At 46.1% G+C, this 144,179-nt stretch overlaps 1 protein-coding gene across 9 annotated transcripts; it reads left to right on the top strand.

The window, feature by feature from the left end:
* Positions 1-36,700: 36,700 nt before the first annotated feature.
* On the top strand, positions 36,701-139,393 carry epha7 (eph receptor A7). 9 transcript variants are annotated; one of them, XR_009785437.1, is made up of 18 exons: positions 47,392-47,978; positions 48,512-48,576; positions 48,898-49,567; positions 65,514-65,669; positions 75,950-76,285; positions 87,510-87,634; positions 89,040-89,208; positions 96,055-96,163; positions 99,225-99,280; positions 107,570-107,695; positions 110,888-111,073; positions 111,299-111,360; positions 111,436-111,645; positions 116,784-116,933; positions 121,725-121,918; positions 131,075-131,229; positions 134,334-134,433; positions 135,235-139,393. XR_009785437.1 is itself a non-coding variant. In XM_061753979.1 (17 exons), coding segments are annotated over exons 1-16 (2,715 nt in total). In that variant the 5' UTR covers positions 36,701-36,751; the 3' UTR covers positions 135,235-139,393. The 9 variants fall into 9 exon arrangements, 6 of the variants coding, with proteins under 6 accessions (XP_061609963.1, XP_061609964.1, XP_061609965.1 ...); XM_061753979.1 differs by lacking the exons at positions 47,392-47,978; positions 131,075-131,229 and adding an exon at positions 36,701-36,752; XM_061753981.1 differs by lacking the exon at positions 131,075-131,229 and having other exon boundaries at positions 47,393-47,978; positions 48,414-48,576.
* The last annotated feature ends 4,786 nt before the right edge of the window (positions 139,394-144,179 follow it).

The following is a 144,179-nucleotide window of genomic DNA, read 5'->3' as shown; positions in this document are numbered from 1 at the left end:
CCTCTTCCAAGCCTCTCGGAGGTCGTGGGGCCGAACGGCGAGCGTCAAAGCTCTCGGTTTCGCTCCAGTAGTAGGCCTTTGACTAAATTGTAACATGACGACCGATGTGATTTTGGCAGGACTTTTTAGCGCTTGCTTTTGAGCTAGTGGGCTAAGATTTGAAACAAACGATCGGTGGGAATCCAGCTTTCAGGGGAGGCCTCTTCCAAGCCTCTCGGAGGTCGTGGGGCCAAACGGCGAGCGTCAAAGCTCTCGGTTTCGCTCCAGTAGTAGGCCTTTGACTAAATTGTAACATGACGACCGATGTGATTTTGGCAGGACTTTTTAGCGCTTGCTTTTGAGCTAGTGGGCTAAGATTTGAAACAAACGATCGGTGGGAATCCAGCTTTCAGGGGAGGCCTCTTCCAAGCCTCTCGGAGGTCGTGGGGCCGAACGGCGAGCGTCAAAGCTCTCGGTTTCGCTCCAGTAGTAGGCCTTTGACTAAATTGTAACATGACGACCGATGTGATTTTGGCAGGACTTTTTAGCGCTTGCTTTTGAGCTAGTGGGCTAAGATTTGAAACAAACGATCGGTGGGAATCCAGCTTTCAGGGGAGGCCTCTTCCAAGCCTCTCGGAGGTCGTGGGGCCAAACGGCGAGCGTCAAAGCTCTCGGTTTCGCTCCAGTAGTAGGCCTTTGACTAAATTGTAACATGACGACCGATGTGATTTTGGCAGGACTTTTTAGCGCTTGCTTTTGAGCTAGTGGGCTAAGATTTGAAACAAACGATCGGTGGGAATCCAGCTTTCAGGGGAGGCCTCTTCCAAGCCTCTCGGAGGTCGTGGGGCCGAACGGCGAGCGTCAAAGCTCTCGGTTTCGCTCCAGTAGTAGGCCTTTGACTAAATTGTAACATGACGACCGATGTGATTTTGGCAGGACTTTTTAGCGCTTGCTTTTGAGCTAGTGGGCTAAGATTTGAAACAAACGATCGGTGGGAATCCAGCTTTCAGGGGAGGCCTCTTCCAAGCCTCTCGGAGGTCGTGGGGCCGAACGGCGAGCGTCAAAGCTCTCGGTTTCGCTCCAGTAGTAGGCCTTTGACTAAATTGTAACATGACGACCGATGTGATTTTGGCAGGACTTTTTAGCGCTTACTTTTGAGCTAGTGGGCTAAGATTTGAAACAAACGATCGGTGGGAATCCAGCTTTCAGGGGAGGCCTCTTCCAAGCCTCTCGGAGGTCGTGGGGCCGAACGGCGAGCGTCAAAGCTCTCGGTTTCGCTCCAGTAGTAGGCCTTTGACTAAATTGTAACATGACGACCGATGTGATTTTGGCAGGACTTTTTAGCGCTTGCTTTTGAGCTAGTGGGCTAAGATTTGAAACAAACGATCGGTGGGAATCCAGCTTTCAGGGGAGGCCTCTTCCAAGCCTCTCGGAGGTCGTGGGGCCGAACGGCGAGCGTCAAAGCTCTCGGTTTCGCTCCAGTAGTAGGCCTTTGACTAAATTGTAACATGACGACCGATGTGATTTTGGCAGGACTTTTTAGCGCTTGCTTTTGAGCTAGTGGGCTAAGATTTGAAACAAACGATCGGTGGGAATCCAGCTTTCAGGGGAGGCCTCTTCCAAGCCTCTCGGAGGTCGTGGGGCCAAACGGCGAGCGTCAAAGCTCTCGGTTTCGCTCCAGTAGTAGGCCTTTGACTAAATTGTAACATGACGACCTATGTGATTTTGGCAGGACTTTTTAGCGCTTGCTTTTGAGCTAGTGGGCTAAGATTTGAAACAAACGATCGGTGGGAATCCAGCTTTCAGGGGAGGCCTCTTCCAAGCCTCTCGGAGGTCGTGGGGCCGAACGGCGAGCGTCAAAGCTCTCGGTTTCGCTCCAGTAGTAGGCCTTTGACTAAATTGTAACATGACGACCGATGTGATTTTGGCAGGACTTTTTAGCGCTTGCTTTTGAGCTAGTGGGCTAAGATTTGAAACAAACGATCGGTGGGAATCCAGCTTTCAGGGGAGGCCTCTTCCAAGCCTCTCGGAGGTCGTGGGGCCAAACGGCGAGCGTCAAAGCTCTCGGTTTCGCTCCAGTAGTAGGCCTTTGACTAAATTGTAACATGACGACCGATGTGATTTTGGCAGGACTTTTTAGCGCTTGCTTTTGAGCTAGTGGGCTAAGATTTGAAACAAACGATCGGTGGGAATCCAGCTTTCAGGGGAGGCCTCTTCCAAGCCTCTCGGAGGTCGTGGGGCCGAACGGCGAGCGTCAAAGCTCTCGGTTTCGCTCCAGTAGTAGGCCTTTGACTAAATTGTAACATGACGACCTTTGTGATTTTGGCAGGACTTTTTAGCGCTTGCTTTTGAGCTAGTGGGCTAAGATTTGAAACAAACGATCGGTGGGAATCCAGCTTTCAGGGGAGGCCTCTTCCAAGCCTCTCGGAGGTCGTGGGGCCGAACGGCGAGCGTCAAAGCTCTCGGTTTCGCTCCAGTAGTAGGCCTTTGACTAAATTGTAACATGACGACCGATGTGATTTTGGCAGGACTTTTTAGCGCTTCTTTTGAGCTAGTGGGCTAAGATTTGAAACAAACGATCGGTGGGAATCCAGCTTTCAGGGGAGGCCTCTTCCAAGCCTCTCGGAGGTCGTGGGGCCAAACGGCGAGCGTCAAAGCTCTCGGTTTCGCTCCAGTAGTAGGCCTTTGACTAAATTGTAACATGACGACCGATGTGATTTTGGCAGGACTTTTTAGCGCTTGCTTTTGAGCTAGTGGGCTAAGATTTGAAACAAACGATCGGTGGGAATCCAGCTTTCAGGGGAGGCCTCTTCCAAGCCTCTCGGAGGTCGTGGGGCCGAACGGCGAGCGTCAAAGCTCTCGGTTTCGCTCCAGTAGTAGGCCTTTGACTAAATTGTAACATGACGACCGATGTGATTTTGGCAGGACTTTTTAGCGCTTGCTTTTGAGCTAGTGGGCTAAGATTTGAAACAAACGATCGGTGGGAATCCAGCTTTCAGGGGAGGCCTCTTCCAAGCCTCTCGGAGGTCGTGGGGCCGAACGGCGAGCGTCAAAGCTCTCGGTTTCGCTCCAGTAGTAGGCCTTTGACTAAATTGTAACATGACGACCGATGTGATTTTGGCAGGACTTTTTAGCGCTTGCTTTTGAGCTAGTGGGCTAAGATTTGAAACAAACGATCGGTGGGAATCCAGCTTTCAGGGGAGGCCTCTTCCAAGCCTCTCGGAGGTCGTGGGGCCGAAACGGCGAGCGTCAAAGCTCTCGGTTTCGCTCCAGTAGTAGGCCTTTGACTAAATTGTAACATGACGACCGATGTGATTTTGGCAGGACTTTTTAGCGCTTGCTTTTGAGCTAGTGGGCTAAGATTTGAAACAAACGATCGGTGGGAATCCAGCTTTCAGGGGAGGCCTCTTCCAAGCCTCTCGGAGGTCGTGGGGCCGAACGGCGAGCGTCAAAGCTCTCGGTTTCGCTCCAGTAGTAGGCCTTTGACTAAATTGTAACATGACGACCGATGTGATTTTGGCAGGACTTTTTAGCGCTTGCTTTTGAGCTAGTGGGCTAAGATTTGAAACAAACGATCGGTGGGAATCCAGCTTTCAGGGGAGGCCTCTTCCAAGCCTCTCGGAGGTCGTGGGGCCAAACGGCGAGCGTCAAAGCTCTCGGTTTCGCTCCAGTAGTAGGCCTTTGACTAAATTGTAACATGACGACCGATGTGATTTTGGCAGGACTTTTTAGCGCTTGCTTTTGAGCTAGTGGGCTAAGATTTGAAACAAACGATCGGTGGGAATCCAGCTTTCAGGGGAGGCCTCTTCCAAGCCTCTCGGAGGTCGTGGGGCCAAACGGCGAGCGTCAAAGCTCTCGGTTTCGCTCCAGTAGTAGGCCTTTGACTAAATTGTAACATGACGACCGATGTGATTTTGGCAGGACTTTTTAGCGCTTGCTTTTGAGCTAGTGGGCTAAGATTTGAAACAAACGATCGGTGGGAATCCAGCTTTCAGGGGAGGCCTCTTCCAAGCCTCTCGGAGGTCGTGGGGCCAAACGGCGAGCGTCAAAGCTCTCGGTTTCGCTCCAGTAGTAGGCCTTTGACTAAATTGTAACATGACGACCGATGTGATTTTGGCAGGACTTTTTAGCGCTTGCTTTTGAGCTAGTGGGCTAAGATTTGAAACAAACGATCGGTGGGAATCCAGCTTTCAGGGGAGGCCTCTTCCAAGCCTCTCGGAGGTCGTGGGGCCGAACGGCGAGCGTCAAAGCTCTCGGTTTCGCTCCAGTAGTAGGCCTTTGACTAAATTGTAACATGACGACCTATGTGATTTTGGCAGGACTTTTTAGCGCTTGCTTTTGAGCTAGTGGGCTAAGATTTGAAACAAACGATCGGTGGGAATCCAGCTTTCAGGGGAGGCCTCTTCCAAGCCTCTCGGAGGTCGTGGGGCCGAACGGCGAGCGTCAAAGCTCTCGGTTTCGCTCCAGTAGTAGGCCTTTGACTAAATTGTAACATGACGACCGATGTGATTTTGGCAGGACTTTTTAGCGCTTGCTTTTGAGCTAGTGGGCTAAGATTTGAAACAAACGATCGGTGGGAATCCAGCTTTCAGGGGAGGCCTCTTCCAAGCCTCTCGGAGGTCGTGGGGCCAAACGGCGAGCGTCAAAGCTCTCGGTTTCGCTCCAGTAGTAGGCCTTTGACTAAATTGTAACATGACGACCTATGTGATTTTGGCAGGACTTTTTAGCGCTTGCTTTTGAGCTAGTGGGCTAAGATTTGAAACAAACGATCGGTGGGAATCCAGCTTTCAGGGGAGGCCTCTTCCAAGCCTCTCGAGGTCGTGGGGCCGAACGGCGAGCGTCAAAGCTCTCGGTTTCGCTCCAGTAGTAGGCCTTTGACTAAATTGTAACATGACGACCGATGTGATTTTGGCAGGACTTTTTAGCGCTTGCTTTTGAGCTAGTGGGCTAAGATTTGAAACAAACGATCGGTGGGAATCCAGCTTTCAGGGGAGGCCTCTTCCAAGCCTCTCGGAGGTCGTGGGGCCAAACGGCGAGCGTCAAAGCTCTCGGTTTCGCTCCAGTAGTAGGCCTTTGACTAAATTGTAACATGACGACCTATGTGATTTTGGCAGGACTTTTTAGCGCTTGCTTTTGAGCTAGTGGGCTAAGATTTGAAACAAACGATCGGTGGGAATCCAGCTTTCAGGGGAGGCCTCTTCCAAGCCTCTCTGAGGTCGTGGGGCCGAACGGCGAGCGTCAAAGCTCTCGGTTTCGCTCCAGTAGTAGGCCTTTGACTAAATTGTAACATGACGACCTTTGTGATTTTGGCAGGACTTTTTAGCGCTTGCTTTTGAGCTAGTGGGCTAAGATTTGAAACAAACGATCGGTGGGAATCCAGCTTTCAGGGGAGGCCTCTTCCAAGCCTCTCGGAGGTCGTGGGGCCAAACGGCGAGCGTCAAAGCTCTCGGTTTCGCTCCAGTAGTAGGCCTTTGACTAAATTGTAACATGACGACCGATGTGATTTTGGCAGGACTTTTTAGCGCTTGCTTTTGAGCTAGTGGGCTAAGATTTGAAACAAACGATCGGTGGGAATCCAGCTTTCAGGGGAGGCCTCTTCCAAGCCTCTCGGAGGTCGTGGGGCCAAACGGCGAGCGTCAAAGCTCTCGGTTTCGCTCCAGTAGTAGGCCTTTGACTAAATTGTAACATGACGACCGATGTGATTTTGGCAGGACTTTTTAGCGCTTGCTTTTGAGCTAGTGGGCTAAGATTTGAAACAAACGATCGGTGGGAATCCAGCTTTCAGGGGAGGCCTCTTCCAAGCCTCTCGGAGGTCGTGGGGCCGAACGGCGAGCGTCAAAGCTCTCGGTTTCGCTCCAGTAGTAGGCCTTTGACTAAATTGTAACATGACGACCGATGTGATTTTGGCAGGACTTTTTAGCGCTTGCTTTTGAGCTAGTGGGCTAAGATTTGAAACAAACGATCGGTGGGAATCCAGCTTTCAGGGGAGGCCTCTTCCAAGCCTCTCGGAGGTCGTGGGGCCGAACGGCGAGCGTCAAAGCTCTCGGTTTCGCTCCAGTAGTAGGCCTTTGACTAAATTGTAACATGACGACCTATGTGATTTTGGCAGGACTTTTTAGCGCTTGCTTTTGAGCTAGTGGGCTAAGATTTGAAACAAACGATCGGTGGGAATCCAGCTTTCAGGGGAGGCCTCTTCCAAGCCTCTCGGAGGTCGTGGGGCCGAACGGCGAGCGTCAAAGCTCTCGGTTTCGCTCCAGTAGTAGGCCTTTGACTAAATTGTAACATGACGACCGATGTGATTTTGGCAGGACTTTTTAGCGCTTGCTTTTGAGCTAGTGGGCTAAGATTTGAAACAAACGATCGGTGGGAATCCAGCTTTCAGGGGAGGCCTCTTCCAAGCCTCTCGGAGGTCGTGGGGCCGAACGGCGAGCGTCAAAGCTCTCGGTTTCGCTCCAGTAGTAGGCCTTTGACTAAATTGTAACATGACGACCGATGTGATTTTGGCAGGACTTTTTAGCGCTTGCTTTTGAGCTAGTGGGCTAAGATTTGAAACAAACGATCGGTGGGAATCCAGCTTTCAGGGGAGGCCTCTTCCAAGCCTCTCGGAGGTCGTGGGGCCGAACGGCGAGCGTCAAAGCTCTCGGTTTCGCTCCAGTAGTAGGCCTTTGACTAAATTGTAACATGACGACCGATGTGATTTTGGCAGGACTTTTTAGCGCTTGCTTTTGAGCTAGTGGGCTAAGATTTGAAACAAACGATCGGTGGGAATCCAGCTTTCAGGGGAGGCCTCTTCCAAGCCTCTCGGAGGTCGTGGGGCCGAACGGCGAGCGTCAAAGCTCTCGGTTTCGCTCCAGTAGTAGGCCTTTGACTAAATTGTAACATGACGACCGATGTGATTTTGGCAGGACTTTTTAGCGCTTGCTTTTGAGCTAGTGGGCTAAGATTTGAAACAAACGATCGGTGGGAATCCAGCTTTCAGGGGAGGCCTCTTCCAAGCCTCTCGGAGGTCGTGGGGCCGAACGGCGAGCGTCAAAGCTCTCGGTTTCGCTCCAGTAGTAGGCCTTTGACTAAATTGTAACATGACGACCGATGTGATTTTGGCAGGACTTTTTAGCGCTTGCTTTTGAGCTAGTGGGCTAAGATTTGAAACAAACGATCGGTGGGAATCCAGCTTTCAGGGGAGGCCTCTTCCAAGCCTCTCGGAGGTCGTGGGGCCAAACGGCGAGCGTCAAAGCTCTCGGTTTCGCTCCAGTAGTAGGCCTTTGACTAAATTGTAACATGACGACCGATGTGATTTTGGCAGGACTTTTTAGCGCTTGCTTTTGAGCTAGTGGGCTAAGATTTGAAACAAACGATCGGTGGGAATCCAGCTTTCAGGGGAGGCCTCTTCCAAGCCTCTCGGAGGTCGTGGGGCCGAACGGCGAGCGTCAAAGCTCTCGGTTTCGCTCCAGTAGTAGGCCTTTGACTAAATTGTAACATGACGACCTATGTGATTTTGGCAGGACTTTTTAGCGCTTGCTTTTGAGCTAGTGGGCTAAGATTTGAAACAAACGATCGGTGGGAATCCAGCTTTCAGGGGAGGCCTCTTCCAAGCCTCTCGGAGGTCGTGGGGCCGAACGGCGAGCGTCAAAGCTCTCGGTTTCGCTCCAGTAGTAGGCCTTTGACTAAATTGTAACATGACGACCTATGTGATTTTGGCAGGACTTTTTAGCGCTTGCTTTTGAGCTAGTGGGCTAAGATTTGAAACAAACGATCGGTGGGAATCCAGCTTTCAGGGGAGGCCTCTTCCAAGCCTCTCGGAGGTCGTGGGGCCGAACGGCGAGCGTCAAAGCTCTCGGTTTCGCTCCAGTAGTAGGCCTTTGACTAAATTGTAACATGACGACCGATGTGATTTTGGCAGGACTTTTTAGCGCTTGCTTTTGAGCTAGTGGGCTAAGATTTGAAACAAACGATCGGTGGGAATCCAGCTTTCAGGGGAGGCCTCTTCCAAGCCTCTCGGAGGTCGTGGGGCCAAACGGCGAGCGTCAAAGCTCTCGGTTTCGCTCCAGTAGTAGGCCTTTGACTAAATTGTAACATGACGACCGATGTGATTTTGGCAGGACTTTTTAGCGCTTGCTTTTGAGCTAGTGGGCTAAGATTTGAAACAAACGATCGGTGGGAATCCAGCTTTCAGGGGAGGCCTCTTCCAAGCCTCTCGGAGGTCGTGGGGCCAAACGGCGAGCGTCAAAGCTCTCGGTTTCGCTCCAGTAGTAGGCCTTTGACTAAATTGTAACATGACGACCGATGTGATTTTGGCAGGACTTTTTAGCGCTTGCTTTTGAGCTAGTGGGCTAAGATTTGAAACAAACGATCGGTGGGAATCCAGCTTTCAGGGGAGGCCTCTTCCAAGCCTCTCGGAGGTCGTGGGGCCAAACGGCGAGCGTCAAAGCTCTCGGTTTCGCTCCAGTAGTAGGCCTTTGACTAAATTGTAACATGACGACCTATGTGATTTTGGCAGGACTTTTTAGCGCTTGCTTTTGAGCTAGTGGGCTAAGATTTGAAACAAACGATCGGTGGGAATCCAGCTTTCAGGGGAGGCCTCTTCCAAGCCTCTCGGAGGTCGTGGGGCCAAACGGCGAGCGTCAAAGCTCTCGGTTTCGCTCCAGTAGTAGGCCTTTGACTAAATTGTAACATGACGACCTATGTGATTTTGGCAGGACTTTTTAGCGCTTGCTTTTGAGCTAGTGGGCTAAGATTTGAAACAAACGATCGGTGGGAATCCAGCTTTCAGGGGAGGCCTCTTCCAAGCCTCTCGGAGGTCGTGGGGCCGAACGGCGAGCGTCAAAGCTCTCGGTTTCGCTCCAGTAGTAGGCCTTTGACTAAATTGTAACATGACGACCGATGTGATTTTGGCAGGACTTTTTAGCGCTTGCTTTTGAGCTAGTGGGCTAAGATTTGAAACAAACGATCGGTGGGAATCCAGCTTTCAGGGGAGGCCTCTTCCAAGCCTCTCGGAGGTCGTGGGGCCAAACGGCGAGCGTCAAAGCTCTCGGTTTCGCTCCAGTAGTAGGCCTTTGACTAAATTGTAACATGACGACCTATGTGATTTTGGCAGGACTTTTTAGCGCTTGCTTTTGAGCTAGTGGGCTAAGATTTGAAACAAACGATCGGTGGGAATCCAGCTTTCAGGGGAGGCCTCTTCCAAGCCTCTCTGAGGTCGTGGGGCCGAACGGCGAGCGTCAAAGCTCTCGGTTTCGCTCCAGTAGTAGGCCTTTGACTAAATTGTAACATGACGACCGATGTGATTTTGGCAGGACTTTTTAGCGCTTGCTTTTGAGCTAGTGGGCTAAGATTTGAAACAAACGATCGGTGGGAATCCAGCTTTCAGGGGAGGCCTCTTCCAAGCCTCTCGGAGGTCGTGGGGCCGAACGGCGAGCGTCAAAGCTCTCGGTTTCGCTCCAGTAGTAGGCCTTTGACTAAATTGTAACATGACGACCGATGTGATTTTGGCAGGACTTTTTAGCGCTTGCTTTTGAGCTAGTGGGCTAAGATTTGAAACAAACGATCGGTGGGAATCCAGCTTTCAGGGGAGGCCTCTTCCAAGCCTCTCGGAGGTCGTGGGGCCGAACGGCGAGCGTCAAAGCTCTCGGTTTCGCTCCAGTAGTAGGCCTTTGACTAAATTGTAACATGACGACCGATGTGATTTTGGCAGGACTTTTTAGCGCTTGCTTTTGAGCTAGTGGGCTAAGATTTGAAACAAACGATCGGTGGGAATCCAGCTTTCAGGGGAGGCCTCTTCCAAGCCTCTCGGAGGTCGTGGGGCCAAACGGCGAGCGTCAAAGCTCTCGGTTTCGCTCCAGTAGTAGGCCTTTGACTAAATTGTAACATGACGACCGATGTGATTTTGGCAGGACTTTTTAGCGCTTGCTTTTGAGCTAGTGGGCTAAGATTTGAAACAAACGATCGGTGGGAATCCAGCTTTCAGGGGAGGCCTCTTCCAAGCCTCTCGGAGGTCGTGGGGCCAAACGGCGAGCGTCAAAGCTCTCGGTTTCGCTCCAGTAGTAGGCCTTTGACTAAATTGTAACATGACGACCTATGTGATTTTGGCAGGACTTTTTAGCGCTTGCTTTTGAGCTAGTGGGCTAAGATTTGAAACAAACGATCGGTGGGAATCCAGCTTTCAGGGGAGGCCTCTTCCAAGCCTCTCGGAGGTCGTGGGGCCGAACGGCGAGCGTCAAAGCTCTCGGTTTCGCTCCAGTAGTAGGCCTTTGACTAAATTGTAACATGACGACCGATGTGATTTTGGCAGGACTTTTTAGCGCTTGCTTTTGAGCTAGTGGGCTAAGATTTGAAACAAACGATCGGTGGGAATCCAGCTTTCAGGGGAGGCCTCTTCCAAGCCTCTCGGAGGTCGTGGGGCCAAACGGCGAGCGTCAAAGCTCTCGGTTTCGCTCCAGTAGTAGGCCTTTGACTAAATTGTAACATGACGACCTATGTGATTTTGGCAGGACTTTTTAGCGCTTGCTTTTGAGCTAGTGGGCTAAGATTTGAAACAAACGATCGGTGGGAATCCAGCTTTCAGGGGAGGCCTCTTCCAAGCCTCTCGGAGGTCGTGGGGCCGAACGGCGAGCGTCAAAGCTCTCGGTTTCGCTCCAGTAGTAGGCCTTTGACTAAATTGTAACATGACGACCGATGTGATTTTGGCAGGACTTTTTAGCGCTTGCTTTTGAGCTAGTGGGCTAAGATTTGAAACAAACGATCGGTGGGAATCCAGCTTTCAGGGGAGGCCTCTTCCAAGCCTCTCGGAGGTCGTGGGGCCGAACGGCGAGCGTCAAAGCTCTCGGTTTCGCTCCAGTAGTAGGCCTTTGACTAAATTGTAACATGACGACCTATGTGATTTTGGCAGGACTTTTTAGCGCTTGCTTTTGAGCTAGTGGGCTAAGATTTGAAACAAACGATCGGTGGGAATCCAGCTTTCAGGGGAGGCCTCTTCCAAGCCTCTCGGAGGTCGTGGGGCCGAACGGCGAGCGTCAAAGCTCTCGGTTTCGCTCCAGTAGTAGGCCTTTGACTAAATTGTAACATGACGACCGATGTGATTTTGGCAGGACTTTTTAGCGCTTGCTTTTGAGCTAGTGGGCTAAGATTTGAAACAAACGATCGGTGGGAATCCAGCTTTCAGGGGAGGCCTCTTCCAAGCCTCTCGGAGGTCGTGGGGCCAAACGGCGAGCGTCAAAGCTCTCGGTTTCGCTCCAGTAGTAGGCCTTTGACTAAATTGTAACATGACGACCGATGTGATTTTGGCAGGACTTTTTAGCGCTTGCTTTTGAGCTAGTGGGCTAAGATTTGAAACAAACGATCGGTGGGAATCCAGCTTTCAGGGGAGGCCTCTTCCAAGCCTCTCGGAGGTCGTGGGGCCGAACGGCGAGCGTCAAAGCTCTCGGTTTCGCTCCAGTAGTAGGCCTTTGACTAAATTGTAACATGACGACCGATGTGATTTTGGCAGGACTTTTTAGCGCTTGCTTTTGAGCTAGTGGGCTAAGATTTGAAACAAACGATCGGTGGGAATCCAGCTTTCAGGGGAGGCCTCTTCCAAGCCTCTCGGAGGTCGTGGGGCCGAACGGCGAGCGTCAAAGCTCTCGGTTTCGCTCCAGTAGTAGGCCTTTGACTAAATTGTAACATGACGACCGATGTGATTTTGGCAGGACTTTTTAGCGCTTGCTTTTGAGCTAGTGGGCTAAGATTTGAAACAAACGATCGGTGGGAATCCAGCTTTCAGGGGAGGCCTCTTCCAAGCCTCTCGGAGGTCGTGGGGCCAAACGGCGAGCGTCAAAGCTCTCGGTTTCGCTCCAGTAGTAGGCCTTTGACTAAATTGTAACATGACGACCTATGTGATTTTGGCAGGACTTTTTAGCGCTTGCTTTTGAGCTAGTGGGCTAAGATTTGAAACAAACGATCGGTGGGAATCCAGCTTTCAGGGGAGGCCTCTTCCAAGCCTCTCGGAGGTCGTGGGGCCGAACGGCGAGCGTCAAAGCTCTCGGTTTCGCTCCAGTAGTAGGCCTTTGACTAAATTGTAACATGACGACCGATGTGATTTTGGCAGGACTTTTTAGCGCTTGCTTTTGAGCTAGTGGGCTAAGATTTGAAACAAACGATCGGTGGGAATCCAGCTTTCAGGGGAGGCCTCTTCCAAGCCTCTCGGAGGTCGTGGGGCCAAACGGCGAGCGTCAAAGCTCTCGGTTTCGCTCCAGTAGTAGGCCTTTGACTAAATTGTAACATGACGACCGATGTGATTTTGGCAGGACTTTTTAGCGCTTGCTTTTGAGCTAGTGGGCTAAGATTTGAAACAAACGATCGGTGGGAATCCAGCTTTCAGGGGAGGCCTCTTCCAAGCCTCTCGGAGGTCGTGGGGCCGAACGGCGAGCGTCAAAGCTCTCGGTTTCGCTCCAGTAGTAGGCCTTTGACTAAATTGTAACATGACGACCTATGTGATTTTGGCAGGACTTTTTAGCGCTTGCTTTTGAGCTAGTGGGCTAAGATTTGAAACAAACGATCGGTGGGAATCCAGCTTTCAGGGGAGGCCTCTTCCAAGCCTCTCGGAGGTCGTGGGGCCGAACGGCGAGCGTCAAAGCTCTCGGTTTCGCTCCAGTAGTAGGCCTTTGACTAAATTGTAACATGACGACCGATGTGATTTTGGCAGGACTTTTTAGCGCTTGCTTTTGAGCTAGTGGGCTAAGATTTGAAACAAACGATCGGTGGGAATCCAGCTTTCAGGGGAGGCCTCTTCCAAGCCTCTCGGAGGTCGTGGGGCCGAACGGCGAGCGTCAAAGCTCTCGGTTTCGCTCCAGTAGTAGGCCTTTGACTAAATTGTAACATGACGACCGATGTGATTTTGGCAGGACTTTTTAGCGCTTGCTTTTGAGCTAGTGGGCTAAGATTTGAAACAAACGATCGGTGGGAATCCAGCTTTCAGGGGAGGCCTCTTCCAAGCCTCTCGGAGGTCGTGGGGCCAAACGGCGAGCGTCAAAGCTCTCGGTTTCGCTCCAGTAGTAGGCCTTTGACTAAATTGTAACATGACGACCTATGTGATTTTGGCAGGACTTTTTAGCGCTTGCTTTTGAGCTAGTGGGCTAAGATTTGAAACAAACGATCGGTGGGAATCCAGCTTTCAGGGGAGGCCTCTTCCAAGCCTCTCGGAGGTCGTGGGGCCGAACGGCGAGCGTCAAAGCTCTCGGTTTCGCTCCAGTAGTAGGCCTTTGACTAAATTGTAACATGACGACCGATGTGATTTTGGCAGGACTTTTTAGCGCTTGCTTTTGAGCTAGTGGGCTAAGATTTGAAACAAACGATCGGTGGGAATCCAGCTTTCAGGGGAGGCCTCTTCCAAGCCTCTCGGAGGTCGTGGGGCCGAACGGCGAGCGTCAAAGCTCTCGGTTTCGCTCCAGTAGTAGGCCTTTGACTAAATTGTAACATGACGACCTATGTGATTTTGGCAGGACTTTTTAGCGCTTGCTTTTGAGCTAGTGGGCTAAGATTTGAAACAAACGATCGGTGGGAATCCAGCTTTCAGGGGAGGCCTCTTCCAAGCCTCTCGGAGGTCGTGGGGCCGAACGGCGAGCGTCAAAGCTCTCGGTTTCGCTCCAGTAGTAGGCCTTTGACTAAATTGTAACATGACGACCGATGTGATTTTGGCAGGACTTTTTAGCGCTTGCTTTTGAGCTAGTGGGCTAAGATTTGAAACAAACGATCGGTGGGAATCCAGCTTTCAGGGGAGGCCTCTTCCAAGCCTCTCGGAGGTCGTGGGGCCGAACGGCGAGCGTCAAAGCTCTCGGTTTCGCTCCAGTAGTAGGCCTTTGACTAAATTGTAACATGACGACCGATGTGATTTTGGCAGGACTTTTTAGCGCTTGCTTTTGAGCTAGTGGGCTAAGATTTGAAACAAACGATCGGTGGGAATCCAGCTTTCAGGGGAGGCCTCTTCCAAGCCTCTCGGAGGTCGTGGGGCCGAACGGCGAGCGTCAAAGCTCTCGGTTTCGCTCCAGTAGTAGGCCTTTGACTAAATTGTAACATGACGACCTATGTGATTTTGGCAGGACTTTTTAGCGCTTGCTTTTGAGCTAGTGGGCTAAGATTTGAAACAAACGATCGGTGGGAATCCAGCTTTCAGGGGAGGCCTCTTCCAAGCCTCTCGGAGGTCGTGGGGCCGAACGGCGAGCGTCAAAGCTCTCGGTTTCGCTCCAGTAGTAGGCCTTTGACTAAATTGTAACATGACGACCGATGTGATTTTGGCAGGACTTTTTAGCGCTTGCTTTTGAGCTAGTGGGCTAAGATTTGAAACAAACGATCGGTGGGAATCCAGCTTTCAGGGGAGGCCTCTTCCAAGCCTCTCGGAGGTCGTGGGGCCAAACGGCGAGCGTCAAAGCTCTCGGTTTCGCTCCAGTAGTAGGCCTTTGACTAAATTGTAACATGACGACCTTTGTGATTTTGGCAGGACTTTTTAGCGCTTGCTTTTGAGCTAGTGGGCTAAGATTTGAAACAAACGATCGGTGGGAATCCAGCTTTCAGGGGAGGCCTCTTCCAAGCCTCTCGGAGGTCGTGGGGCCGAACGGCGAGCGTCAAAGCTCTCGGTTTCGCTCCAGTAGTAGGCCTTTGACTAAATTGTAACATGACGACCTATGTGATTTTGGCAGGACTTTTTAGCGCTTGCTTTTGAGCTAGTGGGCTAAGATTTGAAACAAACGATCGGTGGGAATCCAGCTTTCAGGGGAGGCCTCTTCCAAGCCTCTCGGAGGTCGTGGGGCCGAACGGCGAGCGTCAAAGCTCTCGGTTTCGCTCCAGTAGTAGGCCTTTGACTAAATTGTAACATGACGACCTTTGTGATTTTGGCAGGACTTTTTAGCGCTTGCTTTTGAGCTAGTGGGCTAAGATTTGAAACAAACGATCGGTGGGAATCCAGCTTTCAGGGGAGGCCTCTTCCAAGCCTCTCGGAGGTCGTGGGGCCGAACGGCGAGCGTCAAAGCTCTCGGTTTCGCTCCAGTAGTAGGCCTTTGACTAAATTGTAACATGACGACCGATGTGATTTTGGCAGGACTTTTTAGCGCTTGCTTTTGAGCTAGTGGGCTAAGATTTGAAACAAACGATCGGTGGGAATCCAGCTTTCAGGGGAGGCCTCTTCCAAGCCTCTCGGAGGTCGTGGGGCCGAACGGCGAGCGTCAAAGCTCTCGGTTTCGCTCCAGTAGTAGGCCTTTGACTAAATTGTAACATGACGACCGATGTGATTTTGGCAGGACTTTTTAGCGCTTGCTTTTGAGCTAGTGGGCTAAGATTTGAAACAAACGATCGGTGGGAATCCAGCTTTCAGGGGAGGCCTCTTCCAAGCCTCTCGGAGGTCGTGGGGCCGAACGGCGAGCGTCAAAGCTCTCGGTTTCGCTCCAGTAGTAGGCCTTTGACTAAATTGTAACATGACGACCGATGTGATTTTGGCAGGACTTTTTAGCGCTTGCTTTTGAGCTAGTGGGCTAAGATTTGAAACAAACGATCGGTGGGAATCCAGCTTTCAGGGGAGGCCTCTTCCAAGCCTCTCGGAGGTCGTGGGGCCGAACGGCGAGCGTCAAAGCTCTCGGTTTCGCTCCAGTAGTAGGCCTTTGACTAAATTGTAACATGACGACCGATGTGATTTTGGCAGGACTTTTTAGCGCTTGCTTTTGAGCTAGTGGGCTAAGATTTGAAACAAACGATCGGTGGGAATCCAGCTTTCAGGGGAGGCCTCTTCCAAGCCTCTCGGAGGTCGTGGGGCCGAACGGCGAGCGTCAAAGCTCTCGGTTTCGCTCCAGTAGTAGGCCTTTGACTAAATTGTAACATGACGACCTATGTGATTTTGGCAGGACTTTTTAGCGCTTGCTTTTGAGCTAGTGGGCTAAGATTTGAAACAAACGATCGGTGGGAATCCAGCTTTCAGGGGAGGCCTCTTCCAAGCCTCTCGGAGGTCGTGGGGCCGAACGGCGAGCGTCAAAGCTCTCGGTTTCGCTCCAGTAGTAGGCCTTTGACTAAATTGTAACATGACGACCTATGTGATTTTGGCAGGACTTTTTAGCGCTTGCTTTTGAGCTAGTGGGCTAAGATTTGAAACAAACGATCGGTGGGAATCCAGCTTTCAGGGGAGGCCTCTTCCAAGCCTCTCGGAGGTCGTGGGGCCGAACGGCGAGCGTCAAAGCTCTCGGTTTCGCTCCAGTAGTAGGCCTTTGACTAAATTGTAACATGACGACCTTTGTGATTTTGGCAGGACTTTTTAGCGCTTGCTTTTGAGCTAGTGGGCTAAGATTTGAAACAAACGATCGGTGGGAATCCAGCTTTCAGGGGAGGCCTCTTCCAAGCCTCTCGGAGGTCGTGGGGCCGAACGGCGAGCGTCAAAGCTCTCGGTTTCGCTCCAGTAGTAGGCCTTTGACTAAATTGTAACATGACGACCTATGTGATTTTGGCAGGACTTTTTAGCGCTTGCTTTTGAGCTAGTGGGCTAAGATTTGAAACAAACGATCGGTGGGAATCCAGCTTTCAGGGGAGGCCTCTTCCAAGCCTCTCGGAGGTCGTGGGGCCAAACGGCGAGCGTCAAAGCTCTCGGTTTCGCTCCAGTAGTAGGCCTTTGACTAAATTGTAACATGACGACCTATGTGATTTTGGCAGGACTTTTTAGCGCTTGCTTTTGAGCTAGTGGGCTAAGATTTGAAACAAACGATCGGTGGGAATCCAGCTTTCAGGGGAGGCCTCTTCCAAGCCTCTCGGAGGTCGTGGGGCCGAACGGCGAGCGTCAAAGCTCTCGGTTTCGCTCCAGTAGTAGGCCTTTGACTAAATTGTAACATGACGACCTATGTGATTTTGGCAGGACTTTTTAGCGCTTGCTTTTGAGCTAGTGGGCTAAGATTTGAAACAAACGATCGGTGGGAATCCAGCTTTCAGGGGAGGCCTCTTCCAAGCCTCTCGGAGGTCGTGGGGCCGAACGGCGAGCGTCAAAGCTCTCGGTTTCGCTCCAGTAGTAGGCCTTTGACTAAATTGTAACATGACGACCTATGTGATTTTGGCAGGACTTTTTAGCGCTTGCTTTTGAGCTAGTGGGCTAAGATTTGAAACAAACGATCGGTGGGAATCCAGCTTTCAGGGGAGGCCTCTTCCAAGCCTCTCGGAGGTCGTGGGGCCGAACGGCGAGCGTCAAAGCTCTCGGTTTCGCTCCAGTAGTAGGCCTTTGACTAAATTGTAACATGACGACCGATGTGATTTTGGCAGGACTTTTTAGCGCTTGCTTTTGAGCTAGTGGGCTAAGATTTGAAACAAACGATCGGTGGGAATCCAGCTTTCAGGGGAGGCCTCTTCCAAGCCTCTCGGAGGTCGTGGGGCCGAACGGCGAGCGTCAAAGCTCTCGGTTTCGCTCCAGTAGTAGGCCTTTGACTAAATTGTAACATGACGACCTATGTGATTTTGGCAGGACTTTTTAGCGCTTGCTTTTGAGCTAGTGGGCTAAGATTTGAAACAAACGATCGGTGGGAATCCAGCTTTCAGGGGAGGCCTCTTCCAAGCCTCTCGGAGGTCGTGGGGCCGAACGGCGAGCGTCAAAGCTCTCGGTTTCGCTCCAGTAGTCGGCCTTTGACTAAATTGTAACATGACGACCTTTGTGATTTTGGCAGGACTTTTTAGCGCTTCCTTTTGAGCTAGTGGGCTAAGATTTGAAACAAACGATCGGTGGGAATCCAGCTTTCAGGGGAGGCCTCTTCCAAGCCTCTCGGAGGTCGTGGGGCCGAACGGCGAGCGTCAAAGCTCTCGGTTTCGCTCCAGTAGTAGGCCTTTGACTAAATTGTAACATGACGACCTATGTGATTTTGGCAGGACTTTTTAGCGCTTGCTTTTGAGCTAGTGGGCTAAGATTTGAAACAAACGATCGGTGGGAATCCAGCTTTCAGGGGAGGCCTCTTCCAAGCCTCTCGGAGGTCGTGGGGCCGAACGGCGAGCGTCAAAGCTCTCGGTTTCGCTCCAGTAGTAGGCCTTTGACTAAATTGTAACATGACGACCGATGTGATTTTGGCAGGACTTTTTAGCGCTTGCTTTTGAGCTAGTGGGCTAAGATTTGAAACAAACGATCGGTGGGAATCCAGCTTTCAGGGGAGGCCTCTTCCAAGCCTCTCGGAGGTCGTGGGGCCGAACGGCGAGCGTCAAAGCTCTCGGTTTCGCTCCAGTAGTAGGCCTTTGACTAAATTGTAACATGACGACCTATGTGATTTTGGCAGGACTTTTTAGCGCTTGCTTTTGAGCTAGTGGGCTAAGATTTGAAACAAACGATCGGTGGGAATCCAGCTTTCAGGGGAGGCCTCTTCCAAGCCTCTCGGAGGTCGTGGGGCCGAACGGCGAGCGTCAAAGCTCTCGGTTTCGCTCCAGTAGTCGGCCTTTGACTAAATTGTAACATGACGACCTATGTGATTTTGGCAGGACTTTTTAGCGCTTGCTTTTGAGCTAGTGGGCTAAGATTTGAAACAAACGATCGGTGGGAATCCAGCTTTCAGGGGAGGCCTCTTCCAAGCCTCTCGGAGGTCGTGGGGCCGAACGGCGAGCGTCAAAGCTCTCGGTTTCGCTCCAGTAGTAGGCCTTTGACTAAATTGTAACATGACGACCTTTGTGATTTTGGCAGGACTTTTTAGCGCTTGCTTTTGAGCTAGTGGGCTAAGATTTGAAACAAACGATCGGTGGGAATCCAGCTTTCAGGGGAGGCCTCTTCCAAGCCTCTCGGAGGTCGTGGGGCCGAACGGCGAGCGTCAAAGCTCTCGGTTTCGCTCCAGTAGTCGGCCTTTGACTAAATTGTAACATGACGACCTATGTGATTTTGGCAGGACTTTTTAGCGCTTGCTTTTGAGCTAGTGGGCTAAGATTTGAAACAAACGATCGGTGGGAATCCAGCTTTCAGGGGAGGCCTCTTCCAAGCCTCTCGGAGGTCGTGGGGCCGAACGGCGAGCGTCAAAGCTCTCGGTTTCGCTCCAGTAGTAGGCCTTTGACTAATTTGTAACATGACGACCTATGTGATTTTGGCAGGACGTTTTAGCGCTTGCTTTTGAGCTAGTGGGCTAAGATTTGAAACAAACGATCGGTGGGAATCCAGCTTTCAGGGGAGGCCTCTTCCAAGCCTCTCGGAGGTCGTGGGGCCGAACGGCGAGCGTCAAAGCTCTCGGTTTCGCTCCAGTAGTAGGCCTTTGACTAAATTGTAACATGACGACCTATGTGATTTTGGCAGGACTTTTTAGCGCTTGCTTTTGAGCTAGTGGGCTAAGATTTGAAACAAACGATCGGTGGGAATCCAGCTTTCAGGGGAGGCCTCTTCCAAGCCTCTCGGAGGTCGTGGGGCCGAACGGCGAGCGTCAAAGCTCTCGGTTTCGCTCCAGTAGTCGGCCTTTGACTAAATTGTAACATGACGACCTATGTGATTTTGGCAGGACTTTTTAGCGCTTGCTTTTGAGCTAGTGGGCTAAGATTTGAAACAAACGATCGGTGGGAATCCAGCTTTCAGGGGAGGCCTCTTCCAAGCCTCTCGGAGGTCGTGGGGCCGAACGGCGAGCGTCAAAGCTCTCGGTTTCGCTCCAGTAGTAGGCCTTTGACTAAATTGTAACATGACGACCTATGTGATTTTGGCAGGACTTTTTAGCGCTTGCTTTTGAGCTAGTGGGCTAAGATTTGAAACAAACGATCGGTGGGAATCCAGCTTTCAGGGGAGGCCTCTTCCAAGCCTCTCGGAGGTCGTGGGGCCGAACGGCGAGCGTCAAAGCTCTCGGTTTCGCTCCAGTAGTAGGCCTTTGACTAAATTGTAACATGACGACCTTTGTGATTTTGGCAGGACTTTTTAGCGCTTGCTTTTGAGCTAGTGGGCTAAGATTTGAAACAAACGATCGGTGGGAATCCAGCTTTCAGGGGAGGCCTCTTCCAAGCCTCTCGGAGGTCGTGGGGCCGAACGGCGAGCGTCAAAGCTCTCAGGTTTCGCTCCAGTAGTCGGCCTTTGACTAAATTGTAACATGACGACCTTTGTGATTTTGGCAGGACTTTTTAGCGCTTGCTTTTGAGCTAGTGGGCTAAGATTTGAAACAAACGATCGGTGGGAATCCAGCTTTCAGGGGAGGCCTCTTCCAAGCCTCTCGGAGGTCGTGGGGCCGAACGGCGAGCGTCAAAGCTCTCGGTTTCGCTCCAGTAGTAGGCCTTTGACTAAATTGTAACATGACGACCGATGTGATTTTGGCAGGACTTTTTAGCGCTTGCTTTTGAGCTAGTGGGCTAAGATTTGAAACAAACGATCGGTGGGAATCCAGCTTTCAGGGGAGGCCTCTTCCAAGCCTCTCGGAGGTCGTGGGGCCGAACGGCGAGCGTCAAAGCTCTCGGTTTCGCTCCAGTAGTAGGCCTTTGACTAAATTGTAACATGACGACCTTTGTGATTTTGGCAGGACTTTTTAGCGCTTCCTTTTGAGCTAGTGGGCTAAGATTTGAAACAAACGATCGGTGGGAATCCAGCTTTCAGGGGAGGCCTCTTCCAAGCCTCTCGGAGGTCGTGGGGCCGAACGGCGAGCGTCAAAGCTCTCGGTTTCGCTCCAGTAGTAGGCCTTTGACTAAATTGTAACATGACGACCGATGTGATTTTGGCAGGACGTTTTAGCGCGTACGTTTGAGCTAGTGGGCTAAGATTTGAAACAAACGATCGGTGGGAATCCAGCTTTCAGGGGAGGCCTCTTCCAAGCCTCTCGGAGGTCGTGGGGCCGAACGGCGAGCGTCAAAGCTCTCGGTTTCGCTCCAGTAGTAGGCCTTTGACTAATTTGTAACATGACGACCTATGTGATTTTGGCAGGACGTTTTAGCGCTTGCTTTTGAGCTAGTGGGCTAAGATTTGAAACAAACGATCGGTGGGAATCCAGCTTTCAGGGGAGGCCTCTTCCAAGCCTCTCGGAGGTCGTGGGGCCGAACGGCGAGCGTCAAAGCTCTCGGTTTCGCTCCAGTAGTAGGCCTTTGACTAAATTGTAACATGACGACCGATGTGATTTTGGCAGGACTTTTTAGCGCTTACTTTTGAGCTAGTGGGCTAAGATTTGAAACAAACGATCGGTGGGAATCCAGCTTTCAGGGGAGGCCTCTTCCAAGCCTCTCGGAGGTCGTGGGGCCGAACGGCGAGCGTCAAAGCTCTCGGTTTCGCTCCAGTAGTAGGCCTTTGACTAAATTGTAACATGACGACCGATGTGATTTTGGCAGGACTTTTTAGCGCTTGCTTTTGAGCTAGTGGGCTAAGATTTGAAACAAACGATCGGTGGGAATCCAGCTTTCAGGGGAGGCCTCTTCCAAGCCTCTCGGAGGTCGTGGGGCCGAACGGCGAGCGTCAAAGCTCTCGGTTTCGCTCCAGTAGTAGGCCTTTGACTAAATTGTAACATGACGACCGTATGTGATTTTGGCAGGACTTTTTAGCGCTTACTTTTGAGCTAGTGGGCTAAGATTTGAAACAAACGATCGGTGGGAATCCAGCTTTCAGGGGAGGCCTCTTCCAAGCCTCTCGGAGGTCGTGGGGCCGAACGGCGAGCGTCAAAGCACTCGGTTTCGCTCCAGTAGTAGGCCTTTGACTAAATTGTAACATGACGACCTTTGTGATTTTGGCAGGACTTTTTAGCGCTTCCTTTTGAGCTAGTGGGCTAAGATTTGAAACAAACGATCGGTGGGAATCCAGCTTTCAGGGGAGGCCTCTTCCAAGCCTCTCGGAGGTCGTGGGGCCAAACGGCGAGCGTCAAAGCTCTCAGTTTCGTCTCCAGTAGTCGGCCTTTGACTAAATTGTAACATGACGACCTATGTGATTTTGGCAGGACTTTTTAGCGCTTGCTTTTGAGCTAGTGGGCTAAGATTTGAAACAAACGATCGGTGGGAATCCAGCTTTCAGGGGAGGCCTCTTCCAAGCCTCTCGGAGGTCGTGGGGCCGAACGGCGAGCGTCAAAGCTCTCGGTTTCGCTCCAGTAGTAGGCCTTTGACTAAATTGTAACATGACGACCTTTGTGATTTTGGCAGGACTTTTTAGCGCTTGCTTTTGAGCTAGTGGGCTAAGATTTGAAACAAACGATCGGTGGGAATCCAGCTTTCAGGGGAGGCCTCTTCCAAGCCTCTCGGAGGTCGTGGGGCCGAACGGCGAGCGTCAAAGCTCTCGGTTTCGCTCCAGTAGTCGGCCTTTGACTAAATTGTAACATGACGACCTTTGTGATTTTGGCAGGACTTTTTAGCGCTTGCTTTTGAGCTAGTGGGCTAAGATTTGAAACAAACGATCGGTGGGAATCCAGCTTTCAGGGGAGGCCTCTTCCAAGCCTCTCGGAGGTCGTGGGGCCGAACGGCGAGCGTCAAAGCTCTCGGTTTCGCTCCAGTAGTAGGCCTTTGACTAAATTGTAACATGACGACCTATGTGATTTTGGCAGGACGTTTTAGCGCTTGCTTTTGAGCTAGTGGGCTAAGATTTGAAACAAACGATCGGTGGGAATCCAGCTTTCAGGGGAGGCCTCTTCCAAGCCTCTCGGAGGTCGTGGGGCCGAACGGCGAGCGTCAAAGCTCTCGGTTTCGCTCCAGTAGTAGGCCTTTGACTAAATTGTAACATGACGACCTATGTGATTTTGGCAGGACTTTTTAGCGCTTACTTTTGAGCTAGTGGGCTAAGATTTGAAACAAACGATCGGTGGGAATCCAGCTTTCAGGGGAGGCCTCTTCCAAGCCTCTCGGAGGTCGTGGGGCCGAACGGCGAGCGTCAAAGCTCTCGGTTTCGCTCCAGTAGTCGGCCTTTGACTAAATTGTAACATGACGACCTTTGTGATTTTGGCAGGACTTTTTAGCGCTTCTTTTGAGCTAGTGGGCTAAGATTTGAAACAAACGATCGGTGGGAATCCAGCTTTCAGGGGAGGCCTCTTCCAAGCCTCTCGGAGGTCGTGGGGCCGAACGGCGAGCGTCAAAGCTCTCGGTTTCGCTCCAGTAGTAGGCCTTTGACTAAATTGTAACATGACGACCGATGTGATTTTGGCAGGACTTTTTAGCGCTTACTTTTGAGCTAGTGGGCTAAGATTTGAAACAAACGATCGGTGGGAATCCAGCTTTCAGGGGAGGCCTCTTCCAAGCCTCTCGGAGGTCGTGGGGCCAAACGGCGAGCGTCAAAGCTCTCAGTTTCGTCTCCAGTAGTCGGCCTTTGACTAAATTGTAACATGACGACCTTTGTGATTTTGGCAGGACTTTTTAGCGCTTACTTTTGAGCTAGTGGGCTAAGATTTGAAACAAACGATCGGTGGGAATCCAGCTTTCAGGGGAGGCCTCTTCCAAGCCTCTCGGAGGTCGTGGGGCCGAACGGCGAGCGTCAAAGCACTCGGTTTCGCTCCAGTAGTAGGCCTTTGACTAAATTGTAACATGACGACCTTTGTGATTTTGGCAGGACTTTTTAGCGCTTCCTTTTGAGCTAGTGGGCTAAGATTTGAAACAAACGATCGGTGGGAATCCAGCTTTCAGGGGAGGCCTCTTCCAAGCCTCTCGGAGGTCGTGGGGCCGAACGGCGAGCGTCAAAGCTCTCGGTTTCGCTCCAGTAGTAGGCCTTTGACTAAATTGTAACATGACGACCTTTGTGATTTTGGCAGGACTTTTTAGCGCTTGCTTTTGAGCTAGTGGGCTAAGATTTGAAACAAACGATCGGTGGGAATCCAGCTTTCAGGGGAGGCCTCTTCCAAGCCTCTCGGAGGTCGTGGGGCCGAACGGCGAGCGTCAAAGCTCTCAGTTTCGCTCCAGTAGTCGGCCTTTGACTAAATTGTAACATGACGACCTTTGTGATTTTGGCAGGACTTTTTAGCGCTTACTTTTGAGCTAGTGGGCTAAGATTTGAAACAAACGATCGGTGGGAATCCAGCTTTCAGGGGAGGCCTCTTCCAAGCCTCTCGGAGGTCGTGGGGCCAAACAGCGAGCGTCAAAGCTCTCGGTTTCGCTCCAGTAGTAGGCCTTTGACTAAATTGTAACATGACGACCGATGTGATTTTGGCAGGACTTTTTAGCGCTTGCTTTTGAGCTAGTGGGCTAAGATTTGAAACAAACGATCGGTGGGAATCCAGCTTTCAGGGGAGGCCTCTTCCAAGCCTCTCAGAGGTCGTGGGGCCAAACGGCAAGCGTCAAAGCTCTCGGTTTCGCTCCAGTAGTAGGCCTTTGACTAAATTGTAACATGACGACCGATGTGATTTTGGCAGGACCTTTTAGCGCTTACTTTTGAGCTAGTGGGCTAAGATTTGAAACAAACGATCGGTGGGAATCCAGCTTTCAGGGGAGGCCTCTTCCAAGCCTCTCGGAGGTCGTGGGGCCGAACGGCGAGCGTCAAAGCTCTCGGTTTCGCTCCAGTAGTAGGCCTTTGACTAAATTGTAACATGACGACCGATGTGATTTTGGCAGGACTTTTTAGCGCTTACTTTTGAGCTAGTGGGCTAAGATTTGAAACAAACGATCGGTGGGAATCCAGCTTTCAGGGGAGGCCTCTTCCAAGCCTCTCGGAGGTCGTGGGGCCAAACGGCGAGCGTCAAAGCTCTCGGTTTCGCTCCAGTAGTAGGCCTTTGACTAAATTGTAACATGACTACCGATGTGATTTTGGCAGGACTTTTTAGCGCTTGCTTTTGAGCTAGTGGGCTAAGATTTGAAACAAACGATCGGTGGGAATCCAGCTTTCAGGGGAGGCCTCTTCCAAGCCTCTCAGAGGTCGTGGGGCCAAACGGCGATCGTCAAAGCTCTCAGTTTCGTCTCCAGTAGTCGGCCTTTGACTAAATTGTAACATGACGACCTTTGTGATTTTGGCAGGACTTTTTAGCGCTTACTTTTGAGCTAGTGGGCTAAGATTTGAAACAAACGATCGGTGGGAATCCAGCTTTCAGGGGAGGCCTCTTCCAAGCCTCTCAGAGGTCGTGGGGCCAAACGGCAAGCGTCAAAGCTCTCAGTTTCGTCTCCAGTAGTCGGCCTTTGACTAAATTGTAACATGACGACCTTTGTGATTTTGGCAGGACTTTTTAGCGCTTACTTTATAGCTAGTGGGCTAAGATTTGAAACAAACGATCGGTGGGAATCCAGCTTTCAGGGGAGGCCTCTTCCAAGCCTCTCGGAGGTCGTGGGGCCAAACAGCGAGCGTCAAAGCTCTCGGTTTCGCTCCAGTAGTAGGCCTTTGACTAAATTGTAACATGACGACCTTTGTGATTTTGGCAGGACTTTTTAGCGCTTGCTTTTGAGCTAGTGGGCTAAGATTTGAAACAAACGATCGGTGGGAATCCAGCTTTCAGGGGAGGCCTCTTCCAAGCCTCTCAGAGGTCGTGGGGCCAAACGGCAAGCGTCAAAGCTCTCAGTTTCGTCTCCAGTAGTCGGCCTTTGACTAAATTGTAACATGACGACCTTTGTGATTTTGGCAGGACTTTTTAGCGCTTACTTTATAGCTAGTGGGCTAAGATTTGAAACAAACGATCGGTTGGAATCCAGCTTTCAGGGGAGGCCACTTCCAAGCCTCTCGGAGGTCGTGGGGCCAAACAGCGAGCGTCAAAACACTTGGTTTCGCTCCAGTAGTAGGCCTTTGACTAAATTGTAACATGACGACCTTTGTGATTTTGGCAGGACTTTTTAGCGCTTGCTTTTGAGCTAGTGGGCTAAGATTTGAAACAAACGATCGGTGGGAATCCAGCTTTCAGGGGAGGCCTCTTCCAAGCCTCTCAGAGGTCGTGGGGCCAAACGGCAAGCGTCAAAGCTCTCGGTTTCGCTCCAGTAGTAGGCCTTTGACTAAATTGTAACATGACGACCTTTGTGATTTTGGCAGGACTTTTTAGCGCTTGCTTTTGAGCTAGTGGGCTAAGATTTGAAACAAACGATCGGTGGGAATCCAGCTTTCAGGGGAGGCCTCTTCGAAGCCTCTCTGAGGTCGTGGGGCCGAACGGCGAGCGTCAAAGCTCTCGGTTTCGCTCCAGTAGTAGGCCTTTGACTAAATTGTAACATGACGACCTTTGTGATTTTGGCAGGACGTTTTAGCGCTTGCTTTTGAGCTAGTGGGCTAAGATTTGAAACAAACGATCGGTGGGAATCCAGCTTTCAGGGGAGGCCTCTTCGAAGCCTCTCTGAGGTCGTGGGGCCGAACGGCGAGCGTCAAAGCTCTCGGTTTCGCTCCAGTAGTAGGCCTTTGACTAAATTGTAACATGACGACCGATGTGATTTTGGCAGGACGTTTTAGCGCTTACTTTTGAGCTAGTGGGCTAAGATTTGAAACAAACGATCGGTGGGAATCCAGCTTTCAGGGGAGGCCTCTTCCAAGCCTCTCGGAGGTCGTGGGGCCGAACGGCGAGCGTCAAAGCTCTCGGTTTCGCTCCAGTAGTAGGCCTTTGACTAAATTGTAACATGACGACCTATGTGATTTTGGCAGGACTTTTTAGCGCTTACTTTTGAGCTAGTGGGCTAAGATTTGAAACAAACGATCGGTGGGAATCCAGCTTTCAGGGGAGGCCTCTTCCAAGCCTCTCGGAGGTCGTGGGGCCGAACGGCGAGCGTCAAAGCTCTCGGTTTCGCTCCAGTAGTCGGCCTTTGACTAAATTGTAACATGACGACCTTTGTGATTTTGGCAGGACTTTTTAGCGCTTCCTTTTGAGCTAGTGGGCTAAGATTTGAAACAAACGATCGGTGGGAATCCAGCTTTCAGGGGAGGCCTCTTCCAAGCCTCTCGGAGGTCGTGGGGCCGAACGGCGAGCGTCAAAGCTCTCGGTTTCGCTCCAGTAGTAGGCCTTTGACTAAATTGTAACATGACGACCTATGTGATTTTGGCAGGACGTTTTAGCGCTTACTTTTGAGCTAGTGGGCTAAGATTTGAAACAAACGATCGGTGGGAATCCAGCTTTCAGGGGAGGCCTCTTCCAAGCCTCTCGGAGGTCGTGGGGCCGAACGGCGAGCGTCAAAGCTCTTGGTTTCGCTCCAGTAGTAGGCCTTTGACTAAATTGTAACATGACGACGTATGTGATTTTGGCAGGACCTTTTAGCGCTTAATTTTGAGGTAGTGGGCTAATATTTGAAACAAACGATCGGTGGGAATCCAGCTTTCAGGGGAGGCCTCTTCCAAGCGTCTCGGAGGTTGTGGGGCCGAACGGCGAGCGTCAAAGCACTCGGTTTCGCTCCAGTAGTAGGCCTTTGACTAAATTGTAACATGACGACCTTTGTGATTTTGGCAGGACTTTTTAGAGCTTCCTTTTGAGCTAGTGGGCTAAGATTTGAAACAAACGATCGGTGGGAATCCAGCTTTCAGGGGAGGCCTCTTCCAAGCCTCTCGGAGGTCGTGGGGCCAAACGGCGAGCGTCAAAGCTCTCTGTTTCGCTCCAGTAGTCGGCCTTTGACTAAATTGTAACATGACGACCTTTGTGATTTTGGCAGGACTTTTTAGCGCTTGCTTTTGAGCTAGTGGGCTAAGATTTGAAACAAACGATCGGTGGGAATCCAGCTTTCAGGGGAGGCCTCTTCCAAGCCTCTCGGAGGTCGTGGGGCCGAACGGCGAGCGTCAAAGCTCTCGGTTTCGCTCCAGTAGTAGGCCTTTGACTAAATTGTAACATGACGACCTTTGTGATTTTGGCAGGACTTTTTAGCGCTTGCTTTTGAGCTAGTGGGCTAAGATTTGAAACAAACGATCGGTGGGAATCCAGCTTTCAGGGGAGGCCTCTTCCAAGCCTCTCGGAGGTCGTGGGGCCGAACGGCGAGCGTCAAAGCTCTCGGTTTCGCTCCAGTAGTCGGCCTTTGACTAAATTGTAACATGACGACCTTTGTGATTTTGGCAGGACTTTTTAGCGCTTGCTTTTGAGCTAGTGGGCTAAGATTTGAAACAAACGATCGGTGGGAATCCAGCTTTCAGGGGAGGCCTCTTCCAAGCCTCTCGGAGGTCGTGGGGCCGAACGGCGAGCGTCAAAGCTCTCGGTTTCGCTCCAGTAGTAGGCCTTTGACTAAATTGTAACATGACGACCTATGTGATTTTGGCAGGACGTTTTAGCGCTTACTTTTGAGCTAGTGGGCTAAGATTTGAAACAAACGATCGGTGGGAATCCAGCTTTCAGGGGAGGCCTCTTCCAAGCCTCTCGGAGGTCGTGGGGCCGAACGGCGAGCGTCAAAGCTCTCGGTTTCGCTCCAGTAGTAGGCCTTTGACTAAATTGTAACATGACGACCTATGTGATTTTGGCAGGACTTTTTAGCGCTTACTTTTGAGCTAGTGGGCTAAGATTTGAAACAAACGATCGGTGGGAATCCAGCTTTCAGGGGAGGCCTCTTCCAAGCCTCTCGGAGGTCGTGGGGCCGAACGGCGAGCGTCAAAGCTCTCGGTTTCGCTCCAGTAGTCGGCCTTTGACTAAATTGTAACATGACGACCTTTGTGATTTTGGCAGGACTTTTTAGCGCTTCCTTTTGAGCTAGTGGGCTAAGATTTGAAACAAACGATCGGTGGGAATCCAGCTTTCAGGGGAGGCCTCTTCCAAGCCTCTCGGAGGTCGTGGGGCCGAACGGCGAGCGTCAAAGCTCTTGGTTTCGCTCCAGTAGTTGGCCTTTGACTAAATTGTAACATGACGACGTATGTGATTTTGGCAGGACCTTTTAGCGCTTACTTTTGAGCTAGTGGGCTAAGATTTGAAACAAACGATCGGTGGGAATCCAGCTTTCAGGGGAGGCCTCTTCCAAGCCTCTCGGAGGTCGTGGGGCCGAACGGCGAGCGTCAAAGCTCTCGGTTTCGCTCCAGTAGTAGGCCTTTGACTAAATTGTAACATGACGACCTTTGTGATTTTGGCAGGACTTTTTAGCGCTTCCTTTTGAGCTAGTGGGCTAAGATTTGAAACAAACGATCGGTGGGAATCCAGCTTTCAGGGGAGGCCTCTTCCAAGCCTCTCGGAGGTCGTGGGGCCAAACGGCGATCGTCAAAGCTCTCAGTTTCGTCTCCAGTAGTCGGCCTTTGACTAAATTGTAACATGACGACCTTTGTGATTTTGGCAGGACTTTTTAGCGCTTCCTTTTGAGCTAGTGGGCTAAGATTTGAAACAAACGATCGGTGGGAATCCAGCTTTCAGGGGAGGCCTCTTCCAAGCCTCTCGGAGGTCGTGGGGCCGAACGGCGAGCGTCAAAGCTCTCGGTTTCGCTCCAGTAGTAGGCCTTTGACTAAATTGTAACATGACGACCGATGTGATTTTGGCAGGACTTTTTAGCGCTTCCTTTTGAGCTAGTAGGCTAAGATTTGAAACAAACGATCGGTGGGAATCCAGCTTTCAGGGGAGGTCTCTTCCAAGCCTATCAGAGGTCGTGGTGCCGAACGGCGAGCGTCAAAGCTCTCGGTTTCGCTCCAGTAGTAGGCCTTTGACTAAATTGTAACATGACGACCTTTGTGATTTTGGCAGGACTTTTTAGCGCTTCCTTTTGAGCTAGTGGGCTAAGATTTGAAACAAATGATCGGTGGGAATCCAGCTTTCAGGGGAGGCCTCCTCCAAGCCCCTCGGAGGTCGTGGGGCCGAACGGCGAGCGTCAAAGCTCTCGGTTTCGCTCCAGTAGTAGGCCTTTGACTAAATTGTACCATGACGACCGAAGTGATTTTGGCAGGACTTTTTAGCGCTTACTTTTGAACTAGTGGGCTAAGATTTGAAACAAACGATCAGTGGGAATCCAGCTTTCAGGGGAAGTTTCTTCCAATCCTCTCGGAGGTCGTGGGGCCGAACGGCGAGCGTCAAAGCTCTCGGTTTCGCTCCAGTAGTAGGCCTTTGACTAAATTGTAACATGACGACCTATGTGATTTTGGCAGGACGTTTTAGCGCTTACTTTTGAGCTAGTGGGCTAAGATTTGAAACAAACGATCGGTGGGAATCCAGCTTTCAGGGGAGGCCTCTTCCAAGCCTCTCGGAGGTCGTGGGGCCGAACGGCGAGCGTCAAAGCTCTCGGTTTCGCTCCAGTAGTAGGCCTTTGACTAAATTGTAACATGACGACCGATGTGATTTTGGCAGGACTTTTTAGCGCTTACTTTTGAACTAGTGGGCTAAGATTTGAAACAAACGATCAGTGGGAATCCAGCTTTCAGGGGAAGTTTCTTCCAATCCTCTCGGAGGTCGTGGGGCCGAACGGCGAGCGTCAAAGCTCTCGGTTTCGCTCCAGTCGTAGGCCTTTGACTAAATTGTAACATGACGACCTATGTGATTTTTGCAGGACTTTTTAGTGCTTACTTTTGAGGTAGTGGGCTAATATTTGAAACAAACGATCGGTGGGAATCCAGCTTTCAGGGGAGGCCTCTTCCAAGCCTCTCGGAGGTTGTGGGGCCGAACGGCGAGCGTCAAAGCACTCGGTTTCGCTCCAGTAGTAGGCCTTTGACTAAATTGTACCATGACGACCGAAGTGAATTTGGCAGGACTTTTTTGTGCTTAATTTTGAACTAGTGGGCTAAGATTTGAAACAAATGATCGGTGGGAATCCAGCTTTCAGGGGAGGCCTCTTCCAAGCCTCTCAGAGGTCGTTGGGCCAAACGGCGAGCATCAAAGCTCTCAGTTTAGGTCCAGTAGTAGGCCTTTGACTAAATTGTAATATGACGACCTATGTGATTTTGGCAGGACTTTTTCGCGCTTACTTTTGAGCTAGTGGGCTAAGATTTCAAACAAACGATCGGTGGGAATCCAGCTTTCAGGGGAGGTCTCTTCCAAGCCTATCGGAGGTCGTGGGGCCGAACGGCGAGCGTCAAAGCTCTCTGTTTCGCTCCAGTTGTCGGCCTTTGACTAAATTATAACATGACGACCTTTGTGATTTTGGCAGGACTTTTTAGCGCTTCCTTTTGAGCTAGTGGGCTAAGATTTGAAACAAACGATCGGTGGGAATCCAGCTTTCAGGGGAGGCCTCTTCCAAGCCTCTCGGAGGTCGTGGGGCCGAACGGCGAGCGTCAAAGCTCTCGGTTTTGCTCCAGTAGTAGGCCTTTGACTAAATTGTAACATGACGACCTATGTGATTTTGGCAGGACGTTTTAGCGCTTACTTTTGAGCTAGTGGGCTAAGATTTGAAACAAACGATCGGTGGGAATCCAGCTTTCAGGGGAGGCCTCTTCCAAGCCTCTCGGAGGTCGTGTGGCCGAACGGCGAGCGTCAAAGCACTCGGTTTCGCTCCAGTAGTAGGCCTTTGACTAAATTGTACCATGACGACCTATGTGATTTTGGCAGGACTTTTTCGCGCTTACTTTTGAGCTAGTGGGCTAAGATTTGAAACAAACGATCGGTGGGAATCCAGCTTTCAGGGGAGGTCTCTTCCAAGCCTCTCGGAGGTCGTGGGGCCGAACGGCGAGCGTCAAAGCTCTTGGTTTCGCTCCAGTAGTAGGCCTTTGACTAAATTGTAACATGACGACCTTTGTGATTTTGGCAGGACTTCTTAGAGCTTCCTTTTGAGCTAGTGGGCTAAGATTTGAAACAAACGATCGGTGGGAATCCAGCTTTCAGGGGAGGCCTCTTCCAACCCTTTCGGAGGTCGTGGGGCCAAACGGCGATCGTCAAAGCTCTCAGTTTCGTCTCCAGTAGTCGGCCTTTGACTAAATTGTAACATGACGACCTTTGTGCTTTTGGCAGGGATTTTTTGCGCTTCCTTTTGAGCTTGTGGGCTAAGATTTGAAACAAACGATCGGTGGGAATCCAGCTTTCAGGGGAGGCCTCTTCCAAGCCTCTCGGAGGTCGTGGGGCCGAATGGCGAGCGTCAAAGCTCTTGGTTTCGCTCCAGTAGTAGGCCTTTTACTAAATTGTAACATGACGACCGATGTGATTTTGGCAGGACTTTTTAGCGCTTCCTTTTGAGCTAGTAGGCTAAGATTTGAAACAAACGATCGGTGGGAATCCAGCTTTCAGGGGAGGTCTCTTCCAAGCCTATCGGAGGTCGTGGGGCCGAACGGCGAGCGTCAAAGCTCTCGGTTTCGCTCCAGTAGTAGGCCTTTGACTAAATTGTAACATGACGACCTATGTGATTTTGGCAGGACGTTTTAGCGCTTACTTTTGAGCTAGTGGGCTAAGATTTGAAACAAACGATCAGTGGGAATCCAGCTTTCAGGGGAGGCTCTTCCAAGCCTCTCGGAGGTCGTGGGGCCGAACGGCGAGCGTCAAAGCTCTCGGTTTCGCTCCAGTCGTAGGCCTTTGACTAAATTGTAACATGACGACCTATGTGATTTTTGCAGGACTTTTTAGCGCTTACTTTTGAGCTAGTGGGCTAAGATTTGAAACAAACGATCGGTGGGAATCCAGCTTTCAGGGGAAGTTTCTTCCAATCCTCTCGGAGGTCGTAGGGCCGAACGGCGACCGTCAAAGCTCTCGGTTTCGCTCCAGTAGTAGGCCTTTGACTAAATTGTAACATGACGACCGATGTGATTTTGGCAGGACTTTTTAGCGCTTGCTTCTGAGCTAGTGGGCTAAGATTTGAAACAAACGATCGGTGGGAATCCAGCTTTCAGGGGAGGCCTCTTCCAAGCCTCTCGGAGGTCGTGGGGCCAAACGGCGATCGTCAAAGCTCTCAGTTTCGTCTCCAGTTGTCGGCCTTTGACTAAATTGTAACATGACGACCTTTGTGATTTTGGCAGGGGTTTTTAGCGCTTCCTTTTGAGCTTGTGGGCTAAGATTTGAAACAAACGATCGGTGGGAATCCAGCTTTCAGGGGAGGCCTCTTCTAAGCCTCTCGGAGGTCGTGGGGCCGAATGGCGAGCATCAAAGCTCTTGGTTTCGCTCCAGTAGTAGGCCTTTTACTAAATTGTAACATGACGACCGATGTGATTTTGGCAGGACTTTTTAGCATTTCCTTTTGAGCTAGTGGGCTAAGATTTGAAACAAATGATTGGTGGGAATCCAGCTTTCAGGGGAGGTCTCTTCCAAGCCTCTCGGAGGTTGTGGGGCCGAACGGCGAGTGTCAAAGCACTCGGTTTTGCTTCAGTAGTAGGCCTTTGACTAAATTGTAACATGAGGACCTTTGTGATTTTGGCAGGACTTTTTAGTTCTTACTTTTGAGCTAGTGGGCTAAGATTTGAAACAAACGATCAGTGGGAATCCAGCTTTCAGGGGAGGCCTCTTCCAAGCCTCTCGGAGGTCGTGCGGCCGAAACACGAGCGTCGAAGCATTCCGTTTCGCTCCAGTAGTAGGCCTTTATTGACTAAATTGTAATATGACGACCTATGTGATTTCGGCAGAACTTTTGAACCCTTAAGTTTGAGCGAGTGGGCTGTCGTTCGACACACTCGATCGTTGTGAATCCACCTTTCAGATGAGGTCTCTTCCAAGCCTCTCAGACTTTTTGCGGCCGAGCGGCGACCGTCAAAGCATTCAGTTTTGCTCCAGTCGTAGGCCTTTATTGACTAAATTGTAACATGACGACCTATGTGATTTCGACAGAACTTTTGAACCCTTAAGTTTGAGCTGGTGGGCTGTCGTTTGACACACTCGATCGTTGTGAATCCACCTTTCAGATGAGGTCTCTTCCAAGCCTCTCGGACTTCGTGCGGCCGAGCGGCGACCGTCAAAGCATTCAGTTTCGCTCCTGTCGTAGGCCTTTATTGACTAAATTGTAACATGACGACCTATTTGATTTCGGCAGAACCTTTGAACCCTTAAGTTTGAGCAAGTGGGCTGACGTTCGACACACTCGATCGTTGTGAATCCACCTTTCAGATGAGGTCTCTTCCAATCCTCTCGGACATTTTGCGGCCGAGCGGCGACCGTCAAAGCATTCAGTTTCGCTCCAGTCGTAGGCCTTTATTGACTAAATTGTAACATGACGACCTATGTGATTTCGACAGAACTTTTGAACCCTTCAGTTTGAGCGAGTGGGCTGTCGTTCGACACACTCGATCGCTGTGAATCCACCTTTCAGATGAGGTCTCTTCCAAGCCTCTCGGACTTTTTGCGGCCGAGCGGCGACCGTCAAAGCATTCAGTTTCGCTCCAGTCGTAGGCCTTTATTGACTAAATTGTCACATGACGACCTATTTGATTTCGGCAGAACTTTTGAACCCTTAAGTTTTAGCAGGTGGGCTGACGTTCGACACGCTCGATCGTTGTGAATCCACCTTTCAGATGAGGTCTCTTCCAAGCCTCTCGGACTTTTTGCGGCCGAGCGGCGACCGTCAAAGCATTCAGTTTCGCTCCTGTCGTAGGCCTTTATTGACTAAATTGTAACATGACGACCTAGGTGATTTCGGCAGAACTTTTGAACCCTTAAGTTTGAGCTAGTGGGTTGACGTTCGACACACTCGATCGTTGTGAATCCACCTTTCAGATGAGGTCTCTTCCAAGCCTCTCTGACTTCCTGCGGCCGAGCGGCGACCGTCAAAGCATTCAGTTTCGCTCCAGTCGTAGGCCTTTATTGACTAAATTGTCACATGACAACCTATTTGATTTCGGCAGAACTTTTGAACCCTTAAGTTTTAGCAGGTGGGCTGACGTTCGACACGCTCGATCGTTGTGAATCCACCTTTCAGATGAGGTCTCTTCCAAGCCTCTCGGAGGTCGTGTGGCCGAAACACGAGCGTCGAAGTATTACGTTTCGCTCCAGTAGTAGGCCTTTATTGACTAAATTGTAACATGACGACCTATGTGATTTCGGCATAACCTTTGAACCCTTCAGTTTGAGCGAGTGGGCTGTCGTTCGACACACTTGATCGCTGTGAATCCACCTTTCAGATGAGGTCTCTTCCAAGCCTCTCGGACTTTTTGCGGCCGAGCGGCGACCGTCAAAGCATTCAGTTTCGCTCCAGTCGTAGGCCTTTATTGACTAAATTGTAACATGACGACCTAGGTGATTTCGGCAGAACTTTTGAACCCTTAAGTTTGAGCTAGTGGGTTGACGTTCGACACACTCGATCGTTGTGAATCCACCTTTCAGATGAGGTCTCTTCCAAGCCTCTCGGACTTCCTGCGGCCGAGCGGCGACCGTCAAAGCATTCAGTTTCGCTCCTGTCGTAGGCCTTTATTGACTAAATTGTAACATGACGACCTAGGTGATTTCGGCAGAACTTTTGAACCCTTAAGTTTGAGCTAGTAGGCTGACATTCAACACACTCGATCGTTGTGAATCCACCTTTCAGATGAGGTCTCTTCCAAGCCTCTCGGAGGTCGTGTGGCCGAAACACGAGCGTCGAAGCATTACGTTTCGCTCCAGTAGTAGGCCTTTATTGACTAAATTGTAACATGACGACCTATGTGATTTCGGCATAACCTTTGAACCCTTCAGTTTGAGCGAGTGGGCTGTCGTTCGACACACTCGATCGCTGTGAATCCACCTTTCAGATGAGGTCTCTTCCAAGCCTCTCGGACTTTTTGCGGCCGAGCGGCGACCGTCAAAGCATTCAGTTTCACTCCAGTCGTAGGCCTTTATTGACTAAATTGTAACATGACGACCTAGGTGATTTCGGCATAACCTTTGAACCCTTAAGTTTGAGCTAGTGGGTTGACGTTCGACACACTCGATCGTTGTGAATCCACCTTTCAGATGAGGTCTCTTCCAAGCCTCTCGGACTTCCTGCGGCCGAGCGCCGACCGTCAAAGCATTCAGTTTCGCTCCAGTCGTAGGCCTTTATTGACTAAATTGTCACATGACAACCTATTTGATTTCGGCAGAACTTTTGAACCCTTAAGTTTTAGCAGGTGGGTTGACGTTCGACACGCTCGATCGTTGTGAATCCACCTTTCAGATGAGGTCTCTTCCAAGCCTCTCGGACTTTGTGCGGCCGAGCGGCGACCGTCAAAGCATTCAGTTTCGCTCCTGTCGTAGGCCTTTATTGACTAAATTGTAACATGACGACCTATGTGATTTCGGCATAACCTTTGAACCCTTCAGTTTGAGCGAGTGGGCTGTCGTTCGACACACTCGATCGCTGTGAATCCACCTTTCAGATGAGGTCTCTTCCAAGCCTCTCGGACTTTTTGCGGCCGAGCGGCGACCGTCAAAGCATTCAGTTTCACTCCAGTCGTAGGCCTTTATTGACTAAATTGTAACATGACGACCTATCTGATTTCGGCAGAACCTTTGAACCCTTAAGTTTGAGCGAGTGGGCTGTCGTTCGACACACTCGATCGTTGTGAATCCACCTTTCAGATGAGGTCTCTTCCAACAACAGGGGCGGCGGGAGGACGGGTATTGGCGCGGGGGGATGGACCGTGCACTTCCTTCCCGATCCCGGAGTGGGGATTATCGCCCCAACCCCGGGAGAGGGAGGGATCGGTTTCATTCCCCTGACCCAATTGGACTGGATGGAGGATGGATGGACCCAACCATAACCACAACCTAAATTATATTCTAACAACTAATCCTAAACTTCTTCCTAAACTTAACCAATCTCAAGTATGAGCCCTAACCATAATTTTGGTCCCAACACCTATTCTAAACCTCTGCCTAAACTTAACCAGCAAATAACAACTAACTCTAACCTCTTCCTAAACTGAACCAATTCGAAAATTGACTATCTCAAACTGAGGGCCCTAACCTTAAAATTGATATTTGGAATACTTACCTGTTTGGATTTATCTTCATCCCTCTTTACCTAAAAAAAAACTAAAAGATATAATAACATTTTTAAAAATAATTAAAAAAGTTGACGTAATCACAAAAGAATGGTGAAGGACCGCCCCCCCAAAAAACTAAGATCAGTCATTGGATCATTGACCCGGAAGCGTCGTAACGCGGTCGAAAAATAAAAGTAGGCGGAGACTCGGCCGCCCAAACCATTTTGCCCAGCTGCTTGACGAGAGAACATCTCCTTAGCCGCTGAAGCCAACATAAACAGTAAGACGGTTAATTAACCACTTTACTGATAATTATTCTCTTTTTTCTTCTTTTTCTTGGTGCCCAAGCCTGAGGAAGACCCTAGAAGGTCGAAACGTCGCGACGGGAACTCTATAGCGCTCTCTCTTTCTCTTTCCCTTTTTTTTCCGTTTGTCAATTACCTCATTTATTTACTTCTCACCACTAGAGGGCAATACAGCCCCACACATAACACAGGACACACATAGGCCAATAAGGACACTCACACAAACACAACATGTCGTTCTTTTTTAAATAAAAAACCAAGACTAAGAAAAGTGGATAAAAGTCATAAAAATAAGAATAAATTCATAGAAAAGACAACAATACAACAACCAAAAAAAGTAAAAAAAAACTAAATTTGAGGAAAGTTACAAATAATTAAACCCAAAAACATTGGTTTTCTTTCTTCAATAAAAAAATGTAAAAAAATAATTGTAAAAAAAAGAAAAACAAAAAAACAGCCTTAACAAAGGAGGTGACTCAAAAAAGTAAAAAATGTGCTGAATAAATAAATAAATAAATAAACAACAAACCATGCTTGGGAATGATGAATGGACAGTGGTTCGCTGTGGGCGAAGACACGCCCGGACTGACCCCAAAGCCAAGAGGTACAGAGTCGGGGACCAACCACCTCGGCACCGGTAGGGACGAGAACACTGGGGGAAGGACCGTGCATTTACCTCCTCCCAATATAACGGGAGGAGGGCTCTTCTCACTCATCCTAACCCTTGGGGATTATAACCCTAGGATGGGATAACCCTAACCCTAACCCCTAGGATGGTTAATCAACCAAAACATGAAAACAAATACAAAGTAGGGTAAAAAAAATACAACTTAATTGGACAATGGAAACAAACATAAAGTCAAATAAGGACACAGGGTGAACAAAAACAACTTGATTATAAACAAAAAGGAACAAAAAACACAAATTAAAGGCAAACAAGACAAAAGGTAAAACAACCTATAGTAAAGAACAGAAACAAATTAAACGAACACCAAAAAGTAACTCAAATCAGAGTGCATAAAGGGTTAATCCTTCCGCGTGTCTCACGGGCGCTTGCATTGTGTGGAGTTTGGGCGATGGACAGTGCACTGCCTTCCTCTCGGGGGCGCTCGCGTCCCCTGAGGGGGAGCCTCGGATTCACTCCCCTAAGCTTAAACCCTAACCACTTCAAACCCTAACCACTTCATTTCTATCCCCATTTCCAACTTTAACCCTAGGGGGAATAAAGTTCATTATAATTACATTACAAAAAGTTAAAAAGACCTAAAAAAGTAAAAAAAAATTGTAAAAATACATTAAAAAGTATAAAACAGCATAAAAATCTAAAAAAACTATACAATTATTAAAATGGTATAAACACGAGTTATAAGGTTAAAATATCAATACATGGGATACAAAGGTTCAATTACATTAAGGATTATACAGTCAAGATAGCAATTATACAGAAGGATTGGCAATTAAGGGGTTAATTTAAAGTGGGTTTTACTTTGCACATATTCTTTTAAAAGATGGATTTCCCCATTCCTGGCGGCGTGCCTGCTGGAGACGGGAGATGGCGCAGGGGGGATGGACCGTGCATCCCCCCCCCCCCACCGATCCCGGAAGGGGAATTATTTCCCCTATACTGGGAGAGGGAGGGCTCGGTTCCCCTTACCTAACCGTTTTTAAATTAGCACATTTATTTACTCATCTCACCACTAGAGGGCAATACAGCCCCACACATAATACATGACACACATAGGCCACACATAAATACAACCTACCGTTCTTGGTTTTTAGAATAAGCAAGACAAGAAAATTGGATAAAAGTAATACAAATAATAATATATTCAGATAAAAGAAAATACAACAAAAAAAAAGTAAAAAACAAAATTCGAAGAAAGTTACAAATAATAAAATACAAAAACATTGGGTTTTTTTTTTAATAAAAAAATAAAAATAAAATAAACAAATCTAACAAAAGCCTTAACAAAGGAGGAGACTCAAAAAAAGAAAACGTGCTGAATAAATACAAAATTAACAAACCATGCTTGGGAATGATGAATGTACAGTGGTTCGCTATGGGCGAAGACACGCCCGGACTGACCCCAAAGCCAGGAAATATGGAGTTGGTATTTATGCGTTCTTATGCGTCGGTAGTTCAAACTGGACGCCCCAAAACAAGCACGTTGTTGAGAACTCAACCTCCTAACCAATTTATACCACCAAGTCCTGATTTTGCCTATTTAAAACGCAAAACTTATGCAGTCATAAAATCAGTACATCACCTCCAAAATGTGACCCCAAAACAGGATACGGCAGAACCCAGGATGATTACTAGAATGGTAGACAATCTTTTCCAAATGCAGAAACACTGGATTTGATCATGGGCAATGCCAAAAATTGGGGCTACAACACTCTAGTTATCCTAGAGAAACATTGCACTGAGACTCTCAACGAGGTGTTGGAGAACCTGTTTGAGAATAGGATTCACAATTGGAAGGAACCTTTTGCAGGGGCCACTAGATGGGCCTATAAAAACCTTCCCTACATCAAACAAGAGGTCATTGACCATGCCGAAGCTGTGCTCACTGCAAGTGCTGCAGCACGCAAGAACCAAGACGCAAACCCAACAGACCAACAGGAAGCTGAGTCAACGATCGCAACACCCACGTCAGAACTGACTACGAGGGACAAAGAGAACCCTAACCCAGTGACCTCAATACAAGTCGCAAGACCAGCTTCAATTACACAACAACAGGATCCACCATCACAGCGCAAAAACACCACTGCGACTACTACTACCACGAACATCGGAAGCCTCTCCCTCCACTGCAGCAATAAGGAATGAAGCTCCAGTGCAACCCAGGACAACCGAACCACCACCACAGTGGACATCCACCGCAACGATGAGAACACAAGTAATCCGACACTAATAACATCAAGGGGCACAATGACTGAAAGAAACTCTGACTGGTCCCCATTGCTGAAATCGGAGGATGGAGATCAACCAAGGGACTCAGCACCAGCCTCCCCCATACCTGTGAAACCGAAGGAACAGAGACACCCACGCTCCTCTGAAAAAAACGACTGCGTGATTCCGAAGGGGAGTTCGCTTCTGGAGATCTCCCTGGAGGAAGAGGCACCTCTGATTGACTTTGACCCGCAATCAACGGGGATGATAGCTTCGAAAAGACGCTACTTGACCTCACCGGGGAAAACACATCACCACCGACCCCCATACTCGAACTGCTTCCACTTAATTTGGGAAGTCAGGAACGTCCTACTACAACTTCAAGACTGAAACAACTGGAACTGCCGGTTGTAGCTCTCACGCAAACATTTTTTTGCTCCTACCCCTTCCACTCCTCAAAGGGATACCACCCATGCGGCATCATTACAACCAACCCTCATAAAGGTCAAAAGACATTTGAACACAAAACAAAAAATGAGGGATTGGAATTTAACAACAACAAAAAAATACATCATCATGGGAGATTCCAACCTAGCAAAGATGCCTCCTTTCTCCAATCCTGATCTCCAGATAGAGAGCTACCCAGGCGGCAACTTTCGCCACGCAGCATCCCTTCTCTCCAAAACGAAAAAATTGGTCCTCTCCTTTGGCATAAAACTGCAGAGAACAGAAAATTAAAGAAACGACAATAAAACAGATACAAACAGCAATCCGCGTGGCAAAACAGCAATTCCCAGCGGCAACCATTTGGGTCCCGGAAATAAACTTTTCCCACAAGCTCGCAAAACACACACAATTATGCCTCCGAAGGCTCAACAACTACATAACGACCAACACAAATTTGATTCCGAAAATTCACTATTTGGACTTCTCCACGGAGAAAGATGGAATACGTTGGTCGAAGTCGACAGCAGCAGCTCTACTCGACCACTGGACAACATACTTAAACTTGTGAGTCCCCTTACTCCCGGGACAGAAGGGATCAAACCTACAACTACTCGGAATGTGATCGTACTGGCAAAAGATGTAACTTTGTCTACAGCTCAATTGAGTCTTTTAGACAAAGGCCTTAACTTCATTCCAACCTTAAACCTCCGAGCCAATCGAAAGAAACAAACAGAACATGATATCCAAAATTACCACAGAAGATTGATGTTGGCCTCCTATTTTAAAGGGACAAATAAAAAAACGACACCTACCCTTTAAATCTCCATCAACATGGACTCCAGCCATCAGTTCCTTATCAGACTCCATAAAAGACCTGATCGAACAAGACAGAAGACACTTCTTCAGATTTTTCCGACCCAAACAAGAAAAAAAGAACCTAACACAACAAGAAGTCTCGGCACTCCGAGAACTACGCCAAAACAAACCAATTCTAATAAAACCAGCAGACAAAGGTAGTGCGGTAGTGGTCCTCAGCCGAAAACAATACACAACAGAAGCCTACAAACAATTGAATGACACCAACTATTACCGAAAATTGGAAAGACCAATCTTTCCGCGAACAATTCCAATGGTCAAGAAGATTTTAGAAAAACTCTATGAAAAGAAATGTATTAATGCACAACAAAAGAAATACCTAAAAGGACACACAGAACCGAGGACCAGGAGATTCTGCATTCTTCCCCAAATTCACAAAGACCCTCAACACTGGACTGTCCCTTTTAGTGTCCCCCCCCGGCAGACCAATCGTGTCCGACTGTAGTAGTGAGTCGTACTACACGGCAGAATTCTTGGACTACTACCTGAATCCACTCTCCACCAAACATGTGTCTTATATAAAGGATACATGTCACTTTATTGAAAAGAATAAAACAATGGAAATTACCCATGATGCTACATTTTTTACTATCGACATAAACAGTCTCTACACCAATATCGACACATGCTCAAGATTAGATGCCGTAATAAATTTGTTTTCAAAGGTATCCAGACTCCAGACGACCGGACAAAGAACTACTACAACTACTGGAAATAAATTTAACAAGAAACGACTTTGAATTTGACGGAAATGACTACCTGCAAACCAAGGGCGCAGCCATGGGCAAGAAATTCGCACCGGCCTATGCCAACATATTTATGGCTGTTTGGGAAGAGAGAGTCCTCCCAAAATGCCCCCAGAAACCTCTTGAATTCCGCAGATATCTGGTTGACATTTGGGGAATATGGAATGGATCACAAAAGGAATTGGAGACTTTTTTTTAACATGCTGGACACACAAGACCCGTCTATTGGAATAAAATTCATGTTTGACAAACAGAAAATGGATTTTATTTGGACACAACCACTTACAAAGGACCAGGATTTAAGGAACAAAAAAAGTTGGACATCAAAGTTTTTTTTTTTGAAACAAACGGACACACATGCACTATTACATAGAGATAGCTTTCATCCAAAACACACATTTACAGGGGTAATCAAATCGCAATTATTGCGGTTTAAACACATCTGTACACAAAAACTCAATTACGTCGGTAACCAGACTAAGTAAACAATTTTTCCTGTCCCTCAGACGTCCGATACCAGCACGGCTAATTGTGTGTACATCATTATCTGTGATTCATGCCACAAACAATATATTGGAGAAACCAAAAAATCAATTGCCACAAGAAAGGCACAACATCACTACACTATACGGCACCAGAAGAAGGCATACGCAACATTAGTCAGACACTTTATGGAACAAGGACTAGAGGCCTTAAAAGTCTCAGGCCTTGAACATAACACCTAATGGACAGACCAGGAAAGGAAAAAAGCAGAAAGCAAGCGGATAAGACAATTAAGCACTTTGGATCCCTTGGGCTTGAATGAAAAATACAACAACTGATGAGTCCGTCTCGGGACTCTGCTCGGATTTGACCTTATCTCCTTTGGGCCTGAACAAGGTTTCACTGACTGCGCAGAACAATTCGTCGGTCACGTGATGCAACCTCACCAACCACCTATTTCTAAGGTTAATGTATTATTTTGCGAAATGCATTTGGGCACATTAAATTTTTTTTTTTTTAAACTTTCTGTTCTACACTCGTGCCCTGCAATTGGCTGGCGACCAGTTCAGGGTGTACCCTGTCTTTCACCCAAAGATAGCTGAGATAGGCTGCAGCCCGCCTGCGACCCTAGTGAGGATAAGCGGAACGGAAGATGGATGAATGAATGTTGTACACTCTTTTTGGATTCTACATATTTCATAAGCATATTATCAATACTTTATATATATTTACAAGTCACTCCAAATATGCGCTGCGGCGGGGGGCGAGGGGTGGAGACGAGCTTGGGATAGACATATCTGGATCATCTTTGCATCTGCAAAGTTGTAAAGAGCAACAGTGTTACTCGATATATAAAGCATTAAGTGGAGGAGTGGACATTTGTGGCGGTAGTAAGAATTCATTTGTGACGCATCAATGACATGAAGGCATCTTGAGCATATGTCTCCATCAAATGACGACAATGAGCGATCATCTCATTTACCACAAACATTTCTCCCTCCTTCCGCCATGCTCCTTCATCAATTTTCTCGCTTGTAATTTGTAATGTAATTTCTGGTGGGAGGCGCGAAGAGCGAGGTTCTAGGAAGTTACAATTAGAGAAATGAGATAAGCCTTGTGTGTGAGTGCGTGTGTGTGTGTGTACAATAAAGTTACATCAGTTATATGTCCTTTCAATGTCACCAATGCATCGGGCATTTTGCCAACCACATCGGGATCAGATGAAGGGGATAGACAAAGGAAAAAGTACATCCCTTCCTCCCTTCTCCAGCTCTGCTGAAACAGTAACATTTGGCCCTGTATACACTTTTGTGTTCAGCGTTCGGCTTTCAGACCCAACACCGTAATTGGTGAAGACATAACTTCTTCCCTCTTCAAGGGTTGAGGCCAGCTCTCCAAACCTGATCATTTTATAATCCGCCTGAAATGGCAACTGCTGTTTTTAGATGGCTGCCATCCATCTCCACAGTGCCATCCGGTCTCATAATCCATCCATGGGCACAACCTTTGCCTTGAGCAACTTAATTTCCTTTGTTGTTTGCTTTCTGAAACAGAGTAAAAAAATAAAAATAAATAAATTAGCAACAAAATTCAAGACACTGAATACATGTTTTCAAATACATTTTAATTATTGAAAGAGAATTGCTGAACGCATCTGCAAAGATTTAGCACTATGTGGTACTCAGATGTGGCAAATTTTCACCATTTTCAGTTTTTGGGGTGGACGTGGCTAAAATGGTGCAAGGAGGAGTGGGCGACCAAGAACATCTGACTAGGAAAACATCCATTGTGTAAGACAATCCTTCGCTTGTTCTCCTACAAAGTCCATCTGTACTGCTCCCAGACAGTATGAACTACCACGCTCAACAGTGCACAAGATCAACGACTTGACGAAAAAGATTTCCGAAGCCATTGCCGCCATTGACGAGGCCAGCATGGCAAGAAAACGAGTATGCTCTTGACGTGCTTCGTGCAACTAATTGTGCCCACATAGTGAGGTAAAATACAAAACTTTGGCAACCACTGATTACAAGCATACAAATCTGGTTGAGATATCTCAATAACTGCCTTTGCAATATTTTTTTTAACTCATAGACACCTTATGGACACTGTATATACTGTATTCTTCTCTACATATTTGACTCTTTTTTGTGCATGTATAAGTATCCATATATTGTAGTATTTTGTGTTAGTTTTACACTTCTTTTGAACACAAGAAGGTGTAGGTGTAAATGTGAGTTTGTTGAATGGTTGTTTGTTTCTATGTGCCCTGCAATGGGCTGGCGACCGGTTCAGGGTGTACCTCGCCTCCCGCCCAAAAATAGCGGCGTTAGGCTCCAGCGGTCCACGACCCAAGTGAGGGTAAGTGTAAAAAAAGAAAATGGATTATGGGAGTGGTTATTTCAATCTAATGGCCTCTGTACTCTGAGACTTCACTGCGATTGTTAGTCCATTACATTCCAATAACACTGAGTTCCTTAATGGTCCACACTGAATCAGAGCGCGTTTGGAGTGGATTTCCCTTCCCTCACAACATCACTATTTCTCCTCTGGACATGCCCAAACCATCCAGGTCTGCTCTCTCTAACTTTGTCTCCAAAACATCTAACCTTGGCTGTCCCTCTGATTTTATCCAACCTGGTCACTCCAAGAGCGAACCTCAACATCTTCATTTCCGCCACCTCCACCTCTGCTTCCTGTTGTCTCTTCAGTGCCACTGTCTCTAATCCGTACATCATGGCTGGCCTCACCACTGTTTTATAAACTTTGCCCTTCATCCTAGCAGAGACTCTTCTGTCGCATAACACACCTGATACCTTCATCCACCCGTTCCAACCTGCTTGGACCAGTTTCTTCTCTTCATGACCACACTCCCCATTGCTCTGGACGGTTGACCCCAAGTATTTAAAGTCCTCCACCCTTGCTATCTCTTCTCCCTGTAGCCTCACTCTTCCCCCACCACCCCTCGCATTCATGCACATGTATTCTGTCTTACTTCGGCTAATCTTCATTCCTCTGCTTTCCAGTGCATGCCTCCATCTTTCTAACTGTTCCTCCAGCTGCTCCCTGCTTTCACTGCAGATCACAATGTCATCTGCAAAGAACATGGTCCACGGGGATTCCAGTCTAACCTCATCTGTCAGCCTATCCATCACCACTGCAAAAAGGAAGGGGCTCAGGGCTGATCCCTGATGCAGTCCCACGTCCACCTTAAATTCGTCTGTCACACCTACAGCACACCTCACCGCTTTTCTGCTGCCCTCGTACATGTCCTGTATTATTCTAACATACTTCTCTGCCAGTCCAGACTTCCGCATGCAGTACCACAGTTCCTCTCTGGGTACTCTCCTCTCATAGGCTTTCTCTAGATCTACAAAGACGCAATGGAGCTCCTTCTGACCTTCTCTGTACTTTTCCAACAACATCCTCAAGGCAAATAATGCATCTGTGGTACTCTTTCTAGGCATGAAACCATACTGTTGCTCGCAAATACTCACTTCTATCCTGAGTCTAGCCTCCACTACTCTTTCCCATAACTTCATTATGTGGCTCATCAACTTTATTCCTCTATAGTTCCCACAGGTCTGCACATCACCTTTGTGCTTAAAAATGGGCACCAGCACACTTTTCCTCCATTCCTCAGGCATCTTCTCACGCACTAGAATTCTATTGAACAAGCTGGTCAAAAACTCCACAGCCACCTCTCCTAGATGCTTCCATACCTCCACAGGAATGTCATCAGGACCAACTGCCTTTCCATTTTTCATTCTCTTTAATGCCTTTCTAACTTCCCCCTTACTAATCATTGCCACTTCCTGGTCCACCACACTTGCCTCTGCTACTCTTCCTTCTCTCTCATTTTCCTTATTCATCAACTCCTTGAAGTATTTTTTCCATAGATATAGCACACTGCTGGCACCAGTCAACATATTTCCATCTCTATCCTTAATCACCCTAACCTGCTGCACATCCTTCCCATCTCTATCCCTCTGTCTGGCCAACCTGTATAGATCCTTTTCTCCTTCTTTAGTGTCCAACCTGGCATACATGCCATCATATGCCTCTTGTTTGAACTTTGCCACCTCTACCTTTGCCCTGTGTCGCATCTCAATGTATTCCTTTCGCCTCTCCTCGGTCCTCTCAGTGTCCCACTTCTTCTTAGCTAACCTTTTTCCTTGTATGATTTCCTGTACTGTGAGGTTCCACCACCAAGTCTCCTTCTCTCCTTTCCTGCCAGAAGATACACCAAGTACTCTCCTGCCTGCCTCTCTGATCACCTTGGGTGCAGTGGTCCAGTCTTCTGGAAGCTCCTCCCGTCCACCGAGAGCCTGTCTCACCTCTTCCCGAAAAGCTGCACAACACTCGTCCTGTCTCAGCGTCCACCACATGGTTCTCTTCTCTGTTGACGGCGCCGGTGGCGGACGTTGTTAACCCGGGCCACGACCGATCCGGTATGGAATTCTTTGGATGAACGCTCATATTTGTTTGGCAAAGTTTGAAGCCGGATGCCCTTCCTGACGCAACCCTCTGCATTTATCCGGGCTTGGGACCGAAAACTACAGTTTGCACTGACTTGTGCCCCCCATAGGGCTGCATTAATATATATATATATATATATTTCAAATTAATTTGAAGACGAATTAATGGGGTGGGGCTAAAACAATTATTGGGTGGGCTTCAGCCCAGTGCTGGCCTCACGACAGGTCACTATACACATATACAATGAGGATGAAAACAGCTTCTTCTCCAGTGCAAACACTATTGCAGTACAAGATGGGTAACCTATTTATTCTATTACTATTATATTATACATCAAAACAAACAAACGAAACAAAGTCCTACTCCTTCTTGAACATGTAAACTATGCCAGTCTTTCTTTCTTTCTTTCTTTCTTTCTTTGTATCTTTTCCGTTTATGCATTTCTGTTCAAATAAAGTAATCAATCAATCAACTTATTTTGATGACTATCTCTGACATTTTTTTCAGCTACAGTTTATGCTGTTGAGCCTATCCCAGCTGACTTCATCAGTCACAGCGCACCAAATAAAGACAACCTTCACAAGTTCAATGAAGACTAAATTGTGTGACTGTGAGTGAGAATGTTGTTTTATTGCCTAAAAAGAAATGCGAAGCAATAAAACAACAATAGACCCAGAAATTCATTTTCCTCAAATACAATTCCTCTCTTTGGGAGGTAGTGATTCATTGCTACACGGGCAAGGGGCTCACAGTGAATGTTAACCATCCACAGATAGAGGGCGCAAAACACGACTTTCCTCGGGTGAGAGTGGGTGTGTGTGTGTGTGTGTGTGAGAGAGAGAGAGAGAGAGAGAGAGAGCGAGCGCAAACTGGCCGTGTCCTTGTTTGACGAAATCCACATCTCAATTCTTGCGCTGACCATGTCCCCCACCCTTGCGTGATTTGCCCTCCCCTTTTTCCTCCCACATGATTTCTTTCTAAGGCTATAATTGGACAACTCTCCCATTTTTCTCTATGCTCATCGTCAGTGTCCCCTCCCAGCAGCAGCAGCAGCACTTCACATTTCAACTGTGGGGAACAACGTTATTTGGAGCATCCAGCCGGCTCCGTATGGGAAGCACAATCGTAGGCGGCGATACAGCGAGTTACTGGGGGGGTTTACATTGAGAAACACAGCTCCAGCATGCTCTCCGCCTTCATCTCCTGCCAGTGGATTACGTTTTACTTTCATTTATGTTCTTTAGTAAGTCTTGGTGAAGCACAATCTGCAAAGGAAGGTAAATTCCTTAAGTTCTTACGTTTAAGCGTCCTATTGCGTTTTCGTCATATGCTCGTAGAGATTGTATGAACTGTTTTCGTGTAGATGATGGAAAACGCACGTTTAATGCAGTCACGTATATAAGGTTGGCGCGCGGGAACATCAACGATGTCTGTTGGCGATTCAAGTCACTGCAAATAAGTGACTATCTATCTATCTATCTATCTATCTATCTATCTATCTATCTATCTATCTATCTTCCTTGCCTTGCATTTTCAAAGAGACTCACTGGAGCCTCGGATCCATACAAAGCGACAATAAGAATGTAAAAAAACAAAATATCTATCGGTCGCACTGTAATGTGACATAAAAACAGACAGTTACATTTGCTCATGTAGCTCTTGCTTCTCAACATTATTATTTTGTGTTAAAAAGTTTTCTGTACCTGTCGCAGGTGTTAATTAGGGCGATACTATCAATGATGGGTTATTGGCTGCACCGACTCCGATCGCCTATTGTGAAATGTAACCACCTGCCTCTTGATCCCGTTAGTGGTTCTTTTGGACTCCAAGGCACAGCAGACAGAATCGGAGTGGATCTCCTATCCTCCCAATGGGGTAAGTGTGTAGAATATCTGCCTTGTAAAGCAATTATGATGGCTTTAACACATTTCCCTATATACAGTATATTGCAAAATGAAAAAGTTATTTTTTTGGGTTAGTAAGTAATAATTTATATATATATATATATATATACATATCACACACACACACACCCTATTGTCCATTATAAACTGCATTAAACTGCACACAGAACGAGGGTGCATGGAGGGTGTTTTTTTTTTTTTTTTTTTTTTTTTTCTCTCCCTCTCTCTCTCAATGTCTCCAAGTTTTAAATGTTTCATTTACAAATGCTCACATGGATCTTCTTTTTTTCAGTGGGAAGAGATCAGCGGCTTGGATGAGAGCTACACACCCATTCGCACATACCAGGTTTGCAAAGTCATGGAGCCCAATCAAAATAACTGGCTTCGGACTAACTGGATCGAAAAGGGCAATGCCCAGAGAATTTTTGTGGAGCTGAAGTTTACCTTAAGGGATTGTAACAGCTTACCTGGTATGGTGGGCGCTTGCAAGGAGACGTTCAACTTGTATTACCAGGAAACGGCTTCGGAGATGGGCAGGAGTATGCGAGAGAACCAGTATGTTAAAATTGACACAATTGCAGCAGATGAAAGCTTCACTCAGGGCGACTTAGGTGAGAGGAAGATGAAGCTCAACACTGAAGTGCGCATCATTGACTCCCTGTCCAGGCAGGGCTTTTACCTGGCCTTTCAAGATGTAGGGGCATGCATTGCCTTGGTCTCTGTCAAAGTTTATTACAAGAAGTGCTGGTCCATCATCGAGAACCTGGCCATATTCCCAGACACTGTGACAGGATCGGAGTTCTCATCCCTCGTGGAGGTCAAGGGAATATGTGTAAACAATGCGGAGGAGGATGCTGACAACTCTCCCATGATGCACTGCAGCGCTGAAGGGGAATGGCTGGTGCCCATTGGGAAATGCATATGCAAAGCGGGATTTCATCAGAAAGGAGAATCATGTGAACGTGAGTTGCTTTCATTTTCACGGCAAAAGGCATGATTTGGTCACCGCGCAGTTCATGAATTAGTTACCAACTTACCACTGACCCACCCGCCTCACACCCGTCCGTCTCTCTAGTGTGTTGTTTACAGTTCAGGAGATCTAGGAAATTGAGGAAAATAAATGTGATATCCCGTCTCAGCTGGCCCGTTATTGTGTTGTTGTGCAGGTTTGCACAGTTATTATTATCAATATCATACTTTCCGTCTCTCCCAAGTACTCATTGAATTATTGGCCACCTGACTGGATAGATAAAAATGATTACGGGAAAGGCGCTTCCCCTATTCTTTTTTTTTTTTTTTTTTTTTTTTCATAGTATGGCTGCCAACATCAGCCTGTAGTTTATGATGGGCAGTGGCCAATAATATTCAAAAGGAATGTTTCCAAGAACAAACTGAATAGCTTTTCTGGAACACCATCATCTATTTGGCACCACAATGAGAGAGAGGACTTTAATTAACGCAGAAACCATCAAAGTCATAAGTTGTACTGTATTCATTATGATGTAGCAGTTACCAATTCAGCTGCAGTCCTTTTGATTTTTTTCTTACTACTTAGGACTACTTTTGACCACAGTCAGCAAAAAAAGTTGTATACCATGGACCGAAAACCCTCGGTTTGTTTCCAGGAGAGCTATTTTATGTAGTACAGAAAACCAAAGCACTTGGATGACAAATTATGTAATTTAATTTGAGCTGCTATTTATTATAATGTCCTGATTTAAAGAAAAAAAGATTGCAGAGCCTGTAACTTTATGATAATTTGCTAAAGGATGACAACATTACTGCAAACTTTAAAATATTTGCGCATGGTTCCTCATTATGTACTGTATATTGATTCAAATCCTTTGTATTTACTTGTTCCAATTAGGCACACACAAACTTTATATTAAGGTGCTGTTTAGAATTATAAAGAAACATCACCACTCCCCTTAGTATATTAAAAAAATGTAGTTCGATCAAGAGCGATCCAAATTCTAATCACCGTATTTCCGCGACCATATGGCGCACCGTATTAAAAGGCGCAGTCTCAGTTACGGGGTCTATTTCTGGATTTAACACATACATAAGGCGCACCGTATTATTGCGCTCAGGTATGGTAAAACATACGCTAGCTTAAAACATACGCTAGCATACATGCTAGCGTATGTTTTTAAAAGGCAGCGGGAGCAAAACTGAGTTCGGTTGTACTTTATTGTACTCACGTTATTTTTTCATCAATCCTCATCCACAAGTCCTCATCTTCCACCCATCCTTTTTCTGAGTCGCTTATCCTTACAAAGGTCGCTTGAGTGCTGGAGCCCATCCCAGCTATCATCGGGCAGGAGGCGGGGTACACCCTGAACTGGTTGCCAGCCAATCGCAGGGCACATACAAACCAACAACCATTCGCACTCACATTCACACCTACGGGCAATTTAGAGTCTTCAAAATTATAAAGTTGCTTCTCAAATGAAGATGATTAGCAAAACTGTTCCTCAAAGGAAAAAAAAAAATGTCGAGCCTTGTGTGTGTTTGTGTGTGTGGGTGTGTTGCTGAAGTGCGTCAGCTACTAAAAGTATGTCTTGGTCCTAGCCAATCAGAAGAAGAGTCGGGCGGGTTATCCGTCCATAAATACAATGGACATGAGACTTTTTTTCCAGACTCAATCAATTGTCATTGTTGTGGTAACACCCGGCGCGCCGCTCACGACGCAGCGAGCCGCTGGCGGAACGGCTTTGGCTCCAGCCATCCATTTTCTGAGCCGCTTCTCCTCACTAGGGTCGTGGGCGTGCTGGAGCCTATCCCAGCTGTCATCGGGCAGGAGAGGCGGGGTACACCCTGAACTGGTTGCCAGCCAATCGCAAGGCACATAGGAACAAACAACTATTCGCACTCACAGTCATGCCTACGGGCAATTTAGAGTCTCCAATTAATGCATGTTTTTGGGATGTGGGAGGAAACCGGAGTGCCCGGAGAAAACCCACGCAGGCACGGGGAGAACATGCAAACTCCACACAGGCGGGGCCGGGGATTGAACCCGTGTCCTCAGAACTGTGAGGCTGACGCTCTAACCAGTCGGCCACCGTGCCGCCGGCTTTGGCTCCATAGATGTAATATTTTAGGGAAGGGTTACTATTTCTTCCATTCACTAGCCCGCGAGCTATCGATCAAGTGGGCTAAGGAACGAAACAGCTTGGTCTGGCTCACTCGATAGTGGCGACATCGTTTAAAACAGAGCTCACTAACTCGCGGTCCGCGTCCGTACCCAAAAGCAGTCCCAAACAGACCAATGCCATAGCCAAAAAAGAGAGGTTATGATTCAACACGTGCTTCCATTTTAAGCGGCCCGACATATGACAGGGTTAGTGATGAACTGTACCATCACACCCTTTCACCCATTCAAATCTCCATCGCAGGAGAGAGAGAGAGAGGACCACCTGTGGTTGACAAAAATCTGCTGCCATCTTCGAGGATGATGGAAATGAAATGAGGGTGGACATTTCAGCAGGATAATGATCCAGAACATACTGGCAAGGAAACTCTCAATTGGTTTCAAAGAAGAAGAAGAAAAAGCTGCTCGAATGGCCCAGCCAATCACCTGACTTGGATCCAATCGAAAATCTATGGAAATAATTGAAACTCAAGGTCCATAAAAGAAGCCCATGGAACCTTCAAGATTTGAAGACTGCTTGTGTGGAGGAATGGGCCAAAATCACATCAGAGCAATGCATGCGACTAGTTTCTCTATACAGGAGGCATCTTGAAGCTATCGTTGCAAATAAAGGCTTTTGTCCAAAGTATTAAATCAATACCAGTTGGCGTGTTCAATACTTTTTCCCTGTGTCATTTCACATTATTACACACAACTTAATTTCTGATCTTATTTGTTCTACTTTCTTTGTATGTATGGATTACTTGGGTTGTTCCCAACATCTGGTGACATTTTCATGTCAATATATTTAATGAGAAAAAATGGTGACATATTAAATACTAATTCAGCCTCTGTATGTTTGATTACCAGGGAAGAATTTGTAAGATATGTACAATTCTTCAGTACACTCAAAAGAACTGCTGTGCCCATCACCAGTCCACACAAGATGCGGATTTTCTGGCAGTACTTGAATGTGGACAGATAAATATGCCCAACAATTTTATAGATCAATATCAAAAAGCCACTTCAGTGTTAATATATAAAATTGAATACACCTGTTTTTTTTTTTTACTTTAAAATAATTTACAGTATATTGCCGAACTGTAAACCAATCTATACAACACTACTACTACTAATTCATTTTATTTATTGTTGCCTTTCAACAATCTGTGTTTTGTTTTATGTTCTCTCTTTTCTTGTAACCCAAGTTACATGTCGTCTTGCTCGCTAGGTTTTCGTTTTCACCTGTTCTCGTTAGCCCTGTTACTTGTGTCTACCAATCAGCTCCCTCCAGCTACTTGTCTTGCCCAGTTGTGCCTTGTCTTCTCAGTTAGCTTGCATTTAGTCCCCTGGTTTGTTTTAGTCGGTGTCTGTCCTTTTGTGGTGAGTTTATTATACTTTATGTTGAACCTTGCTTTTCTGGACTTTTGAAGATTTAGTGTTTTGATTCTATTACATACCTTGTTTGCCTTTTTCTGGGGGGGGGGAAATCAAATACCTTTTCCTCCCACATTCCAAAATCATGCATTGAAGACTATATTAACTGTGGATGTGAATAGTTGTTTGTTTATATGTCTGCGGATGATGCAGTGAACATGGGACTGCACTTCATCCTAGAACATCTCGACAGTGCTGGGACCTACGCGAGGATCCTGTTCGTGGACTTCAGCTCAGCGTTCAACACCATCATCCCTGAACTTCTTTCTTCCAAGCTTCTCCAACTCAGCGTCTCGCCTGCCATCTTCCAGTGGATTTACAGCTTTCTGACGGGCAGGACACGGCAGGTGAGGCTGGGGGAGACCACCTCATCCACACGCAGCATCAACACTGGGGCACCCCAAGGTTGTGTCCTCTCTCCGCTGCTCTTCTCTGTCTACACGAACGACTGCATCTCAACGCACCCGGCTGTCAAACTCCTGAAGTTTGCAGATGACACCACTGTCGTCACCCTCATCAAAGACAGTGACGAGTCTGCATATCGACAGGAAGCGGAGCGGCTGGAGCTTTGGTGCGGCCGACACAACCTGGAGCTGAACACGCTCAAGACTGTAGAGATGATCGTGGACTTTAGGAGGCATCCTTCGCCACAGCTGCCCCTCACGCTGTCCAGCTGCCTTGTGTCAACCGTCGAGACCTTCAAGTTTCTGGGAATTACAGTGTCTCAGGACCTGAAGTGGGCGATCAACATCAAATCCGTCCTCAAAAAGGCCCAGCAGAGGAAGCAGGGCCTGCTACGGGAGCTGCTGAGTCAGTTCTACACAGCAGTCATCGAATCAGTCCTGTGTTCGTCCATCACAGTCTGGTTTGGTGCTGCTGCAAAAAAGGACAAACTCCCGACTGCAACGGACAATTAAAACTGCTGGAAAGATTGTCGGTACCCCCCTGCCCACTCTTGAGGACTTGCACGCTGCCAGAACTAAGACAAGAGCGTGCAAAATCCTCTTGGACCCTCCGCATCCTGGTCACCAGCTCTTCCAGCGCCTTCCCTCAGGTAGGCGCTACCGATCAATGCAAACTAGAACTAGCAGACATTCCAACAGCTTCTTCCCTCTTGCCATCAACTTCTTAAACGACATGCTGGCAATTTTTTTGACTTGATTTTGTTGTCACATTTCCGTCGGGCCAATTATACATTACTCGTGCACTCACTGTAGTAGTGACGCTGCACTATTTGCATATCTGTTGTTGACCAATACTGGCCACTCATGCCAGAGTAGCATCTGCCCCATTTGCACAATCGACTGAAGTAGTATCTGCAACCTTTGCACAATCGACATTGTCCCAGATTATCGCACTACTCGCTACTTTGCACAATGGTCATTGCACCGGACCATTGCAATATTAGTCTTTTGAACTGCTCTAAGTGCTAGAGGACTCTGCATCTTTTTGCACAATTATCCAAAAAAAAAAACCCGAAGTCAGCCGGGATAGGCTCCAGCACACCCGCGACGCTAGTGATGATTAAGCGGTTTAGAGAATGGATGCAGGGAAAGACATTAACTTTTTTAAATACCAGCCACTGTGGCTAGTGGTTTCCCAGAGTTACTAGCCACTCACCATTTTCACTCGCCACTATTTTGTTGTTGGATAATAGGGGTTTTGCGCAACCAACTTCCACATTCGATAAAACAGGTCGAAGCGCATAAAAAAACTAAGTGTAGCAAAGTTATTCTCCTTTCTACAAGTGGGGTGTTTTCACATCAGAGTGTGTTCCCAAACACCATTTAAGACTCACTCGGAGAAGGAATCAGAATAAATGCACTTGGAGAAATGTGTGGTTTTTCCTCCTTTTCATTTCACCCCCCCTTTCAATACACTTCTCTCTTCGTGTATGTATTTGTACAGTTGTGTGGGGGATTTTCTAAAAAGGGAAGGAAAAAAAAGGACCAATGGGCAAGTGCACACAACGTAGGATAAAAAGGTACACTTTAGCAGCCAACGTGGGACTTCTGGTTGATGTGCTTTTTTTGAAACTCGGATCCGCTGTACTTCTTGTGCACTACTTAGCGGACGGACGCTAACTACTGATTGCCACACGGCAAACAGATTCACTAATGAACGTCACATCAAACACGAACAAACCACTCTGGTATAACAGACTATGGCTAATCATAAAAATACGTTTGCATGCACATTTATTCGAATTACAGTATATGACTTGCGGGTCATTGCTGTACACTGCTGAACGAACTCACAATAGTGAGCGCACATCGTCAGACTTGTGTCAAATACTCCGCTTCTCGAGCCACATGTGCCACCACGAGTCACATGAACTCAACTTCTTAAACAGCATTGATGCAATGGGTACACAATTCATTGTCGAAGGAACTTACATTATAAAGACTCAAATATTTTCTTGAACAATAAATGACACTGGCCTTTTTTTTACACTACAACTCAATATTGTAGCGTCGGAGGAAGTTGACACTGGAATTCCCAGTATGCCCAGCGGCAGTTGAATTTGTTGATGTTAATTACTCCCGTACTCGTAGTAGTAGAAATGATGTGTGTACATGCACCCCTTTTTTTTGTTATTGTTCACTTACTGTTAGTTTGTTTAACTGAACACTGTAAGTGTCGTGCTGTGGTTAATGACTTGCCTTGTTGTCACTTCTTTGTGGTCACAGTTTTGCTACTGCACTTTGAAGCAAAGCTGTTCTTTACCGAAGTCACAGTACCTCTTTCTTCAGACTCACCATCGCCACAGTATACATTTAAACGCACCACCGTGGCTAGTGGGAGTGGCTGTGTGAAATCCACCCGCAAATGACGGGTTGGCGGGCGTTTATGTCAAGCTCTGGATGGATGTATCTTAGAATTAAAAATGATCAGCGATTATGTGCATGTGGATGACCCATTTTATGTGTGAATTAAGGACTCTGTGTATGTATGGTGTTTCAAAGGGAAAAATACAGCTACCTGCTATTAAAGGCTATTCTTACTTTCAAAGAGGAAATGATGATACATGTACATAATCTGAAGTGTAACCTGCCAAACTTTAAAATCCAAGTTAACACAACTCTTACAAAGGTGTGTTGTTGATATTGTTGATGTCGCACCCCCCCATCTCTTTGTTAATTCAGCTCAGAAAGAGAACGGCACAACATCATGGTATGCATACGAGCCAAAAACACAGGTATGTCGACGCCTGTCTAAAATAGTGACGCAGCTGAAAGTAGTGGTGGTGCTGACCCAACTCTCCAGGGATTGTGTGCCATTACACTGTGGGATGGTGTTTCCCAAATGATGGGCAATCTTTTTGTAAAACCTCTGAGACCTCTGTGGATCAAATAGTGTATTTTTAGTGTATTAACACCAGGGTTATGCCATGCATTGTCAGTGAATATTAAGCTCAGTTAAACATGGCTGAAGACCAGCACAGCGTCACATAAAAGACTGCCTGATGTGTTCAGTAATTTGAGTGCACTGGCTGACAGGGCACTGTCAAGATGGAAGATGGATTGCAGCTATTGACCCCTGAGGGCCAGAAGACTCGCCTCCCCGGCTCTCCTGCTCTTACAAGACAAAGGGAGCTTTTCTGCATTTGTAGCAGCCCTTATCTCCAATTGCACTAACACGTTAATCAGAATCAGAAGACATCACTATGAATCCCTGATCCAAATCCTCTTAAGATTATAAGCTTTTGCCTTTTTTGTCAGCGCTTCCCTGCTCACTGAGGGGGATATGATCAGACAGGAAAAGTATTTACCAGACGATAGTGTCTTTGGTGTTCTTTGTTGTGTCCCCGTGGCACGAGGGTGAAAGTGAGTTACTAGGGCCTGTGGTCTAGCCACCTAAAGAAGCACTCGGGCCTGGGATGGAGGGAGAGAGAGAGAATGTCAGTGGGGCTGCCCCTCTGGGGAAACTTCAGAGCTGTGGCTCATGCATCACTTCCCAGTAGGAAAATCAATAACTTCACAGTTTTCCCAAGCTAGATGCAGAGAAGAATACAAACATTCTTAATCAATTAACACTTTTGAGGGAATATGTGTTCTACATAAGCAGTGCTTGATAAGGGTTGAGTTGCACTTAACTATTTTTTTCTAATTAATAATTCAGTTATTCATTGCTATTGTGATCCCAATGTCATCCATCCATCCATCCATCCAGTTTCTGAGCCGCTTCTCCTCACTAGGGTCGCGGGCGTGCTGGAGCCTATCCCAGCTGTCATCGGGCAGGAGGCGGGGTACACCCTGAACTGGTTGCCAGCCAATCGCAGGGCACATAGAAACAAACAACATTCGCACTCACATTCACACCTACGGGCAATTTAGAGTCCCCAATTAATGCATGTTTTTGGGATGTGGGAGGAAACCGGAGTGCCCGGAGAAAACCCACGCAGGCACGGGGAGAACGTGCAAACTCCACACAGGCGGGGCCGGGGATTGAACCCCGGTCCTCAGAACTGTGAGGAAGACGCTCTAACCAGTCCTCCACCATGCCGCCTGCATTGATATAGTACATAGAATTCATTTATAAACTTTTGAGAGATTTCTTAGCGGGAGAAGCTTCATTATTTGCTTGACAAACTCCGGCAGTTCGAAGGTGCTCTGGAGTGTTGGTATTCTTTTTTTGATTGCTGCTTCTAATTTATTGTATTGAAGAAAGTTTCCGGCTGTTATTTGGAATTATTGGAACAGTTCATAACGTGTCCTAAAAACATTACTGTTAAATAGATGTTGTAGGTCGTTAATTCCGTGTTGTTCCCATGGACTAAAATGAAGGAGTATATTATTCATTTCGAAATCTGGATTATGCCAGATTGGGTAGAGCATACTGGGAGCTAATTGAGATTCTGTAGATTCTAAACTTTGCCACCAAGCCGTTAAAGTGGATGCGATTATTGGATTCTTGAAGCATTTATGGCATTTAAAAGGCTAGTAGAAATAAATGGGAGTTTTGGGAGTTTGATGTTGTTGCAGTCTGTTTGTTCCACTGTTTCTACTTCTACGTGTTCAGCCCATTCACACAATCCTGTGAACCACTCCCATTCCCCAAATTTCAAACATTTTCAAAATAAAATCCTGAATATTACATTTTTTTTTTTTTTTACTAATTTAGCTACAGTTTACTTATTTCTCAACCGATTTGCACCGTTTCTAATTTGGGGTCAGCTCATTCAAAACTCGCTTTCCTCAAATTTCAAATTTTCAAAATAAAAGCCCCAAATAATTTTTTGTACAGATGTAGCTCCAGTTTCCTTATTCCTTATTCGCAGTTTCTACTTCTCCGTGTTCAGCTCATTCAAACCATCTTGTGAACCACTCCCATTTCCCACATTTCACACTTTTTTAAAATAACATGTGCATTACAATCTGCACCAATCACGACTCTCTCTCTGGGATGCTCAGAACTAACCCTAACCCTAACCCAGAATTTGTCTTTCACCTCGAGGTCACATCCTACCTGTGGGGCATAGCCGCTAATTGTCTCCAAAGTGTTCTCTGTCAATTGACTGTCTGTTGTCCTACTAGAGCGGCTCCGACTACCGGAGACAAACTCCTTGTGTGTTTTTTTGGACATACTTGGCAAATAAAGATGATTCTGAATTACATTATACATAACACCCTCAATTTCAAGTTTCAGCCTCATCACTCGATCTGATACTCTTTTCATCTCCAAGACATTCTTAGCCAACTCTTCTTTTTAAATAACCCCGACTCCATTTCTCTTCCCATCGACACCGTGGTAAAATAAATTTAACCCTGGCCCTCAACTTCTAGCCTCACTGCCTTTCCACCTGGTCTCCTAGACACATAATATATCAACCTTTCTCCTCATCATCATGTCAACCAACATGTCAACCAGATTTGAACCCGGGTCCTCAGTAAGGCAGATATGCTAATCAGTCAACCACAGTGCCGCCACGTGGATAAATAAGCGTGCGATTTTTTTAAAACTTGAATTTGAAGGCGCTTACATTTGTGTATATGTTGTGAACAAATTGATCTTTCCCTTGTACTTTGACATTAAGATCATTCATCCGCGTCAATACACCCACAGCAAAAGCAAAGTCACAAACACAGTCTGCGGAAAACAGTCTACTTTCTCCGTCAACTCCAAAAATTAGCTAATTTCCCCTTTGAGTTCTGACACTTGTTAGCATACTTTTCTGAAACGAGTGCGGTACAGGCAAGTCTTGGCCGCATTTATTTCTTCAAGGAACTACTGTCGCTAAAGTCACAATGCTTTTATCCTTTCGCTCGAATACTAGTTCAATGACTACGTTCTCTCTATGATCAGTCTGGCACACTGGCACATGGCTGGCTGATGTATTATGCAGTCGGAAAACGTGCATTTTCTGCATTCACTTTATTCAGATACATTTCGGCAGCCCAATGTTTCTTCTGGTCAAATTTGGTGATCCATCCACAGTGACTTTGGCAAGTTTGCGTTATAATAGAATATTATAATGTACAGGCACGTGCACAGACAATTTGGGGATTCATACATTCAGGCCCCTCTTATTTTTGTTTAGTCACGTCTGACCCAGACAACAAACTGTTTTACTCTGTGAGACAATATTCCCCCAAGAGAATTAAGAGCATCTATTGCCTACTAATATTCCAATTCTTTTTTTTTTTTGGGTTCCAAGATTGCAGACTGCAGTCGGTCCTTTCACACATTAAAAAATGAAAGGGTTTGGCCTTTTGGAAAATGCTTGCTATACAGCTCACTGAGAAACCCTCTGTTTAACCTCAGCTTGCTTCTCTGAGGATGGAGTAATTTCACTGTCACAAATAAGCCAATTGTTGTGTGTGCTGCTCAGCTTTTTCCATGTCAACAACCGTAAAACATTAGTGTTACTACCGCAGTCTTGCAGACTACAAGAAAAACATACAAGGGGTGTTTGTTTCAGGTCCTCATGTCATTTTCAAGTCAGTACAAGCTGGGTTTTGCAAAATATTTGACTGTGCATATGCTGTATAAATAAAGTAAGATGTCATTTTGTCAAACAAACTTGTTTGAATGACTTTGTTGATATTTCACTAACAGGGTTGCTTACTCTACCTCTACTTGAGAGTATGTAAAATGTAAATGTTGACTTTGGCCTTGTTTGGATGTTTCAATAACTCTTCATTTACTGTGCATTTTTCCTTTTCAATTTGAAAAATACTTATCGTTGTGTAGGGGTTAGCGCATCTGGCGCACAGTTGAGAGGTTCTGGGTTCAAAGAATGTTCTCGCCGTGCTTGTGTGGATTTATATACAGCATTTACCCTGCAATTAACTGGCGACAAAGACAGTGGACCTTGCCTCTCGATTGTCCAAAAGAGGACAAGCGGGATACAAAATGGATGGATGCTTTGAAATACTTTGAAAATTCTTAATTTGGTGTTTTTAGAAAAGGATGAAATGCAAATCATGGAATGTTTTTTAACAGTAATCTAAATTTGAGACTTGAAATTGTATGCATGTTTAAACTACATCATTAAATACCCTGTAAAGTTACAAAAAAATGTCTTGTAAATTTAACACACTGCAGAGAAGTACATTGTTAATTAGCCTGTCAAATTTGAATGAATGGAAAAAAATCGGCATGAGTAAAACCTCGAATTATCGGTCCCGGAACCGATAGGCTCCAGATTTTATGGACAAAATTGTCAGAAACGGTAGTGTTCGGCAGCGAGCAAAGTCCGTCGGTTCCAGAATTGGCCACTGTTGTTTACTGTCGCAATCAACAGACGGAGACTTGTAGCTCTGGGAATAGCCGCTGCTGTTTACGTGAACATCGTCCCTTGAACATTGTATAATGATCTTGGTTCAATATACCTTCTTTTTTGATTGTCAAGCCCTTCACTATGGCATCTAATCGTAACGGAGGTGAGAAAAGGAAGCACACTCACCTTAGTGCTGGTAACAAATTAGAACTTAAGAAGTTGGAGTCGTGAGTTTAGCCGGAGAATGTGAGGAATACGGCATGAAAAAAACCAAACTGTGACATATGTAAGGAGTAAGGATCATGTTTATATATTGCACACATATACTTTATTTACATTTATTTACAAGCCTTTTTTTTGTAGTGGACTGGGTCACAAAAACATTTTAGGCCACAAAAAAGTGCTTCAAATGAACGGACAAACAGCTTTAACGGACGACCCCCCCCCCCCCCCCTTATTAATCAGTTAAATTGAGGTTCCACTATATAGAAACTCAGGCTTCAAAATGGTGAAAAACTGAGACGTTCTCTCATCTTTCAGACGCTGTGGGCGGGTCTGCTGAAACGCCCACAGCTGTCAATGGAATATGCGCCTGCTCTCCTGACGGCCAGGCAGCATCTGAGCCCCGGTAGCTGTGCTGCGCCAATTTTTTTCCTCCTTTGCTTCTGTTGAAATTCAGGGGGTTGTTGGGGGAAACGCGGTGCACCCCGCGGCAGCCACAGCAGCACGATGCACTGGTCCCCCTGGATGTTTTTTCTTCTCCTCCTCCTCCTCCTCACCCACCTGACTTTGCGGCCAGCCTTCACGCCCTCTGATTCTGAAGGCCCTAATGCCGTTGCACGGGACCGTTGGCGGGCTGGCGCAGTCATCAGGTTTGCTGCTGCCTCGCTACATGCGCTGCGAGTGGGTGCACAAGACAGAGACACTGCAGCCGAAGTAACACATAACACTCATCAGGGAAGATGTATTTTTCCGGGTTGTTGGCAGAGCTTGATGGCTAACTGCACAGTGTAGTGGCAGAAATGGTCCAAGTTATTATCACTGAGGAAGTGGCAATTGCACTGGATAGTCACTGAAAGAATGACGGGGCCAGGCGCTAATACAGCCAAGTGAGGGAGGTCTCACTCGTGCCAGAAGCCCGAGTGCATACCTGGGCCCTATTTTAGCCATCCATCCATTTCCATTTTCTGTACCGCTTATCCTCACTAGGGTCGCGGGCGTGCTTGCCTACCCTATTTTAGCGTCATCCCAAAAAATCTGGATATCTGAGATAGTATAAAAGAGTTTCACGCTATATCTCAACAATTCAGTGCTAAAATGTTCTCAGTCTTTGCACGTTTTAGACATATTTCATGTATTGACAAACCCCAATTCCAATAAAGTTGGGATGTTGTGTCAAATGTAAATAAAAACAATCCAATTATTTGCAAATCCTTTTCAACCTATATTCAATTGAATACAATACAAATACAAGTTATTTGATGTTCAAACTGATGACCGTTATTGTTGTTTTCGTTTTTGTAAATATTCTCTCATTTTGAATTTGATGCCTGCAATGCATTACAAAAAGCTGGGACACGGGGCAACAAAAGACTGGGAAGGTTGAGGAATGTTTAAAAAAAATAAAAATAAAAACACCCGTTTGGAATATTCTACAGGCGAACAGGTTAATTGGAAACCAATTAACCTCAAATCAGGTGTCAATCTGATTTGGCTCCCTCAAATTATTATCTATTCCCCAAGATGGGAAAAAATAGCTCCGCGGTCAACATTTCGCCATTGATGATGACATCATTGATGCCGTAGATGAGTATTTGGGGGCCCAAGACTCAAACTTCTATGAAGAGGGGATCCATAGACTCCACAACCGCTGGAATAAGCGTGGAAATCTACACGGGGACTACGTTGAAAAATAAATGTTTCAATTCGTCATAAATGGTTTTTTTGTACCATAGGCCACAAACCTTTCACCATATATCACCCCTCGTGTTTGTGTGTGTGTGTGTGTGTGTATATATATATATATATATATATATATATATAGGAGAGAGAGAGAGAGATACTTAGATAGGATTTAAGCACACCAGGCTTTATATGGAGGTGTGTATGTGTTGTATTTCCAAGAAAAACACTTGTAATTCCTTTTACTTGGTCGATTTTTCAGTTAGCACTGTCAACGCTGCTTTCTTCGTGTCTTTTTTCTTCATTTCCTTTTCTACACCATGCATGTAGTCACTCCTTTCCATAGTGCCCGAGTGGTTGGATGAGACACCACAGTATGTGTGTGTGTGTGTGTGTGTGTTTTTTTTTTAAGCTTTTTAAATGTTTTTTTTTTTTTTTTTTTTTTTTTTTTGAAGTTTATGACCTCTGTCTGTCTGCTGGATGGCAGATGAGAAGGAGGCTTGCGGGAAATTATCAGTAAGGATGCATGTGTGTGACTTGTGGCAAATGGCCATCCACTTTGAAGCCTTCCAAGCCGGTTAGCTTCGCTTAGCTCGCTAGCTGCAAACAAAACAGCAGAGTACGAGGAGGGGAACCAGTGACAATATCAACTACTGGACGCCGTTTAAGGCTGTTGGATCTGTCTCACCCAACACCTATAAAAATAGACACAAAAGGAATGAAGACGCTGGTTTCTTTTGCTCATGAGGAGGAGGGCGTATGGGAGATTGTTCAGATTACAGCCTCTCGTCACGCTCTAAACAATCTCTCCCGTCGCTCCTGTATTTATTTGAAATAGGGAGGTTTCTAAGTTTACAAGACATAAGATACTAAGCTACAAGACACAACACACTAAGGGGAGGGTTTCAAGGTGAAGACATGAGACCAACACCTGCCACGTCCTTGGTCAAGGCGCCCTTCTATCGGATGATTCCTGCTGAGTCATCTTCTTGAAGGCGAGACATCTTCCTTTCTCAAAATCGTCCATAATACTAATGCAAGCTAAGCAAATCAATGATAACTTCTCTTTTCTTCAGCTTTTTTTCTGACTATTCAACTGCCTATTTCCCACCTGAGACGACCGAGAAAGAACACCTCCAAGACCACGTTGACCACGTTGCAGCAACTACCAGAATAAGTACAAATTGGTGCATAGTCGCTTGGGGTTGGTTTAACAATCTTACGGGTCCCAACTTTATTCTCTCTCAACACTCATCAGGTCATTCACACTCATCTAACGAGTTAAGCCATTCACTCTATATTCCGCGGTGTTATGTTATTCTTGTATTTTATTACCTTTGCATTTGTTCCCATTTTCCCTGTAGTTTCAACAATAAATGTTCCAACATATCAAGCATTCTATTGTGTACTATGTGTGTTTGAGTCAAGGATATTGACCTCTGCAATCGAGGACTCATTTTACATAAATGTGGCAACCCTTTCAGAAATCAACAATGTGGTGCCCCATTTTGATGCTAACTAAACATCCCAACCCTAACCCTTCAGCCAGTATATGCTACCCTTGGGTCAAATTCTTCAGAACTTCAATTGAGGTGTTGTGTCACTGTCTAAAACAGATAAATATCTGGATGAGCCAAATTTTCTTCAATTGAACCACAACAAAACCGATAAAATAGTTTTTTGCAATAAAGAAAAGAGGATTGCTGTTAGTAAATACCTGGAGTCAGTCTCTTTAAAAACCAAAGACCAAGTCCGCAACCTTGGTGTTCTGATAGATTCCGACCTGACTTTCAACAGTCATATCAAATCAATTACTAAAACTGCCTTTTACCACCTGAAGAACATATCCAGAGTGAAGGCTTGCATGTGTCAAGCAGACCAGGAGAAGCTCATCCATGCTTTTATCTCAAGTAGACTTGACTATTGTAATGGTCTTCTGACTGGACTCCCTAAAAAGAACATAAAACAGCTGCAGCTCATTTGGAATGCTGACCAGAACAAGGAGGTCAGAGCATATTACTCCAATTCTAAAGTCTTTACACTGGGCTCCAGTCAGCTTTAGAATTGATTTGAAAGTCCTGCTACGGGTCTATAAATCACTAAACGGTTTAGGTCCTGAATACATGAATGAAATGCTAATGGCATATAAACCCAGTAGGGCTCTGAGATTGACAGACTCAGGTCAAATAGTGGCGCACAAAGTCCAAAGCAGACATGGTGAAGCAGCATTTAGCTATTATGTTGGACACAAATGGAAGAAGTTGCCAACAGAAGTGACGTCAGCCCCAAGTGTGCATGTTTTGAAGTCCAGGTGAAAAACTCCCCATGCTTTTTAGAGCATTTCCACTTTGAAATGATATTTCTTGCACTGTACGCTGTTTTCATTGTATTTTTATTTTTTTTAAATTCTCTGTTTTAAATGCTTTTAAGCTGTTTTTTGTCTTTGTTTTTAAATGCTTTTAATCATGTAAAGCACATTGAGTTACCTTGTTTATGAAATGCGCTATATAAATAAATTTGCTTTGCTTTGCTTCAGTTCCGGCAACCTGTTGCAATTGAAACGGACCCCGGGGAATGAAGGAGAATGCAAATTTAATCCTCTGGACCCTTAACACATTGATTACCTTGTTGGTTTTTTTTAACACCAATATATGCTACAATATTTAACCACACGTCCTGAGTTTTCCTGTTTTCTCTCTTTTGACTTGATCTACAGCATGTGGTCGTGGTTACTACAAGAGTTCCTCCCAGGACCTACAATGCTCTCGCTGCCCAATGCACAGTTTTATTGACCGTGAGGGCTCCTGGCGCTGTGACTGTGATGACGGCTACTACCGCGCTTTTGCTGATCCTCCTCCTGTGGCTTGCACAAGTAAGTCTGCCCTGGTGCTGTGAGGAATACATCAAGGATAAGCAACTTAAATGATGTGGGGGTGGACAATTTTTCATCAGCACTACCAGGGGGCCACACAGGACTGCTGCACTTCCGAACCAGGTGTGCTATATGACAAAAATGCCATTTTAAATATGGACAAAATATGTGAATGTCCATCAATCCATTTTCTTCCACTTATCCAAGGTCAGGTGGCGGGGGCAGTAGCTTTAGCAGGGAGGCCTAGACTTCCCACTCCCCAGCCATTTTTTTTCTGTCCTGTTCGGCTGTTCGGTCAAGCAGAATGGAAGATCTGTGTCCCTTTTATGCCGGAACAGTTTTACTGTGTCACAGTGGAGTTTTTAAGCTTCCGCTCTCGTTTCTTAGTATTATAATTGAAGTTTATTGAGAATCAGAGTCGATCAGTCGAACAGAACAAAGTTTCTAGAGGGGAGAGAGAAACAAAGACAAAAAACAAAGTACTAATTGTAAACAGGATGAGAGAAGTAAGTCATTACATTATCTACAACAATGAAACATTAAATATGAGTGTTGCATGGGGCTGTAGTGCTACACCCTGTGAGGGAAGGACAGGACAAGATAGAACAGGACAAGGACAGGAGAAGAAGCATGCAGGACAAGGGTCGTGAACCCGGCTGTACAACTGAAGTGTGGTGGGATTAATTATGTCAATTATAAAAGTCTACAGGACGAGAGTATAAATGAGGGGATGCACAAGTAATTTGGATATTCATGAGTTACTTGTCGCAATAAGTGAGTAGCCCCAGACCCAGTGAAAGAGTCCAAGGGGTGTGTGCCTGCGGACACATGCAAGTCAATTGACACCGTTTTACATGCACAAAGACTGACAGAAGTGTCCTGTAATTGCTGTGTCGGCACCGCGGCGGCTGAGGACCCCACCCAATCAATTTGAGGGGCGGGATCGGGCCCAGGGGTCCACCAGAGAGCAGCCCGTTGGACGGGACACGTCCCGCACCAAGGGACCCAGGGCGGTCCGCTGGCCCCACCGAGGCGATTTATTTCTAGCGGTGACTGTGTACCGTTGCCGTTTGAATCTTGAATGGCTCTAAGTAATGAATTGTTTTATTGCATTGAAGTTGGTTCGCAAGGAATTTTCCATCCATCCATCCATCCATCCATTTTCTGTACCGCTTTATCCTCACAAGGGTCGCAGGCGTGCTGGAGCCTATCTCAGCTATCTTCGGGGGAGAGGCGGGGCACACCCTGAACTGGTCGCCAGCCAATCGCAGGGCACATAGAAACAAACAATCATTCGTGCACACATTTACACCAAAGGGCTATTTAGAGTCTTCAATCAACCTACCATGCAATATTTTTGGGATGTGGGAGGAAACCGGAGTGCCCGGAGAAAATCCACGCAGGCACGGGGAGAACATGCAAAGTCCACACAGGCGGGGCCGGGATTTGAACCCCGGTCCGCAGAACTGTGAGGCAGATGTGCTTACCAGTCAGCAATTTTCCTGATTTATTATTGTACTCAAAGTTAGTGTATCTTAACTTCTTTTTGATATGATAACAGCTACTTGATGTTTTGCCTTTTGAAGTTGGTTTCTAACCGTATCTGTTGGATTAGTTGCATATTCTTCTGTGAGGCGCTTCATTTCTTCCTCAATTCCATTTTCCAATATTTGTTCTTGTTGGTTATTTTTGTACGAAGAGTATGATATGTTTCGACCTCTCAATACTGCTTTCCCGCAACAGAGATGGGGATATGGTTGGGGAGATAGGGAATTTCAAAAACTCATCCCATTCCTTCCTTCCGAAAGGCTCAAAATCCAGGTCCTTCAATAGGGACGTGTTGAAGCGCCATGTTGGTGGGGGTCCCAAACTTGATTCAACTTTTAGATTGAGAGAAATTGGTCGCTGATGATGATTGGATGCATTTTGGGGGTAATTCTTTGAGCTGCCGAATTGTTTGAAAGAAAAAAATATATATTCTTGAGAAAGAATATATATTTCGTATACATTGACGATTGTGTAAAGCTTGTTAAATATTGTAGCCTGTATAATTATATATCGGCCATTTGGGTCTGCTACTGTACTATTTATTGTAAAAAGTAGTCTTTTATGGACTAGTATTGAAACTCGTCTTTGTCTACAGTTATAAAAGGTCGAGAAATTCGACTCTGCTTCCTCATGGGAAGGCGTGTCAGTGGAATCGAGGACGTCCTCGAAGTATTCTCCCCACCGACTCACCGACTCGTTCCTCCCATTCACGCCCCTTCCAAGTCTCACTGACATTGCCCACGTGAGCATGTGACAATACTGAACTTTGGTTTAGGAATTTAGCTTCGTGACCTGGAGTGCAGTATTGCTGAGAACAGAAAATACGAAAGACACGTAAGCGCTTATGCCAGATCACCTCAAATAGTCATCACTGGTGTCCTGAAATGCAATAAAAAATATTCCATACAAATTCTGTAGCCTCTCACCATGTCATTATGATTATAGACTTGCATGTCTGTTTTCTGTTTTAGCTCGGTATGACGACGGAAGCAGTTTGCCACTTTCTGTCTGAAAGAGTCCAGGCAGCATCTTGCATCTTCATTTGTCTCAGACAGCGCTTGATGGCCTTTTTACCTACAGTATACTGAGGGATACTCATCGAAAGGGTTGGGATTCGCTTTCATGTGCATTCTGAAATATATATAATATAATAATATGATATGTCGCCGGCACGGTGGTCAGTTTGTTAAAATGTGTTTCTCCAGTAGAAAAATATAAAATATAGAAACGTATGTACTGTACCATGTGGTTGAAAACATTTGTAAAAACATTTTCAGAACTGCATGAACTGCCAGACAAATAAGTATTAAATTGAAAAAAAGCTATTTATAATAGTAACATTCATTTGACACAAGTAGGGATGTCCCGATCCAACTTTTTCACTTCTGGTATTGCAACCTTGAGTTTTGGCTGATGCTGATATCGCTTCGATCTGATTTCAGCAATAATCATACATAATTTACTTATTTTGTGTATTGGAAGGTTCGAAAATGCTTGACTAAGTGAGTAACCCTCACTAAATCAGAGAACAATAATCAGCAACAGTAGGTAAGAGAACAACTGACCCATTTATTATTTACCAGAACAAAAGTACAGTAACGGCTGTGCACATCTTGACCTCTGAGGGCCAGTGTGGTGTACGCAATGAGATACACACTTGCAGTAAGAAAGAAAGTACAAGCTGCTTATATAAGAGTGGTAAAATCTGACATTTTAGATCCAGTCCGATCTGATCCTTGTTTTTTTTTGCTGACATCGGAGCGATTTATGGTCTCAAAGATCGGATCGGGACACCCCTAGAGTCAAGATGGCATCTTGGAAATTGACAATTGTCACGTCTGCCTACGACACAGCCAGCAAGGGGCCAGGGGTGAGGGTCCCAATTCCTGTTTATTGCACCCATGCATCTCGGCCCTCCAAACAGAGGGCTAAGGGGAAGGGGTAAGATGAAGGGGAAGGGCTAAGGGGTAGAATTGGGAACACACAACAACTCAGAGCACCTGCTGACGTTGCAAACTACCTCACCGTGGTCGAGCGAGGTGTTTGGCTCTTTAGCTCGCGGACTAGCAAACGTAATTAAATAGTTAACTTTCCCTTGAGTATCTTTGTTGTGTGGATCTAGGCGCGGTGCACTGAGTAAGGCTGTGGAGTATTGGACGCAGCCAAAGTTGGTCTGACAGCAGTCCATGAGCCCACTAGTGGCTAATACATGCTAGCCTAGCCACCACTTCTCAGTGGCGCCATCCAACTTGCCATTGGCTCAATGACAATTTATCGCGCCCGGAAAAAAACTATCGTGTCTATTTTACTTTCTGAACGATAAGTCGATATAAGAATTATCATGACAGGCCTTCTCCAACATTACTGACCGCAACATCCGGCAAGGTGCTCCCCAAGCACACAAACTGGGGCTTGTTTGATTTGTAGTCCATGATCCAGGAGATGCTGGACACACCCATCCGAAGCAGCGTCTCACCCAACAGAAAAGCTTGGATGGTATTGAAGGCACTGGAGAAGTCAAAGAATTTGACTCTCATGTCACGGTACATCAGATCGGTTACAACATCATCCCAACCAACCTGTAGTTGGTAGGCGAATGGCAAATGGACAGTTCCTTCATGTTATCGCTGTGATTGTCTTCTTTTCTTCAAAACTTCATCATGCAGCCAAGAGACATGCAAATGAGAAAAATCACACTTTTCCCCTGCAACGCCTTAAGTAGGCCAAGTCAGAATCTCGTGTGTGTGGGTGTAAGTCTCCGTAAGGGACTGCTATAGTGAGATATTATGCAGCAAAGAGCTGAATTTCATTTTCCCATGTATGATGCAGAGACTCGAAGTTAGAATTGTGACATCTGTATTTCAGCAGTCATATGAAATCATATTCAGTTATTTTTAATGGTATGTTAAATATAATTTTAAATAATATCTCTGGTACTGCTTATGCTAAATAAAATGCTAAAAAATGTACCGGCATTACCAGATAACTAGCGGCCCTTTATTGCTCAGTGACTGTTTTTTTTTTTTGTCAATGTCTTTATGTCTGCAAAAGTGTTCTCTGTCAATCGACTGTCTGCTGTCGTACTCGAGCGGCTCCAACTACCGGAGACAAATTCCTCGTGTGTTTTTTGGACATACTTGGCAAATAAAGATGATTATGATTATGATTCTGAAATATCTCTCCAGCACCGGAAAAACAGTGCTGCCCTTTGCTAAATCTCTTCCTATTTATTTTAGAATGGTTTTTTTCTGCGCAACTTGTTTTGCATCAAATGACATGTACAGTTTTACGGTAGTTATTTGGCACAAGCTTTCTTTGTTTACACATTCTTTTAAACTGCCAATTATAAAGGAGTGGTCATTGTTAAGTTCATTATAGGTAATAAGGACAATTAGTGAAACTATACTTTTCTTGTTTACTTATAACTGAATTAGGGTTAGGGTTAGAGTAGCCAAACGTACACAAGTAAGTGTACTGTTACTTTTGAATCATATATAATAAAGCGTAGCCCTCCAAATAATTAGTTAATTATAGTTAATATTCAGCATAAAAACTACTCAAGTACTGAGTAACTGGGGAGTAACTTCTTAACTAAGATTTTTTTAAAGAAAATCAAAACAAGAACGTCAAACAGAAAAATATAAAATATTTAAAATATATAAAATAAAAAATTTCACTTTAACTACAAGCCCAATTCCAATGAAGTTGGGACATTGTGTTCAACATAAATAAAAACAGAATACAATGATTTGCAAATCATGTTCAACCTATATTAAATTGAATACACTACAAAGACAAGATATTTAATGTTCAAACTGATAAACTTTATTGCTTTTAGCAAATAATCATGAACTTAGAATTTGGCGTTGTTTCTGCCATACTCCAAGTAAATCTCATTTGTCTAGTCACAATTTCCTTGGTCCTCGCTCCTCTGTTTTCATGTTAGCGCCTCCCACCAGAAATTATATCGAGGAGATGAGATTGATAGAGGAATAAGCCCCTCACCTCACCAGGGAGGTGCCCAGGGGACATCCTAACCAGAAGCCAGAGCCATCTCATCTGGCTCCTCTTGATGCGGAGGAGCAAGACTCCGGGCCGCTCCCTGATCACCCAATCTCTAAGGGAGAGCCCAGACACCCTGTGGAGGAAACTTATTTTGACCACTTGTACCCGCAATCTTGTTCTTTCGGTCATGAGCCACACGTCATGACCATAGGGGCGGGGAGGAACGTAACTCGACGGGTAAACTGAGGACTTTACCTTTCGGCACAGCTCCTTGTTCACTCCAACAGACCGATACAGTCTGCATCACTGCAGGAACTCTGCCGATCCGCTTGCCGATCTCCCGCTGCATTCTTCCCTCACTCGGAAACAAGCGCAAGAGATACTTGAACTTCTCCACTTGGGGCAGGATCCCTTCCTTCCAACTTACTACCGGCAATGCGGACCAAACTCTGACACCGGTTGTACAGAGACCGAACAGCCCTTATTAAGAGGACTGGAACTCCATACTCCCGGAGCATCCTCCACGGGACCCACCCAAGGGACATGGTCGAATGCCTTATGTAAGTCCACAAACCATATGTAGACTGGTTGGGCAAACTCATTTGCACCCTCGAGGACCCTGTTGAGGGTGTAGAGCTGGTCCACTCTTCCACGGCCAGGACGAAAACCACAATGTTCCTCCAGAATCTGAGATTCCACTTCCAGAGGGACCCTCCTTTCCAGAACCCCTCAATAAACCTTACCAGGGAGGCTGAGGAGTATGATTCCCCTGTAGTTGGAACACCCTCCCTTACACCTTAAAAACGGTAACCACAACTCCGGTCTGCCAATCCAGAGGCAATGTCCCCGATGTCCACGCGATGTTGCAGAGGCGTGTCAACCAGGACAGCCCCACAACATCCAGAGCCTTAAAGAAGTGGATCTCATCCACCCCTGGGGCCCTGGCACTGAGGAGCTTTTTAACCACCTCAGTGACATTAACCGCAATGGAAGGAGAACCCGCCTCAAAATCCCCAGACTGCTTCCAAATAGGAAGGTGTGTCGGTGCAATTGAGGTCTTCAAAGTATTCGGCCCACCAACTCATAATGTCTAGAGCGAGCTGAGGTCCAGCAGCCCATCCCCACTATACACAGTGTTGACGGTGCACTGCTTCCCCCTCCAGAGACGCCAGATGGTAGACCAGAATTTATTTGAAGCCGTCCTGAATTAATTCCCCACTGTCTCACTGAACTTCTCTCACGCCCGGGTTTTTGCCTCAGCTGCCACCAGATGCATTCTGCTTGGATTGTCGGTACCCATCTGCTGCTTCCGGAGTCCCTCTGTCCAAAAAGGCTTGATAGAACTCCATCCATCCATCCATTTTCTGTACCGCTTTATCCTCACTAGGGTTACGGGCGTGCTGGAGCCTATCCCAGCTATCTTCGGGTGAGAGGCGGGGTACACCCTGAACTGGTTGCCAGCCAATCGCAGGGCATATAGAAATAAACAACCATTCGCGCACATATTCACATCTAAGGGCAATTTAGAGTCTTCAATCAACCTACCATGCATGTTTTTGGGATGGGTCATTGATTTTGGCGGGGTTGGAGCGCGCTTTTGTTCACCGCCATTGGCCGTCGACGCGTCTTCATGCGCATTCTTCTTCGTTGGTCTACGCCGCTTCTTCTTTGGGGTGGGCGGGGTGCGTTCAACGGGGCTGGGGGCCGCGGTGTTTGGGTTTGGGCGGCTCCGGGGCGTTGGTCCCGGTTCCGGTCAGTTCTCGATGCCCAACCCTACTCAGAACAGGCACTTAACTTGGGCTAGTTTTAGTGGGCTGTGAATGTTTTTTTTTTTTTTTTTTTTTTGGGTGGCTGGTGGCTCCTGCGTTTGGCTTCTGTTGATGGCTGGGGCCCCCATGCTCTCAGGGGGTGATAGCGTGGTGGTGGCGGTGGGGGGTGGTTGGGCGTGGGAGGCAGTGATCTGGTGCCTTTGCCCCTCCCTTTGGGACTGGCCGGGGCGCTTCTGTCGGGCTCGGCACCTCCCTGGGTTCTGGGTGGTCGGTGGCGTCCCCCTGGTTGGGTCCCCTGCTGGACGGGCTCGCTCATTTTCCTACCCTATTCTGTCCTCCCTTATCTGGTTCTCTTGGTGAGTTACTGCATGTCCTGTGTGGGTGTCACCCCTCCAAACACACACCTTCCACCACCCACTCTACAAATAACTCAAATAACCGTTGTAATGTTACTTGCGTTTAAATACATAGACTGTCTCACTATTGCTCTGCTGTGGTTGTCACCCCTAGTCCCCTTTTCCACTCTGTACCCTAAAACCCTTTTCTGTCCGGCTGCATTGTCAATAAAAAGATTATTTAAAAAAAAAAGAATATTTCAAACTCCCCAGTTGCACAGCACAAAGGCATACAGATCCGCCATTTTGCAAGGCCATGCAGCTGAACAGGACAGGTTGACAAAAAAAAAAAAAGCTGTGTTCGCACACACATTCACACCTACGGGCAATTTAGAGTCTTCAATTAACCTACCATGCATGTTTTTGGGATGTTGGAGGAAACCGAAGTACCCGGAGAAAACCCACGCAGGCACAGGGAAAACATGCAAACACACAGGCGAGGCTGGATTTGAACCCGGGTCCTTAAAACTGTGAGGCAGATGTGCTAACCATGGTCACACATACTTGATGTAATTCTCTCCTATGAATTTGTCATTTGGGTTTTATCAGCACTTACTGTGGCATTGGAAATGCAAACATTTAAGATCCCAAGTGTTTTTTTTGTCTGGATTGAAGTATGTACTGAATCCCACCATCATTTTGTGTGTGAGGAAGAATGGAAGGAATGGGTGGAGGGACAGTCGAATAGATGAAGTGGAGCTGTCATCTGCCACAGGTGGCTCTTGCAACTTCACGGTCAACAGTCTTTTATTTGCTCTTACTAGATTATGAATATGGACGCCATTGCGTAGCCCTTGGCTTGAACAGCTTCAAAAGAGGTTAACAAATACGTATGTGTCATTGTTACATTAGTTCCTTAGGTCCTATACATTACAGTATATTTATCTGTAATATTAAACTGACTTCGAGGGAAATCTAACTGATGTTTTATGCTCTATTTATTTTTCTTTTTTGTGTGTATCGCTTGTTTTCTTATTATGTTTGTATGGTGTCCTAGAGTCCACAATCCATTCACAAATTGTGGCGTGACTCGCCCGGCGCTGCCTCCTAGTCTTAGTAAAGCTGTGTTCGCCATCTGTCATCCATGGCTCCCACGCCGCTCACAACGTCACTTTGAGCGCCCTGTTTACACCGATGTCCAGCGGTTGGACTTCATTAATCCATTGCTCAAGTTGGTCTTCCAACTCGGGCCACCTCGCCTTGTTTCCGCGTTTTGTTTTTCTTTTTTTTCCGTAGAAACTCTGCTTCGTCTTCTTGACTTACCGAAGCTCGTTTTCCTGCTTCCTCCACTTGCAAACCATGGATTTGTTGATCTTCGATTCGATTCCCATGTTCCTCTGCGTAACTAATAGCTTGCAGTTTAAACTATGCTTCGTAAGCGTGTCTCTTCGTAGGTCCCATTTTCGGGGGTCCTTAGCCAAGCCGATGCACATACCGGAACTATATACCTACTGGGGGCGTGTCTTTAGCGTCCTCTGTCACGCGCACCCTTCCCACTTTACGTCCGCATGCTGTCCTCAGTCAATTTCGCCTTCCTCTATATAAGCAGCGTGTCGGCAGGAAATGCTCCCAGTCAGTAAAGCGGAGCGCTCATTAAAGTCACACGACAACTTTTACAGATTTTGGAACTCGTTGCACACATAAGGGTTCATTATAAGGCGCCCCGTCCATTTTGGAGAAAATTTAAGACTTTTAAGTGCGCCTTATGGTCGTGAAAATACGGTACAAAAATGTTCACAATTATTGCTTATCAAATTCACTGGCATAACAATACATTTGTTTTACTTTAAGGGGCTATATTATGTAATACTGTAATACTGTAGCTGTAGTGGTTCACCTGCAGGGAGCAGGGCTACAGTTCCTACTTACTGACATTGTGAGAATTTGCAAATGCTGAACATCGAATATACGAGGGTTCACAGTATAGAATGTTAAGTTATAGCGGTCACAACCATAACCACAACAGCCAGAAAAGCCACAACACATTTATGAACTTTACCTACATGAAGTGACAAAGTTTAAAACGAAGCATTCAGTCCTACTCTATCCAGAACACTCAAAACTTCTTTCGGGAGTCTCCTCTTGCTCTGGGTCATACACCGCTTCAACGTGCTGTATATGGCTGTACCACTGTGCTTTCTCGATAGCCATTTTTCTCTCAGGATTCACACACAGTATTAATCATAATAACACAAAGCCGTACTTGGTTAACACTCCACAGTAGATAGGGATGGAGTAAAGTAAGCAGTGGCTCAATAATGAGACAGCCAAACATACCCCCACCCCCTTTAAAACTGCCTGCTCTGACCAGGGCTGTTTAAAGGGGGTGATAAGTGTACTTAAAGTATTGATCGTAGGTAGTATTTAACCAGCCTAAGACATTTTTTGTAGCAAACTGATACGATGTTGAGATCTGTCTAAAACATTAAATTCGTCTTCTGCCCATGCTCTATGCCTCCTCTTAGTTTGTAATCTTGACGACACACACGCATTTAGTGTTACACTGAGCTGTCAGAAACAGACTAAAATAATCTCTGGCTTCTTCTGTGCGCACTCCTGACAGGACCTCCTTCCGCGCCGCAGAATCTAGTCTACACCATCAATCAGACGACACTTAGTCTGGAGTGGGGTCCGCCAGCTGATACTGGTGGCCGCAACGATGTCACCTACAGGGTTCAGTGCCGGCACTGTAGCTGGCAACCTGAAGACTGTAAACCATGTGGGCCAAACGTCGGATACCTCCCTGCACAGTCACAATTAGTGGATACTTATGTGAACATCCTTGACCTCTTGGCCCATGCAAACTACACTTTCGAGGTGGAAGCTGTCAACGGGGTGTCTGATCTAAGCCGCACGCAGAGGCTGTTTGCTACAGTTACCATCGCCACTGGACAAGCAGGTAAGGATCGACATCAAATGGTTTATTCAACTCTTACTGGGTGTAAAGGTCAGGTATGGAAAAAACAGACGAAGTTTGCCAACCAAGGTGAATTAATTACTGCAATGTATTTGCTCAGGCTGCTGTTAGGGCCAGTCCCAATTCTCCCCCTTAGCCTAAGGCTAAGACGAAGGGGTGTATAGCCTTTGAAACTAAGTGCGGTCAGGGTGTGCACTTGAAAGCATGGGGTATGGGACCCCGGCGTTGCTGACAGGCAAAGAGCTTGCTTCCAAGAGGGCGGAACGGACAAGGAAGTGCATAAATGTAAGTGAGCATAATTATTGATATTCACACTAATAACAGTCATGTTTTTATCAACATAAATATTCAGGTTTTGGGAGTTGTTGGTAAACATCTTGTTATGACAAGCTCGCACATCGCTAGTCTACCGTCAGACTATGGTGACAAATTCACATTAAATGGACTTCACAACAATGTACTGCATTTTATGAACGATTACAAAGAATTATTTGACAGCTAAGTCACATTCAAAAGATACGTGGCTAATGTAGCGTGTCTAGTAATGTTGGTTCTGAGTATACTGTGACATTCGCTTTCCATATATTTTAAACTGTAGCCTAAAATCACTCGTAATCCAGAAGTATATCATCGTGATTGGATTGCAGTCAGCAAAGAGTCCTTTTCTTCGTTTGAACTGACAGAGCAACCAAAAGGTGGGGAGATTCTCTCCCCAATAGGAACAATTGCTGGGACACGGGCACCACCCACTGGCGTTTGAGAGTTACTGCAATGTGGACTTCCATTCAGGGTTTTCTTCAACTGAAGATAAAATGTCTGTTTTGATATTTCACAAACTGTCAACAGTGTTGCATTGAACCATAAGCAGTTGATTTGCCAAGACTAAAGTTTAAACAATCATTCTATATGCTTGATCTATGAGTAAGAGTACAACTTTGGGATTGTTTTAGATTAATATATGATTTTTAAACCCATTTTATGGGTCAAAATTGTAGACTAGATTCAAGCTGATGGGTGTGGTCTTCCTCCAGCTTCTCCATCCCTGAGACACCCACCCTGGGTATTTAACCTTTTGCTCCCACCTCTTCTGCCCCTTGTGTCTTGTCGCTTGTGCCTGGCTCCCTCTCGTTTTGCCCTGGGTAACCTCGGCTTGGTCGTGCCGCTGCCCCTCCCCTTCCCTTTGTTCAAACACGCGGCTCGGCAAACGCAACCCTTTGTGGATGGAGACTCGGCTACCTAGCCTCCGTGGATCACCGGTGCTAATCATCCAGAACAGTTGCTGCTGAGGTACCAGATGCGCTCCCAGCCAAACGTGAGTTCTCTGAACTTGCTCGCGGATCCCGAAAACAGGCAGGAAGAGAGACGGTCATATTCTCCCAACGAAGCGTGACGAACAACTTCCCTTTTTCTTCTCCTGCCTGTTTATGTTCTATTTTTCTGCATCCTTTTTCTCCTTCAAACAAACTTGCTTCATTTTCCTTCTGAGATGCGTGGCAAAAAGACCATGCCCAAAGACCAATGACCCTACGATCATGAGTACCACAACAACCATTGCGAGGATGCACAATATTAGTGCCTTATAATTTTGGGGAAAATACTAGCTTCATACAAAGTTCCAACTTTGTACTCGCTCAACACGGTCCAACCATTCACTCTAATTTTTAGTCCAGCAACACTCGGTCCGAGCTTCCCTTTTCGTTTACCCTTAGTGTTGTTTTCTTTCTGTAGTTAGACCCCTCTGTGTGTTTCCCTATAGATCTCTTGTAGATATCATTAAATATATTTAAAAATTCCACTCCTTGTTGTGTTTTGTGTGTTTTGAGTTTTATAATGAAGCCTGTGTAATCTAGGATTCGTATTTCATAAAATGTAGGAACCTTTAGATTATGAGACTGATAAGACTACATCTTACACATATAAAAAGAGACCTGGTGCCCTTTACGAGACAAAATAGCGTGATTATAACGTTATGTGTCAAATCCCGCTAAACTGGAAGCAACGCAGGCATCGCTGCTTCGACGAATTTATTTAAATAAATGACGTTTAATCCAAACGCTAGTATACGCTACACACACTATTATCCTTTCATTCATTCATTCATTCATTCTCTTCTGCTTATTCGAGGTTGGGTCGTGGGGGCAGTAGCTTTAGCAGGGAAGCCCAGACTTCACTCTACCCAGCCAATTCCTCCAGCTCTTCCGAGGGGATCCGGAGACATTCCCAGGCAAGTTGAGAGACATAGTCTCTCCAGCGTGTCCTGGGTCGTCCACGGGGTCTCCTCCCGGTGGGACGTGCCCGGAACACCTCACCGGGGAGGCGTCCAAGAGGCATCCTAAATAGATGCCCGAGCCACCTGAGCTGGCTCCTCTCAATGCGGAGGAGCACCGGCTCTACTCTGAGCCCCTGCCGGATGACCAAAGCATGATGGCGGCAGCATCATCCTTTGGAGGTGTTTTTCAGCTGCAGGTACAGGACGACTGGTTGCAATCGAAGGAAAGATGAATGCGGCCAAGTACAGGGATATTCTGGATGAAAACCTTCTCCAGAGTGCTCAAGACCTCAGATTGGGCTGAAGGTTCACCTTCCAACAAGACAATGATCCTAAGCACACAGCTAAAATAACGAAGGAGTGGCTTCAGAAAAACTGTGACTGTTCTTGAATGGCCCAGCCAGAGCCCTGACTTAAAACCAATTGAGCATCTCTGGAGAGACCTGAAAATGGCTGTCCACCAACGTTCACCATCCAACCTGACAGAACTGTAGAGATTCAGCTAGGAAGAATGGCAGAGGATCCCCAAATCCAGGTGTGAAAAATTTGTTGCATCATTCCCAAAAAGACTCATGGCTGTATTAGCTCAAATGGGTGCTTCTACTAAATACTTAACAAAGGGTCTGAATACTTATAGCTGTGTGATATTTCGGTTTTTCTTTTTTAATAAATCTGTAAAAACTTCAACAATTAAATTTTTTCTGTCAATATGGGGTGCTGTGATGTCCAAACGCTCGCCGAACAAGTCAACAAAATTGAAAAAAACCACCCGGACTCACCCCTCATTTTTCTCGGGGACTTTAACAAAGCTAAACGCAACTACGAACTCCCTAAATACAAGCAGCACATCGACTGTCCCACCAAGGAAAATAACATTTTAGACCACTGCGACACTACGGTAAAAAATGCATACCGTGCTATACCTCGTGCAGCCCTGGGCTCGTCTGATCACTACTTAATTCACTTAATACCGACGTACAGGCAAGAACTTAAATGCGCGAAGCCTACAGTGAAAACATTGAAAAAGTGGACCAATGAAGCCAAGATGGAACTTCAAAGCTGTTTAGACTGCACAGACTGGCGTGTCTTTGAAAATTCAGCTGGCAGCCTGGATGAATTTATGGACACTGTTACATCCTATATCAGTTTCTGTGAAGAGGTTTGTGTACCAACAAAATCATTTCGCACATTGAACAACAACAAGCCGTGGTTCACTGCTAAACTTAAGCAGCTTCGCCAAGCTAAGGAGGATGCATATCAGAGCGGGGACAGGGCCCTGTATAATCGAGCTAGAAACCAGCTGACTAAAGAAATTAACATTGCAAAGAGGAACTATGCAGCAAAGTTGGAAAATCAGTTCAGCGCAAACGACTCTAAATCAGTCTGGCATGCATTCCAATCGCTGAATAATTACAAGCGACGATCCCCCCAACCTGAGAACACCTAGACAGTGCAGGGACCTACGCGAGGATCCTGTTTGTGGACTTCAGCTCAGCATTCAACACCATCATCCCTGAACTCCTTTCATCCAAGCTTCTCCAGCTCAGCGTCTCACCTGCCATCTGCCAGTGGATTTACAGCTTTCTGATGGGAAGGACACAGCAGGTCAGGCTGGGGGAGGCCACCTCATCCACACGCAGCATCAGCACTGGGGCGCCCCAAGGTTGTGTCCTCTCTCTGCTGCTCTTCTCTCTCTACACGAACGACTGCACCTCAGCGCACCCGACTGTCAAACTCCTGAAGTTTGGAGATGACACCACTGTCATCGGCCTCATCAAGGACGGTGACGAGTCTGCATATCGACAGGAAGGGGAGCGGCTGGAGCTGTGGTGCGGCCGACACAACCTGGAGCTGAACACGCTCAAGACTATAGAGATGATCGTGGACTTCAGTAGGCATCCTTCGTCACAGCTGCCACTCACGTTGTCCAGCTGCGTTGTGTCAACTGTCGAGACCTTCAAGTTCCTGGGAATTACAGTCTCTCAGGACCTGAAGTGGGCGACCAACATCAACTCCGTCCTCAAAAAGGCCCAGCAGAGGATGTACTTCCTGCGGCTTCTGAGAAAGCACGGCCTGCCACGGGAGCTGCTGAAGCAATTCTACACAGCGGTCATCGAATCAATCCTGTGTTCTTCCATCAGTCTGGTTTGGTGCTGCTACAAAAAAGGACAAACTCCGACTGCAACGGACAATCAAAACTGCTGAAAGGATTGTCGGTACCCCCCTACCCACCATTGAGGACTTGCACGCTGCCAGAACTAAGACAAGAGCGTGCAAAATCCTCTCTGACCCTCCGCACCCCGGTCACCAGCTCTTCCAGCTCCTTCCCTCAGGTAGGCGCTACCGATCAATGCAAACTAGAACTAGCAGACATTCCAACAGCTTCTTCCCTCTTGCGATCAACTTCTTAAACACCTAACCTACAATTCCATTACAACATGCTGGCAATTTTTTGACTTGAGTTCGTTGTCACATTTCTGTGGGGCCAATTATGTATTACTCGTGCACTAACTGTAGTTGTCTCCCCATGCTGCACCATTTGCATATACTGGCCACTCATGTGCCTGAGTAGCATCTGCTCCATTTGCACACTGACTGAGGAGTATCTGCAACATTTGCACAATCAACATTGTCCCAGATTATCGCACTCCTCATCACTTTAAACTGCATACACTCCTTGAAGTCTCGCCGCCCTTTGCACAATGGTCATTGCACCGGACCATTGCAATATTAGTCTTTTGAACTGCTCTAAGTGCTAGAGGACTCTGCATCTTTTTGCACAATTGTCAAAAAAATAAATAATGTACCGGCATTACCAGATAACGAGCAACCCTTTACTGCTCAGTGACTGTTTTTTTGGTCAATGTCTTTCTGTCTCCAAAGTGTTTTGTAAATTGACTGTCTGTTGTCGTACTAGAGCGGCTCCAACTACCGGAGACAAATTCCTTGTGTGTTTTTGGACATACTTGGCAAATAAAGATGATTCTGATTCAAATTCTGATTATTGAGGCAAAAAATGAACTTAAATGGCGGCACTATAACAAAGAGTGAAAAATTTAAGGGGTCTGAATACAGGAAAGCACAGAGCCTAGAACTGAATGTCGGGACTATGAGAGGAAAAGCTCGGATGTTCGTTGACATGATCCATCCATCCATCCATCCATCCATTTTCTACCGCTTATCCGAGGTCGGGTCGCGGGGGCAGTAGCTTTAGCAGGGACGCCCAGACTACCCTCTCCCCAGCCACTTCATCCAGCTCTTCCGGGGGGATCCCGAGGCGTTCCCAGGCCAGCCGAAGGACGTAGTCTCTCCAGCGTGTCCTGGGTCGTCCCCGGGGTCTCCTCCCGGTGGGACGTGCCCGGAACACCTTACCGGGGAGGTGTCCGGGAGGCATCCGAATCAGATGGCCCAGCCACCTCATCTGGCTCCTCTCGATGTGAAGGAGCAACGCCTCTACTCTGAGATCCTCCCGGATGACCGAGCTTCTCACCCTATCTCTAAGGGAGGGCCTGGACATCCTGCGGAGGAAACTCATTTTGGCCGCTTGTATCCTGGATATTGTTCTTTCGGTCACGACCCACAGCTCGTGACCATAGGTGAGAGTAGGAACGTAGATCGACTGATTTACCGGTCGTTGACATGATGATTAGGAGAAATGGTGATATATTGTGTGACCAGGCGAGCAGGTGGAAAGGCAGTAAGGCAAGAAGTTTAGGGGTAGACTTCAAGTTATTTTACCATGGTGTAGATGGGAAGAGAAATGCAGTATGGGTTATTTTGAAGGAAGCGTTTCCTAAGAATGTCTTGGAGGTGATAAGAGCATCAGATCGAGTGATGAGGCTGAAACTTGAAATTGAGGCTGTTATGTATAAAGCCCCACAGGTAGGATGTGACCTTGAGGTGAAAGAGAAATTCTGGAAGGATCTAGACGAAGTAGTTCTGAGCATCCCAGACAGACAGACAAGAGAGTCGTGATTGTTGCAGATTTTAATGGACATGTTGGTGAAGGAAACGGGTGATGAAAAAATGATGGGTAAATTTGGCATCCAGGAAAGTAACTTGGAGGGACAGATGGACAAAAAGGATGGAAAGGGCTGCAGTGGACACTTTCTTCCAGAAGAGACAGGAAAATAGGACGACCTACAAGAGCGGAGGAAGAAGCACGCAGATGGATTACATCTTGTGCAGACGATGTAATATGAAGTAGGTTATGGACTGTAATGCTTAAATCAGACTCCAGGATTTTAGCCCCGATATTGACCCGATTAGTTATCACAGCCGATTTCCCAGATCGGGCCCGACATTATTTTGTCGGGAACGACAAAACTTCGTGTAGTGGGACATAATCCACGACCGACGATTTGACCCCACGACAGCCCTACGACGCCATAATGAAAAGTCTAGTCCTTTTTTTTCAGCCACACAATACATTGGCGCGTATCCAGTCCCGTTGTCCGGTGACACGTTTTCTGGTTCCGCCTCTCCAACAGTGTTTGATTTGACAAGATAAAAAGCCCAGTGATCATAAACGACGGGATGCTGTGGTATCGGAACACACGTTGTGTCGTGTTGCCATAGTCTGGCTGAGATATGGCAACATTTTATGCCAGTCGTCTGACATAGTGTAATCGGGAAAGAGCAAATTTTGTCTTGTCGTCTGATCCAGGCATAAGGTAGTGGGAGGGGAGTGTGTGGCTGGACAGTGTTAGAGGTAGAAAAAGAGAACAAAGGAAAGTCGCGGCCCGGGTTTAGCCTGCCGACTGTTCAAACCTCTACTACCCGGTTCTTTTATTCTGGTCGAGGGGATTCTTCAAGGATTAGGCCGGATGAAAAGTTTAACAGTTCATTCGAAAACACAGTCAAACAATAAGGTTGGTGAAGGTTCACCGCTGGGCTCTCCCGCACGTGTCTTGGAACATCGGCCGTACCGAAGAGGATGTAGAAGCTTTCGTCATAGTTTTTTGTGGCCAAATACTGCTTCCTGTCGTGATGTGCAGTCTCGGACCAATCCTCGCTTCGCTTCATTGTCTGGGTACGTTCGGAAATTCAGTCTGACGCTCTCACCGAGATTGCGGCACTCAGAGACAAAGAGCGTGCCCCATTTTCTACAACTTCACGAATGAACGTGTTGACTATTGGCAGGGATACGTCAGTACATCCGCCATTGAATGTGTCAGTTCTGCTTGTATAGAACAGCACACTCCAACAAGACCCCATGTTTCCGAAGGTTCTGGGGTGCAGAGAGCGCACCTGGAGTAAATTTTCCAACGTACACTCTGTTGATGTTTTGTGCATTTGTTGTGTCAGTGCGATTAAGTGTTATGCAACTATATGTTTATAAGGAGATCTGGATGTCAGTCTGTAATGGGATGTATAAAAAAAAAAAAAGTATGTTGTGTAAGCATGCAGCCAGTAATTTCTATCAACAGCATATGATGGTGGTCTGTAAGAATACTCTGGTGGTGGGGAGGAAGATTAGAAGACAAAGGCAGACCAGAGAACCACATGGTGGAAGCTGAGAAAGGAAGAGAGTTGTTTGGCTTTTTCGAGAAGAGGTGAGACAGGCTCTCGATGGCCAGGAGGAGCTTCCAGAAGACTGGACCACTACAGCCAAGGTGATCAGAGAGACAGGCAGTAGAGTACTTGGTCTATCTTCTGGTAGGAAAGGGGAGAAGGAGACTTGGTGGTGGAACCTCAAAGTACAGGAAATCATACAAGGAAAGAGGTTAGCTAAGAAGAAGTGGGACACAAAAAGGAGAAAGCAATACATGGAGATGCGACATAAATGGTAAACTGCACTTATATAGCGATTTATCTACACCATCACAGTGCCCAAAGCGCTTCCCAAAGCCTCACATTCACCCACTCACAGACACATTCATACCCCAATGGGCAACTTCTGACATGCAAGGCGCTGCCAGGCCCAAATTAGGGTTCAGTGTCTTGCCCAAGGACACTTCAACATGCGGACAGTCATTGCCGGGATTCGAACCAGTTACCCTTTGGTCACTGGACGACCTGCTCTACCTACTGACCCACAGCCGCCCAGTCGGGTGAAGGTAGAGTGGCAGAGGCCAAACAAGAGGCATATGATGACATGTATGCCAGGTTGGACATGAAAGTAGGAGAAAAGGATCTATCCAGGTTGACCAGATGGAGGGATAGAGATGGGAAGGATGTGCAGCAGGTTAGAGTGATAAAGGATAGAGATGAAAATGTGTCGACTGATGCCAGTAGTGTGCTGGATAGATGGAAAGAATACTTTGAGGAGTTGATAAATGAGGAAAATGAGAGACAAGGAAGGGTAGAAGAGCCAAGTGTGGTGAACCAGGAAGTGGCAATGATTAGTAATGAGGAAGTGAGAAAGTCACTAAAGAGGATGAGAAATGGAAAGGCAGTTGGTCCTGATGACATACCTGTGGAGGTATGGAAGCATCTCAGAGAGGTGGCAATGGATATGGAGGAAAAGTCTGCTTGTGCCCATTTTTAAGAACAAGGGTGACATGCTGAGCTGGGGGAAAGATAGAATAAAGTTGATGAGCCACACAATGAGGTTATGGGTTGTGGAGGCTAGACTCAGGACACGTTTTTGCGAGCAACAGTATGGTTTCATGCCTGGAAAGACAACCACAGATGCATTATTTGACTTGAGGGTGTTGATGGAAAAGTACAGAGAAGGTTAGAAGGAGCTACATTGTGTCTTTGTAGATCTAGAGAAAGCCCATGACAGAGTACCCAGAGAGGAACTGTGGTACTGCATGCGGAGGTCTGGAGTGGTAGCGAAGTATGTTAGAATAATACAGGACATGTATGAGGGCAGCAGAACAGTGTTAAGGTGTGCTCTCGGTGTGACAGAGGAATTTAAGCTGGAGGTGGGACTTCATCGTGGATCAGCCCTGAGCCCCTTCCTGTTTGCATTAGTGATGGATAGGTTGACAGATGAGGTTAGACTGGAATCCCCATGGGCCATGATCGCAGATGACATTGTGATCTGCAGTAAAAGCAGGGAGCAGGTGGAGGCATGCACTGGAAAGGAGAGGAATGAAGATTAGCTGAAGTAAAACAGAATATACGTGCATGAATGAGAGAGGTGGAGGGCAAAGAGTGAGGCGACAGGGAGAAAAGACAGCTAGGGTGGAGGATTTTAAATACTTGGGGTCAATAGTCCAAAGCAATGGAGAGTGTGGTAAGGAAGTGAAGAAATGGGTCCAAGCAAGTTGGAACGGGTGGAGGAAGGTGTCAGGTGTGTTGTGTGACAGATTAGTCTCTGCTAGATGAAGGACAAAGTTTATGAGACAGTGGTGAGGTCAGCCAGGATCTATGGATTAGAGACAGTGGCACTGAAGAGACAAGGAAGCAGAGCTGGAGGTGGTGTTGAGGTTCTCTCGAGGAGTGACCAGGTTGGATAGGATTAGATATTAGCTCATCATAGGGACGATCAAGGTTAGATGTTTTGGTGACAAAAGTTAGAGAGAGCAGACTTGGATGGTTTGGACATGTCCAGAGTAGATATAGTGAGTATATTGGTAGAAGGATGATGAGGATGGAGTAGCCAGGCAAGAGAGCTAGAGGAAGATCAAAGATCAGGTTGATGGATGCAGTGGGGGAAGACATGAGGGCAGTTGGTGTCAGAGAGAAGGAGGGCTTGCATGGAAAAGAATGGCACGCTGTGGAGACGCTTAACGGGACAAGCTGAAAGGACAAGAAGAAGGATTAATTCACCTTTACCAATTCTGTTTTCAACCCTGATTTAAAATTAAAAAAGTGGGTTAAAACTCAGGAAACTAACAAATAAAATTGCTCTTAGATTAAATTGGAAAGTTTATGTATGGACAATCGTTTAGGTTTCTGTTTTGTGTAATGTACTGTACAGAGGAATTTAAGGTGGAGGTTGGAGTGCATCAGGGATCAGCCCTGAGCCCCTTTCTGTTTGTGGTGGTGATGAATAGACTGAAGGATGAGGTTAGACTGGAATCCCCATCTACCATGATGTTCGTAGATGACATTTTGATCTGCAGTGAAAGCAGGGAACAGGATGCATGCAGCATGCACTGGAAAGGAGAGAAGTGAAAGTTAGCCAAAGTAAGACAGAATGTACGTGCATGAATGAGAGGGGTGGAGGGGGAAGAGTGAGGCTGCAGGGAGAAGAGATAGTGAGGGCTGAGGACTTTAAATACTTGGGGTCAACAGTCCAGAGCACGGGTGGAGGAAGGTGTAGGGTGTGTTATGTGACAGAAGAGTCTCTGCTAGGATTAGAGACAGTGGCTCTGAAGAGAACAGGAAGCAGAGCTGGAGGTGCCAGAAATCAAGTTGTTGGCGTTCCCTCTCGGAATTACCAGGTTGGATAGGATTACAAATGGGCTCATCAGAGGGACAGCCAAGGTTCGATGTTTTGGAGACAAAGTCACAGAGAGCAGACGTCGATGGTTTGGACTTATCCAGAGGAGAGATAGTGAGTTTATTGGTGGAAGGATGATGAGGATGGAGCTGCCGGGCAAGAGAGCTAGAGGAAGACCAAAGAGAAGGTTGATGGATATCGTGAGGGAAGACATGATGGCAGTTGGTGTTAGAGAGTAGGATGCAGGAGACCCCAAATGGGACAAGTCAAAAGGAAAAGAAGAAGAATATGAAAAAAAGTCTGCAATGCACTGAATTTGCAATAGGCGAACCGCGATATAGCGAGGGAACACTATTGCTGTAGTCTCAGCTTTTGTGGTGTTCTTGGTTCCAGTGGATGTGATGGACTTTACAGAATTAAATTGCCGTTGGAATGCAGATATTGTATTGTTTGTATCTCATTAAATTTTTCTCATGGATAGTCATCACTTTTTAAGGGCCGCTGCTTGTTAATGGAGTCAGTGCAGGTGATTAATCACTTTGTTTATGCATATAGGAGCAAAGGTCTTATTTTTCCCATGCATGTTCTTCTCTCAACAGTTCCATCCCAGGTCAGTGAGGTCATCAAGGAGAAAGTGCAACAGCGCAGCATCCAGCTTTCATGGCAGGAGCCCCGGCAACCCAATGGGGCCATCACAGAATATGAAATCATATACTATAAAAAAGTAAGTCAATGTATATATATATATATACACACACACACTATGGCAATACATTTTTTAAATCAGATTAATCACACTTGAACTTTGATTAATCGCGATTAATCACAAGCGACAAATATACCACACATACCAAATTTTTATTTGAGATGGTATTTGAAACTGTACTATATGTAAATTGCCTTCGTTTTTTCCCGAAAGTCCCATCGGGGTGACTTTTGAAGCAAAATATGCCCCAAGCACACCTTACTTATCTTTGCGCTGGTGTACGCACTGACCTGATCACTGACCTTATAGAAACCTGCACCGCATTTCAGATATCCATCCATGGTTAAGGTAAGGGAGCGTGTGTGGTTAAAAGAAACTGTGTGATTTTTATCAGAGTCAATACATGATTCATTCATTCATTCATCTTCCGTTCCGCTTATCCTCACTAGGGTCGTGGGTGTGCTGGAGCCTATCCCAGCTATCTCCGGGTGAGAGGCGGGGTAAACCCTCAACTGGTCGCCAGCCAATCGCAGGGCACATATAAACAAACAACCATTCGCACACACATAAATATCTACGGGCAATTTATAGAGTCTTCAATTTACCTACCCTGCATGTTTTTAGGATGTGGGAGGAAACAGGAGCACCCGGAGAAAACCCACGCAGGCAAGCGGAGAACATGCAAACTTCACACAGGCGGGGCCGGGATTTGAACCCCGGTCCTCAGAACTGTGAGGCCGATGTGCTAACCAGTCGGCTACCGTGCCGCCCAATACATGATCAATGCGCTAATTATTTTGTGATTAATCATGAGATTGTGCTTTAACTGTGACACCGGTAATATATACAGTATACACGTACATATACAGTATATACAATTTGCTGTGTTCATGTGAAAGAAATGTTGACATATTTTAGCACAGGTAGAGCAAGTTCTTTGCAGTAATTCTTCTGTTGCAAGTAGTTTAGTTGACATTAATTTCACAGGTCTGAAAAATGTACAGTGGAACCACCATAGTTAACAGAATCTGTGATGCTGGAGGACCTCCGAATCATTCAAACTTCTATTTCCCCCCCCCCCCCCCCCCCATTGCAATCCCCCAAAATATATACAGATATCCACCAGTTTTAAATCATAAAACACAGTTGTTGCTTACAGAACTGACATTTTGTGATGTACGCTGAGACGACATGCGTTATTACGTTGAGTGGAATTATACATTAGGACACGTCCATATTGTTCCTGATTTTGGGTCAATCCAATTCATTGGCCTGTTGGAAAGTTGAGGTACCACTGTATTTGGTTAGTTTGTTCATTCTGTGTTGCTTTTCATACAATGTTGCATGTACAGTAACTCTTAAATTGTAATGAAGTACAAATTTCACTCAAATAGATTTTATTCTCATTTAACTTTTACTTCAGGATCAGAAGGACCAAACCTATTCGACTGTGAGGGCCAAATCCACATCAGCAACTGTGAACAATCTGAAGCCCAGTACAGCCTATGTTTTCCAGATCAGAGCCTTGACACAGGCAGGATATGGAACGTTTGGCCCCAGATTAGAGATAATGACAAAGGAAGAGGCAACAGGTAAGGTTTACCATTGTAGTATGTATAACTTTTGACTGTGAGCATATAATCAAACATGAGCTTTATTTCTCCACATTTGTCACTCAAAACTGTCAATTGGCTATACAGTCCTTCAACATTCAAACTGTTTCAGTATCTTTACCCACAATATTGTGCAAAGTAACTAACTTATGAAATGGAAAAAGAGAGAAAAACAACAACGAAAACGTTATCAAGTGATGAGTCCAAGCTGTATGCTCCCATTACTTATGGTACACAATTATAATGCATTATTTGATCAAATTTTCAAAACCAGTGGAAGATACAAAAAAACAGATCTTCACTGTACCAATCATAAGTATATTTTACCTTAACATTGGAGTTTGACACATTGCTGTCACCTTGCAGGTCGATTTACAGTCATAAATCTGTATAGTCTATATTACGGGTGAATGGAGCACAATTTGGTGAAGGAACACTCACATCAGATGATTTATTTTAAGCCTGTTTAACATGAGCATTCCACAGGTGAACAGGTTCATTGGAAACAGGTGAGTGTCTTGATTGGGTATCAAAGGATTCGGTTCAGTTGTTCATAATCAAGGATGGGGCGAGGTTCACCACTTTGTGAACAACGGCGTGAGCAAATAGTCCAGCAGTTTTAAGAACTTTCTTTCTCAATTTACAATTGCGAGGAATTTAGGGATTTAATCATCTGCAGTCCATAATATCATCAACAGATTTACACAATCTGGATAAATCTCTGCATGTAAGCAGCAAGACCAAAAACCAACATTGAATGCCCCTGACCTTTGATCCCTAAGGTGGCACTGCATTAAAAATTAGCATCATATAAGGGATATTTCCACGTGGGCTCAGGAACACTTCAGAAAACCATTGTCAGTTAATACCGTTTGTCGCTACCGCTACATATGCAAGTTAAAACTCTACCATGCAAAGTGAAATCCATATAGCAACAACACCCAGAAAAGCCAAGAGCTTCTCTGGGTCCTGAGAAGCCCTCAGAGATGGACTGGCGCGAAGTGGAAAAGTGCGTTGTGGTCTGACGAGTCCACATTTCAATTTGGTGTAATCATGGACATCGTGTCCTCCAGGCCAGAGGAAAAGGAACATCCAGATTGTTATCAGCTCAAAATTCAGCATCTGTCATGGGATGGGTGTATTAGTGCCAATGGCATGGGTAACTTGCACATCTGTGAAGGCACCATTAATGTTGACAGGTACATACAGGTTCCGTCGGAAAAGGGTGGCACGCCATCTCCAGGTCAGGGATGAGATCCTGCCCCAAGTGGAGGAATTCAAGTATCTTGCGGTCTTGTTTACGAGTGAGGGAAGAATGGAACGGGAGATCGACAGGCGGATCGGTGCAGCGTCTGCAGTGATGCGGACTTTGTATCGGTCCGTTGTGGTAAAGAAAGAGCTAAGCCGAAAGGCGAAGCTCTCAATTTACCGGTCGATCTTCGTTCCTACCCTCACCTATGGTCATGAGCTGTGGGTCGTGACCGAAAGAACAAGATCCCGGATACAAGCGGCCGAAATGAGTTTCCTCCGCAGGGTGTCCGGGCTCTCCCTTAGAGATAGGGTGAGAAGCTCGGTCATCCGGGAGGATCTCAGAGTAGAGCCGCTGCTCCTCCGCATTGAGAGGAGCCAGATGAGGTGGCTGGGGCATCTGATTCGGCTGCCTCCCGGACGCCTCCCTGGTGAGGTGTTCCGGGCATGTCCCACCGGGAGGAGACCCCGGGGACGACCCAGGACACGCTGGAGAGACTACATCCTTCGGCTGGCCTGGGAACGCCTCGGGATCCCCCCGGAAGAGCTGGAGGAAGTGGCTGGGGAGAGGGAAGTCTGGGCGTCCCTGCTGGAGCTACTGCCCCCGCGATCCGACCCGGATAAGCGGTAGAGAATGGATGGATGGACATACAGGTTTTTGAGCAACATATGCTGCCTTCCAAGCAACATCTTTTTCAGGGCCATCCGTGCTTATTTCAGACAATGCCAAGCCACATTCTGCACTTGTTACAACAGCGTGGCTTCATAGCAATAGAGTGCGAGTACGAGACTGGCCTGCCAACAGTCGAGACCTGTCTGCCATTGAAAATGTGTGGTGCATGAATGAAGCACAAAAAATGACAATGAACGTCCCGGAGTGTTGAGAAATTGAAACTGTAATTGAAATTGTACAACAAGCAAGAATGGGAAATATTTCCACCTATAAAGCTTCAACAATTTGTGTCCTCAGTTCCCAAATACTTATTGTTGTTAAAAGCAAAGGTGCAATAACACAGTGGTAAACATGCCCCTGTCCCAGCTTTTTTGGAACATGTTGCAGGCATTAAATTCATTCATTTATGACTGAAGCTTTAGAAAAAAATCAATAGTTTATCAGTTTCAACATTAAATATCTTGTCTTGGCGGTACGGTGACCGACTGGTTAGCACGTCTGCCTCACAGTTCTGACGACTGGGGTTCAAATCCTGGCCCCGCCTGTGTGGAGTTTGCATGTTCTCCCCGTGCCTGCGTGGGTTTTCTCCGGGCACTCCGCTTTCCTCCCACATCCCAAAAACATGCATTAATTGGAGACTCTAAATTGCCCATAGGCATGACTGTGAGCGCGAATGGTTGTTTGTTTCTATGTGCCCTGCGATTGGCTGGCAACCAGTTCAGGGTGTACCCCGCCTCCTGCCCGATGATAGCTGGGATAGGCTCCGGCACGCCCGCGACCCTAGTGAGGAGAAGCGGCTCAGAAAATGGATGGATGGATGGATATTTATTTATTAAAATATTTTTTGTCCTGTTCAGCTGTTAGGTCAAGCAGAATGGAAGATCTGAATCCCTTTTATGCCGGAAGTTTTACTGTGTCACAGTGGAGTTTTTATGCTTCTGCTGTTGTTTCTTAGTATTATAATTGAAGTTTATTGAGAATCAGAGTCGAACAGAACGTTTCTAGTGAGGAGAGGGAAACAAAGACAAAAGACAAAGCACTAATTTTAAACAGGATGAGAAACGTAAGTGAATACATCATCGACAACAATGAAATATTAAATATGAGTGTTGCATGGGGCTGTAGTGCTACACCCTGTGATGGAAGGACAGGACAAGCTTGAATAGGACAAGGACAGGAGAAGAAGCATGCAGGACAAGGGTCGTGAACCCGGCAGTACAACTGAAGTGGGGTGGGATTGGCTATGTAAATTATAAAAGTCTATAGGACGAGAGGATGAGTGAGGCGATACGCAAACAATTTGCATATTCATGAGGTATTTGTCGCAATAAGTGAGTGGCCCCACACCCAGTGAAAGAGTCCTAGGGGTGTGTGCCTGCGGACACATGCAAGTGAATTGACACCATTTTACATGCACAAAGACTGACAGAAGTGTCCTGTAATTGCTGTGCCCGCACCGCGGAGGCTGAAGACCCCACCCAATCAATCGAGGGGCTGGATCGGGTCCAAGGGTCCACCCGAGACTAGCCCGGTGGACAGGATACGGCCCACACTGAGGGACCCAGGGCAGTCCGCCGGCCCCACCAAGGCACCCCGACAACTGGCCACCCGATGGGTGCCACAGGGACCCAATGCCAGCCCCCCAGCCAACGCTCCTCCCCCCACTGCCCCACATGCCCCACCACCCCTCCCCTCCCCTACCCCCAGGAGAACCAGACACACCCCCACCCCAACCTGCAGGGCACGCGATGCAGCCAGTCCCCGCCCAGCCGTAGGGCAGGACAGTCTGACTTGTTTGTTGGAAAGGAGGACAGATAGGGGCACCCGACAAGGGAATGATGGGGGTGGGGTGGGGGGGGGGGTGGGGTGGGGGGGGCCCAGGGAGCGGGTCATGAGAGGGGAGCCCCAACGCCAAGCAGTCATCCAGGGGGGGCCCTGCCTCAGGAGCGCCGCCATCAAGCTAAGTGAGAACTCACCTCCCCCCATCATTGGCCCTACCCAGTGTATCAGTGCCCCCCCGAGTGGTGTGGTGCATTAAAATCTGGAGAGGCCAGAGAGCCGAGGGGGAGGGGGGCAGGGCTGCCAGGCACTGCTGCCTACCAGCCAAATGTGGAGGTGAGTGTGTGTGATGCATTTAAAATCCAGGGGTGTAGGCAGGGTGGCGGACAAGGCGCACGGACTGGGAAACAGTACAGACATACAAGTCCCCCAGGAACACTTTGATATGTATATGTGCCCAGATGTGATTAGTGAGAAAATTATATACAGTGAGTGGCGTGAGTGTCTGCGTGATTAAGAGACATGACTCCTGCAGGTCAGGCCCGTCAGGCCCATCAGGCCAGACGACCACCGACGAAGAGGGCTGCCCCACCCAGACCCGCAGCACCGACCCTGGGACCCCCGTCCCACATTCCCGGCACTACTCACTACCCGTCCCCGAGTGTGGTAGGTGGAACTCCCCAAACCAGGCAGGGACAAAATCCCTACAGCAGGCCCCACAGCCTCCAGAGGACCACCCGGCTCCCCCACAGGAAGAGGTAGAGGCGACCGCAGCGGGTCAAGGAACGGAGAGAAGAGGAGTAAGCAGGCCCGAGGAGAGAGAGAGGGGCCCCACCGCCCCCACCAGCCGTAGTGCAGCGTGGTGAGACTACTACAGTGAGTGCACGAGTAGTATATAATTGGCCTGACAGAAGTGTGACAACAAACTCAGACAAAAGAAATAGGCAGCATGTTGCAATGGAATTGTAGGTTAGCTGTTTAAGAAGTTGATTGCAAGAGGGAAGAAGCTGTTGGAATGTCTGCTAGTTCTAGTTTGCATTGATCGGTAGCGCCTACCTGAGGGAGGGAGCCGGAAGAGCGAGATGTGGAGGGACCGAGAGGATTTTGCACGCTCTTGTCTTAGTTCTGGCAGCGTGCAAGTCCTCAATGGTGGGTAGGGGGGTACCGACAATCCTTTCAGCAGTTTTGATTGTCCGTTGCAGTCGGAGTTTGTCCTTTTTTGTAGCAGCACCAAAGCAGACTGATGGAAGAACACAGGATTGATTCGATGACCGCTGTGTAGAATTGCTTCAGCAGCTCCCGTGGCAGGCCGTGCTTTCTCAGAAGCCGCAGGAAGTACATCCTCTACCCTGTCCCCGTTCTGATATGCGTCCTCCTTCGCTTGGCGAAGCTGCTTAAGTTTGGCAGTGAACCACGGCTTGTTGTTGTTGAATGTGTGAAATGACTTTGTTGGTACACACACATCTTCACAGAAACTGATATAGGATGTAACAGTGTCCATAAATTCATCCAGGCTGCCAGCTGAATTTTCAAAGACACTCCAGTCTGTGCAGTCTAAACAGCTTTGAAGTTCCATCTTGGCTTCATTGGTCCACTTTTTCACTGTTTTCACTGTAGGCTTCGTGCATTTAAGTTGTTGCCTGTATGTCGGTATTAAGTGAATTAAGCAGTGATCAGACGAGCCCAGGACGAGGTATAGCACGGTATGCGTTATTTAGCGTAGTATAGCAGTGGTCTGAAATGTTATTTTCCCTGGTAGGACAGTCGATGTGCTGCTTGTATTTAGGGAGTTCGTGTTTGAGTTTAGCTTTGTTAAAGTTCCAGAGAATAATGAGGGGTGAGTCCGGGTGTTTCGTTGACTTGTTCGGCGAGCGTTAGCAGTGCGGCTTACAGTTCAAAAACAGCGACTCCAAATGCGGGCTGCAGTGTGTGCTGAGCTCCGTGACGTCCGTACACCATTTTTCGTTGATATAGAAGCATATCTCGCCGCCCATTGTTTTCACCAATGATTCCATGTCGCGGTCTGCTCGGTGAAGATGGAAGCCGGGAAGCATGACGGCGCCATCGGGTACAGCCTCACAAAGCCAGGTCTCCGTAAAGCACATGGCGGCGGAACGTCCGAAGTCTTTACTGGTCTTTATCAGAAGATGAAGCTCGTCCATTTTGTTGGGTAGGGAGCGTACATTAGCGAGGCGAGGTGGATCGACAGGAACGCCAATCTGTATCATCGCTTGCGGAGCTTCACTTGGATGCCGGCTCGCACATATCTACCTGAGTCTTTCAATATGTCATTGTTGAGCGTTTTAAAAAAAAAAAAAAAAAAAAAAAAAAAAAAAAAAAAAAGAGAGAGAGAGAAACTGCTTGTTTAATAAACCGTTCACGCTTACGTTTCATATTGTTTGCTGTCCTGGGAAAACAGTTCTTTTTTTTCCTCAGCTACGGAGACACATTGTTTGGACAGTATGCTCAGAAATCTATGTTCCAAGAAAATTGTGAAATAAAAAGATTTAAACAAAAACAAATGTCCTTACGCAAAACAAATTATTTTACAATTCAATTGCTAACAGTATAATCACAACAGTGCTTGTCAATCCAATGTGTATGTGTATATATGGCGGCCAGGAGGTGTGAAAAGTACTGATAGTTGTGTAAAACAAAACAACTCTGGTAAAAGTAAAAGTACTGAAGCCACCCAGTGATGTAAAAGTACAAAAGTATACACTTATAAATGTACTTAAGTAAAAAAAGTAAATGGATATTTTCCAGCCCAATAATAAAATACTTATCGGGAGATTTTTGTATCTCTCCAGATGATTGAGATGCAACTTACTATACAACTCGAGTCAGAGTAAGTTAATGTTTTTGACCAATGCCAATTTTTATGAAATCACTAATTTGACAATGGCAGCAGTCCAGGCTCAAGCCTAGTCAGAGCTGTCGACAGCTATTTTGGGGTTGCGTCGAGGGGAAAAGAGGCTGGCATATCAGTCCCAATGCTGCTGTTAACTGTGCCCAATCATGTCATCAACTGGAGTCTTTAATGTGCTCAGGTTAATGCTGCGTATGTCTCTTTTCCTGCATGTTTGTCTGTGTATGTTTATGTGTGTGCGTGTCCCTCTCATCAGCTGCAATTGTCTCCAGCGAGCAGAACCCTGTCATCATCATAGCAGTGGTAGCAGTGGCAGGAACCGTAAGCCTGGCGTTCATGGTGTTTGGCTTTATCGTCGGGAGAAGGTATGCTTTCTCGGGCCCCATCGACTCGCCACTTTTGAACATTTTTGATTCCCAATTAGCTTTTCTGTTATTCACAGGCCACATCGTCACTCGCATGCATATGCACATCCGTCTTGTCATAGCATGTTTGTGCTAATGGATTGTCATCTTTTTGTCCCTCGAGGTCCAACATTCTTTTTCAAGGTTTCTTAGGAATCTGTCACACGATAAGCAGGTTTAGTGTCAAAGATTGCATGATGACGCATCATATCAGGAATGTAAATACTCAAACACACCACAAGTTGCTACACACATTCTTTGCTATGGTAGATTTCTCTTGATATGGCATGATTTCAATTTTAAAAAAGTCTAATACAGATGTGTAATACATATTATGTATTACAAATGTGTTTGACTTATATTTTTGAGGTACAATAATTATTTCAATCACATTTTTTTTTTTTTTTTTAAATTATGTCAATCTATACAGTATAGCCTGATATATCAACACAACAACACTGATGTGGCCAAGAAATAGTATGAATGAACTATAATGGCAACAGAGACATTAAAAGCCAATAGATGCGGATCCTGTGACACATTTGTTTCTGACCTCGAACTGGAAACCCCTTGCTTAAATTCACCTTTAACATTATAAATTAAAAATACAAGATCATTACACTCTGGACCAAAGAATTGGGACACTTTACCATTACCTGAAGAGAGAGAAAATAAAGAACTCTTATGGGAAGGGTGACTGGAAGATTTTGGAGTGATTTCTGAAGGGTGTTGGATAAACACATAAAATTGCATTCCCCTAATTGTTCTAGTGACATACTGTAGAAGTAGAGAAATGAATACGAAGGGGGCCCATGGACACCTAACTCATTATTGACTAATTGACTGTGTGTCCTAAGCTCTCGAACACCCGGTTTCGGTTGTGATTGTGAACATGCATGCAGCGAGCTCAGCTCCATCCTTCCGCGTCCGCTTACGTCCAGCTTGGCTCTCGCCAGCCGCCGTGACCTTTCTGCATTCCACCACGGTGGACATTTATTTGAAATACGTGTGCTTGACTGACTCAGATATTAGCAGTTAGCTTGAAGCTGCTCGTGAAAGCGATCCCCGCGAGGACGTCAGGACTTGCAGTTCAAATCACTCATGAGTACGTTCACTGCGTAGTACGTCCTTCCTTGCGCAAATGAATCACTTATCGTACTAGTACATCGCTCCTTAGCGGATCACAAACGAAGAAGTTCCACGAACGAATCACTCTTCAGTTCCTCAGTACCCCAGTTCACTGAACGAATCACTCAGTTCACTTAAGTCCCTCCCCTGAACGAATCACTATTCAGTTCTTCAGTTCCTCAGTACACTCAGTTCACTGAACGAATCATTCAGTTCACTTAAGACCCTCCCCCCGCTTGCACTGCGCTGCCTGACGCTGGCTGCCCTTCGGTCATTCGCCGAAGTGAGTGACAACGCTCCCGAATCGCAAATAACATGACAGTACGTATAATGAAGTCCCTCCCCCGCCTGCACGCTGGCTGCTCATTGGTCATTGGTCATTCACCAAAGATTCAGAAGTTCCGTTTCCGCTCCCAGCCAACTCGCTCGCCTGGTGGCGGATGGCAGCCAAGATAAAAGAACGAATCATTTCATAAACTGATTCGCTTCAGTTCGTTCACGAAAAATATTCGTTCGCGAACGAAACAACACTAAGTCAGATTCACTCCTCATTATTCTCGGGGACTTTAACAAAGCTTAACTCAACCAGAAACTCCCTAAATACAATAGCACATTGACTGTCCGACCAGGGAAAACAACATTGCTATACCAATGCTATACCACGCTAAATGATGCATACCGTGCCATCCCTCGCGCAGCTCTGGGGTCGTCTGATCACTGCTTAACTCACTTTCTACCTACATAAAGGCAAAAACTGAAATGTGTGAAGCCTTTGGTGAAAACAGTGAAGTAGTGGACCTATGAAGCAAAGTTAGAACTTCAAGACTGTTTAGACTGCACAGATTGGAGTGTCTTTGAAACTTCAACTGGCAGCCTGGATGAATATACGGACTGTGTCACATCAGTTTTCTGTGAGGATGTGTGTGTACCAACAAAGACATTTTGCACGTTTAATAACAACAAACCGTGGTTCACTGACAAACTTAAGTAACTTCGACAGGCTAAAGAGGCCTGTATAATTGCACTAGAAACTAGCTGACAAAAGAAATTCACATCGCAAAGAGAAATTATGCAGAAAAGATAGAAAAGCAGTTTAGTGCAAACGACTGGCGGGGATTACATCACTAACCAATCTAACTAATCTGCATCATTTACACAATTGTCCAAATATGTGTGTGTGTGTGTATATATATATACATATATACACATATATATACACACACACACACACACATATATATCCATTTTCTGTACCTCTTATCCTCACTGGGGTCGCGGGCGTGCTGGAGCATATCTCAGCTATCTTCGGGCGAGACATGGGGTACACCCTAAACTGGTCGCCAGCCAATCGCAGGACATATAAACAAACAACCATACGCACTCACATTCACGCCTAAGAGCAATTTAGAGTCTTCAATCAACCTACCGTGCATGTTTTGGGGATGTGGGAGGAAACCGGAGTGCCTGGAGAAAACCTACGCAGGCACGGAGAGAACATGCAAACTCCACACAGGCGGGGCCGGGGATTGAACCCGGGTCCAGTGTGTTCCACTAACGTGTATGTGTTCACTGTGATGGGTAAAATGCAGAGAACACATTTCGTGTGCATGGATGCCTGTTCATGACAATTAAAGGTGATTCTGTGCCGTTATATTTACGATGGTAATGTCAAGTTTGACTTGACAGTTTTGACTTTTTTTTTTTTTACATGGGGAGGTCAACCAGCATCTCCAAATCAATTGCGTTTTAATGTTGCACTGGACATGATTAGATACTTTTGTAGATGACAATATGTTTAATGCATTGTCGGTTGCTGCATTGACATTCTTGGAATTAAATGTGTTTATTCTATGCAGTCATCTGATTGTGCCTCTCTCTCCTTTTGCCACTGCAGGCACTGCGGGTACAGTAAAGCGGACCAAGACGGAGACGAGGAGCTTTACTTTCAGTGTGAGCGCATACACATGAAAAGTGATGGAGTGCCGAGGAGAATAAAATTCAAAGCCAAGCAGTTTAAAGAGCAAGATTTGACCTTGTGACTTGTTGATACTCATTGCAAAACAAATTGATATTGGAAACTGAAGCCTTCTGAATTGAACTGGTAAATCATTATCAGAATCAGAATCATCGTTATTTGCCAAGTATGTCCAAAAAACACACAAGGAATTTGTCTCCGGTAGTTGGAGCCGCTCCATTTTTTTAAGAACAAGGGTGATGTGCAGAGCTGTGGGAACTATCGAGCAATAAAGTTGGTGAGCCACACAATGAAGTTATGGGAAAGAGTAGTGGAGGCTAGACTCAGGACAGAGGTGAGTATTTGCGAGCAACAGTATGGTTTCATGCCGAGAAAGAGTACCACAGATGCATTATTTGCCTTGAGGATGTTGATGGAAAAGTACAGAGAAGGTCAGAAGGAGCTACACGAAGGAGCTACATTGTGTCTTTGTGGATCTAGAGAAAGCCTATGAGAGGAGAGTACCCAGAGAGGAACTGTGGTACTGCATGCGGAAGTCTGGACTGGCAGAGAAGTATGTTAGACTAATGTAGGACATGTACAAGGGCAGCAGAACAGTGGTGAGGTGTGCTGTAGGTGTGACAGAAGAATTTAAGGTGGAGGTGGGACTGCATCAGGGATCAGCCCTGAGCCCCTTCCTGTTTGCAGTGGTGATGGATAGGCTGACAGATGAGGTTAGACTGGAATCCCCGTGGACCGTGATGTTTGCAGATGACATTATGATCTGCAGTGAAAGCAGGAAGCAGGTGGAGGAACAGTTAGAAAGATGGAGGCATGCACTACAAAGCAGAGGAATGAAGATTACACATCTGTGAAGATGTGTGTGTACCAACAAGTAAGACAGAATATATGTGCATGAATGAGAGGGGTGGAGGGAGAAGAGTGAGGCTACAGGGAGAAGAGATATCAAGTGTGGAGGACTTTAAATACTTGGGGTCAACCGTCCAGAGCAGTGATGAGTGTGGTAAGGAAGTGAAGAAATGGGTCCAAGTAGGTTGGAACGGGTGGAGGAAGGTGTCAGGTGTGTTATGTGAGTCTCTGCTAGGATGAAGGGCAAAGTTTATAAAACAGTGGTGAGGCCAGCCATGATGTACGGATTAGAGACAGTGGCACTGAAGAGACAACAGGAAGCAGAGCTGCAGGTGGCGGAAATGAAGATGTTGAGGTTCGCTCTCAGAGTGACCAGGTTGGATAAAATTAGAATTGAGCTCATCAGAGGGACAGCCAAGGTTTGATGTTTTGGAGACAAAGTTAGAGAGAGCAGACTTCGATGGTTTGGACACGTCCAGAGGAGAAATAGTGACTATATTGGTAGTAGGATGAGGATGGAGCTGCCAGACAAGAGAGCGAGAGGAAGACCAAAGAGAAGTTTGATGGATGTCATGAGGGAAGACATGAGGGCAGTTGGTGTTCGAGAGGAGGATGCAGGAGATAGACTTACATGGAAAAGGATGACATGCTGTGGCGACCCCTAAAGGGACAAGCCGGAAGGAAAAGAAGAGTTGGAGCCGCTCTAGTACGACAACAGACAGTCAATTGACAGAGAACCCTTTTGAGACATAAAGACATTGAGAAAAACAGCCACTGAGCAATAAAGGTTTGCTAGCTATCTGTTTTTGTTTTTTACAATTGTGCAAAAAGATGCAGAGTCCTCTAGCACTTAGAGCAGTTTGAATGACTTATATAGCAATAGTCCGGTGCAATGACCATTGTGCAAAGGGCGCCGAGACTTCAAGGAATGTATCCAGTTTAAAGTGACGAGTAGCGCAATAATCTGGGACAACGTCAATTGTGCAAATGTTGCAGATACTCCTCAGTCAGTGTGCAAGTGGGGCAGATCCTACTCTGGGATGAGTGGCCAGTATTGGTCAACAACAGATATGCAAATAGTGCAGCGTGGCGAGACAACTACAGTGAGTGCACGAGTAATGTAATTGGCCCGACAGAAATGTGACAAGAAACTCAAGATGAAAAAATTGGCAGCATGTTGCAATGGAATTGTAGGTTAGCTGTTTAAGAAGTTGATGGCAAGAGGGAAGAAGCTGTTGGAATGTCTGCTAGTTCTAGTTTGCGTTGATCGGTAGCGCCTACCTGAGGGAAGGCGCTGGAAGAGCTGGTGACCGGGATGTGGAGGGTCCAAGAGGATTTTGCACGTTCTTGTCTTAGTTCTGGCAGCGTCCTCAAGGGTCGGTATGGGGGTGCCGACAATCTTTTCAGCAGTTTTGATTGTCTGTTGCAGTCAGAGTTTGTCCTTTTTTGTAGCAGCACCAAACTAGACTGTGATGGAAGAACACAGGACATGATTCGATGACCGCTGTATAGAACTGCCTCAGCAGCTCTGGTGGCAGGCCATGCTTCCTCAGAAGCCACAGGAAGTACATACTCTGCTGGGCCTTTTTGAGGACGGAGTTGATGTTGATCGCCCACTTCAGGTCCTGAGTGACTGTATTTCCCAGGAACTTGAAGGTCTCGACAGTTGACACAAGGCAGCTGGACAGCGTGAGTGGCAGCTGTGGCGAAGGATGCCACCTGAAGTCCACGATCATCTCTACAGTTTTGAGCGTGTTCAGCTCCAGGTTGTGTCGGCAGCACCACAACTCCAGCCGCTCCACTTCCTGTCGATATGCAGACTCGTCACCGTCTTTGATGAAGCCGATGTCAGTGGTGTCATCTGCAAACTTAAGGAGTTTGACAGCCGGGTGCGTTGAGGTGCCGTCGTTCGTGTAGCGAGAGAAGAGCAGCGCAGAGAGGACACAACCTTGGGGTGCCCCAGTGCTGATGCTGGTATTCGGGGTAGAAATGCTGTCTCACCTTTAGAAGGACCTGTGATTATAATAGCTTCAAGCACGTTAAGCAACATCTATATACTTAAAGCTCAGACTTTGTGTGTCCGTTTTCAGGGAGCTTTCTGGAGCGGGAACGTTTTCTTGCACGTTTTTGAGCGTTCCTACACGTTTTTGTCGTGATTGGTCCGTTTTAGTCACATGCTGTGATCATGTAATCAGCGTTCCTCCCGGTTCAACATAGCACCTACGCCACCGCCTTCTCGATCAATTTTGCAGCATAATTAAACATATCATTTGGTTATCTAGGTCCATTTGTTCGAGCAGACTTTGTTCAACGGTCGCCATTGTTGTTGCTTTGTTCCTTGTTACGGAAAGCAAAGTAAAAACGGCAACTGGAAATGGCCAAAAAATGCAGAGGAAACTCCACCCTGTGGCGTCCTAGCCAATACCAGCCGTAGCGACACCCCTGACCTGGAGGAGAACTGCAGCACACTTTCAAAACACCGCGTGTGAGTTGCGCTCGAGTATAAAGGCAAACTGCGTGCAGGATAGCCGCATTGACGTCAGGGCGGTTGCCGTCCGCCCGAGTATAAAGAAGCCTTTGTAGGGCATGTTTCTGCATGTTTTTACATGTCCTTGGTTGCATGTAATAGTAAGAATTACCTGCGATGATATGTATTATTAGTTTGGTATTTAAAGAGGGCGTTGAAACCTTGGAGTCGTCCAGGAATGTGCAAAACGTGCGGCAACGTGCCGGAGCATGCGGGGGCGTCCCAGAATGTGCAGGGGCATGCCAGAACGTTTGGGGGCGTGGGGGAGGGCTGTACTTTGTAAACGGACACACAAACTTTGAGCTTTAAGTATATAGATAATAATCCATTCATCCATCCGTTTTCTTCCACTTATCTGAGATCGGGTCGTGGGGGCAGCAGGGAAGCCCGGACTTTCCTCTCCCCAGCCACTTCATCCAGCTCTTCCGTGGGGATCCCGAGGCATTCACAGGCCAGCCGAGAGACATCTCTCACCAGCATGTCCTGGGTCGTCCCCGGTGCCTCCTCCCGGTGGGACGGGAGGCGTCCAAGGGGCATCCTAACCAGATACCCAAGCCACCTCAACTGGCTCCTCTCGATGCGAAGGAGCAGCACCTTGACTCTGAGCCCCTCCCGGATGACCAAGCTTCTCACCTTGCAGAGGAAACTCATTTCAACTTGTATGCACGATCTTGTTCTTTGAGTCACGAACCCAGCTTCGCCTTTGCACATTACTGCAGACGTTGCACCGATCCGCCTGTCAAGCTCGTGCTCCATTCTTCCTTCACTCCTGAACAAGAACCTATGATACTTGAACTCCTCCACTTGGGGCAGGATCTCTTCCCCGACCCTGAGGGAACTCCACTCTTTTCTGACCTAGTGATTGGAGTGATTTTTGAGGAAGAATGAAAAGAAGAGAATTACAGTAGTCGATAAGGGAAGTGGGTGGTAGCGTGGGGTGTGAGGGAGGAACGGAGCTGGTTGATGTTGCAGAGGTGAAAATATGATGACCGGGTAATGTTATTTATATGAGAGTGAAACGAGAGAGAGATACAAGAGAGGTGGGTAACTTTTAACCTGAAGTGAAGGGGAGACTGAGGAATTGTCAATTGTGAGGGCAAATCTGTCAACTTTGAATAGGGGTGTTTATGTTCCGATGAGATGAATTTCAGTTATATTGCTATTGAGTTTCAAGAAATTGGAAGTGAACCATTTCTGATAGACATAAGGTAAGGGAAGAGGGCGGAAGTGTTCAACTTTTAAATTTGAACTATTAAATTTGCAAAAAAAATATTGCCGACGAGGGGGGAGGTAAATGATTAATGGAAGAGGTCCAAGGGTGGAGCTCTGGGGAACACCTGAGGTGACCTGGGAGGGATCAGGTTTAAAATATTTGACTTGAACAAACAGAGCGGTCTGAGCGATAGGGGTGCTACCAGTGAAGGGGTGTCCAGTATGTGATTCCAGTGGCAGAGAATCTATTGAGGAGGATGAGATGTGAGATGGTCTCAAACACTGAGCTCAAGTCAAGGAGGATGAAAAAAAACTGAATCAGTGGCAATGAGGAGGTTGGTTGTTATCTTTCGAAGAGCCGTCCTTGTGCTGTGTCGGTGACGTAAGCCATACTAGAAGGGCTCGTAGAGACTGTTAATGTTGTAGGGTATACGGATTAAATACAAATTTAATTCACGAAAAAAGAAGAAGCTGGAAGCGACGCCTGCGCTACTTCCGGTTTAACGTAATTTTAAATTACAGTGCTATAAATCAAGCTATTTTAGCCATTAAGAAGGGCACCACGTCGCTTTTTATGTGGATAGAATTTAGGAGAAGCTACGCGAAACCTTTTTATCAGTCTCGTAATCTGAAGGTTGCTATACTTTATGAATTTTTGATGAGTTCTAGACAGCCAGAGTTTTTTTTCCTCGAACCCAAACACACACAACAATCCAGGTAGTGAATTTTATGGAGAATTTAATGATCTAACATGGGGAATCTACAGGGAACGAAAACATCCATCCATCCATCCATTTTCAACACCGCTTATCCTGGTTAGGGTCGCGGAGCGCTGGAGCCTATGCCAGCTGACTTTGGGCGAAAGGCGGACTACACCCTGAACTGTCAGTCGCAGGGCACATATAGACACGGACAACCATTCGCACTCAAATTCACATCGTCACTGAGTGGGAGCTGAACCCACGCTGCCCGCACCAAAGTCAGGTGAGTGTACCACTACACCATCAGTGACAGAGAAACACAAAACAAACAAAATACAGACAAACATTGGCAAAGGAAACTGACTTGTGAGATTGGTAGAATGAGCGTATAGTGAATGCATATAGCTGGGGATTCCTGTTCTTGTTAATTTAAACCCAAATATGCACTAATCTGTACTTTTAGTTGACCGCAATGAGGCAGGCGGGTCAAGCTTCCGAGTGTTCGGGTGGCCCGGTCCGCACCGGGAACAGGTGGATTTGGCGGAAAGGAAGAAGAAGAAGGAAAAAAGGAGCCCAAAAACCCGGGTGTCTCGGCTCGCAAGACGTTTGGAACGGCCGCGTTGTGCCCACTTCCGTTCCCTCGGGGTGAGCTCAGGCCCCCAAACCGGGTAGCTCTGCTCTGCAGCCGGGGATGGGCGTCCTGGCTGGGCCAGTCGTCGACAAGTTGGTCGGCTGAAACAAAAGCTGCCTCAGAGAGCATAGCTCCGGCCTTTTTATGGCCGAAGCGAGCCAAAAGGGGGTGGTTTACCCCCTTCCTTTCCCACCACCTTCGGGACCAAACGGGGAGCTGGACCGCCTCTGAGTGTCAAATTTCCATTTTGGGATTATTTCGTGGTTTAAAATCAGTGGAATAAAATTTTAATTATTGGATTTAAGATGGCGGCACGGTTAGATCGTCTGACTCACAGTTCTGAGGAGCAGGGTTCAATCCCCGGCCCCGCCTGTGTGGAGTTTGCATGTTCTCCCCGTGACTGCGTGGGTTTTCTCCGGGCACTCCGGTTTCCTCCCACATCCCAAAAACATGCATGGTAGGTTAATTGACAACTCTGAATTGCCCGTGAGTGCGAATGGTTGTTTGTTTGTATGTGCCCTGCGATTGGCTGGCAACCAGTTCAGGGTGTACCCCGCCTCCTGCCCGATGATGGCTGGGATAGGCTCCAGCACGCGCGTGACCCCAGTGAGGAGAATCGGCTCAGAAAATGGATGGATGGGATGGATGGATTTAAGATAACGGGACCATTTTCCCGCTTTGCATTGTCCTACGCCCATCCTTTTTAATACCTGTAACAAATGTTTCAAATGTTATGTGATTGTTGAGACCACTCCTATTTTCAATGTGGCATTTGTGTGGTGTGGAGTGAAACATTTCATCTGGTTCAGTTGTCAACAGATTTGACATCAGACATTCGAGTTTTGCAGAAAACAGTCACCAGTGGCGTTCATGTAAAGTTCTTAAAATATTAACTCCCAGCCAAGTCCGGTACAGACTGTGCTTTATGAACTCGTGTCTGTAGTTCCGTTCCGTCGCATGTGGGTGTCACCAGCAAGGTGAAGACGCCTTTGTTGGTGAAATCCTCTGGGCTGGCTGATGGTGGTAGTTAATTAATTTAGCGTTCTAGTGCGAAGTCCTTGAGCAAGACAATGATACCCCGAAATGCTCCCCGGGCGCTTCAGCTGGAATCTTGGAAATGAATGAATGAATGAAATTCAAGATAAGGTGAATGTTAAAGAAATTGGTGGGATCCGAACCAGTATTATTTTTTTTCGGGATAGGAGTAGTGGCTGCAATTCCAAATAGGGAACGGATGGTGCCAGAAGTCAAGGAGGAATGGATAATTGCAGTTATGAGAGGAAGCCAAGAGTAAAGACATGATTTGAAGAGGGTTGTCGTTAGGGATTAGGTTTACATGGAGATGGTTTGGATTATCTTCTTTGTCACTGTGTGAGTGTGTAGTCCAGTGGTAAATTGATTAGAATAGTGGTGTTTTGTGCTCAAAGCTGCGAGAGCATTGGTAACATCCACAAAGAAGCAACAACTGGAGGTAAGACTGATGGTGCTTTGGCTTCGTCCATGCCAATGGTGGACATCTCCACGACTTCAGTGTGCAAGTAACGCCAATGCTGCGTGATATACGATTTGTGATACCAACACATCCGCACAAAAGACGCGGACGCAGAAACCCAATCTGTATTGGATTTCAACTCACCTCCCCATGTGGTTAGAGATCAGTGTTGCCCAAATCCGATTTCATGTGATTTTTGCTGTTTAGACTTCATAAAATCAAGGCAGTTACAATGTAAATATATGGAAAAAATCGGATGAGGAACTGACTGGAGAAGAGACAAAATGTTCACATTTCATCTTATATTTCTTGGAATGTACTCTGGATCTGTTACACAACCATTTTCCTCGTCTTTTTTGTCACCTTTAATCAGTCCTGTGGAGATATGTTAGTGAATTAAAACTAACACATGCATACTGTATTATTCATCTGTTGTCTGGAGTTGCTGTGTCAGCACAATGAGGACGGGCGGACTTAGCCTCACCGATCTCGTGACCATAGGTGAGGGTAGGAACGTGGGTCCATTTGTAAATCGATCTTCTTCACGACAGACTGATACAATGTCTGCATCACTGAAGATCCTGCACCCATTCGCCTGTCGATCTGCCGCTCCATTGTTGTATAAAACTAATAGAAGTAATATTTGGTATTTATAAAACATACATGTTCCAACTCAAAAGGGTGTATTTTTTTATTGAATAGTATATTTTGATATATTCATTTAAACTTGCCTGCCGACTATTTAGCATATTTCTCAGAATCATCTGTGCATAACTACTATTTGCGCATAAGTGCTTGTTGGTTTGCATTTCACATTTCAAAGAGAAATAGTAATCCTCTTTTCTTATTTAGTTAAATTTCCAGGCACCAAAATGTATATTGACCCTAAAACCAATGGAGACCCCAACAGAGCTGTCCATCAATTTGCCAAGGAGCTGGATGCGTCCTGCATAAAAATTGAACGGGTTATTGGAGCAGGTGAGTATCTCAGCTCTCTGTTTAGTCCCTTTGCTGAGCATCTATAATACTGAAAGTCAAATATTCACACCTTGAATGCGGGACGTACCTTGAGACTTTGTATATTGATGTGTGCAATTTGAAAGAGGGGTAAAAGTTCATTGTAATTATTCCATGGGTTGAAGTCTCTTAAGATGTTTGCTGTTGAAAAATCGCTGTAAATTGGTTTTGTATAGGCGGTCAGTGAGTGTCGTTGTAGCTTCAGTGCTTCTTGACTTAGGTCATGCTTATTCCCCGCGACCACCAAAAATAAAATTTATATTGCACCACACTACCAGTGTTGCAATAGTTACCATGAAAAAGTAACTGAGTTACTTTACAATTACCTGATTATAAAAGTAAAGTTAGATTACAAGTAACGATTGATTATGTTCAGCCTATAAAACCTCAACATAAAAATGCCAACCTGTTTTCCTCTACTTTAGTGGAAGTGCATTTTTAACAGTAATGTTTAGCAATAAAGTTTTGAAGAAAAATAAAGACAACCTTTTGTTGACGCAACATAAATACTTTCACTTAACATAAAAAGGCTACTTGTTTTTATTTACAAAAAAAGAAATATTGTTTCTAGACTTTACTTAACATAAATAATTGAAAATACACTGTTGTAATGGACACGCTCCCCGCAACCTGAGGTGTCACAGTGACTCCCCCACGACTTGATAAACTGCTTTCTTCCAAGCGGCCCTGCTGTGAGACTACCACTAAGAGGAGGCCTGGCGTACTTCAAGTGGACACTAGACTAATTTACATCTACCCGAGAAATCTGAACTCCCAAGCATCAAAGGCCCCCATGTGGTTTCACTGGACCATTTGTCTTTGAATAGGAACAATTGCTTGGATAAGGCGACACCCGCTGGCGTTGAGAGGAACTGCAAAGGCGAACCGTGGACTTGCATTTGATGTTTAACCAAAGAAAAAATTCTTTTTTGATACTTTACGACCCCTCCTGGAAGCCGTCACTTTATCGTCGTGGAGGGGTTTGTGTGTCCCAATGATCCTAGGAGCAAAGTTGTCTGGGGCTTCACACCCCTGGTAGGGTCACCCATGGAAAACAGGTCCTAGGTGAGGGACCAGACAAAGCACGACTAAAAGACCCCTATGATGAAAAATTTGAATGGATCTAGGTTTCCCTTGCCCGGACGCAGGTCACCGAGGCCCCCCTCTGGAGCTAGGCCTGGAGGTGGTGCTCGAAGGCGAGCGCCTGGTGGCCGGGCCGGCACCCATCGGGCCCGGCACAGCCCGAAAGGGTAACGTGGGTCCCACTTCCCATGGGCTCATAACCTGTGGGAGGGGCCATAGGGGACGGTTGCAGTGCGCCCTGTGCGGTGGCCGAAGGCAGGGTCCTTGGCGATCCGATCCCCGGCTACAGAAGCTGGCTCTAGGGATGTGGAATGTCACCTCTCTGGCAGGGAAGGAGCCTGAGCTGGTGTGTGAGGTCGAGAAGTTCCGACTACATATAGTCGGATTCGCCTCCACACACAGCTTGGGCTCTGGTACCAGTCCTCTCGAGAGGGGTTGGACTCTCTTTCACTCTGGAGTTGCCCACGGTGAGAGGCGCCGAACAGGTGTGGGTATACTTATTGCCCCCCGGCTCGGCACCTGTATGTTGGGCGAGAGGGTAGCCTCCCTCCGCCTTCAGGTGGGGGGACGGGTCCTGACTGTTGTTTGTGCCTAAGCACCAAACAGCAGTTCAGAGTACCCACCCTTCTTGGAGTCCTTGGAGGGGGTGCTGGAGAGTGCTCCCATTGGGGACTCCATCGTTCTGCAGGGGGACTTCAATGCTCACGTGGGCAATGACAGTGAGACCTGGAAGGGCGTGATTGGGAGGAACGCCCCCCCCTGCCCCCGATCAGAACCCGAGAGGTGTTCTGTTATTGGACTTCTGTGCTCATCACGGATTGCCCAAAACGAACATCATGACTTTGAGTCCAAGTGGACCATGTTCCGCACCTCCATTGCTGAGGCGGCCGACCGGAGCTGTGGCCGTAAGGTGGTGAGGGATGAGGGATGCCGTCAAGCTGAAGAAGGAGTCCTATCGGGCCTTTTTGGCCTGTGGGACTCCTGAGGCAGCTGATGGGTACCAGCTGGCCAAGCGGAATGCAGCTTTGGTGGTCGCTGAAGCAAAAACTCCGGTATGGGAGGAGTTCGGTGAGGCCATGGAGAAACACTTCCGGACGGCTTCGAGGAAATTCTGGTCCACCCGCCGGCGTCTCAGGAGGGGGAAGCAGCGCACCATCAACACTGTGTATAGTGGTGATGGGGCGCTGCTGACCTCGACTCGGGACGTTGTGAGCCGGTGGGGAGAATACTTCGAAGACCTCCGCAATTCCACCGACACGCCTTCCCATGAGGATGCAGAGTCTGGGTTCTCTGAGGCGGGCTCTCCCATCTCTGGGGTTGAGGTCACAGAGGTGGTTAAAAAGCTCCTCGGTGGAAAGGCCCCGGGGATGGATGAGATTCGCCCAGAGTTCCTAAAGGCTCTGGATGTTGTGGGGCTGTCTTGGTTGACACACCTCTGCAACATCGCGTGGACATCAGGGACAGTGCCTCTGGATTGGCAGACTGGGGTGGTGGTCCCCCTTTTTAAGAAGGGGGACCGTAGAGTGTGTTCCAACTACAGGGGGATTACACTCCTCAGCCTCTGCACCTAGGAGGAATACCCTAAATAAAAATAACTAGCTTTTACCTGCAACCACAGATTTCAATTCAGAAAAAAATAGTTTTTTGCATTTGAACTCTTCAAATCTTCTGTGTTACTTCCTTAGACGTAATGCATGAAGCAAATTAACAACGTTTGAAACACATTTGTCCTTGAGATAATATAGGTGAACAGTGATTAGATGGATCGTGGTCGTGGCTGGGAATCATTGTGGCTAACATACGTATCTTTGTCTCATGCTCATTACCAAACTTCTGAGTCACATAAAGGCAGCCAATTGATATTAATATCAAAGTCAGTCCTGTCTTTTGATCTGAGCCCAAAATTTAAGAATGAAATCAATAATTTTGGGGGATTAGATTTAAAAAGTAATAACAAAATGAGTCTTTTTTTTTTAATTGCCAATTGAAAATAGAAAGAATCAATGATTGTTGAAATTGCCTGATCCTTTTTCTTTACCTTCAACCAATCTTACCTTCCATGCCATTCAGGACAGTTCGGCGAGGTGTGCAGTGGTTGGCTCAAAGTACCTGGAAAGCGGGACACTTCAGTCGCCATCAAAACATTAAACGTGGGTTACACAGAGAAGCAGAAAATGGACTTTCTGTGTGAGGCCAGCATAATGGGACAGTTCGACCATCCCAATGTTGTACATCTTGAGGGGGTAGTGACAAGAGGTAATGTGTCGAACAGTATTTTGGCATTACGGTATATCTTATTAAAGTAACCATACTGCCTTATAAAATCAAGTGAATAGTCTTCAAATTTGACGATTGACGTGTTTAACACATAACATTTTGTAAAATTAGGTGCATTTTTTGGAAAAAACATTTTTGTGAACAAAGACGTTTTAGAATATACAGGCTATAAACAGCGACAGTAATCAGTCCTTCTGTTTCCAGGAAAACCAGTGATGATTGTTATAGAGTTCATGGAGAATGACTCATTAGATGCCTTCCTAAGAGTGAGTATCATGAATATCTAAAAAAGCCCAAGAAGGTAGTAAAGATTGCTTTCTGGCTTATTTTGCTTGACACAGACACATGGTGGTCAGTTCACAGCCATTCAGTTGGTTGGGATGCTGCGGAACATAGCAGCAGGAATGAGATATCTCGCCGATACTGGATACGTCCATCGAGATCTGGCTGCTCGAAACATCCTTGTGAACAGCAATCTTGTATGTAAAGTGTCTGACTTTGGCCTGTCCAGGATAATAAATGATGATCCTGAAGCTGTCTACTCAACAACCGTGAGTCAATTAAAGTATATAAAGAAACTGGGCATCACAAATACATTGCGTTTTTTTTACCCAAAATAATGTATTATTTTCTTTGGTTGGATGTTGATGCAGCATACTGACAGAGTGGGTTAGCATTGCAAATAAGGTCCGCTGTTCGATACCAGCTTAGATGCCGATGAACACCCAACTTGGGGGCCTTTTTGGTAGGGCTGCACAATACATTGGGGCAAAAAAGTATTTAGTCAGCCACCAATTGTGTAAGTTAATAAGATGAGCGAGGCCTGTAATTTTCATCATAGGTATACGTCACCCATGAGAGACAAAATGAGGAAAAAAGAAATAAATCCCGAAAATCACATTGTCTGATTTTTTTTAAAAGAATGTATGAGCAAATTATGGTGGAAAATAAGGGTTTGGTCAATAACAAAAGTTCATCTCAATACTTTGTTATATGCCCTTTGTTGGCAACGAGAGCGGTCAACGACTCCTAAGCAGGGGGACACGTCTGGCACTGCACGAGTTCAGTCCCTGGCGGCATAGTGTGTTACTGATGGTAGCCTTTTTTACTTTGGTCCCAGCTCTCTACAGGTCATTCACTAGGTCCCCCCTTGTGGTTCTGGGATTTTTGCTCACCGTTCTTGTGATCATTTTGACCCCACGGGGTGAGATCTTGCGTGGAGCCCCAGATCGAGGGAGATTATCAGTGGTCTTGTGTGTCTTCCATTTTCCAATAATTGCTCCCACAGTTGATTTCTTCACACCAAGTTGCTTACCTATGGCAGATTCAGTCTTCCCAGCCTGGTGCGGGTCTACAATTTTGTTTCTGGTGTCCTTTGACAGATCTTTGGTCTTGGCCATAGTAGAGTTTGGAGTGTGACTGTTTGAGGTTGTGGACAGGTGTCTTTTATACTGATAACGAGTTCAAACAGGTGCCATTAATACAGGTAACGAGTGGAGGACACAGGAGCCTCTTAAAGAAGAAGTTACAGGTCTGTGAGAGCCAGAAATCTTACTTGTTTGTAGGCGACCACCATAATTTGCTATTAAATTCTTTAAAAATAAGACAACGTGATGTTCTGGATTTTTCTTTTCTCATTTTCTCTCTCATATGTGAGGCATACCTATGATGAAAATTATAGGCCTCTCTCATCTTTTTAAGTGGGAGAACTGACTACTGAATACTTTTTTGCCCCACTGTATATCGTTTGGGCATTGCCGTTGCAATGTACATGTGCGCAATGTTGGTGGTCAAAAGTATTGGTCTTCAGCACCTAAAATTCACTGTCATTGACAGACTTAGAATCCAACTAGCCATGTTAACTGAGAGTGGTGGCAGTGATTAAGGAAAACAAATAATACTTGTCCAAAAAACAACTCTGGTAAAAGTGAAAGTACTGAAGCCACTCCCTTACTCAAGTAAAAGTACAAAAGGTCACACTTATAAATGTACTTGAGTAAAAAAGTAAAAAGTAAATGGATATTTTTCAAACCACTAATAAAATACATAACAGGGGCCTCATGTGCAAAAGGTGCGTACGCACAAAAAAAACGTGGCGAACGGCAAAGTTCAGATGTGTCAAGAGTGAAATGACCATGGAAATATGCGGTGCCGCATGTCAACTTCATGGCTGGCGTACGTACGTTTCTACAGCTGTTGGTGCTTTGGCGACACTTCGAGGTGATGCTGGGAAACTGTTATCATATATCGCCACATCAGAGACACGTGAACAATTAGCATTGGACAATGAATGCCCGACAACATTCGATTTCAACAATGTAAAAGATGCAAGGACTCTGAATTCACTTGTTAACCAGTGTATTGAATGAATGACTGATATTTGTGAGGACACCTATTAATTGATCAAGGCGATCATTTATGCTGCCTATTGCCCTCACAATCGCTTCTTGTGACTCCAGCACATGCACTGAAAAAAGAGTCCTTTGAATTGACTTCATTTGAACATGTACATCGGTTGTATATGACTCAAATGTGTTAAAATGACAAAATGTACCCCTCTTCTCCTAAAAAAAACCATGATTTTTTTCAGTCTCCTGTATATTAAAATCATAAATTGAGTCATCAAAAAGGAGTCCAAGTTTTTGATATCCTCTTTGATTTCCACGTTGATTGTGATGTACGAAGGAAATGTGCTTGGATTCATGCGTACGTACAGATTCATACATCTGGATATTTTTGTGCGTACAACGTTTTCTGGATTTGAGCATACGCCATGTTTCGGTAGGAAATCCATGTAAGCCTTTGTACATGTGGCCCCTGGACTCCAAGATCTCAAACTTTTTTGACATACACAAAAGGCTATTTCCCTCAAATATGGTTCACAAATTGTCTAAATCTGTTAGTGAGATAATCCAACCCACCTCACAGGTGTGACATATCAAGATGCTGATTAGACAGCATGATTATCGCACAGGTGTGCCATAGGCTGGCCACAATAAAAGGCCAATCTGAAAGGTGCAGTTTTATCACACAGCACAATGCCACAGATGTCGCAAGTTCTGAGGGCGTGTGTAAATTGGCATGCTGACTGGAGGAATGTCCGCCAGAGCTGTTGCCCGTGAATTGAATGTTCATTTCTCTACCATAAGCCGTCTTCAAAGGTGTTTCAGACAATTCGGCAGTACATCCAACTGGCCTCACTACCGAAGACCACGTGTAACCACACCAGCCCAGGACCTTTGTTGATGTCAACGTTGTGGATCGAGTGGCCCATGGTGGCGGGCGGGTTAGGGTATGGGCAGGCGTATGTTATGGGCAAAGAGCACAGGTGCATTTTATTGATGGCATTTTGAATGCATAGACATACTGTGACGAGATCCTGAGGCCCATTGTTGTGCCATTCATCCACGACCAGCACCTCATGTTGCAGCGTGATAATGCACGGCCCCATGATGTTTACACAATTCCTGGAAGCTGAGAACATCCCAGTTCTTGCATGGCCAGCATACTCCCCGGACATGTCAGCCATTGAGCATGTTTGGGATGCTCTGGATCGGCGTATACGACAGCATGTTCCAGTTCCTGCTAATGTCCAGCAACTTCGCACAGCCATTGAAGAGGAGTGGACCAACATTCCACAGGCCACAATCAACAACCTGATCAACTCTATGCAAAGGAGATGTGTTGCACTGTGTGAGGCAAATGGTGGTCACACCAGATACTGACTGGTTTTATGAACCCCCCCCCAGACCCCCACAATACAGCAAAACTGCACATTTCAGTGGCCTTTAATTGTGGCCAGCCTAAGGCACACCTGTGCAATAATCATGCAGTCTGATCAGCATTTTGATATGCCACACCTGTGAGGTAGGATGGATTATCTCGACAAAGGATCATGAACGGAACAGAGGATAGGACCCAAAAATGAACGACTCCAAAACAAATGGACAGTTTCAAAAAAGAGAGGTTTAATATACGGGCAGAGGTCGGTACACAGGCAGGAAATCCAAAAAAGGCAACGGTATCCAAAAACATGAGGCAAAGAGGCGAGGTCGATAATCGGAACAGGGTCTAGTCTTACTGTGAGTCTGTGACGTGGAAACAAGGAATGCCGGAACGCGACGACAAGGTACAACGAACTGGCGACCAGAAAGAATGAGACACGAGGTTAAATGCAAGGGGTAATTAGGGTGAACGAGGCACAGGTGGGGAAGGTGCTCTGGAGCAGGTGTGTGTGAGAAAAATTCCAAAATGTATTTGTCCACTGCCAAACGGGAAAGGGGGGGGTGGGCAAATGATGTCTATTTTCAGTTTGGGATTTTTACGGTTTTGTTTTGGCAGTGGTCAAATGTGTTGCTAATATTCTATGCTAAGGCTTGAACGTGACATAATTTACTGCCAGCGAGTTAGACTTCAACAAGCTAGCTTTCTAAAAATTTAACGTGGTTCACTCAAAGCATTGCAGCACTTTTGAAAAAAACGAGTGAACAAATATTCTTACCTATGAAAGGTTATTCCCAGTTCAGCTCGAGTTCCCTTGTTGTGATTGTATGACATACGTGCAACTGTATGCATCCTCATTATTTTGGTTTCCGACCGTGCCGTCCACAAACATGGAATGTGCCAACACTTTTCTGCCACTAGCTTAGCGTCGCTGTAGGAACACTGCTCAAAGTATCTATGATGCCTCTGATCAACTCCCTTACTTCCGGTTTCCGGTTTTTCGGCATTGTGCTTTTTACGTCACTTCCACACTAACTTTAGAAGGAACGTTAGAACTTTAAAAGTAACAAGCTCATTTTTCAAATGTAAGGAGTAGAAAGTATAGATATTTGTGTTTAAACCGTAAGGAGTAAAAGTTACCACAAAAATACTCCTTACTTCTTACCTCTGTAAATTATAACCAACCAAAAAACACACAAGGAGCAGCCCAGAGTGTTATAAACTCTTTTTTGTATGATAACTGTTAATGAAGTCCGGTGCAATGGCCATTGTGCAAAGGGCGTCCAGACTTTAAGGAGTGTATGGAGTTTAAAGTGACGAGTAGCGCGATAATCTGGGACAATGTTGATTGTGTAAATGTTGCAGATACTCCTCAGTCGATTGTGCAAATGGTGCAGATGCTACTCAGGCACATGAGTGGCCAGTATTGGTCAACAACAGATATGGAAATGGGCATGAAAAGAAACTATTTTAACTTCATGGCTATGACTATTGCTCAATAATACAATGTTAAATTGAATACAGGTAGACTTCATACAAATACTTTTGTAATCTGCTGAGCATAGTTTTTCTGGAGCGGGAAAAAGAGAAATCTATGCTGGTTTCCACGTTAATGTACTGTTTTTTTTAACATTGCAATAATAAGAATAATAAGAATAAATGTATTTACATAGTACCTTTAAAACACGTTTACAAAGCGCTTTAACAGACCGAGTAGAGATAAAAAAATAAAAATAAAACACTTTAAAATACCAATCTTATAGTGATAGAAAAACAACAACCTAACCCTAACTCTAACAACAACAACAACAACAACAAACCCAACTTTAACCGTGCAGGGTTAAAGAAAATCAAAAAACATTTCTAACATCGTGCAGCCCTACTTTTTGGTGTGGTTTTATGGAATCTCCGGCATGTACAATTTATTGTTGGAAAAGGTGTCACTCACCTATATTTTTCTGAACAGGGTGGGAAAATATCAGTCCGGTGGACAGCTCCTGAAGCCATCCAGTTCCGTAAATTCACATTTGCAAGCGATGTGTGGAGTTATGGCATTGTCATTTGGGAGGTCATGTCCTTTGGAGAAAGGCCATACTGGGACATGTCCAATCAAGATGTGAGTAGCTATCTCAAGATCCAAATTGATTAATGGGGACATATTATGTAAATTTACTTTTTAACTGTTGACAACTAGAGACAAATAGTTGGGTATCTTGAGTGTCTCTTATAAGTCACTTGATGATAGAAGATTGACTATTCCATCCATCCATTTTCTTCCGCCTATCCGGGGTAGGGATGCTGGGGCAGCAGCTTAAGCAGGGAAGCCCAGACTTCCCTCTCCCCAGTCACTTCGCCCACCTCTTCCAGGGGGAACCTCAGGCATTCCCAGGCCAGCCGGGAGACAGTCTCTCCAGCGTGTCCCGGGTCGTCCTCAGGGCCTCCTCCCAGTGGGACGTGACCGGAACACCTCAGCAGGGAGACATCCTGGGGACATCCTAACCAGATTTCTGAGTCACCTCATCTGGCTCCACTCGATGCAGAGGACCAGCAGCTCAACTCTGAGTCCCTCCCAGATGACTGTGCTTCTCACCCTATTGCTAAGGGAGAGCTCGGACACCCTGCAGATGAAACTCATTTTGGTCGCTTGTATTCGCTATCTTGTTCTTTCGGTCAAGCTCTTGACCATAGGTAAGGGGTAGGTAGGTAGACCGACCGGTAAATCGAGAGCTTCGCCTTTCGGCTCAGCTGCTTCTTTACCTCGACAGACCAATAGTGTCTGCATCACTGCGTATGCTGCACCGATCTTCACCTTCACCTTCCCTCACTTGTGAAGATATTTGAACTCCTTCACTTGGGGCAGGTTCTCTTTCTTGACCCAGAAAGGGCACTCCACCCTTTTCTGACTGAGGACCGAGGACCCTGGCTTCAGATTTGGAGGTGCTGGTTTTCATCCCAAACACTTCACACTCCGCTGCGTACTGCTCTAGCAAGAGTTGAAGGTCATGGCCTGATGAAGCCATCAAAACCACATTATCTGCAAAAAACAGAGACGCAATACTGAGGTCAACAAATAGGACCCTCTCAATGCATTGGGTGCACCTAGTTCATTACCTTCATGGACAGTGTTGGTGACAAAGGGCAGCCTTGGCGGTGTCTTAAGTCTTACTGGAAACGAATTCGACTTACTGCCAGCAATGCGGACCAAACTCTGAAAACCGTCGTACTAGGACCAAACTGCCCTTGTTAAGGGGTTCGGTACTTTATAACCCCAGAACACTCTCCACGGGACCCCATGTCATGACAAAACTCCTTCCAACCATTTCCGTAGGTCTTGATCATTTCAGCTGACTGTGACTATTGTCTGGTGCTGGCCTCTCCCAAAACAGTTTTCTGGATGTTGTATAATAATAATAATAATAATAAATGTGATTGAGGGAGTGGCTGGTAAATATTTTATGTAAAGGCGTGATGGAGTCCCTGGCGTGCCAGTGGGAAAAGATGAGCAATGACGTTGACAAAGAAATCACACACACACAGTCCACGCTAATGCAGGCTTACACACATACCGACAAACGGCCACATTTTTCCCCCTCCCTTACTGTCAAAGTCATAATGCGGCATACATTTTCTATGGGAGACAGGTCTGGAATGATGGTGGGCCAGTTTAGTACTTGTAGTCTTTTAATACGAAGCCACGCTGTTGTAACATGCAGAATGTGGCTTGGCATTGTCTTGCTGAAACAAGCAGGGATGTCCATTTGAAAGATGTTGCTTGGATGGCAGCATACAGTCCCCTCCAAAAGTATTGGTACGGCAAGGTCAATTCCTCTGTTTTATTTTTTTTTGTACACTGAAGACAATTTAGGTTTCAGATCAAAAGATGAATATAAGACAAAAGTTCAGAATTCCAGCTTTTATTTGCTGGTCTTTAGATCTAGATTTGTTAAACAACTCAGGACAGAGCACCCTTTGTTTGAAGCCACCCACTTTTGAAGTGAGTAAAAGTATTGGAACATGTGACTGATGGGTGAGGGTGATAGTTGGTCAGATGTTGCCTTTTAGATTGATTGCTTAAACATTAGATAGCGCTTGTTTTTAGGTTTGGGTTTCACCGGTGAAAACTGCATTGGCAAATATGAAGACCAGAGAGCTGTCTATGGGAGAAAAGTAAACCATTTTGAAGCTGAGAGAAGAGAAAAATCTATCAGCGCTATTGCACATACATTGGGCATAGTCAATACAAAAACAAAGTTTTCTGGACTGATGAGACCAAGATTAACCTCTACCAAAGTGATGGAAAGGCCAAAGTATGGAGAAAGAAAAGATCTGCTTATGATCCAAAACACACAAGCTCATCCGTGAAGCATGGTGGAAGTAATGTCATGGCTTGGGCTTGCATGGCTGCTTCTGAAACGGGCTCACAGGTTTAATATACGGGCAGAGGTCGGTACACAGGCAGGCAATCCGAAAAGGCAACAGTATCCAAAAAGACAAGGTCGAGAAAGAATGAGACACGAGGTTAAATGCAAGGGCTAGTTAGGGTGAATGAGGCACAGGTGGTGAAGATGCTCTCAGGAGCAAGTGTGTACGAAACAGGGAGAAGACAACAACCAGAACACACACCCATGACCGTACCCCCACCCCTCAACGGCCGGCCCCGGAGCCCCAGCATGCGCAACACGGAAGTCCCGAGTGAGTGAGTCCATCCATCCATCCATTTTCTGAGCCGCTTCTCCTCACTAGGGTTGCGGGCGTGCTGGAGCCTATCCCAGCTGTCATCGGGCAGGAGGCGGGTTACACCCTGAACTGGTTGCCAGCCAATCGCAGGGCACATACAAACAAACAACCATTTGCACTCACAGTCACACCTACGTGTAATTTAGAGTCTCCAATTAATGCATGTTTTTTTTGGGATGTGGAAGGAAACCGGAGTGCCCGGAGAAAACCCATGCAGGCACGGGGAGAACATGCAAACTGCACACAGGCGGGGCCGGGGATTGAACCCGGGTCCTCAGAACTGTGAGGCTGACGCTCTAACCAGTCACCCAACGTGCCGCCAATGAGTGAGTCATCCATGATAAACGCAGACAGCACCCATGAACATTCCTCAGGCCCGTAGCCCTCCCAGTCCATCAGATATTGAAACCCCCTCCCCTTCCGACGAGACGACAACAGCCGCCTCACAGTGAAGACAGGGCCCCCATCCACGAACCGGGGGGGAGGAAGGGGCCTGGAAGGCGGGACCAGAGGGGACTCACGGGCGGGCTTGAACAGGCTGACGTGAAAAGCAGGGTGGACCCGCATTGACCTTGGGAGCCTAAACTTCATGGTGACTGGGTTGATGATCTTTGTGGTGAAGAAGGAGCTAAGCCGAAAGGCAAAGCTCTCAATTTACCGGTCGATCTACGTTCCTACCCTCACCTATTTTCACGAGCTATGGGTCGTGACCGAAAGAACAAGGCATACGGATACACAGATGAAAGTGGCCGAAATGACTTTCCTCCACAGGGTGTCCGGGCTTCCCTTAGAGATAGGGTGAGAAGCTCGGTCATTCGGGAGGGGCTCAGAGTAGAGCTGCTCCTCCACATTGAGAGGAGCCATATGAGGTGGCTCGGGCTTCTGATTAGGATGGCTCCTGGACGCCTCCCTAGTGAGGTGTTCCGGGCACGTCCCACCAGGAGGAGACCCCGGGGACGACCCAGGACACGCTGGACAGACTATGTCTCCCGGCTGGCCTGGGAAAGCCTCAGGATCCCCCCGGAAGAGCTGGATGAAGTGGCTAAGGAGAGGAAAGTCTGGGCATCCCTGCTAAAGCTACTGCCCCCGCGACCCGACCTCAGATAAGCGGAGGAAAATGGATGGATGAAAATGATAAAATTTGTTATGAAAATGATAAGTGATAAAACTGCATATGGAGCATTTAGTCTTTAGCATCATTGCTCATTTATGGCATGTATGTTTTTGTCAGTTTGTGTGATTAAGCTATTTCTGAATGTTTCCCCTCTAAATTCATGCAATCAAATTGGTTTGTTGTTGTCTTGCAGAGCAGCAAGACTAAAGCATGCTTTCTTTTGGTACACTGAGAGTAATGCTAAATTGAGTTTGAATGTCTAAGACAAAAATGGATTGGGTTGAGCGTTGCCTGCTGAAAGGTCTAATATAAAATTTAAATACAGCACAATACCCACCTGGTAGGATTTTGCTGTTTCGCCCTCCTGCGGACCATGGTTGGTAGGCTGATGTTCCTTCTTGCTTGCACAAACTGTTTGTGCCACATCACAATAGAAATGTGGCCATTGCTTGTTAAAAGACCGATATCAGCTCAAGGAAAATTATGCCGTGTGTGATTTTTAGACTAAATGTTCAGCCACAAATGTTTAAATGTCCACAGACATCAGTACAGTGCTGGTGATCCCTCCAACAGCAGTCTTAATTAGCTCCAAACCCTTTTCCACCTTTCCATTTCTACAGGGTTCTTTTAGTTTTATGTTTTGTCTGCTCCAAACAACTGGAACACTCTGCAACAAGTCATGAAACACACATCAATTATCTCAATATCATTGTTTAATAGTTTGTGAGAGATACTGTACATGATCGCTGCACCTGTTTTGAACTTGTTTTGGGCCTTTAATTCCCCATGTACTATAATTGAATGTCATTATTTAACTATATCAAACTAGAGTTTGTTGTCCATGTGTTTGTGTTTGCTTTTACGTAGTTCGCTGTCAGCTGCCTGGCCGGCATTGCAAATTAAAATCTGTACTTATTGCCTTACCTTGACAAAGTTTTAAATAAAAAAATAAGTAAAATACAGTCAGTCATAGCTGAAAGTGTGACTCTGGTTTAACATTGGTTGAAAAGGCTGCGTAACAGAAGGTTGTTACTCAAACTGGTTTTCACTCTCCAGGTCATGAAAGCTCTAGAGGAGAGCTACCGTCTTCCAGCGCCAATGGACTGTGCCCCAGGCCTACATCAGCTTATGTTGGATTGTTGGAAGAAAGACAGAGGAGAACGTCCCAAATTTGATCAGATAGTCAGCATTCTTGACAAGATGATTCGGAACCCAAACACACTGAAAACACCAGTTGGAACCTCTACAAGGTGAGGAAATACGAAATAAAGATTTAATTTCTTAACATTTCTTCCTTTTTTGTTGACTTTTTGGGAAACCAATCAAGTCTGTGGCACGGCTTTATAGTCGATAGCAGGGCTTTAAAATGGTAGCAAGTCTTTATGAATGGTTTTAGAGTCCCACAAATGAAAGCGTAAAATGGTAGCAAGGCTTTATGACTCTCACAACATCCATCCATCCATTTTCTGTACCGCTTAACCTCACTAGGGTCACGGACATGCTGGAGCCTATCCCAGCTGAGAGGCAGGGTACACCCTGAACTGGTCGCAACGTACATAGAAACAAACAACCATTCACACTCATGGGCAAAAACAGAGTCTTCAACTAACCTACCATGCATGTTTTTTTGGGAATCTGGGAGGAAACTAGATTACCTGGAGAAAACCCACCCCGGCACGGGGAGAACATGCAAACTCCACACAGGCGAGGCTGGATTTGAACACGGGTCTTCAGAACTGTGAGGCAGATGTGCTAACCAGCCGCTCGCCGTGCCGCAGAATCTCAGAATCAGAATCATCTTTATTTGCCAAGTATGTCCAAAACACACAAGGAATTTGTCTCCGGTAGTTGGAGCCGCTCAAGTATGACAGACAGTCAATTTACAGAACACTTTGGAGACATAAAGACATTGACAAAAAACAATTGTGCAAAAAGATGCAGAGTCCTCTGGCACTTAGAGCAGTTCAAATGACTAATATTGCAATAGTCCGGTGCAATGACCATTGTGCAAAGGGCGCTGAGACTTCAAGGAGTGTATGCGGTTTAAAGTGACGAGTAGTGCGATAATCTGGGACAATGTTAGTTGTGCAAATGTTACAGATACTCCTCAATCAGTGTGCAAATGGAGCAGATGCTACTCTGGCATGAGTGGCCAGTATATGGAAATAGTGCAGCATGGTGAGACAACTACAGTGAGTGCACGAGTAATACATAATTGGCCCCACAGAAATGTGACAACGAACTCAAGTCAAAAAATAGCCAGCTTGTTGTAATGGAATTGTAGGTTAGCTGTTTAAGAAGTTGATTGCAAGAGGGAAGAAGCTGTTGGAATGTCTACTAGTTCTAGTTTGCATTGATCGGTAGCGCCTACCTGAGGGAAGGAGCTGGAAGAGCTGGTGACCGGGGTGCGGAGGGTCCGAGAGGATTTTGCACGCCCTTGTCTTAGTTCTGGCAGCGTGCAGGTCCTCAAGGGTTGGTAGGGGCGTACCGACAATCCTTTCAGCAGTTTTGATTGTCCGTTGCAGTCGTAGTTTGTCCTTTTTTGTAGCAGCACCAAACCAGACTGTGATGGAAGAACACAGGACTGATTCGATGACCGCTGTGTAGAACTGTCTCAGCAGCTCCGGTGGCAGGCCGTGCTTTCTCAGAAGCCGTAGGAAGTACATCCTCTGCTGGGCCTTTTTGAGGACGGAGTTGATGTTGGTCGCCCACTTCAGGTCCTGAGAGATTGTAATTCCCAGGAACTTGAAGGTCTCGACGGTTGACACAAGGCAGCTGGACAACGAGAGGGGCAGCTGTGGCGAAGGATGCCTCCTGAAGTCCACGATCATCTCTACAGTCTTGAGCGTGTTCAGCTCCAGGTTATAAAGATGGCGCCTACCAGTGTGGTCGCCTCGGTAACGCGCTCTCTTTTTGTTTTTGTGTTTTTCGTCCGTCTTTGGAGACCTTACACGACTCACTTACACAAGGGGAGACCTGCTAACCATCAAGGAGGCTACTCCGGACATTCTGTCACCAACTTTCGCAAATCCGCTCAGTTTTTTCCCCGAGTTACTCACCGGAGCGGTGTCCGCTGTTTTCGGCGCATGGAGACAGAAGCGGCGCCACAGAAGGAAACGGGCCGGCATTCAGGTGAAACTCCGCAAGAGAGGACACAGATTGGCGTTCCCGTCGATCCACCTCGCGAATGTACGCTCCCTACCCAACAAAATGGACGAGCTTCATCTTCTGTTAAAGACCAGTAAAGACTTTGAACGCTCCACGGCCATGTGCTTCACGGAGACCTGGCTTTGCGACGCTGTACCCGATGGCGCCGTCATGCTTCCCGGCTTCCACATTCATCGAGCAGACCGCGACATGGAATCATCGGGGAAAACAAAGGGCGGCGGGATATGCCTCTATATCAACGAAAAATGGTGTACGGACATCACAGAGCTCAGCACACACTGCAGCCCGCATTTGGAGTCGCTATTTTTAAACTGTAAACCATTCTACTTGCCACGTGAGTTTGCATCGTTCATACTGGCTGGAGTCTACATACCGCCTCAAGCTAACACGAACGCCGCACTGCTAACGCTCGCCGAACAAGTCAACGAAATTGAAAAAAAACACCCTGACTCACCGCTCATTATTCTCGGGGACTTTAACAAAGCTAAACTCAACCACGAACTCCCTAAATACAAGCAGCACATCGACTGTCCTACCAGGGAAAATAATACTTTAGACCACTGCTACACTACGATAAAAAACGCATACCGTGCTATACCTTGTGCAGCCCTGGGCTCGTCTGATCACTGCTTAATTCACTTAATACCGACGTACAGGCAAGAACTTAAATGCGCGAAGCCTACAGTGAAAACAGTGAAAAAGTGGACCAATGAAGCCAAGATGGAACTTCAAAGCTGTTTAGACTGCACAGACTGGAGTGTCTTTGAAAATTCAGCTGGCAGCCTGGATGAATATACGGACACTGTCACATCCTATATCAGTTTCTGTGAAGAGGTTTTTGTACCAACAAAATCATTTCGCACATTCAACAACAACAAGCCGTGGTTCACTGCTAAACTTAAGCAGCTTCGCAAGCTAAGGAGGACGCATATCAGAGCGGGGACAGGGCCCTGTATAATCGAGCTAGAAACCAGCTGACTAAAGAAATTAACATTGCAAAGAGGATCTATGCAGCAAAGTTGGAAAATCAGTTCAGCGCAAACGACTCTAAATCAGTCTGGCATGCATTCCAATCGCTGACTAATTACAAGCGACGATCCCCCCCAAGTTGAGAACAATAGCACACTAGCCAACGACTTGAATACCTTCTACTGCAGATTTGAAAAGGACAGTTTCACACCACACACCCACCCGCGACCACAATCACACCTCTGACTTCTGCGTTAACCATCCATGAACAGGATGTGAGACGCATCTTCAAACAACAAAAGATTAACAAAGCGGCAGGCCCGGACCATGTGTCCCCATCCTGCCTCAAAGTCTGCACGGACCAGCTCGCTCCAGTCTTCACTCAGATCTTCAATAGATCTCTGGAAATGTGCGAAGTTCCATCCTGTTTCAAACGCTCCATCATTCTAGTCCCCAAGATACCTGCAATCTCGGGTCTGAATGACTACAGGCCTGTCACTTTGACATCTGTGGTCATGAAGTCCTTTGAACGTCTCGTGCTGGACCCCCTGCAGTTTGCCTACCAAGCGAACAGGTCTGCGGATGATGCAGTCAACATGGGACTGCACTTCATCCTAGAACACCTCGACAGTGCAGGGACCTACGCGAGGATCCTGTTCGTGGACTTCAGCTCAGCGTTCAACACCATCATCCCTGAACTCCTTTCATCCAAGCTTCTCCATCTCAGCGTCTCACCTGCCAACTGCCAGTGGATTTACAGCTTTCTGACGGGCAGGACACAGCAGATCAGGCTGGGGGAGGCCACCTCATCCACACGCAGCATCAGCACTGCTACAATAGTCTCACAAATTTAAATGTATTGCAGGGTTTAATGAGCATTTGTGTTTTAAACCTGATTTATTGAATCGATTAGTATTGATCCCTTAGATCAATACTGTACTGTATCTCAAGATCAGGGGTGTCGGCAGTCAAAAATACTCAAAGGACGACTTGGACCTACTTCCCAATGAAAAGAAGGCGCCGGGACCCACAATACCCTTTTGACATCTAAAATGAAGATAACATGGAATACATACAGTAAATTGTCTTTTCCTTGTCAATAAATTAACTGTTACTTTAGAGGAGATATTCTTATCAGGTAAGTGTATTCAGGCAAGGGTGTCGTCCAGAACACCACTTAATGCTGGACTCAGAGTATGGATGGCAGATACCTGTATATGCTTAACTCGCTTTTACTCCAGCTCTTCGAATACTGTCTACGAACACAGACTCTATTTGATGAACTGAAGTACATGTGTAGTTTTCTATAAGAAAGAATAACCAAAATGCTAATTAATAAGTGAACACAAACGTCAGCTATTAAATTTGCGACAGCTCATCTGTGGGGACTTGGGGTTTGAGTGCCAGAGCACAGGTTTGATTCCTGCTGCAGATAAATATGTAAAAATGTCAACTAGTTGTTGGCTATTGGCCTTGCACAAGGTACTGTGCCCTCCCCCCAACACCACTTCAAGAGGTGCAGCACTGTTTGCACGTCTCTTTCACTCTGAATCTCCTTGAATGCCTGCATGTATGTGAGCTGGTTCTCCATGTGGTGTGTAACACAAAATATACACCGGTGTGAGTTGAATTTCCTCTTGAGGGATCACATTGGGGAAAAAAAAAATTATGAAGAACACAAGCTTTAGAAAACATTTTCCCTCACCTGAATGCGGTTCACTGGGCCCCCTCTCTGGAGCCAGGCCTGGTGGCTGGAACGGCACCCACGAGTCCAAGCTCGGCACAGCCCTGAAAGACAGGGGTCAAGACTGCGACCAATTTGGCCGCACATGTGACCTTTTCTTTAGCTTTTGTGATTAAAAATGTCATCTTGTCGCACTTGTGAGAGTGCATGTTTTCACGGTTGAAAGTCACTCTCTGCATGCTCACTGAGAGAGAGAGAGAGAGAGAGAGCAACAGAGAGAGTGCTGTGACACCGTCTTAATCACTGTTATGAATCCTATTTGCATTAAAAGTGACCCGCTGAAACATGATTGGCTGCCTGCTGCAACATAATTGACTGCTTCTTCCAGATAGGACACGTTATTATCAACAACGCCGTCGCGCACATGCTCACCACGTATGCGCGTTACAGACGCTAGTACGCTGTTGTGTCTGGCCAGTGGACTGGCCACCATGTACCGATATTGCCGCTGGCGCACTACTTTTAAATGACAAGTGTGAGCCGTCAACTAATATGGACTACTGGTGAGCAAGCTAGCTAGCATGCAGCTACCTTGTAAAGTCCGGTAAACCGGCAAACTCCTCCTGCCGCAAGCCACCCACAGCTTTCTTTTTCAGAATCAGAATCATCTTTATTTTACGGAGCCCCCCTGGTGCCAAGGTATGAGAAAAATTTAATTCATTGATAATCTGTTCCCTCAGTTTAGTAAACTCTACCCTCAGTTTAGTAATCTGTACCCTCAGTTTAGTAATCCGTTCCCTCAGTTTAGCAAATGTCTGGGGCTCCGTATACCTACGTATATCTGTCAAGTGAAGTAAATTCTATTTGTATGTTATATTCTTACTCGTGTGAATTCTGTGTATAAATTGTCATGTCGTGATATATCCCGCATCCCATTTTAGCAACTGAAAGGCAATATTGCTGTAGTTCGAGGGGGTTGATCATTATATAGCAGTACTAGCAGGACTGGCTACAATTAGCCTGCGTGTTTCCTAAACACAGTACTAAATTGAGGGTACGGATTACTAAACTGAGGGAACAGATTATCAATGAATTTTATTTTTCTCATACCTTGGCACCAGGGGGGCTCCGTATTATTTTCCAAGTGTGTCCAAAAAAAACACACAAGGAATTTGTCTCCGGTAGTTGGAGCCGCTCTAGTATGACAACAGACAGTCAATTGACAGAGAACACTTTTGAGACATAAAGACATTGAGAAAAACAGTCACTGAGCAATAAAGGTTTGCTAGTTATCTGGAAATGCCGGTACAATTTTATTTTTTATTTTTTTTGACAATTGTGCAAAAAGATGCAGAGTCCTCTAGCACTTAGAGCAGTTCGAATGACGAATATTGCAATAGTCCGGTGCAATAACCATTGTGCAAAGGGCGCCAAGACCTCAAGGTGTGTATGCAGTTTAAAGTGACTAGTAGCGTGCTAATCTGGGACAATGTTGATTGTGCAAATGTTGCAGATACTCCTCTGTCAGTGTGCAAGTGGGGCAGATGCTACTCAGGCACATGAGTGGCCAGTATTGGTCAACAACAGATATGCAAATAGTGCAGCGTGGCGAGACGACTACAGTGAGTATACGAGTATGTATAATTGGCCCAACAAAAATGTGACAACAAACTCAAGACAAAAAAATTGGGAGCATGTTGGAATGGAATAGGTTAGCTGTTTAAGAAGTTGATTGCAAGAGGGAAGAAGCTGTGGAAATGTCTGCTAATTCTAGCTTGCATTGATCGGTAGCGCCGACCTGAGGGAAGGAGCTGGACACACATCATTATCATTGCTGCTACTTTTGTCCCGGGAATAAAACCCAAAGTTTCCCCGAGTGACATCACGTATGATTGTCTTACTACTACGAGGATGTGTGTGTGTGTGTGTGTGTGTGTGTGTGTGTGTGTGTGTGTTTTGGGGGGCTACACCGCCAAACTGCAAAGATTGATCAAATCCCGGCCCCACCTGCGTGGAGTTTGCATGTTCTCCCCGTGCCTGGGTGGGTTTTCTCGGGGCACTCCGGTTTCCTCCCACATCCCAAAAACATGCGTGGTAGGTTGATTGAAGACTCTAAATTGCCCGTAGGTGTGAATGTGAGTGCGAATGGTTGTTTGTCTTTAAGTGCCCTGCGATTGGCTGGCGACTGGTTCAGATAACCTTTACTACTCTGACAATGGGGAACTTTGCATCGTTTCAGCAGTAATTCTGGCAAGAAATTAATGATGGTTGTTGTTCAGTCTTCAGTCATATTTAAAAAAACAATATTTCACAAATTCTGCCAGGGTATGTAAACTTATGAACAAAACTGTACATATATACAGTCATACGTACACCTGTCATATTGGAATAACCTCTAGGTGGCAGGGACATATTAGAATGAAAGTGCACACCTTTCTCATAACCTCTAGGTGGCGGTTGCATATTGGAATTAAAGTGTACAGCTTTTTCATAACCTTTAGATGGCGGCATACATTTATAAAATGTGAAAGGTTTTTTTTTCCATTTTCCCCTATACCTATGTACAACCCCGATTCCAATGAAGTTGGGACGTTGTGTTAAACATAAATAAAAATAGAATACAATCATTTGTATTTGAAACGCTGCCGGCTTCTCTGGGCCCGAGCTAATCTAAGATGGACTGATACAAAGAGGAAAAGTGTTCTGTGGTCTGACGAGTCCACATTTCAAATTGTTTTTGGAAATTGTGGACGTCGTGTCCTCCGGGCCAAAGAGGAAACGAACCATCCGGACTGTTATGGACCCTACCATCTGTGATGGTATGGGGCTGTGTTAGTGCCAATAGCATGGGTAACTTACACATCTGTGAAGGCACCATTAATGCTGAAAGGTACATACAGGTTTTGGAGAAACATATCAGAATCAGAATCATCTTTATTTGCCATGTATGTCCAAAAAAACGGCGGCACGGTGGACGACTGGTTAGAGCGTCATCCTCACAGTTCTGAGGACCGGGGTTCAATCCCCGGCCCCACCTGTCTGGAGTTTGCATGTTCTTCCCGTGCCTGTGTGGGTTTTCTCCGGGCACTCCGGTTTCCTCCCACATCCCAAAAACATGCCTGAATTGGAGACTCTAAATTGCCCGTAGGTTTGAATGTGAGTGTGAATGGTTGTTTGTTTGTGCGTGCCCTGCGATTGGCTGGCTACCAGTTCGGGTTGTACCCCGCCTTCTGCCCGGTGATAGCTGGGCTATCCAGCACGCCCGCGACCCTAGTGAAGAGAAGCGGCTCAGAAAATGGATGGATGGATGGATGTTCAAAAAACACACAAGGAATTATGTCTCCGGTAGTTGGAGCCGCTCTAGTACGACAACAGACAGTCAATTGACAGAGAACATTTTTGAGACATAAAGACATTGAGAAAAACAATCACTGAGCAATAAAGGGTTGCTAGTTAACTGGTAATGCCGGTACAACATTTTTTTAAACATTTTTTTTGACAATTGTGCAAAAAAAACATCAACTCCGTCCTCAAAAAGGCCCAGCAGAGGATGTACTTCCTGTGGCTTCTGAGAAAGCACGGCTTGCCACGGGAGCTGCTGAGGCAGTTCTACACAGCGGTCATCGAATCGGTCCTGTGTTCTTCCATCACAGTCTGGTTTGGTGCTGCTACAAAAAAGGACAAACTCCCGACTGCAACGGACAATTAAAACTGCTGAAAGGATTGTCGGTACCCCCCTACCCACCCTTGAGGACTTGCACGCTGCCAGAACTAAGACAAGAGTGTGCAAAATCCTCTCAGATCCTCCACATCCCGGTCACCGTCTCTTCCGACTCCTTCCCTCAGGTAGGCGCTACCGATCAATGCAAACTAGAACTAGCGGACATTCCATCAACTTCTTAAACAGCTAACCTACAATTCCATTGCAACATGCTGCCAATTTTTTTTGTCTGAGTTTGTTGTCACATTTCTGTCGGGCCAAATATACTCGTGCACACACTGTAGCAGTCTCGCCACGCTGCACTATTTGCATATCTGTTGTTGACCAATACTGGCCACTCATGTGCCTGAGTAGCATCTGCACCATTTGCACAATCGACTCAAGTAGTATCTGCAACATTTGCACAATCAACATTGTCCCAGATTATCGCACTACTAGTCACTTTAAACTGCATACATTCCTTGAAAATATATATATATTTTTTTAAATAAAATATAGAAATATAAATAAATAATAATAAAAATAATCTGCTTTACCAGATAACTAGCAACCCTTTATTGCTCAGTGACTGTTTTTTGCCAATGTCTTTATGTCTGCAAAAGTGTTTTGTGTCAATTGACCGTCTGTTGTCGTACTAGAGCGGCTCCAACTACCGGAGACAAATTCCTTGTGTGCTTTTTTTGGACATACTTGGCAAATAAAGATGATTCTGATAAACTTGACTGCATCCACCATTACAGGGTTGATGTAATAAAAACATTAAAATGACAAATATTGAAGTTGTCGCACGGAAATGTTCTTGTTTTGAAAATATGGAAATTCAGATGAATTTGGACAGCTTGTTTTGGAAGTAAATTTTTATAGGTTGACAGCTCTGGATACACCCTCGCTTGCTGTGAGAACCATGGCAAAACAGGACTAAATGCCCACCAAACAGCTGAATGTGACACGACTTGAAAAGACTGAAATGTACGACGGACCACCTCCAAGTTTTGATACGGCCTATTACGTACTCTCAGGTATAATTGCATTCACTCCATTTTATTATGACAACAAGGTTTCTCATCCTCACTGTGACTGCCTTGGAAAATATTTTAATAGTTTAATAATGGCGGCACGGTGGACGACTGGTTAGAGCGTCAGCCTCACAGTTCTGAGGACCCGGGTTCAATCCCCGGCCCCGCCTGTGTGGAGTTTGCATGTTCTCCCACATCCCAAAAGCATGCATTAATTGGAGACTCAAAATTGACCGGAGGCATGACTGTGACTGTGAGTGCGAATGGTTTGTTTGTTTCTATGTGCCCTGCGATTGGCTGGCAACCAGTTCAGGGTGTACCCCGCCTCCTGCCCGATGACAGCTGGGATAGGCTCCAGCACGCCCGCGACCCTAGTGAGGAGAAGCGGCTCAGAAAATGGATGGATGGATGGATAGTTTAATAATCTCACTAGGCGTCTTTAGTTATCATGGCGTAAAAGGCTGCTCGATGGCGAGCGCCTGGTGGCCAGGCCTGCCTCCGCCTTCAGCGAGACGGGTCCTGACTGTTGTTTGTGCCTATGCTCAACCGGTATATACTGTCTCTTCTTCACCACGACAGACCGATACAAAGTCTGCATCACTGCAGACTCAGCACCGAGCCACCTGTTGATCTCCCGCTCCATTCTTTCCTCACTTGTGAACAAGACCTCCAGATACTTAAACTCCTCCACTTGGGGCACGGCGTCCTCAACCTGGAGAGGGCATGCCACCCTTTTCCGACTGAGGACCATGGCCTCAGAATTTCATCCCAGCCGCTTCAAAAAGGGGGACCACCACCACAGTTTGCCAATCCAGAGGCACTGTCCCCGATGTCTACACAATGTTGCAGAGGTGCTTCAACCAGGACAGCCTGACAGTATAATGAATGATTTATTATATTAATTTTGGCTGGCCTGGGAATGCCTCGGGATCCCCCCGGAAAAGCTGGATGAAGTGGCTGGGGAGAGGGAAGTCTGGGCGTCCCTGCTAAAGCTACTGCCCCCTCGACCCGACCTCGGATAGGCAGTGGAAAATGGATGGATGGCTGGATTCATTCTTATCCAGCCATCCATTTTCTGTACCGCTTCTCCTCACTAGGGTCGCGGGCGTGCTGGAGCCTATCCCAGCTGCGGGCAGGAGGCGGGGTACACCCTGAACTTGTTGCCAGCCAATCGCAGCGCACATTTAAACAAACAACCATTCACACTCACATTGACAGCAACGGGCAATTTAGAGTCTTCAATTAACCTACCATGCATGTTTTTGGGATGTGGGAGGAAACCGGAGTACCCGGAGAAAACCCACGCAGGCACGGGGAAAACATGCAAACTCCACACAGGTGGGGACGGGGATTGAACCCCGCACCTCAGAACTGTGAGGCAGATGTGCTAACCAGTCAGGCAATCATTAATTATTATTATTATTTTTATTTTATTTTATTATTATTATTATTATTATTACATAAATTTTACTGTATGTTCTATTTTTAAATATATGTATAGCTTTTTGTTTCAGCTGGGGTTATTTTTGTGCTCTATAAATAAAGTTGAAAACACTATATAAACTTTGGCAAACAAATACGAGTGTTGATTCAAATAATTCCATACCGGATCTGTCGTGGCCCAGGTTAACAAAGTCCGCCACCGGTGCTGTTAAAGGCTGGAGTGGAAATTCAGCTGCTGTGGGTCGAATATGGAGCGGTGGAAAGCGGGTTCTTAGGCAGAAAGCAAAGAGGAAAGTATAGGGCCTCGAAGTGAATGTGGGGACTTGAATGTGATGTATTAGTTGTTGCCTAACCGGGTGGTCGTCTTGGTTGTTTTTTGTGTTTTTCATTTGTCTTTGGACACATTATGCGACTTACTTACCCAAGGGAAGATTTGTTCAACATTTGGGAGTCCACTCCGGTTGTCATGGGTGTGTGTTCCGGTTTTTGTCTTCCCCTGTTTCACACACACCTGCTCCTGTGAGCACCTTCCCCACCTGTGCCTCGTTCACCCTAAGTACCCCTTGCATTTAACCTCGTGTCTCATTCCCTCTCGTCGCCAGTTCGTTGTACCTTGTCGTCGCGTTCCAGCATTCCTTGTTTCCACGTCACGGACTCACAGTAAGACTTGACCCTGTTCCGATTATCGACCTCGCCTCTCTGCTTCATGTTTTTGGATACCGTTGCCTTTTTTGGATTGCCTGCCTGTGTACCGACCTCTGCCCGTATATTAAACCTCTCTTTTTGGAGAGGTTGTCCATTTGTTTTGGAGTCGTGCATTTTTGGGTCCTGTCCTCTGTTCCGTTCATGACATCCAGACTTTCTTTCACCAACTTTCACAAATCCGCTCAGTTTTTTCTCGGAATTGCTCACCGGCGGAACGGCTATAGTCTGTGGCATATGGAGAAGGTGAAGGCAACACCACAGAGGGAAACGTGCCAGCTTGCAGGTCAAGCTCCGACAGTGAGGATTCCAAATGCCGCTCCCATCAGGTCCCCTCTCAAATCTGCACTCTCTACCCAACAAAATGGACGAAGACCAGTAAAGACTGGACGTTTCGCCGTCCTGTGCTTCACGGAGACATGGCTTTGTGAACGCAACCCCTATGGCGCCGTAATGCTACACAGAACAGTCAGTGTCATGGACCTATCGGGGGGAAAACAAAAGGTGCTTCTATATCAATGAAAAATGGTATAGCGACGTCACAGAGCTCAACACATACTACAGCCCGGACTTGGAGTTGCTGTTTTTGAACTGTAAGTCATTCTATTCGCAGCGCGAGTTTGCTTCATTCATCTTCGTCGGGGTTTACACCCTGTATATATTTATAATAGTACCTTGGCCTGAGAGTCTTGAAAAACAGCTTTTTCAGCTTCATGGTGGAGGCTGTTATCAGTGAATTGGTGAAGTTCCGTTTCTGCCGGTGCTAAAGCTGGGTTTATCAATACAATGCGTTACGTGTAATGGAGAATTTTTGCAGCTCTGCGGAAAATGCAGCCGCTTTTTTAAATTTGGAAAATAACTGTTATATTTTGCTGTTATACTGCAACGAAATTTCTTTTCACACAGAACAATTAGTCAACTGTTAAATCAGGGCACAGCTAACTTCAGTGCTTTTCACGCAGTGCAAGAGTGGCTGGAAGCTATCAAGATGGAGCGATACAGAGACAACCTTACAGCAGCTGGCTGCAGTTCCCTGGAATCTGTGGCCAGGATGTCAACTGAGTAAGTACAGGGGAAAACCCTAAAAAAAAAAAAAGCGTCTCACAGCAACAATTCCTACTAGTGCACTGCCTTTTTTGCCTGTGGTCACGCTGAGTTTCGATGAATTCCAATCCTTGTCGGTTCAAAGAAACATTTGATTTGATATCCAGTTCACCATTTTTGAAATCCATCCATCCATTTTCTTCGGTTTATCCGGAGTGGGCTCGCAGAGGCTGCCAGTTAATCAGGGAAGCCCAGCTTTCCCTCTCTCCAGCCACTATTGTCTCGCTCTTCTGGAGGGATACTGAGGCGCTCCCAGGCCAGCCGGGAGACGTAGTCTCTCCAGGCTGTCCTGGGTCGTCCCTGGGGCCTCTTCCTGATGGAAAGTTTCCGGAACACCTCACCAGGGATTTTTCCAGGGTGCATCCTAATCAGATGCCTGAGCCACCTCATCTGGCTCCTCTTAATGCAGAGGAGTCTGAGCCCCTCCCGGATGACCGAGCTTCTCACCTTATCTCTAAGTGAGAGCCCGGACACCCTGCGAAGGAAGATAACAACTGCCAATAATTCAAATACTCATATGAGTAAAATTAATACATTTTCAAAAGGAAATTCAGCAGGCCATGTCTTTACGGTTATTGAGCAAATTAAAGGAAAATGACCCTTATGTAAATGTGCATACAGTTTGTCACAATGTGTTTACAACTGAGACAGCAAAATTGTGTGATGATTGTTGTGTGATTGGCAAGTCGGCAAACCTAATTTCGGTTCTCCAAAATTAACATTGAATTGCACTAACTGATGTATTGTCCTGTCTTCCAGGGAGGTCACGAGGTTGGGTATCACACTGGTGGACCATCAGAAAAAGATGATGAACAGCATTCAAATAATCAGATCCCAGATGTTGCAGCTTCAAAGTACAGGTGTTCAGGTCTGATCAGAGCAAATATGGAAATGTTGTATGAAATGGAACCTGGTTTGAATCAGAATAAGTGGACATCTGATATCGGATCCCTGCAGCTGCAACCAGTGGGGGAAAAAAGATCGTGGGCACCAAGTCGAGGAAGAAATGCAAAAAAAACAACAATAGCAATATCTCTTGTTTTTTTTTTCAAATGAGCTACCGAAAATATATGAAATGAATTGAAAATAATGTTTTTACCATTAATGACTGAGTCACCTGCACACTATGGCAATGTTTTTCTCTTTTTTTTTTTTTTTGCCATGGTGTGTACATAATTCCCATTTCCTTCTACTTAGACTTGGAAACAGGGTATCCTCATTATTATTCTATATGGAGGAAACCTCCAAAAGGTGCATTTTCTATTGGCACATTAGGAGATTATCTGAAACTTCATTTTGTTTTGTTTTAAAATGCATTTCAATTGGAATCCTTGGTAAAGTGTGCAATACTGATGTTTTTCTTGACAGAACTCCTTGACTCTTTATCAAAGTACAAAAAGTAATACTATAAGAATTTATCACAAAGACTTGAACCAACAATCACCTCCCAATTTTGCCGAAATATTGCACATCTCTGATACTTCATAGACTATGATTTTAATGTGGCAGCAAAGACTCATAAAGTCAGAAAAAGAAACTTGCGTAATCTCAACTCATACGTTTGGGAAGTCACCAAATTGCGTGAGGATACAAAGAACCTGACCGGAAGGCCACTGTTTAGAACTCAAGCCACCGTCAAGAGTTTTATGAAATAAATTCACAAATACCAACCTTAGCCCGACGAATGGCTAATGCACACACTCCTAACAATATTGAGAGGAACAAATACAAGTAAAGACTGTCAATCAAGGTTGGCCTGTTTTCCTTGTTGTATGTCTGAGCGAAAACTCGCACTGCAAGAACACAATGTAAAGTGCTAGTGTGCAGAGAAGGAATAAACTAAATGACGCAATAATTACCAGGTTAAAAAAAACGAACTCCACTTGAGATTTCTAAGGTGCTAGTCGTGTGTGCTGATAGGATATGACATTTTTGGAAAGCACTATTCAGTCACTAGAATGTTTATATTTGTATCCACCAAATATGCTGCCTGATACGGTCAATATACGGTTGAGGATATTAAAAATGGAGCTATTGTATATGGCCAGACATGGATTCCAATGTTGAACATCTGCGGTGTTCATTCGTTAGGACTGCAAATGATGTGAAATGCAATTAATTTACTCCGTGTGTCTATGAATAGCAGAAACTAGAGGTTTTGCAGCAAATTATTGTTCCATCACCTCAAACCTCCAAAACATTTCCAGTTGAGCGTTTACAAAGTCTTCTCGAAGAAAGACGAGGAAAAGCTGTTATTGCATTGACTTTGTTTATCAAGATATAAACAATAATATATAATGCAAGGAAACGTACAGTATGGACTTACTAATGTATGAATAAAGCAGCAAACAAAATGTTTTGAGGACATGTGCAACGCTGTTTTCTTCTGATGTGCCACTCAATCTGCTCTAAATACTGAACCCAATTCCAATGAAGTTAGGACATGTAAAAATGTCAATTGAAACAGAATACAACGATTTGCAAATTCTTTTCAACATATATCAAATTGAATGAACTCAAAACAACATATTTGTTTCAAGTGAAAAAATGGTTTTCTAGCGACTCTTCACTCATTTTGAATTTGATGCCTGCAACACCTTCCAAAAAAGCTGGGACAGGGGCATGTTACATCACACTCAACAAGCGTTTGGGAACTGAGGACACTAATTGTTCAAGCTTTGGAGGTGGAATTATTTCACATTCTTGCTTGATGTACAACTTAAGTCGAGGATCTCCATTGTCATATTTGACCCTTCATAATGCGCCGCACACTTTCAATGGAAGACATGTAGTCTAGCCCACACACTCTTTGACCATGAAGCCACACTGTTGTAACATGTGCAAACCATGGCTTGGCATTGTCTTGCTGAAATGAGCAGGGAGGTCCCTGAAAAAGACATTAGCAGGATAGCAGCATCTCTCTCTCTCTCCAAAACCTGTAGGTACCTTTCAGCATTAATGGTGCCTTCGCAGATGTGCAAGTTACCCATGCCATGGCTGCTAACACAGCCCCATACCAGAGGCTGGCTTTTGAAATTTGTGCTGATAAAAATCGGGATGGTCCTTTTCATCTTTGGCCCTAAGGACACTACGTCCATGATTTCCCAAAACAATTTGAAAAGTGGACTCGTCAGACCACAGAGCACTTTTCCACTCTCCATCGGTTCATCTCAGTTGACCTCGGGTCCAGAGAAGCCGGCAGTGTTTATGGGTGTTGTTGATATATGGCTTTTGCTTTGCATGGTAGAGTTTTAACTTGCATTTGTAGATGTAGCAACGAACTATGTTAACTGACAATGTTTTTTTGAAGTGTTCCTGAGCCCGTTTGGCAATATCCTTTCCACAATGATGCTGGTTTTTAATACAGTGCCGTCTGAGGGATCGAAGGTCACAGGCTTTCGATTAGATTTTTGGCCTTGCCAATTTCTCCAGATTTTCAGAATTTTTTGACAATATTATGGACCGTAGATGATCAAATCCCTGAATTCCTTGCAATTGTACGTTGAGAAACGTTGTTCTGAAACTGTTGGACTATTTGCTCACGCATTTGTTCCAAAAGTGGTGAACCTTGCACAATGCTTGCTTGTGAACAACTGAGCCTTTCAGGGAAGGCCATTTTATACCCAATTATGACACTCACCTGTTTCCAATTAACCTGTTCACCTGTGGAATGTTACAAACAAGTGTTGTTGTTTTTCTAGCATTCTTCAACTTTCCTAGTCTTTTGTTGCCCCTGTCCCACATTTTTGGGAACGTGTTGCAGGCATCTAATTCAAAATGAGTGAAGAGTAGCTAGAAAACCATTTTTTCAGTTGAAACAAATATGTTGTTTTTAGTTCATTCAATTTAATATATGTTGAAAAGAATTTGCAAATCATTGTATTGTTTTTATTTTCGTTTTACATAATATCCCAACTTTATTGGAATTGGGGTTTGTAGCGAGAAAACTAATACAAAAATCATCAGAACTCAAAAGGCTCAGCTGACAAGGCCAAGAAAATAAATCAATATCAATACTGTAAACACAATATTAGGTTTTGTTTGCTCGGCGTATTCCATACAACCAATTGTCCACGGTTACATTCTGACATCTGCATTATTGCTGCTTCATTTCAGTTAAGGCAGAGAAATATGAAATGTCGGATGAATCTTGAGAGATAGGGAAAGTTTGAACTCACCTATCTCCGTTCCGCCAATCGTCTTAACCTTCCTCAAACAGAATTATTTTTATTATCTTATTTCATGTCCAATATAAACTTCAGGGTTCTTAGATATGGATAAAGATTTGTTGTGGTTTGTTACGACTAAAATCTAAATACAAACATAAAAAAATACAAATCTTTTTTTTTTTTTTTTTTTACCTGTCCTGTTCAGCTCCATGACCATGCCGAATGCTGGTAAAGTCTAAAAATAAAAATACTAATCTGCTTAAACTACAATGGTTTGAATCACAAATGGCATAAAAACAAAAACCCCCAAAATGTTTTTGACTCTGTGGTTCAGCACTGGAAATCGTGTCATTGCTTTGGTGACAACTGTTAGCACAGTTGTCTGTTCTAATTGTAAAAGTTGTACATTTTATTTATATTGTTTTTCACATATTACTGAATAGAGAGTTCTGAATACATTGAAAATGCACTATACAGTATTTTTTTTAAATATTTTGTAGATTGATTACACTCACTCACAAGATTTCAGTTGTACAGACGTTTTCATTTAGGACCAAAGATGACTGATAGGATTGGATCTTTATTAGTGATGTTGTATTCATTTTTTGCCTTTTAAATATGTAGTCATAAAAACAATGATGGATTATTTACTATTCAATGAACACAGTGAGAATGATCAACCATTGATTAACTTCATCAGCAAGTCCATTAATTAGATTTTTTTTTTTTTGTGGGGGGGGGGGCTTATTTTTCTGTGACATAAGTGATTTCTTTTAACTTTGTAACTTTTGTAATAATAAACATAATGTTTGGGAAATATAATGCAATCTTGAAATTTTTTGGGGTCTTTCATGAGTCATATTGTGTTTAATTTTCCTATACTAATTTTAATGCCTGACAAATGTAATTGTCCCTCTGCGATATTAGATATTGTGTTGCATGCATTACACCACGCAGACAATTAAAAAACACATGCAGGCAATGCACTTCACATGTCATAACTACAGTGGTACCTTGACTTTCTAGTTAGTGCCACAAAGTTACAAGCTGTCGGTAAATTTTTGTTGCTTTGTGTTGTGAGGCAACATTTGACTGATGAGCAAGCATCATATCCACCGCCACTCGAGTAAAATGAAAAATATATATATATGATTATTAAACTGAAAAAAAGTCAAACTCACAAATACAAAATAAAAGCACAGGCAAGGAGTATGGAGCAGATGCTAACAATGAACTAACTGCGTGACTTCAGGTCCAACATCACTCTGTGTGCGTGTATGTGTGTGTGAGGGAGAGTGTGCGTGTTCTGACATTCGTGGCAATGAGGGGACCGCCACCACTCTCGAACAAGCCTTAATATGGTCCCCTGGATGTCCACTCATTTTCCAATGCCCCTGACCCATTAAGAAGGGAAAAAGAAAAGACACGCAGCAAACCATCTCTCTGGGTGATGATAAAGCCCGTGTTGTGGGATCAAACCACGCACCCCGGTGTAACGACCTAACCCTGCATGAGACCCTGAGCCAAATGAAAGCTTTTGTTTGCAAAAAGTGTCGAATGATTTGACGGCGCGCGGCCTTTAGGTTCCATGCTGTCCACAGGTTGCTGGTAGAGTATATGACAAGCGAAATCATTGTCTCTACTGCAAGTGGACGTTAGCCAAGATTGGCCACCACCTCATTACTGTTCACGCGGACTGCCTCAGCATCAAGACGGCCATGAGTCACCCGAAAGGTTCCTCGCAGCGGAACCGGGAACTAAGGCGGCTGATGAACCCCGGGAACTATGCACACAATTGCCGTGTTTAAAGCTGGTTCCGCTCAAGTGCACGCCGGAAGATTCAAATGCATGTGAGTATCTCCATTGCAAGTTTTGTGTGGGACTTTTCTCCAGGAGATCGCTGTGGCGCCATGTCCGATACTGCGCATGTCAGCGGCAGACACCCGCCCACGGAGAGGGCATATCGGCCGCACCTTTGTCTGACAGTGAAGCTGATGCCACGTATTCCAGGCCACCCGCCATGCCTGTGACGGCATGTGCATCGCGGTTAACAGAGTTGGGCGCGGTGCCAGGCTCCATGCTCTTTGATCATTTTGTATCCAGTCTGGAAGTCCCAGCGCCATGCAGGAAGTCGCAGCTCCAGGCTTGATGTCCCAGCTCCAGGCTGGAAGTCACAGCTCCAGGCTTTCATGAATTCCGAATGAATAAATAAGACATTTTAAACTACCTGAGCATTGAAGTCCCCCAACAGAATGAGAGACTCTGAACCCAAAGCGCTCTCTGCCACCCCCTCCAAGGACACTAAAAAGGGTGGGCACTCTGAGTTGCTGTTTTGGTACAAAGACACAAACAACAGTCAAGACCCGTCCCCCACCCCAAAGTAGATGGAGGCAATCCTCTAGTCTACCAGGATAAATCCCAACGGGCAGGCACCATGCCAGGGAGACAATAAGTATGCTCACAACTGCTCAGCGCGTCTTACCAGGGGCAACTCCAGTGTGGAAGAGAGTCCAATCCCTCTCAAGAAGACTGATACCAAGCTGTGTTTTGAGGTGAGCCCGACTATATTTAGTCAGAACTTCTCTACCTCACAAACCAGCTCAGGGTCTTTCCCTGTCTGAGAGGAAGCAATCCACGTCCTTACGACCTGCTTTTGTAACCGGGTGGCGGATGAAGTTGGGTTCAATTCATTATGCATCGGACCCCCTTTTGCCCCTCACACAGATGGTGAGCCCCTGGGAAGCGGGACCCATGTACCTCTTCAGGCTGCACCTGGCTGGGCCCCATGAGTGCAGGTTATTGAGCTCAACCTCCAGGCCTGGCTCCAGAGGGGTGCCCCAGTGACCCGCGTCTAGGCAAGGAGAAATAAGGTCCATTCATTTCACTGGTCATAGGGTCTTTCTAAGATGTGCTTTGTCTAGTCCCTCAAATTGGACCTGTTTGCCCTGGGTGCCCCTGCCAGGGGCTTTAAGCCCCAGACAACTTTGTTCAGAGGATTATTGGAACTCCCGGTGGCGCTGCTGCGACCCAGGCCACCTCGTGCTGCTGCCTTAGCATTTTAGGAAGTTTTTTTTAAATAATTTTTGTTTAAAAAACAAAATAAAAAATTATCCTTAGTTAACACAACCACATTGCCTAAGCAGGCTACAGGAACAGGACAAATGTTACAATTAACAAAACGAAAAATAATACATATATATGCAATAATATTAATAAAACATAATGGGGGAAGTCACATTTACAGGCGTTTCCGTCATCGTCTCTTCTTCTCGTGTCAATCGCTATTTAAATTCTTGTATATACCGTATTTTCACGACCATAAGGTGCACCGTATTAAAAGGCACAGTCTCAGTTACAAGGTCTATTTCTGTATTTAACACATACATAAGGCCCAGCGTATTATTAGGCGCAGGCATGGTAAAACATACGCTAGCTTAAAGCATACAGTAGCATGCACGTACGCCAAAACAATGTTTTTAAAAAGGCAGCAGGAGCAAATCTGAGTTCAGTTGTACTTTATTGAAGTATTTGACAATGTACTCACGTTATTTTTTTATCAATCAAATCCATCAAAGTCCTCATGTTCTGTATACCAAACAGCGGGGTAAGTTCTCAATCAAACACACCAGGTTCGAGTCAGTCTCGTTGCCGTGCGGCTCCTCAGAAATGATGTCGGCTTTTACGAAAGCTCGAACAACAGTGCAAGCAGACACGTGTAGCGTTTATTGTGTGTAATTTAGAAGAAAACGATGAGTTGGAAGTGGTGCCTGCGTCACTTCCGGGTTATTGTAATTTTAAATTACAGCTTTATAAATCAAGATATTTGATAGATATGAGGGCCACCACGTCGTATTTTTACAAGTTTAACTTGAGGCGTAATGACGACAAACCTTTATAAACAGTCTCTTATCAGAAGGTAGCTACATGGCATCGGCATGGCAAAGCAAATGTCAGTGTCTTGTTGAAGATAGTCTATTGTGTTAATCCGTTTAGAGTCTGCGTGTGACTCTGGAGTTACAGTTTACCTCGCCGGGGAGCAGCGGTAGTGCGAGGCTGGGGTGCCGGGTGGCATCTTTTGCGTGGCATGTCCGCTACATATCCCCCCTTCGGCGGCTGGATCCGGCTCGATGGCGTATGTAGGCGTCCTCTCGTTGAAAGATGGCACTGGGCATTGGGCGTAGCTAAAACTAAGGGCGAGCATTACTTAGGTGTAGAGTTCTCAGTAAAAATCACACAAACAAACAAACAAAACAAGAAAAACAAGAAGAGAACTCAACACAGCTCTACGGGGGAGAAAGAAAGAGAGAGAAAAGGTAGCTCGCTCCGACTTGGCACGTAGGGGGAACAGCGGTCGGGAGTAGAACCCGATAAATCAATCAAGGAGAGGGAAGGTGCCAAGTAGAGGTTCTAATCTTGGGGAGAGCTGAATCCTAGTCTAGATTCAAAAGGGGGTAGTGAGGTCCAGGGGGCAATTTAGGTCAAGGAGGACCTCCTCCCCTGTCTGTATGGGGTTAGGTTCGGGTTCAGTCGTTCTTTTCCTACGGAAAGTTTTGGGTCGCACACCTGAGCACTGGTTCAGAAGTCCCTGCGAGTTCTGAGTCTTTCGGTAGAGCAGGTAGGCGATGCCGAAGGTCATGCAGTAATGAGCCAGGGCCCAGGCGTGGCCTAAGGGAGAGGTGGGTGGCTAGGGTGGGTAAAACGGCATGGAGGTGCACTTTGCAAGTTCCAGAGAACAATGGCACGGGGAGTCTGAGGTCTCTAAGGAGAGACAAAACCCACATGTCCTGTGCTGTTGAAGCCATGCATGTGTGTAAGTCACGGAAGAAGCAAGATGACTTAGCGGCCCTCGACTGAGCGGGCCAGCTCTGTAGAGAAGTCACTATGAAGCCCAGCATGAAGGCTGAAAATGCAGTCCTTTGTTTAGGGATCGAGTCCCCAAATTGTTTTTCAAAGGGCGCAATTTTTGTATTTATAAGGGGGTCGACTGGCCTCAAAAGGTTGAGAGCAGGTCCGGTGTCCCAGGAGCGACCTCTGGCGGGCCTTCTTGGTATCGCAGGTGCAGTCGCCCCTTTTGTAAGATCGTCAACCGGTTGCGGTTGTATTCGATGGGTCGGAGTGCGGCCCAGGTGCAAGTCTGTTAGGCTGCAGTCCAGTGAGTCTTTAGCCAATGATTAATTAATTAATTAATTCCACCAGCAACATTGGGGCCGTAGCGCTCTTCGTGTGGTGGTTGGACAAGATGGCAGAGAAATGTGTCAAGTTCTCTAAATTGGTTCAGCGGTGGCGAGGTGGCTACAGGGGACTCGGTGGTGTCGTCAATGAGGGTGTCGTTACTTGAAGGAGTGCGGCCTGACAGGTCGCTGTACTCCGAGTGGTCCCACCCCAGGCACCGACCTGAGGGCAGTTCCCGAGTTGGTGGTGGTAATCCCTGTTCCAACTAGGCCCACAGCTGAAGATTTTTGTAATCGATTAGTGGCTCGAACCGGCAGAGCAGGTCTTGGCCGATGAGCAGGGGGACGGATTCAATTGGAGACA

This window comes from Phyllopteryx taeniolatus, chromosome 18 (genome assembly GCF_024500385.1).
Source record: "Phyllopteryx taeniolatus isolate TA_2022b chromosome 18, UOR_Ptae_1.2, whole genome shotgun sequence".
Classification (NCBI taxonomy): domain Eukaryota; kingdom Metazoa; phylum Chordata; class Actinopteri; order Syngnathiformes; family Syngnathidae; genus Phyllopteryx; species Phyllopteryx taeniolatus.
Note: the sequence above shows the minus strand (reverse complement) of the source record. Positions and strands in the feature narration are given on the sequence as shown.

Coding starts and splice junctions, on each gene's coding strand:
- epha7 (XM_061753977.1), top strand. CDS start 47,885: ATGCTCTCCGCCTTCATCTCCTGCCAGTGGATTACGTTTTACTTTCAT. Junction 76,286..87,509: donor CATCGCCACTGGACAAGCAG/GTAAGGATCGAC, acceptor TTCTCTCAACAG/TTCCATCCCAGGTCAGTGAG. Junction 96,164..99,224: donor GGCTTTATCGTCGGGAGAAG/GTATGCTTTCTC, acceptor TTGCCACTGCAG/GCACTGCGGGTACAGTAAAG.